At 39.2% G+C, this 127,661-nt stretch overlaps 10 protein-coding genes and 1 long non-coding RNA gene across 21 annotated transcripts; 7 read left to right on the forward strand and 4 right to left on the reverse strand.

Moving 5' to 3' along the window:
* Positions 1 to 443: 443 nt before the first annotated feature.
* Positions 444 to 29,373, forward strand: prtga (protogenin homolog a (Gallus gallus)). The gene is made up of 19 exons (XM_055036846.1): positions 444 to 517; positions 2,128 to 2,430; positions 11,184 to 11,328; positions 11,586 to 11,719; positions 12,530 to 12,826; positions 12,908 to 13,067; positions 13,995 to 14,242; positions 15,196 to 15,360; positions 16,169 to 16,474; positions 17,334 to 17,522; positions 22,728 to 22,823; positions 22,903 to 23,089; positions 23,619 to 23,746; positions 23,844 to 24,014; positions 26,649 to 26,828; positions 26,912 to 27,035; positions 27,121 to 27,259; positions 27,958 to 28,080; positions 28,877 to 29,373. Exons 1-19 carry the CDS (start codon positions 451 to 453, stop codon positions 29,228 to 29,230), a joined length of 3,516 nt encoding a protein of 1,171 aa, XP_054892821.1. The 5' UTR covers positions 444 to 450; the 3' UTR covers positions 29,231 to 29,373.
* Positions 29,374 to 34,826: 5,453 nt separating this feature from the next.
* On the forward strand, positions 34,827 to 43,945 carry ccpg1 (cell cycle progression 1). Of its 3 annotated transcripts, none has more exons than XM_055036652.1 (11): positions 34,827 to 34,905; positions 35,357 to 35,437; positions 35,837 to 35,954; positions 36,703 to 36,788; positions 36,861 to 37,050; positions 38,397 to 38,711; positions 38,816 to 38,931; positions 39,838 to 39,957; positions 40,543 to 41,834; positions 41,900 to 41,949; positions 43,135 to 43,231. In XM_055036652.1, the coding sequence occupies exons 2-10, from the start codon at positions 35,378 to 35,380 to the stop codon at positions 41,928 to 41,930; spliced, it is 2,328 nt and encodes a 775-aa protein (XP_054892627.1). In that variant the 5' UTR covers positions 34,827 to 34,905; positions 35,357 to 35,377; the 3' UTR covers positions 41,931 to 41,949; positions 43,135 to 43,231. The 3 variants fall into 3 exon arrangements, with proteins under 3 accessions (XP_054892627.1, XP_054892626.1, XP_054892628.1); XM_055036653.1 differs by lacking the exon at positions 41,900 to 41,949 and adding an exon at positions 37,154 to 37,264 and having other exon boundaries at positions 34,869 to 34,905; positions 43,135 to 43,945; XM_055036651.1 differs by lacking the exon at positions 41,900 to 41,949 and having other exon boundaries at positions 43,135 to 43,945.
* Positions 43,804 to 48,883, reverse strand: pigb (phosphatidylinositol glycan anchor biosynthesis, class B). Its single transcript, XM_055036654.1, has 12 exons — positions 48,488 to 48,883; positions 48,263 to 48,390; positions 47,865 to 47,978; positions 47,674 to 47,778; positions 46,869 to 46,999; positions 46,110 to 46,250; positions 45,981 to 46,032; positions 45,706 to 45,917; positions 45,565 to 45,629; positions 45,275 to 45,494; positions 44,068 to 44,245; positions 43,804 to 43,992 (listed from the first exon to the last, which is right to left on the reverse strand). Exons 1-12 carry the CDS (start codon positions 48,597 to 48,599, stop codon positions 43,879 to 43,881), a joined length of 1,572 nt encoding a protein of 523 aa, XP_054892629.1. The 5' UTR covers positions 48,600 to 48,883; the 3' UTR covers positions 43,804 to 43,878.
* A 461-nt stretch (positions 48,884 to 49,344) lies between these two features.
* Positions 49,345 to 51,011, forward strand: LOC129364266 (protein PIGBOS1). 2 transcript variants are annotated; one of them, XM_055036819.1, is made up of 3 exons: positions 49,345 to 49,473; positions 50,385 to 50,431; positions 50,501 to 51,011. In XM_055036819.1, the coding sequence occupies exon 3, from the start codon at positions 50,547 to 50,549 to the stop codon at positions 50,703 to 50,705; it is 159 nt and encodes a 52-aa protein (XP_054892794.1). In that variant the 5' UTR covers positions 49,345 to 49,473; positions 50,385 to 50,431; positions 50,501 to 50,546; the 3' UTR covers positions 50,706 to 51,011. The 2 variants fall into 2 exon arrangements, with proteins under 2 accessions (XP_054892794.1, XP_054892793.1); XM_055036818.1 differs by lacking the exon at positions 50,385 to 50,431.
* A 1,238-nt stretch (positions 51,012 to 52,249) lies between these two features.
* rab27a (RAB27A, member RAS oncogene family) lies at positions 52,250 to 66,447 on the forward strand. The gene is made up of 6 exons (XM_055036951.1): positions 52,250 to 52,654; positions 60,308 to 60,476; positions 61,763 to 61,848; positions 61,929 to 62,032; positions 62,261 to 62,384; positions 64,484 to 66,447. The coding sequence occupies exons 2-6, from the start codon at positions 60,324 to 60,326 to the stop codon at positions 64,677 to 64,679; spliced, it is 663 nt and encodes a 220-aa protein (XP_054892926.1). The 5' UTR covers positions 52,250 to 52,654; positions 60,308 to 60,323; the 3' UTR covers positions 64,680 to 66,447.
* An 822-nt stretch (positions 66,448 to 67,269) lies between these two features.
* vrk3 (VRK serine/threonine kinase 3) lies at positions 67,270 to 79,005 on the forward strand. 2 transcript variants are annotated; one of them, XM_055036317.1, is made up of 16 exons: positions 67,270 to 67,334; positions 68,826 to 69,010; positions 69,094 to 69,228; positions 69,369 to 69,479; positions 70,446 to 70,574; positions 71,605 to 71,757; positions 72,239 to 72,282; positions 72,453 to 72,519; positions 72,725 to 72,809; positions 72,889 to 72,991; positions 73,079 to 73,171; positions 76,165 to 76,297; positions 77,365 to 77,482; positions 77,570 to 77,628; positions 78,120 to 78,260; positions 78,636 to 79,005. In XM_055036317.1, coding segments are annotated over exons 2-16 (1,557 nt in total). In that variant the 5' UTR covers positions 67,270 to 67,334; position 68,826; the 3' UTR covers positions 78,638 to 79,005. The 2 variants fall into 2 exon arrangements, with proteins under 2 accessions (XP_054892292.1, XP_054892291.1); XM_055036316.1 differs by lacking the exon at positions 67,270 to 67,334 and adding an exon at positions 67,834 to 68,067.
* A 383-nt stretch (positions 79,006 to 79,388) lies between these two features.
* On the reverse strand, positions 79,389 to 100,717 carry LOC129364301 (rho family-interacting cell polarization regulator 1-like). Of its 6 annotated transcripts, none has more exons than XM_055036864.1 (18): positions 100,463 to 100,717; positions 93,162 to 93,432; positions 92,984 to 93,065; positions 92,732 to 92,863; positions 92,570 to 92,648; positions 91,688 to 91,711; positions 91,166 to 91,219; positions 89,369 to 89,518; positions 88,626 to 88,689; positions 88,508 to 88,551; positions 88,291 to 88,416; positions 85,955 to 86,103; positions 85,753 to 85,861; positions 82,206 to 82,742; positions 81,882 to 82,111; positions 80,690 to 80,780; positions 80,524 to 80,617; positions 79,389 to 80,447 (listed from the first exon to the last, which is right to left on the reverse strand). In XM_055036864.1, the coding sequence occupies exons 4-18, from the start codon at positions 92,821 to 92,823 to the stop codon at positions 80,404 to 80,406; spliced, it is 1,887 nt and encodes a 628-aa protein (XP_054892839.1). In that variant the 5' UTR covers positions 92,824 to 92,863; positions 92,984 to 93,065; positions 93,162 to 93,432; positions 100,463 to 100,717; the 3' UTR covers positions 79,389 to 80,403. The 6 variants fall into 6 exon arrangements, with proteins under 6 accessions (XP_054892839.1, XP_054892837.1, XP_054892836.1 ...); XM_055036862.1 differs by having other exon boundaries at positions 93,162 to 93,472; XM_055036861.1 differs by lacking the exon at positions 100,463 to 100,717 and adding an exon at positions 100,209 to 100,433 and having other exon boundaries at positions 93,162 to 93,472.
* Positions 100,718 to 102,302: 1,585 nt separating this feature from the next.
* Positions 102,303 to 109,234, reverse strand: LOC129364326 (transcriptional repressor CTCF-like). Its single transcript, XM_055036891.1, has 13 exons — positions 109,089 to 109,234; positions 106,930 to 107,196; positions 106,663 to 106,845; positions 106,205 to 106,577; positions 105,932 to 106,102; positions 105,573 to 105,706; positions 105,363 to 105,483; positions 105,124 to 105,273; positions 104,849 to 105,009; positions 104,584 to 104,766; positions 104,354 to 104,501; positions 103,676 to 103,825; positions 102,303 to 103,590 (listed from the first exon to the last, which is right to left on the reverse strand). Exons 2-13 carry the CDS (start codon positions 107,173 to 107,175, stop codon positions 103,349 to 103,351), a joined length of 2,262 nt encoding a protein of 753 aa, XP_054892866.1. The 5' UTR covers positions 107,176 to 107,196; positions 109,089 to 109,234; the 3' UTR covers positions 102,303 to 103,348.
* A 1,237-nt stretch (positions 109,235 to 110,471) lies between these two features.
* Positions 110,472 to 111,089, reverse strand: LOC129364431 (uncharacterized). The gene is made up of 3 exons (XR_008606439.1): positions 111,023 to 111,089; positions 110,790 to 110,849; positions 110,472 to 110,704 (listed from the first exon to the last, which is right to left on the reverse strand). It is a non-coding gene; the product is annotated as an uncharacterized LOC129364431 (long non-coding RNA).
* A 2,443-nt stretch (positions 111,090 to 113,532) lies between these two features.
* Positions 113,533 to 120,836, forward strand: LOC129364366 (uncharacterized). Of its 2 annotated transcripts, none has more exons than XM_055036944.1 (8): positions 113,533 to 113,777; positions 114,664 to 114,767; positions 114,847 to 115,315; positions 115,394 to 115,486; positions 115,573 to 115,609; positions 117,735 to 117,806; positions 117,881 to 119,122; positions 120,208 to 120,836. In XM_055036944.1, the coding sequence occupies exons 1-8, from the start codon at positions 113,679 to 113,681 to the stop codon at positions 120,474 to 120,476; spliced, it is 2,385 nt and encodes a 794-aa protein (XP_054892919.1). In that variant the 5' UTR covers positions 113,533 to 113,678; the 3' UTR covers positions 120,477 to 120,836. The 2 variants fall into 2 exon arrangements, with proteins under 2 accessions (XP_054892919.1, XP_054892918.1); XM_055036943.1 differs by having other exon boundaries at positions 113,561 to 113,777; positions 120,205 to 120,836.
* A 1,022-nt stretch (positions 120,837 to 121,858) lies between these two features.
* On the forward strand, positions 121,859 to 126,820 carry nudt21 (nudix hydrolase 21). The gene is made up of 7 exons (XM_055036308.1): positions 121,859 to 122,106; positions 123,450 to 123,650; positions 123,728 to 123,791; positions 123,865 to 123,954; positions 124,811 to 124,886; positions 124,996 to 125,110; positions 126,449 to 126,820. Exons 1-7 carry the CDS (start codon positions 121,985 to 121,987, stop codon positions 126,468 to 126,470), a joined length of 690 nt encoding a protein of 229 aa, XP_054892283.1. The 5' UTR covers positions 121,859 to 121,984; the 3' UTR covers positions 126,471 to 126,820.
* Positions 126,821 to 127,661: the final 841 nt, after the last annotated feature.

The raw sequence follows: 127,661 nt of genomic DNA on the forward strand, positions 1-127,661 counted from the left end.
ATAACTGTTTCCTCGTTTTTTGGGTTGTTTTTCAGCGACAATATGTATGAATCAGTGGCTCTTTCTGAATACAGAAGCCTTGTCAATAAATCAGAAATTATTTTTGTTGCTCTTGCAGGCCAGATTTGATCCATTCAGCGGGCCACAAATAGCTCCCGGACCACACTTTGAACACGCCTGCTTTAATCTGCTGTGATTCCTTTGATCTAAATAAATACTATTCCATTAAAAAGGCCCGTGTGAATCAAATCTTGGTCTCCTCTGTGAACCGCAGTGTATGCGTCCTGCCTGTAGGGGGCGCTGGACCACGCGCAGACTCAGTGGGGGTGATTAATTGCCTCCGTCCATCCCAGAGGAGGGAAGCCGCCGCTGTGCATCTCTGTGCTCGGCTCGTCAGTGTTGGAGCGACTCGCGTGGAGGAAACAGCCATGAGAGAGTAGCTGGGATGCGATGGCTCCTCTGAAAGGGACACGACGCCAGCGGCTGCTGCTTCTCGCCTTTTTCCTCCCGGTCTCAGGTGAGCAGAGCTCCGGTTCGGAGGCCAGCAGCGTCAGTCTGTCTGAGCTGCACTTACTCCACTCAAACTGCTGGTTTGTTTTCTATCGTTTTAACGAGACATTATCCAGACTTTCTCTAGTCCGGGAACCATGAGACTGGAATAAAAGTTACAGCTAATTTATATTTAAAACAACAACAGAGAATTCAATTGAATAAAACTGGTCTGAAGTGACTGAGTTCAGTTCAGTGAACTCACTTTATTTACCTTCACCACTTCATGAACCAACCTGGACAAACTTTATTTGTTTTTAAAAGTTCACATATGACTGAAATAAGAGATTATAGAGACACATTTAAGTGTCAGATCCGCAGTTTTTAGGGTGTACTTACTTTAATCTGTGGTGTGTTAGATTTAAACATGTTTAAAAACTTTTAACAGATTTATTTCTTATATTCTTTTTATCAAAGCTAAATAAAAGTAACAGGAGCTTCTGCTAGTGATGCTACTATTGGAATAAATTAGTCGTCCTGGGGCCATGAAATCATAAATAGTGATACTTATTGTACCAAAGCTTATTACAGTAAGGTTTATATTGTCTCTTGACATTAGAAAAATACTTGATTGTGATGGTGTTGTTGAACATTGTGGTAACAATATTGATTATATGAATAAAATGAGCCTATAAAATCGATCATGAATATAATGTGATGGAAGCATTAGAATTGAAGTCTGTCCATATTTATTATTACTGAATCTGCAGATATTAAACGTTATCAGTCCTTATATTGTTCAAACCAATATTGCAATAACAGTATATATTGTGCATCTCTTTACTGTTTTGCACTTAATTCAGGTTGTTTAACTAAAATGTTAAGAATTTGTTTTTTCTTATCATTTATGAATCCTGTCATACATTTTTATGATTGTGAAGGAACATTTTTAATTTAAACTTTAAAGTTGATTTTATGTTAAGACAGTGCTACTTTTTCTAGCTTTTTATTTATTTTTCATGTTGAAAATGATATGAAATTATTTTTTAAATGAGCTTTTTAAACGAAACTCTTTTGATACTCACACTTTTGTCAAAATATGTAATTTGGTCATATTTGAACGCTTATAAATGGCATTTAACAGTCAAACCCAGCTTAATGTACTGCTACACCTCCATTAAAAACATGTTTTACTGTCTTCAGGACTGAAAAGCCATTACCTTCACCCTCCCCTACCTCTTAGACACACAGAGTTAGGAATGAAAGCTTAACTCTAAACCCACAAAAAGCATCCCAGCTGGTGAACCCGAAGTCATTTGACAAGACAAAGTGTTTCTGGTTGTGGTGAATCGATGTTTCCATGTAGAGATGGAGGATCATTTGTTTCAGCAGGTGACTTTAAAATAAATGGAGCAGAAATGCTGTTTGGTGCAGCTGCTGCTGCATCGGGCAGTAAACCTCCATTTGGCCGCCCTCCAGCCTTTAAATGTGAGGAGCAAGTATTTGTTTCCACTTTCACTGGCCATGCCTATTCAAAGTTGACCAAACCTCTTTAACTCGCGTAATTACTGCCACCATGAGCTGAAAGTGTCGAGATCCTCAATAAGCTTCCATTCTCTCTTTGTTTGTCTTCCACAGGTGTTTTTAGCTTCAGCGAGTTATTTTTCGTCAAAGAGCCCCATGATGTCACCGTCATGCGGAAGGAGGCGGTTATTTTGGACTGCCAGGCGCGCGGAGAGGCGTCGATCGACGTCAGGTGGCTCAGGAACGGAGTGAAAGTCGTGGAAAATGAACGGGTCTACCTGCTTTCCAACGGCTCCCTTTTTATTTCGGAGGTGGAAAGCAGAAGAGGAGACAAATCAGACGAAGGCTGCTATCAGTGCCTTGCTCAAAACAAGTACGGAACAATCCTGAGCCAGAAAGCCCATCTCACAATCGCAAGTGAGTACAGCAAGCACTTCGGTTAGGAGATATCAGTGGACAACATTGACTTTTATTGCAATATTTTGTTGTATTTTATATAATTGCCTGTCACAGTATCCACAGAGACAAGTACTGCTCTTGAAATTAAAATCTTCAAGACGCTGCTTACCGGGTGATTTATATCGTCATTATTTATATCATTTTAATGATAGTTATTTTCTGCTTGTGGAAGAAACAGTGGAAAGAAATAGTAAAACTAACATGTTACATAATACTGTTAGTGCTTTTCAATACGATAAATCAAAATTGTTGTCACGGTCGGGACCAAAATTGCAACATCTGTTACATTTTCATCTGGTTCACTTTCATATTGCGCTTTGAGAAACTTGTTCCCCTCCTCACCTGTGGTGGCGCTGCATCAGAAACCGCTGAAGGAAATGGCACAAAAAAACATCTGAAGAAGACACTGAACTCAATTTCCTTCTTCACCAGATTTAAGTCAAAATAGGATTTCTCTTTTGTAATTGGTAAAAAAAATCATGATCGTTTCTCCCACAAGCGTTCGGCTGACACGTTTGTTTTGGTTGAATTTACCCAGAATGCCCTGGGTTGTAGTCCACTTCCTGCTTTTGGAGCGGTGTCCGGTCAGCTTGCATTCAAACATGCATTCAAATTGCACCAGAGTTCACTTTAATTGAACCGAGGCCGTGGTTTTTAGGCGAACCAGTAGATTTTTTTGGTCTGCAGCGTTGGATTAAACCAACCCAAACATGGCTGCCGTTCAGGTCGCTTTGGTGATCGATCAGTTTGACAAAATTACATGCAGCTTAGATGTTAAATGCAAGTTATTTTTGTCATAGGTAAGCATTCTTTAACAGGAAATCGTACCATTATTTCTGTATCTGGTACCTTCAGGACTGCGTTGGCAGCAGCCAGAACAAAGTGTTCGGAGTTTGAGTGGAGGAGCTGCTGGTTGATTGGGAAAAGGCTCATTGGTGTGTTAATGAAGGGGAGGGAGATTTGAAAGGTTAGGAGCTGTCCAGGAAACTGGCCCTGCACCGCTAAAGAGCAGATGACCCCTATTCACTGGCCGGGCTTTCATGTTGTTGCACCCTGATCACTTGAGGAATTGTTTCTTTAGGAATGCCTGCGCTCCCCCAACGCAGCGCAGGCAGCGCCTGTCGTATTTTAAGGGGGAGGAAGGTCAGAGATGTGTCCGCTGGGACCTTATGCCATCTCTACCAATACCACACCAAACTTTGATCAACGCATTTCCATCAGAGTTAAAACGTGTCGCATTAAGCAATTAGCCAAATGAGCTCAATCATTTTCATTCTGATTAATCCAATCAGTCAGCTTAACCATGATGATCAACTACTTTCACCCAAGAAACTATGTATCCAGAATGGTAATTATTCCAAAACTGTTAAAAAATTACACACATTTTGCATTTGTGATAAAACATGTTGATGATAAATATGTTTGACCGGAATCTCTTCAAGTAAATCTGCAGATTGAGTAAAAAATCCTATTTTATTGCATTTTAGGCAGTAAAATATTTATTTTCCTGCTGACAAAAGGAATCAAACTGTTGGTTAATTTGTATCTTTTAACATAATTCAAATATTGTATCAATATTAATCATCAGAATAATCAATAGAGTAATTGCTAACCAATATAATCATTAGTTGTAGAACTAAATTGAATGGTGATTTTGTTCACAGACTGTTTTGTTGGATTTATTTTCCATTATATTTTGAATATTTAAAATTTCTTCCAGTTAAAGTGTGAAGTATTCTTTACATAACTAAAGTTTATTGATTTTTAAAAGGTGGATTATTAAGCCATCGTCAATATATTACTTGAAAATTTTCTCAAAAAAATGATATTATCGTTTATCGCGATTATTGCTGGGATAATTTACCAATTTATCATTTATCATCCAACCAGGCTGGTTGTTGTTACTGAAATTTGATAAATCTGTTGAAGGTTTTGAAGTGGTTATTTCATTTAGAGGTGAGTGAGTTCAGCATTCATTTCTATTATATGAAGAAAAACGTTGTTAATGTCTGCCATTCTGAAACTTCTCACCAGTTCATACATTTTTATCAATTAATCAATACTTTGCTGGCTCTGTAGCTTGAAATAAAGTGGCAGTAAAAGCTGCCACCAAGCTTTTCCAGTTTGTTTTGGATGGACACTTAGCCCTGCTAGAAGCTCTATCTGGAAGCTCATAAACTTTTCACATACCTGAGAAATGCTCAGTGGAAGGCCAGCGGAGCAGTGGGGGATGAGCCTCCTCACACACACACACGCACACGCACACACACACGCACACACACACACACACACACACACACCCACACGCACACACACACACACACACACACACACACACACACACACACACACACACACACACACACACCAATGTGAGCTGTTGTTTCTCTGCATTCTGGGGGTTTTACCCTGAGTGTCTAAATGACCAAACTTTATTGCAGGCCTTCCCAGGTCAGGAGGAATTGGAGGCTTTGCACACAATTGTTTTCTGCCTCACCACTCCCATGGACGGCTGAAAGGCTTTTCTCTCTGGCCGGTTTTGTCCCCGCTGCCTTCACAAAAGAAACGGGACTCTTTGAGGGCAGTTGTCCTTAAATAGGTGGACAGATAAGCAGTAAGAAGTGTAATTACGCTCATCGTAAAAGTTAATCATTGGTAAGTTTGTGTTTTGATTAAAACGTCAGGGCAGTTTGCTGTAGTTTATATATGACCAATGGGCTTGAAATAAATTATGTTTAGCAACTTTTGCGCCTGGAGGTGCTGTCGTATGTTAGCGGCTGGGGTTGAAAGTGGAAGTCAGGACATGTGGCCGACTCTCCTGACATGCTTTATGTGTTTGGTGCAGGAGTTATGCTCTGTGGGAGCGTTTTAACCCTTCACACACATGTCGAAGCCGCTGGCTGTCAGTAGAGGAACACGGCGTTGATGGAGGGTCGTAAACCACAAAGGTGGGTCGGGATTCGGCCTCGATGGGAAGGAATGTGACACCCGAGCTTCACTGCGTGACGTTTGTCAACAGACTTCAGATTGATGGCGATTTCCATTGAGAGAATGCCTCCTCATGTTGGCTCCATGTTTTTGTCATGACCAGAAGATGCTGTCATATTTATCTCCATTATTTCAGTCTAAATGTTACACTCAGCTGGTGGTGTTTATAGCTCTGGTTTTACCATTTAATTGGTGAAAGTGCTTGGCAAATTCCGCTCTCCTAAAACTTTTGGATGCGTCATCAAACGTCAACCAAATGAGTGGTAAAAGAGCAGTCCTTTGAAAACTTGCCAGCATGGCAAAAATGTCAAAACACACAATCGTACCAGGTAGTTCTCGTCTAATTTCTACTGCAAATAACGTTTGCATCCTTGAAATTAGACAAAACTAATTTACAGGCAACTGTTTTGAGATACAGGATTGTTTTTACGCCAATAATTCCTTAATGTTGATCAAAAAGTACTGGTTTCACTGACAGATTATTTCACTTATAACAAGGGAAACAATCAATAATTATCAACATTGACTGATATGAGACACTTATATTGTTGTTTTCAGCTGTATCGTCCAGCCCTATGTTAAAATGACAATCTTTAGAGTTTTTGAGGGTTTTCAACATCATTAAGTGGAATTTATTGCCACAATGATGAATTAAAATCTTACCATGATAAGAAATGTATCACTCCTCCTTTTGGGGCATCTCTGCCTCCTTTTGTGTTGGCTCTGTTTGCCCTGTCCCGGCTGAATATTTGTAATTTCCTGTAGTTAATATGTTTAATGCTTGCTGCAGACCAAACTTTTAAGACGTTAACGGCCACAAAGGAGCCACTGCAATTTATTTTTACCTCCCTGGTGTTTCCCAAAGGATGTCAGCTCAGGAACATTTCTTTAGGTTGCTAAGGCATGCATCTGACTTGACACTATTAGAAACCCCCCTATAAGTCAAACGCAAACCCTGCACAGTGTGAACAGCGAGGTGAACGAATGAAATGCCCTGAAGGGAGACAATTCAAAGCCTGGATTCTTGTTTTTCTCCTCTGCTGGAGACGAAAGGTTACCATGGTTCCCCTGAACAGCAGACCCTGAGGTCAAAGGTTTCCTAAAACTGGTAAATAGATGGAAGGCAGCCGGTCCGAGACTGGGATATAATCTTTAGTTCAATAGTGCGAGATGGGCATCTAACTTTATCTGCCGCTTCTATTTTTGTGCAATGTTCTGTTATTTCACATGAGTTTAAAAGTTTACCTGCAGTTTTATTTGCTGTCCGCTCCAGAGGAATGAATAAAACCATTTCCAAGCAAAGGTGGGTCTACGGGTTGACTTTTAAAGTCTGATCTGATACAGGGATTAAAAACAATGAAGCCTCTGTTGTCAGAGGAGGGTCGCTGTTGACTGATTGGAAAACTTTGTGAAGGAGATAAGGAGCTGGAGGAGGGGGATGAATGGCCTGCAGAGCTCCCCCACTGCAGCGTTTAGAGGTCACGCTGCTCATGGGAATAGGTCTTTGTTTAGCCAGGCCAATGGTCACTGGACTGTCCTGCACACTCTGCTACGCAGCAGCACATCTGCCAAACAGCCAGCCATTGATTTGTGGCCTTTTCCAGCTTTGCATTCGTCTCGCAGCTTATCAATTTTTTCATATTCTTATTAAAGTTCACAGGGGCCGGTGAACTTAAGGAAGAACTATCGCTTAATTGATTAGTTGGTGTGGTTTTTTTAGGGGAAGAGGTGAACTAAGCAAAAGATTATCTGGTACACAACTGTGATGGAAACGTATCAGATGTGTTGACTTAGTGAACTTATTGCCTTCAAGGTCTGACAAGGTTGATCAATATTGATATTATTTAATGTCAATTTAAACTTTTAGTGAGCAAATGGGCTTCTCATGTGTTTTCATACAAAATCTGATTTTCCTTTTTGCTTTCTTTTCTAAAAATGAAATGACAAATGATAGAAAAAGTGGCTTTTATTTCAGTCATTCTGTCTGTGCACAACAGAGAGTCAGGACCAGGCTACGAGAAGTTTTGTTTCATTTCAACGTTATAGTCATAATTTGAGCAGAATAAAGATGCAATTTTACCAAAAGAAACATCTTAAAATTACAAGGAAAAAAGTTGTTTCAGTGGGAGAAAAGTTTCTAGAGTTTTCAAGATCAAAACTTAACAAGACGCTCCAACATACTCTGGTAAAATTGACATTTTATTCTCTCATTATTTGAACTTTATTTTCACATGACTTCGTTCTCGTGTTATTATGATTGTGCTCTTGTAACTTCATTCTTTTTTACACTTTATTTTTTAATCGTAGCCTGGCGCTGATGATTTGTGGTCGAGTTTACCTGAATTAAAAGGCCAAATAGATAAAAGCGGTAAAACAGGCTAGTTGAACAAGATGGCGGCCATCAGGTGTAGTGACATCACTCTGAATGATACTTTCCCAAAGAATCTGTGGAAAAAAAAAACAGATTTTTCCTAAATTAAATCTTCAAAGCCCCAAATTTTGATTGATTAATAAAGTCGATTTGTCATCCAGCTCTTTGAGTAAACAAACCAAATTTCCCTTCAACACCAGAAAATTGCAATTTATTGGTTCAGAACAAAACGGAAGCAAAATAAGATAAGAAATTTTGTATTTAGCAGAAATAACTATTTACATAAGTTGTGAAGCTTCCTAATGAACGAACCGTAGCGACTAGAGGAGAGAGGCTGAGCTAATTCCTGCCATTTGCAGAGGATCTTTGTTTGGGCTTGACCTCTCCGCTGACCTTTAGTTTGTTGAGTCGCCACCATCTGAATTATGAAGAGTTTTGGTGGATACACTTCACATTGGTATTTCAGTTTAGTCTGAAAGGTGATCGAGTTGTATAATAATCCAGAAAGACTTTGTTTTGTATTTCTTTTGTCATTGAGGCATCTTTTTATTCCTAAAAATAACACAAAGAACAGAATAATCAAATTTTGATATGATAATATTTTGTAGCTGGTTGAGTTTCTTTTTTTTTTTGCTTCATAAATCCCATTTTAAACCCTTTAATGAAAGGTTTAAGTGAAGCAGCAGTGAGCACCAGGACTGGTTCGGGGTGGTCAAACTGGGAGCTGCCTGAGCGAGTGTTAGTCGAGATTTGTGGAGGTCAGAGGTGAGAGGTGAGATTGCAGAGAGGGGCAGATGGTCAGAACTGTTTCTTCAAGCTTTTGAGGAAATGGCAGAGGTATTTATTTTCTGTTTGAGTGGGGCCGAGCTCAAAATGCTTCATCAAAACTTTTGTTTTTGCACATTTTAGTTTAATTATGCAAATTTTAGAGACAGAAAAGTAAAGAAATAGAAAAGGAAACATAACCTAATACCGCTAAAACTTTTAGATTTACTGAAGTAAACAAATTTTACAGACAAAAAATGAAAAAAAGTAGTAATTAATTCTTTTAAATGTACTAAGATAATATAATAGTGTAAGATATTTTGAAATATATACATAGAGACTCAAATTGTATTGACTTTTTTTACACCTATCCTTAATAGTTTATCAATAAACAATACATGTACCTATGTTTTTATTTTTGTGTGGGTAGGATTGAGTTCAAAATGAGTTTTTTTTTTGTTTTAGTAAAGTTGAGCAAGGTTTACTGTCTTAAAAAGTAAGAAATAGCAGCACTTAATACCTTTAAATGCTTTTACATTTACTAAAATAAGCATGTTCTGCAGACAGAAAAGGAAAGAAAGCATAACTTAATGCCTCTAAATCCTTTAAAATTTACTGAAATAATAAAATAGAATTTGCTGAAATATACACAAAGAAGCTCAGATCGATTTATTTCCATCTAGCATTAATAGGTTACCAATAATCAATACCCGTCCCTGTGTTTGTCGATACCGTTCCCTGTAGAATAGGTAGAGCAGGATGAGAAGAGCCACGTCTCGTCAACACATGGCGGGTCTGTGTCGGACAGAAAGGCCTTTTCTCACCTCCATAGTCACATCAAACAGCCTCCGAGGAGCTGAAGCTAACGCGCTAACAGCTCAGGACTAATTTGATTAAACCGGACCAGAGTGAGGAGGACGACTGATCCGGGCCTCAATTTGCCTCCCGTCCAAACAGAACCAAATCGAACCTGTATAAAACGTTTATTGTTTGAACTGTGCTGTTCTTCCATACGTGAATGTCAGCGTGATTTATAAGAAAGTTGCTGTCAGGCTTGTAAATGTCATAATTTATTGTTTTGTTTCCTTTGGAAGTCCGAGCTCTCCTGCTGTTTAGCACCATAACACCTGGCAGCGCTGCTTACACAGAGACATTCATCATTCCTCCGCGCTCACCACGCTGCGTTTACTGCAGCGCAGGAATTTTCTGCACAGCTTTCTCAAAAGCGGAGGTGGCAAAGTGTCAGAAAAAATACCCATCTATAAGTTTTACCGTGTATTTCTAGTCCAGTTTATAGTGTAAATAAAAACTAACTTACAAGCAACATTTCTGAAAGTTACCGGAGCTCGTTTTAAGTCAGTAATTTTTTAATATCAATGAAAAAAATACTAGTTTCCCTTGCAGATTTCACTTTCAAGACAAAAATCTGTCACATATTTTTATGTGACAAAGATTTTTAAATCAATGTCAAGTTATTTTCTGTTTCTTTTCCCTTCATTTCTGTGGTTGCATAAAAGGCCTTGCTGATCGTTCCCAGTGGGTCTCATTTACTTGTGGGTCAGTTGGTTGTTGACCCAGGTTCAGTTTCAGGGAAACCTTATCCATGCAGGATGTAGCTGTTCTACTGCAGTCAACACCTTCCAGCAGAAAGCGGCTCGTCTCTGGCTTTAGGTCTTAAGGCACGACGTCCAGTTACTGACTGACATGGACGGATGCTGCAAATCAATGCTGTGCCAGTTCACCTTAATGAGAACTAGTTTTATAATCAGTTCAGCCAGCTTTAAATGACTTCTTTCATGTTCATAGTTCATCGCCTAAACATTTTTAATTCAATGTACACAAGCTATCTTTCATTTTTCTTTTATAACGTTTTTTTCTTGGTTGAGTCTTTCTTTACGAATGAAGTGAAGCTGAATTAATTTAACTTAAAAGCGACCAGAGATTAATAATCTTGTTTCTCACAAATACTGCAAAATCTGCGGTATATGTGATTTTGAAGATCACATCCACTGCAAAATCAGGATATGTTTCTATTCCTGAAAGAACAACGAAAATCTAATATCCAAATAGAGCGTCACCTTCACGTTCATCACGTGAAAAGCAGCATTCATCACTTCAAAGTTCGTGCACAAAAGTGTTGTAAAAAAGTATTATTTATTCTGTTGAATGAAGTTTTAACTGAATTAAAGCAAGAAAGTAATCAATATTGTTTCTGTATTGAATAGTTTTGATAATTGTGATATAGTTTGAAGTTAAAAAAATGCTTCTCAGACACTTTAAAGGTACTAAAGCAGTAATAATTACTGGAAATGCTGCTAAAAGAACTGAATTCAATACAGAACCATCAAACCTTGTTTTCGTTTACCTGCGTTCAGTTGAGCTTGTTTCTTCACAGCAAAGATTGAAGACATCCTCAGTGAGATTTACCGACACTTTTGTACAACACAGCAGTAATGCAGAGGAAAACTGATTTTCCTCCTTTTTTCTACAACATGCTACTAGAAACATGCTACTTAGAAAGCTTCGCCTTTCTTAGTCTCAAATACAGGGGAAAATTTGATCTAATTATTTTGTCTCTTTTGTTCAGGTATGTCATCTTTTGCACTCCAGCCGTCGTCCGTAGTGGTGGCCGAGGGCTCGGTTGCCAGGTTTTCCTGTAAAATCAGTTCCCACCCGCCTCCCATCATCACTTGGGAGTTCAACCGGGTCACGTTACCCCTCTCCACTGACAGGTATGCATTATCATCTTCAGTTTAAAACCATGTACGTTACTTTTTAACACTTTTAGAACACAAATAAGTGTTTTTGCAGACTGACCATAATTGGACTATTTAGATTAGAAGGCATGTAAATAACAACAGATACGTCAGTGTTTGACCCATCAACTGCCAATCAAAACCAGCTAAGAGAATGCTGATTAGTTCCCCATCGGGTTTATTTGTCCATTTCTAGTTGTTATCTGACATGTAGTTCCTTCCCTGCCATTCAGAATCACAGTCCTGCCCAGCGGCGTTCTTCAGATCCAAGGCGTGCAGCGAGGAGATGCTGGGCACTACCGCTGCATAGCCACCAACATCGCCAGCCGGCGGCGAAGCATCGAAGCCACTCTCACTGTAACCCCAGGTTTGTAAACAGATAAAATTATTTGATGTAAATCTTGGTTATAGAGCATCACTCTAAGTGAAAGGTGACCTATAATACGTCTCTGAACTGGTTAGGGTAGGTCTGTTGGCTATACAAAACACGTTCATTGGATTTTTGCACTAAATCATTCTCAGATTATGAGATTTTGGTCAGTTATCACTATTTTTATCTTCTTTCTACGCCCAAACTCAACATTTACACTCGCACCTGAAAATGGCTGCAAACAGATGTGCAATTATTCATAATATGTATGAATATTAAATCCCTGTCACCACAACAACTTTTGCTGAACAATAAATTGTTCCAGAAGTTATTGCGATAAACGATAATATTGTTGTTTTCAGAACATTTTAAAGTAATATAATGTTAATGGGAAAATAATAATGCAGGAGCACATTCTAAAGGATCAGTAAACATAACATTTTAATGAACATTTAACACTGGAAATGGAAGACATTTTAAATATCCAAAATAAATAAACAAACTACAAATGAAATAAAGTTTGAAGTCTTTGTAAACAAAATTGTCCTAAAAAAGGGCTGATTGAGACCAAAGTGAAGACTTTTATCATCCAGTTTTTGGTAGAAAGAGAGAAAAAACAAGATAAACAATAAATCATACCAGTGGAAGTGATTAATTGATTATTGTGACAGGCCTACATCAATATAGTGAATCATAAATGCACAACAAAACACGTCTGTTTTGTTGTAAACATGTAAAATGTGAATTTTACATGTTTACTGAAACTCTTGATGAAATCACTGATCCTGTGTGTTTGTCTGTACCAAGCTCCTGGCCCCATTCCTCCTCAGAGGCCGCGCATCATTGCTGGGCCTCAGAACGTCTCCGTATCGCTGCACCAGAGTGCCATCCTGGAGTGCCTGGCCACAGGAAGTCCCCGACCGCTGATCTCCTGGAGCCGCGCAGACAGCAAGTCTATTGATGTTTACAACACCAAAGTGTTGGGCAATGGGAACCTCATCATCACAGACATCAAGCCCCAACATGGCGGAGTCTACATGTGCAGAGCCACCACTCCAGGCACACGCAATTTCACCGTCGCTTCAGCTAACGTCACAGTGCTAGGTGAAGATTAAAATATTCAGTATATTAATTTCATTTGGATGATTTATAACTTTGAAACTTGGCTTTTGTGCTGCTGTAAAGCCCCTCCATCCTTCGTGGAGTGGCCAGAGAGCTTGACCCGTCCGCGCGCTGGCACCGCTCGCTTTGTGTGCCAAGCCGAGGGAGCGCCAGCGCCTCAGATAACGTGGTTCAAGAACGGAGAGAAAGTTCACTCCAACGGGCGCATCAAGATGTACCACAGGTCTGTTTCTACCCGAGATTTATCTGAAGTTCAGTGTTTCAAATTTACTTCCCTGACAATTCAATTCGGTTTACATTGAGTGCAAAAACAATCCTTTAACAGTGGCTGTAAACCAGTTCAAAGCTGCTTAAATAAATAATTTACTCTTGTCCCTGCAGTAAAAAGGAAACTGAATAATTTACAGCAGTGTAGATTGGATTTTAGTTGGTTTTCCAATAATGTGTTCCTGGTCCTTATTTAACTGTTGCTGCTTGTTACAGTGATTATAGACCAACAACACCAGAGAAAAGAGGTCTGCAACCATTACAAACATGGCTAGAGCCACACATTTTACATAACTCTTTATTAAAACATTTAACAAGTATCTACAATTGGAAATTTGGGTTAATTTTTAAAGAACCGCCGTTTTATTTCTGCTTTTAGATTTTAAACAAGGCAAAACATAAAGTACTTACAAAAAGAGGATTTATATATTTTCTTTGATGATGATTGTGGAAAATGATTTAAACCAAATAAAGCACTTAGTTTCCAAAGTAATGATAGGAGTATTGCTGTGAATGTTACCAATACTTGTGTCATTCTGTGGTTCAATACAAAAATGCCCCTAAAAAAATAGCTAAAATTTGCAAAGGTATTTTAAAACATTTGTTGGTTTTCCAATGTTTTCACCAAATTATTAAAAATCACTTCCATTACAAATGTATGCAAAAGTTTTTTTTGATATTACTTGATTGTGGTGTTTCCATTAAATAAGAAATGGAATTAAAATCAGACATTAATAGTTCAAGTAAAAACAAAAAAAGTGATTCCATTGCAGTTTTGAACAAAAACCTTTTATCAAAAAATTTGACTTTTTTTTTCATAAAATAAAGAGTTGTTTCATAAAACTCAAAACAGCTTTTACGATCTTTATTTTGTATCTTCTAGCAAACTGGTCATCAACCAGATCATCCTGGAAGACGACGCCATTTATCAGTGCCAGGCAGAGAACGAGCTGGGCTCGGTTCTGTCCATGGCCAGGCTCATCGTGGTGATGTCAGAGGACCGACCGAGCGCGCCCAGAAACATCCGAGCTGACACCGTGTCCAGCTCCGCCATCCTCTTGGCTTGGGACAGACCTCAGTACAACTCTGATAAAGTTATTGCATATTCTGTGCACTACATGAAAGCTGAAGGTAAATAATGTCTTGATACTTTGGGTTTTGAGTCTTTCTTTTTTTCTTCTTCGTTTTTGTCAGCCTGTAGTATTTCAAGGGGGATAGTCTTTTTCTCTGGCTGATAATTCACCCTGAAAAGCAACTGGAATGCATTGTAGCAGCACAAAAACCTTCAAGTATTTTAGATTTCCGCTGATGACAAAACTCACATTCAAACACTTCTACGTTTCCAAAAGAAATGCACAGTACTTAATGACAAAGCTGCTGACTTTCCTTTGGAAAGGAAATGTACAGAATTCAACTTGAAGAAAGGACCACCTGCACGGTGTTGGATAAAGAGGTCAAAACAGGAGCTGAGCAAATTCCTTCTGTTTCATTCCCGAAACCCTGACATCTGTCAGGGATTTTCAGCTCTCAGTATAGATTTCTTTTCAACACAATCACGTTGGTCTCTTTCAGAAAGAATAGCCGTCCATTGACATTGACAGAGTATCAGACAGTGCACTCTGCACCTGAGGTTGTTGACAGAGAGGCTCTGCAGAAAGGAGGGACTAATTAGTCTTTGTGATGGAGTGCTCAAAAGTGTGTGTTCTGCGAGGCAACAAAACGGTGTGGATTTGACAGAAAGGAAAGCTTTGTTTCTTTTCATTGAAGCTTGCTGAGGCTTTCGGTCTATTTAGAGGGTCTTTTTGTTTACTCCCAAGTATTTTGTTTACCAGGTCAAGAATCAGTGCTGGTCTTTTTTTTCTCCGGTGCCACAAATCTTAGTTGAGAATTTGCAGATTTTAGTCTGTAAGTGATTGTAGCTCTCAGGAAATTTTAACATCATTACACCCAACAAGACTAATTAATTTCACAGCAGGTGTTAGATATTAATTAAGGACTTGGTTTCCTTTTCTATCCAGGGTTTTTGGGTCTGATTGAAGACTTTGATAAAGTCTCAACATCTCCTAATCTAATCTTCTCTCCAGGATTAAACAACGAGGAATATCAAGTAGTCATCGGAAACGATACGACTCGCTACATTATTGATGATCTGGAGCCGGCTCGTAACTACACCTTCTACGTGGTGGCCTACATGCCCATGGGAGCCAGTCGCATGTCGGACCACGTGTTCCAGCACACGCTGGAGGACGGTGAGGCCTATACGCAGGAGACATTTTAATCCACAAATCAATCAGTTTAATTAGTTTTTAAAAGCCAGCTCGGTATGGTAACAGGATGTAAAATTAATTGCATCTAATGGATGAATAGTACACCGTTAGTGATAGTTGCACTGAAGAGAAGAGGGAAAAAATATTGTGTTTAATAAATAAAAGAACAATATTCAATTTGTTGAATATTGAACAACTTACTATGAATCAATTAAGAACTACTTCTATCACAAAAAGTAAAGCAATAAGAAGACAAACCACCAAATAATCCACCAACAATCCCCTCAGAATCCCCTCAGGACAATTATAAAGGGCCTTGAGCCGCAGCTGGGTTTGCTCTTGTAACTGGTTGTTGTGGATGTTTGGTGTCTTTACGCTCGTCTCTCTACCTCAGTGAACACAGAGGAAACCTCCACGGTCTCTTTGGACGTCAGCAGGTTCTTTAGATTCAGAAACGGACGACACACCTGGGAATGTTTCCCGTCCCAGATGTGAGAAACAAAAAGGGGATTCTCACAGAGCTGCACTCACAAATAGAGAAAAAATAACGATAATGTAGAAAATAAAACTTTTAAGCTTAAGCACAGTTCACATGTCGATCAGGTGGGTTTCCGTTGAGGGTGAAAGTTTATATTTCTGTCTGTCTCTTTGAAAACAACTCAGCCAATCGGGACAATGAGAGGGAAAATGTCATGACAGACTGTTCAGCCAATCAGCCAATTTTATGCTCCAAACTTTACCTTCAGGTTCGCGCTGTCTTTCATTTCACTTTTATCATTTCTGCATGCAGTTCCTCTCCGGGCGCCGGAGATCAGCCTGACCAGCCGCAGCCCCACAGACATTCAGGTGACATGGCAACCTCTTCCAATGAAGCTGAGTCGTGGGCGAGTTTCGAGCTACCGCCTGTCCTACCGCACCAGTTCGGAGAGCGCGGTGTCACAGATAGAGCTGCCTGGAGAGAAGACCCAACATCTCCTGGAAAGCCTGCAGCCGGACACCATCTACCTTGTGCGACTTGTGGCTGCCACCGGTGTAGGGTGGGGAGAGCAGTCCGCTTGGACGTCTCACCGCACCCCAAAGGCATCGAGCGCTCAAGGTGCACCACTTTGATTCGTCATGAGACTCAAGCAGGACAAAAAAAATACTACATTTTAGGGAAAACGTAACGGTTGTTGCACCTGTGATGCTGTTCAGATACTGAGTTAGCTACTTCCAAACTTCAGATTTATGCTGTCAGTATTAGTTCCTAAAGAAACAAACTATTAAAACATATTTTTAAATGCTAATAATTGAGATTATCTTTTACTAGTCATCTTTAACCCTTTTACACCTAAGTTTCAAATCTCCGCCTGTATATTTTTGCTTATTTTAACCACGCAGTTCTTTAAATGTCCTGTGACTAAATATATTTGCCCGTTTATCCATAACAGCTGGAACTTTCAATATCTAGCAAGTTATTTTTGCAATTTAAAAGAGTGTTTCATTAGATTTATTTCACTCCCTGCTAGTGTGATAATTAAAGTTAGTGAAGGATTGTACAGTACTATGTATAATTATGCATTGTGTCACTATAAGTGTTCCTCGTGTGGATACATCCACCAGGTTGAGGAAGCAGACTCGTTGAGGAGAAATATCACCGTCGTTATCTAAGTGCATTTCCATGTAAAACATGGCATCAACCCTTTGACCAATCAAACAACACTTTGCACAGAGTTTTATTGAAATAGTTAATTTGGTGTTGAACAAAATACGTTTTCACCAAGCGTCTAAATCAATGGGAGTCGATTTGGAATGAAATTCTTTAAAATTCCCTGAGCGACCATTTCTGAGTCTGTGAATCAGAATGGCACAGCTTATTCTGACTTACCGAAAATAAAATGATGTAAAAGTTTGGTGAATAAATGTCCAATATCCTGCTTTAATACATCGGCGTTTCTAACTCTGTGTCTGCGCAGTTCCTCTTGCTCCTGAGTTGTACCTGGAGCCTCTGAACTGCACCACCATTTCAGCCCGCTGGCATCTGACGCCCAGAAACTCGGCCAGCGTTCGCGGCTACAGGCTCTTCTACCACGAGGAAAGTCAGCCGGAAAGCGCTCCACTCCAGCTGCAGGCCTCCGCTCACAAACACACCATTGAGGGCCTTGGTGAGTTTCGCTTCAGATAATTACTTTTTGCTTTTTACGTAGACCAACTCTCCTTTAATTTTCACTTTTTCAAGGAAATCTGTTTTTATTGTGTCCTAAACCTTAAACAGACTCTCTGGAATTAAAATAGGGTAACGCCTTTATGTCGAATGTTGGTTTTATTTATCCATTTCTCAGTGACTGGCTTCTTCACTTTATCATTACAGTGTGTTAGTGATGGAAATGCATCCAAAGTCATTGTCTTCAGGAAGCTCTCCAGTTCTCTAAGAGACCAACTAAAATAGTTTGTTTTTGGTTCAACTACAAATGTACAGCTAGAGGAATTACTGGCATTTCAGCAATCAAACCCTTTTTCTAATTGTTTGCATGTTTCCACTGGTCATTTTAACAATTTGTCTATAGTGATGAGGTTCAGGCCTGGATTGTCTCTTTGCCTCTACCATTGGGATAAATTGATTCTATCAATCAATCAAATCTTTGGTTTTCGAAGGTTAATTTTTTTTTTGTTGTAAATCTGGATTTATTTTCAGAACAAAAAATCTATTAAAATCAGAACTGGTTGAAAAAAAAGATTTTATTTAATTTACCTTCATTTTGATCTCCCTCCATATTCTCTCCAACACATACATTCAGAAAAAGTCTTGGGTTCAGGTAGAAGCAGTCGTCACATCTGTTGACACCCAAACTTGTGAATGATTAATAGGCTTAAGTTTTTGAACAGAACCACATCCCATTTCCATGACCTTTCACCTCTGAGCAGTATTTCTGCATGGGGCTTTTCTGTGGCTGCTGAATAGACTTTGGGGGCACATCAGAGCTCTTCTGGCCCTTTAGGTCAGATTCATTTTCTGTGTTTTGTTTGAAAGAGGAGCGGCGGCTCCAGCCAGTGTTCTGGACATCTGACCATCTGTGGCCAAAGGGGTCAGCCAGCTGGTCAGCGGCTAACTTGTAAATCAGGAAGCTCTGTGATTGTGGGAGATCAGAAAGGCACAGTAAATCACAGCTGCTGTTAAATATAGCTGAAAATCATTAGCAAGAGTCATAATGTACTTAAAAGGCTGCGGAAAACTGGCAATATCTCAATATGTTAACTTTTATACCAATGTAATTATGCTTTTTGGATATTTTTCTTACTGTAAAATATATTTTAAATGTAGCAGCAACTGGCTAAATAAATAACAGAGCTATAGCTCTGAGTTGTTTTGTTCCTGTTTGTTAAAAGACTCTTGCAGGGTTGTGTGTTAAAAAGAAGAAAGCTGTTCTGTGGAGGCTGATTTATCACGTGTTTTATGACTGCTTTGACCAGTTTTGCTTGAGGAGCACAGAGATCAAAGAGTCTCATTGTGTTTGGCTTTCAGAGCCACAAAGAGGGTTTATTAGCCAGGACCTAAAGGAAATGCATCCTTTGGCCAAATGAGTTGTTGCCCAAACAATAGGCAGGTCTGAGAACTGCCTCTCTGAGCTGCAGCACTTAGTACAACCAGATGTAAATGAAAGGTATGCAAAGGTTTCAGGTTGAAACATAAAGTGATGTATGTTATTTTGCTTGAATACGACAAAATCTGGATGCATTTTTGCATCAAATTGGCAAAACACGCAATTCACGCAACAAAATTACTTAAAAACCAGCCGCAGCTGACGAATCATCCCACATCCTCTTTGTTAGTTATCAAAAATTTAACTTGCACAAAATAAACAGCAAGAGACACTTTTCTTTGAAATAAGAAAATATTCCTCTCAAGTGTTCTTCCAACATTTTCTCAATAGATAAAATGTTTTATTATTTATTAAGACACCCAGGTGATTAGTGCAATGTGCTTTCTGTAAAATTAACCTAACTTGTGTAGATTTTATGTCCAATACAAGTAAATCGAACCAAACCTTTGAGTTAAGATTAATCTCCAAGATTATATTTCTCACTATTATAACATAAAAATAGTTTCATACTGCTTAAGCCAGGTAAACCAAAAGTAAAATCAATGAATGAATTTTAACACCGAGGAAGTCTTAGCCTGACAGCTGAGGGGATTTTTCTTGATCTAAAGAGATGAGGCCACATATGAAAAACATTTCTTTTCATGCAGCACTTTTATCTTGATTTATATTTGACTAATTCTAGTATAAACCACACTGTGGACCCTTGTAACTTGAATAATGCGGCTTTGAAGCGGCGCAGGCTGCTGAGGCTCATTCAGGCTGATCTTTTACAGCAGGCGATCACTCCAAATTAAATCTCCCCGCTCTGTAAATGACATTTCCTATAATCCACTCGGTGTAAAACACAGAGGCTGTGTCTTTTTCTCTGCCAGCACCATTGATCTCTGAACTTTTAACTGTGGCAGTATTGGATTCTGCTGAGTCAGCAGCTACTAGAGTGTTGTCGCTCCCCCAACCACCATTTACAGTCATCGCTTATGACAATCCCGATGACTAAAAGCACACATAGAGAGGCAGGACTGTGTTGGAGCGGCTCCAGCCGGGTATAAATGGCTCAGTGGTTTGAGCCTTTCTCACGTGTTTATGCTGCTTAGAGGTGCATTTACTGAATACCCGTCATACCTGTTGGCACCAGTCGGCGCTGTGCACAAATGTAGATTTATGTCACGCCGTGCTGCATCCCTTCTCACTCTGATTAAAAGTGTACGGAAACACTTTGAAAACACACAATTTTAAAAGGTTGTGTCATGGTTAAGCTGCGAGAACGTCAGCGGACGTCCGAGAGTTGATTTGTGTGAGTGAGTTCAATAGAGAGGAGGCGGCGGGGAGGATGATGGATGCTGTGGTGTGGGGGTTCATGCAGGACTTGACATTTATGGATCCCGTTCAGGCCTGGCTTGCTGCGGCCTGGGGGGCTTTTGGCAACAGAACAAAACTTCAGGGGCCAACAAGAATTAAGTTTAAAAGGAAGGAAAGAGAAACCAGGGAACTGCAAATGGTTCAAACACAACAACATACAAATAACTGAGTAGCTTTACTTCTGGCACCCAAAACAAGCTCTGCAGCCATTTAAGGAGAACAGAGTAGAAGGTGAGCATTTGTCCTATTGTTTATCATTTATTGTGATAAATTTCTTGACATCATAAGAATTTTTATATATTGCTGCTCTAATAAATGCCAAGTAATGACCTCTATAACTGTCTGTATTATCAGCATTGTCATTCGGATTATTTTCTCCAATATTTGTTCATTGAGAATATCAATAAATATGATTAAAAGCAGTTACAGTGTGCAGTATAGACATTTTTTATGAGACTGGTGTTTGTGAGGCTGTGATTGCTGGGTTATGCAGTCGCAACCATGCAGTACCTAAAAAAGAAATAAATAGTTTTTATTTACGACATGGCAACAACAAAAGTTATTGTGATGGTTATCACAATAATACTACAAAATATCGTAATAAAACTTCGATCATGCCATCCACCAGTGCATATAATATATTTGAAATTGTATTTGCTTTATATGTTTGTATTTATGCATTTCATTTAGTCAAAAAAATTATCTTTTTGTGCTTTTTTAGTTGTTGTATTAGTGTTTTAAAATAAATCAGTGTTTAATAGACTATCTTAGATTATATGGAAGATTGTCTCATTTTTACCAAAACAAAAGGACGCAGCGTTGTATTTATCCGCATCGTAAAGTTTTGGTTTTACACCAGGAAGTCAAAAAACAGACCTGTTGTCTCCTATCAGGATGTTGCTACATCCCTTTTTAAGCAGCAATTTAATTCCCACTCTTTGTGAGATTCCCTGGTTTTCCACTCACTTCCTCTTCTGGACCTCCCCCCCCTTTCAGAGTGAGATGTGTATCCCCTCCTTTTGCAGGATTTAGCTTGCCCAGATTCCATGTCAAAGGTCGTGGCCCAGATGTCAAAGCTTCCCCCCTCTCAGAGCTCCTCTTGCGCATAATTACGGCAGGCCCATTGTATTTGTAGAGCTGGGAAGAGGTGCGCTCTAAATGCCTCCTCCTGTTAAGAGGTGGACACTGGGGTCTAAACTTAAAAAAAAAAATCCACTCTGGAGACGGTTCAAAATCTGAGTTCAGCTTAAAGTGATGCTGTTTCTGCCGTATTTTGGTTAATTTCAGCATTTAAAAACTCACAGGAACCATTCATCTCATTAATCCGCTGCTCTTTATTGTCCTTGCAACTAACTGTTGCAGCGTCGGATCCGTCTCTCATCTCATATATCACTCCCACCTCCCTGGATTCTTTGGTTTTATCTCAGTCTGACCTGCTGGCCCCGGTGTGACTTCAGTGAAACTCCTCGGGGCTGCATGGGGGGTGCAGGCAGCTTCGCTCCACCCCCGGCTAAACTTTTCAGCCTCCATGGAAACAAGCTTGTCCCCCTGTTGTCTTCTTCTTGTCTTATGTCCTTACAGTGACAGATAGGCATGTTGGTCTCCTGCTAAACACAAAATACGGGGAGGTTGTGCGACTTTTTGTCTTTTTATGTGTTTTTCAAAACTTGCCAACTAACTTGTTTATCTGGTGTCTGGAAATTTTGCAGTTTCTAAAACTATTTCTATAGTAGTATAAATTTATTACTTAATTTTATTAACATTATCAGTAAAGTAAAAAAATTCCTGATTATTGGAAAAGACTAACTATTCAGAAATCACTTGTCCCAGACTAAAATCTAAGAATGATTCTGTGTAAAAAAAAAAAATTTAAATTAAATGTGATGAACATGGTTTGTAAAACCCATAAAGCTATCCTAACCTGTTCCAGAAGAATAGCATGTCCCCTTTAAAATCTGAACTCGTATGCAGCATTTAATTCCTGGCCTGGTCATTGTTTGAGGAGTAAAAGGATCATTTGGTCAGATGGCCAGTGGGTCTTTGTGGTCACGGAGGTCACAACCACTGCTGACCGTCTGCAGCGCCCCCTCCCTGGGGGTTTCTCTGTTTGACCCCCAGATTCAGAGCCTGAGTCGAAGTGGCCACTGACCGGCAGGCCAGAGAAAAAAGCCTTTGTCATTTGCTATCAAAAGACCCGAGCTGACAGGGTGATGGAGTAGAGCTCCTCTGTTCTGCTGCCCTTTGTGGGGTTAAAACTGACCATCACCAAGCATCTGCTCCACTGGGTCACCTCTCTTTCCCACCACACCAGAAAACCCCACTGGTCCCACACACTCCAGCTCTCTTTTGAACTTTTAACCCAATATTGAATGAGTTACACTCATTTAAACGCTCTGTTTCTCAATCCAGACCCAAGAAAGAAGTATCATGTCAAGCTCCTGGCTTACAACGCTGTAGGAGATGGGTACCAAGCAGATCAGACCATCAGCACCCCTGGATGTGTCTGTAAGTCCAACACTGGAAAACTTCTGACTTCCTTTCTTCACTTCAGCTAAACTAAATCTCAGCGTGTCGTCTCTGGCAGCTGTCCGAGATCGCCTGGTGCCGCCTCCACCGCCTCCTCACAACGTGCAGGCCCGGACCAACAGCTCCTCGGCCGTGTTCCTGTTCTGGGGCCGACCGGCCTTCACCTCCAGCCAGGCGCTGAACTACACCGTCCGCTGCAACCCAGTAGGACTGCAGAACGCTTCCCTGGTTCTCTACCTGCAAACGTAAGAACTGTCATAATAATTAAACCAACTTTGAGGTATTTTTATTTCTTTTTAAGACTGAAGCGATTAATCGGAGTAATAGTGATTAACCGATTATTGAAATAAATGTCAACTAATTTAGTAATTGATTAATTGTTAACTCTTTTTAAAAAAACAGTATTTGAGGCCCAAATGTTCAAAAATTGATACACAGTTTGCGTTTAAGATTAAAAGTCTTTCTTTTTCTAAAAATGTGTTCTTTTGATTAACTTTTTAGTCTGAATTTAGGGGAATTGTTTCAGCTTAAATCCTTCCTACTGAAGTATCCATGTGCTGTTTGTGTTCCTGCATCCTCTGCACGGCTCCACATCTCCATCTCCTGGACACTTTGAACAAGCTGGCCCAGCTTATAAACATCATGTTGCCAGAAATAATTCATCTTACAGCTGCAACTTTTTCTCTGTCTTTTACCTCAAAAGCCAGTTGAGCAAAGCGCTTCATGTAGTTGTTTTGATGTTGTCCGCTGACCTGTCATGTCTTCTGTCTGCAGAGGTGAACAGAGCCTTCTTGTGCGTGACCTCGAGCCAAACACCAAGTATGAATTTGCTGTACGCCTTCATATCGACCAGCTCTCCAGCCCCTGGAGCCCTGTGGTCTATCAAAACACTTTCCCTGAAGGCAAGTTTGAAATTTAGCTGTTATTTGAAGCTAAACTTGCTCACCTAATGGTACCAGTGCACATCTTGAGTTTGTTCTTTCCTCCATCTTCTCTCAGCTCCAACATTACCTCCTTCCAACATCAAAGTGACGCTGATTGAAGAAGACACGGCGCTCGTTTCATGGAAACTCCCAGATGAGCCAAATGTAGCTGTAACACACTACACCATACTGTACGCCTCACGAAATGCCTGGATTGCTGGTAAATGGCAAGTCCTGCAAAGAGAAGGTGAGGAGGATGACAAATGGAGAAAGTATTCATCACTCTTTAGCTGCTCACAGATACATTTTATGTAATTGGACACAAAATAGCACATAAATGCAAAGGAATGCACTGTTTTCAACATTTTCATTTCTGTAGAAACAGGTTTTGCGTCTTCAAATATTTTGTAGTTTCCATCGACAATTATAGATTTAAACATTTGTTTATTTTCTTTGAACATCGCCTTTTAAGTTGGATTGATGTCTGGACTTTGACTGGACCGTTTTATCTTAACAATACCAATTCAGCTTTGGCTGGATGTTTAGGATTTGTTGTCCTGCTGGAAGATAAATGCAAACCACATTTAAAAGATATGAATGAATATTTTTTTAAGTGTGGATACACAGTAGACAGAATAAGTAATTCTGACTCTGTTTTTACCTCAGAAAGAGAGAAGAAATTACTATTTGGATTAATTATGATGAATCATTATTGAAATAATCATCAACTAATTTAGTTATTGGTAAATAGAGTATGCAGATTTGAAATAAAGGATGAGAAATGCAACCTATTCAGAACAGCAATTAGGCAAAGACTGCACAAAAATATAAACTTTGCATTTGTGATTAAAATATCTTTGTCTGTAAATAGAAAACAAAACAAAAAAAACTCACCCAATCTTTATCTGGTTTAAGTTCACTAAAGGAAGGCTATGCAATTGCATTTTAGACAATAAGATCTTTATTTTCATTTTTAAAACAGGAATTTAGTTGGTTTATTTTGCATATTTTTATGTAGTTCTAATATTGTATAAAAAAGGTAAAAGTGGTTAAATGAAAAATGTGCAAGATGTTTTATCTAATTGTCAGAATAATCATTACAAAAATAATCATTAGTTACAGGCCTCAGAAATATTTCAGATTTGCTGCTAATATCTAAAAAAAACAACTAGATTATATCTGATTAAAAACAAAATGTTTGCTCTTTTTAACCTTCATTGGTTTTTACTATTTTAATTCAAATTAACCTTATTACATTCTTTAAGAACTCAAAGACCTGAAAGTCACACATTGTTGCTCCATGTACAGAGAACTAATTGAAGTGTCACAGTTTGGTAATGCAAACCTGCTGTCTGGTGTGTGATGCAGTCGATCTTAGTGCAGTCGACCCCAGGAAACACAAGCAGAGCTCACAGCAACCCCCTCTGCCACTGGCCAAGAGGTCAGAAGTGAAGCAGTTCACAAAGCCTCCTTCATCCCAGCCCCCACCCACCTCCCAGAAGCCCCTGCAGGGACCCCGGTGGTGAGCCAGCGGGGCGGTACCAGGTTAGGGAATGTGGACAGCCCTGAACCCCCTGACCTCCAGATTTTACCCTCAGATGGTCGTCCAGTGAGGATTCACTTTTGCTGCATCACAGAATCAAACTCTACACTGGTTAGCTTAACAGAAACAGAAATGATATTGTTGCAATTGAAAACAAAATTACTAATCTGCTTTTGTCATATAGTGTTTTTGTTCTTAAAGTTGTTTTTTAATTTCTATTTCTATGGAACACAAGAAAAATTTACATTTTTTATATAAGTTTAATTTAATGACTGTTATTCACTTAGACTAGCCATGGAAGATATTTCTAATTTAATATCAAAATTTAAATTTGGCACATTTTGTAGTCCATCCATCCACCCATTTTTTGATCACCCTTCTCCCTAACGGGGTCGGGAGTTGCTGGTGCAACTCTCCAGCTGCGTTCCGGGCGAGAGGCGGGGGTCACCCTGGACACGTCGCCAGTCTGTCGCAGGACTTTGTAATCCTTGAATGCATTTTGACAGAGAACCAGTGTCAAATCTTTTCAGGTTTTCTCCTGTTTTTTTATGACCAACGTATAAAGTTAAATTGTTATTAATTAATCGACTAGACTAAACTCTCCTTTTTCTCTCCCAGATAATTAATCGGATTAACCGATTACTGAAATAATTGTCAACTGATTAAATAATCAAACAATCACTCACTGGAGTAGGTTTTTTGCATTTTGCGAAAATAATAATACAATCAGAGCAGTAATCAAGCCAAAACTGTACAAAAAATACATACATTTTGCAATTATTCTTTCTTTAATTTATCTAACGTGCCAAGTTACAACAAAATTACAATAATGCAATAAAATAAATGTTCAAAGGAGATTATGTGGAGAAACAATCATTGACTATAAATATTTTCTACCTAGAACTCCTAAAGTTTTACCTTCACCAGGTTCAAATTCTGCTAAAAAATCTTGTGTTAAACATCTTTTACTGGCTAATTATTAATTTAAAAAAATAAATAAACTAATAGATTTCATATTAAGTGAAGCAGGAACACGTTCACATGTTGATGTTATAACTATTTTTAAAGCTGCAGATGAATTAAAATGTTTTCACGTCTAAAAAAGGGATTTATATTATTTGTTTATTTGCATTTTCTTATGTATTCCTAATGTGTAAAAATAAGATTAAGTGGTTGAATGAAAAATCTGCAGTCTGTGAGTTTAATTTCTATTGACTACTAAATAATCATTTGCTGCAGCCCTTTGCTCTCATGTGTAAGTAAATGAGAAAACATTTACGCACAAAAAAGAAAACAATTTTCAACTGTTTATTCATAAAGTTTTACGTTTAACCACAGGAAGCATCACCATGGCGCTGCTGGAGAACCTGAGTCCAGGCCAGGTTTACTTGGTAAAAGTTTCAGCCTCCAACAACATGGGCGACGGGCCGTTTTCTAACGTGGTGGAGCTGACGGTAAGAGCGGATCTCTCCTCCGGTCATGATGCCGGACCTTCCCGCGGCTCCACACACTCCACAGGTCAGTGAACGCCACCCAGCTCGTTTCTGAAAATGAGACCGGGTTTGTTACATGGTGTTGCTTCGTGTCGTGATCCGCTGCAGGCTTTTCTGATGGCTTCTACCACCTGGACCAAAAGTCAATGACGGGGATCAGCGTGGGCGTCTGCATTGCTCTCACCTGCATCATCATCTGCGCTTTCATCATAGTCTGCAGAGGCAAAAACAGGTACGTGGCGACTCTGGATGCGGGGAGCGTTTATTTTCTCCATCTTTCTCGCTACTTAAAGTGTCACGCTTTGTGTTTATTTTAGGAAACTATCGGCTGTGAAAACGTACGGAGACGGGGAAAGCACGTCTGCTTCATCTGCAATACATGTCGGACCGGAGGGAGACGTGCAGATGGCCGAAGTGAACGTACCGATGATGAGTCGACATTTCATTGATGCAAAGGTAAATTCGTCTGCTGACTGAAGTTGTTTATAAAAAATATTGCAATTCTTTCTATTATCATATTTTCTTTTGCGTTCCCTCGTATTTAAATGACCAAATACACTCTGGTGTTATTTTGTATACAGTAACAAATGTTGATTTACAGTTAAAGAGTCTCAGTGTTTATGTCTTCTTAACTCTTTGGGGCGAAAAACTGATTGAAAGTTGATTTATTCACTGCATGTTTATGTCTGTTTGTGAAACTTTGAGACAATCATTCAGACAAAACAATCAAAACTGATCATTTTATTACCCCGTAAAAATAACTCACAAATAGTCCCAATAGTTTGGATGCATTTCTTTATTCTTTCCTTTGTGTGGAAAGTTTCTGTTTATATCTTAGAAGAGCTGTAAACAGGCCACATTGGGCCTGTTTGCTTTTGTATTTTGCACAAAGGTTTGTGGTGCATTTCAGTCCTAAAGAAGAAGATATAAAACTTCAGATATCTCACAAACAAGATGTTTACATACATAAAAAAAACTCACAAAAACCTTAAATTATAACGAAAAGACTTTCAGTATTCAATTGTGCTGCACCAGCCAATTAATGCAAGGGAGAGCAAAAGACCAAATCCTCCTCGTGTCTCATGTGGTGCCGTATTATCAGGATTAATGAAACATTTAGATTACAAATGTTTATGTTTTTTTTTTTATTGAAGGGTGGAACCAGCCTGATCATAAATTCTAACGGCCCTGTTCAGCCCAGCCCAGATTTAAAGAAGAAGAAGAAGAAATGGTCTTTCTTTAGAAGCGCAGTGAAACAGGACAGAAAAATTGTGCAAGTAGGTTCAAGTTCTTGTCTTTAAATTTTCATCAACTTGTAAGACAAATAAGAGAGACACATCTGGTGGTTTTTATACTGGAACCTCTAAATACAAACACATCTCACTAGAAATGTTTTTAAGCAAGAAGAGAAAGAAAAAAGAAAGAAAAATAGAAAGGAGAAAAAACAAATTGAGGAAGAAGAAAATATACGAACCGTTGAAATGATCAAGAACAATGAGGGAATTTACATTAATATTTGCAGTTGCAACTCAAATAGTCCAAAACAACCAAACATAACTTTATAGGAATGGTTTCTCAATTATTTTTGTAATCAATTATTCTGACAATTAATCAAATATAAAATTCTCCAGATTTTTCAAATAACCACATACAAAATTAGAAACACAATAAAAATTCAACAATTCAACTTTTTTAAATTAGAAAAAACTTTTTTTATTGCCTAAAAATGCAATAATAAAGCATTGCTGTTGTCAATTTGAATTGGAAGAAACTAAAACAAGGCACTTCATGATTTTTTTTAAAACATTCTTATAAAAAAGAACGTTAAATGTATATAAATTGTAAAGCTTCTGCTTAAATACTGCTCTGAATATATAGTTTCTTTCAAATAGCTTTTTATCAAGTTAATGTTCAATCACTAATTTGTTGTAATCAAATAATCACAATTAATCCAGTCAATCGTTGCAGTTCTAGTTGGTTGAACATGCTCCGTAATTTGGATCGAGAAACTCAAAGTCAAGGTTACTTACAGTGTCTCTTTCATCATGTTTGACCAAACCGTCTCTGCCGCAGAACGAGACAAACGGCTCACTTTCTTACCTGCCTGGGGCCACCGTGTTGACCTACGAAGAGGAGCTTTCTCCAAACCACCCTGCCACTCTCCAGCACCTGCTGGGGCATCCTGCTGACGCAGAGGGCTCGTCCAACAGCGAGGGCAGCCACGAAACGGGCGACTCGGGGCGCTTCTCCCATGACGACACGGCGCTGACCAACTCTGGTCCCAACAGCCGCCCGCCGTCTCTGACGGAGGAGGACGGAGGAGGCTCTGACCGTGGCGGGGAGCTGCTGGAGAAGAGTCCCGCTGACCTCAAGCTGAAGGAGACTGTCGAAGCCAGCTGCAGCCATCAGCGTGAACTCAGTGTGTAGCTGCTGCTGCTGCGCGTTTGGATGCAGGTGTGAGTGTGTTTCAGGAAGAAAGGGAGTGAAATTCAATCAGGCATCTTACAGCAGGTGAAAAGCAGGTTTACATGCTTACGCCACATCTGGATTATTTGGTGATTAGAAACTAAAAGAGTGCAGATAATTGGTTCATACAAAGGTAACAAAATCAACCTACAACTACATAGTAATTAATCAATAACTATATATTGTAAAAGAGGCATGATCAATATCAGTATAGAATATTTCCTGTAGAATGATTCATCATTTTTACTCTGACAGGTTTCCTCTGAGATGTAGAAAGACGAAAGGCTTTAACCTCTCAACCTCACAGCTAGTGGTGGAATCAACTCTCACTCTTTGGTTACCTAGCAACTCACTCACTCTTTGGTTACCTAGCAACTCTCTCACTCTTTGGTCACCTAGCAACTCTCTCACTCTTTGGTCACCTAGCAACACCTTGCTAAGTAACCTGAGCAGCAGCAGTTCAAGCTTTTTTTCCCACCGTACCTCATAAAAATAAAAAATAAAAACAGAGTGGAATGAGAAAGTAAAAGCTGGATAAAACAGGAAAGGTCATGTCACCAGTTTGGCATTTAGAAAACGGCCCGTGCTATTAAACTAGCGCATGTGTTTTTGACAGGTTTTACAGGAGCACAGTGGTTGTTTAGACGTCCGTCGTGGCGCAGTGGGCGGAGCTTCGAGGAGAGTGACGTCACGTGCCGAGGTTCGATGTTTGATCCGAAATGCTTAAATATCGTCCAGCACGATGTCAAAAGTACACATCCAGGGAATAAATCAACAGGTTTTCTTTTGCTTTACAGGTAGATTTTGTTACCTTTGCACTGTCCAAGAATCGATTAATCAAACTGACATAGAAAGGATGCTGAGATTATCACAAGGTTTGAATGTGTGTGAGTTAAGTTTGAGAAAACAGAGTAAAGAAGCACAGAGAAGCGTTGTATCAATTTGTTGCTTCTTCCTATGAATAGAAACCAACAAAGACAGTATGAAAGTGATTTTGTTTAACTTTTTCTGTCTGTGAATGTATCTCTCTTTCTCTCTCTCTATCTCTCTTTTTTTTTACTTTCTTTTTATTATTTTTTTGTATATTTTGGAACAAAAATCTCACCCACCATGAATGTTAAAAGATTGTCTGAAATGTCAAGAAAAGGCATTTCTGAGATTATTTATGAGAGTTTATCACTGGAGCAGAAGGGAAATGTGAGTCCTTTTTGCGGATTATCTACCTCGGTTACCCTCAGGGCAAACCTCCCACTAAATATTTAATAACTACTTTTGTTGCATGGTGAGCTGTTTCAGCTGCATCACTTGCTATACTTCCTGATGACCGTTTCCTCCGTTTGTCATCCCTCTTTTATTTTTGCGTCGTTTGATTTGGCGGATGGTAAGGGCGCTGCAGCTTCCTCCTCTCCTCTCGCTCCACCTGCTGCGTGGAATGAAGGCTTTAAACTTCACACTCACTTTGTTATTTAACCCCTCAGATGTTGCTGAGGTCCTGAGCCAGTATTAATATTTGTGTTCATCTTTTTTGGGGGGCCATTATTGAGTAATGGCGTGAGAGAAATAATGAATGTCAGCTTTTGTTCTGCATGTCAGTGCAGTTGCCCTTGCTACTCGCGTTTTATACTACCTCGTTTTAAGAATTGTTTTTATCTTTTCCTAAACTCAGGGAACAAGGTTTAGTACGTTTGAAAAGCCGTGTGGTATTACATGGCGAACTGACAGGGTATCTTCTCAGTACTGACCTGTTTTAATGTTTTATTACCTTCAGAGAAAAAGCTGAAAATGTATTGAATGTACCTCTGACGTCGCGAGCGCGCCGCTCTGACGTTGGATCGCTCCCCCTCCCCTTTTAGCAGTGTCTGTTTTTACAAGCGCCCAGTGTTCGCTTGATTTGTGTAAACATTCACACCAGAAGTGCTTGCAGTGGCATATCTGAACAGAAAAGCTTTATAATTGGCCTTAATGTGGGCGGCGTCCCCGGTCCGAGCCGTCCCACGTGAGGATGCGACACATGAAGAATGATTGTAGTGAAAGTGGTGGAAAGTGTTTAATCAGAGACTGAAGTGAAGAATGAACACCATGAAATGTTTTACCTCTAAAGAATCTATTTTTCTTAGAAGATAATGTACTTCAGAGGAGTACACCTTGTAGTTACTTTGTAGTTTGTTTGTTTTGTTCTCTGCTAGCGTAGGTGAAGATTAGCACTTGTCTGCCACGTAGTTTTATGTTCAAGGTGAATATGCAGCGGTGACCGTGACGCTAATACCCAAAGAGTTGTTTGCTGATTTGTTTTAGTTTATTTTTGGCCTCTCGGCTGATCTTTGGAGGACAGAGAAATAATCAAAGGAGACCAAAGTGGCTTCAGGGATCAGTTGAGGCGCTGCTCCTCAAACAAAGCCTTGCACATTAGTGGCCTTGGCCCGCGACGAAGAGTCCTGGAGGTTGTGGGTCGAAACTCTGAGGAAGTGTCCAGCTTCATGGAGTGACTTCTAATAATCAAGATTATGCACGCTGACCAAATTTTCCTTCTGCAGAGTTCCTCAGAAGCTGTTGCAAACAGATGTAGGTGATATTAAGAGGTAAATATGTTATATTATATTGATTAGTGGTCTGTGTTGCAGCAGTGCAGGTCCATGTAGACGTGCACCCACTAATAGTCTCCTCTACAGAATAATTTAGAGAATACTTTATTTAAAAAAAAAAAAGAACAAATGTGTCATTATATTCAGATTTATTGTCTATATTTTGATAATGCATCTTTTTTAAATGTCACAAAATGTAATTGGAGTTTTGTTTGTGGACGAAGTGGGTGCACAGACGTCGCCATGCTTCTGTGTCGTTAATCAGAGGACTCTGCGAAGGAATCAATCATATGAGATGAGAAGTGACACAATCAGTTTCAGTTTCTTTTGAAAGGCAAACAATATGAACCAAAGATTTATTTCCTAATCCTCACCGCTGCACATTGGCCCAAATTCAGTTTATAAACATCCTATCTTTGTGTCAAATGATATTATCAGTGTTTTAATGCTCAGTTTATATCTTTATGTTTTTTCTATGAGAGCAACCTGGAAACTGGATTTATTTCCACCTACATCATGTTTTGTTTGTTTTAAATCAGGATAAGGTGTTGTTGTTCTTCCACTAAGATAAACAAAGACTGTTTCAGTGTCTTTGTATTTCATGTATTTGTGACTTAAAGACCCAATCTAGACTATGACAACATTTTTATTTCTTTTTTTTAACCTTACAGCTTTGTGAGGAAGAGATATGCAGAGATAAAGATTACATCCTGCTTTTTAAAAACAAGACTGAAGTAAGTCCAGTTGTCATAAAACCTGGTTCATAGTTGGGTCTTTAAATCACGTGCAGGTGAACAAGTGCTACCTCATTTGTTTGTTCGATCTTTTTTTTGTTTTGTTTGTTTCAGTGCCGTTAAAGGTGTTATGTTGGAATGATGTTCTTGTCCGATTATGTGAATTTGAAGGGATAAAGCATGGAGTGGGCGTGACGCGCTCTCTGTTTCCTCCCTTTTCTGAGCCGTGGAGCGCTGTGGGTCATTTACAGTCTGACTCAGGGGGATCCACAGCCGCTACCCCTCAAATAAAAAAAAAAAAAAAAACACAGGTCCCAAGCTTTGAAATTGAATGTATCTTTTTGTAATTAGTATGTTATTTGATATTTTCTGTTATTGTTTTGTTATGCATTTGTCATAAAATTACAAGATGTTTTTTTTTTCCAAATTGTTTAGAAAGAAGATTTTAGACAATTGCCTTATGAAAACGTCTGATTCTCAGTTTCAATAAAATTACAAAAATCTCTCAAAAGTGTTTTTCTTTACATGGTTTTGAAATTGTTATGGTTTTAGATTATTTTAATAATCTTCTTTCAAAAGAATTGTTTTCTACACTTAAACTGCTACGATTTTGCTTGGTATTTTGTTCATTATTTCAGGGAAAAGTGTATTTTCCACACAACAAAAGCAAATGAGGTTTTAAAATGAACATCACAAACACTGATCATGACTCATATCTAACAGTGCAGTAACATGTTTAATATCATTTCATTTGGCAAAAGTGAGCGCACACAGACACTGAAAAATATTTTGAAAGAAAGTGAGCAAATACATGAGAAAGGATGCATTAACATTAAATTTAAGCCTTAAATTACATTGTTTAAGCTTGAATTTAAAATTACTTCCATGCAACCATGGTGAAATCAGGTCTACATTTAGACATTTTGCATTTATAACTCTTTTAATTAAATAAATTGTAATTAAGGTATGAGACTGACAGTGGTTTGTCCCCTTTCTGTTTGCTGCAGGGAGGTCAATAGTCTGAGTGGTTATTGTATGGCAAGCTGTTTTAACATACATTCAGTTTCATCTGAATATCCATATTTACATTCTAGATATCAAAAAATGCATTTTGACTAGACAAGAGTACATTTTGATTATCCGGAATTGTAATATGAGATTTCTGCATGTACATTCTCACTAGTAAGAATAACAATTCACAAAATCTTCCAATGACATTTTTGACGAGTCAAAAGTGTGAAATTGTTAGTGTGACTGACTGAGTCAAAAACAGGAGTCACAGGGAATATTAGATTAAGACCCATAGGCCTTGAGTTTGACACGTGATCTAAAGCGAAAACGAGTACATTCATTTGCATCTGTTTTTCTTTACCTACATGTTATTAATGGAATCCCTTCATTAAATTTCTGCTTTCAGTCATATTTTGAGAACACAGCAAGGATTTTAGCACAATTTGAACACAATAACACAGAGAACCTGGTTTGACCCAACCAGGATACACTGGTTGGGTCAAACCAGTTACATAAACAAAGATCTTGAGCTGTTGCTACTTATTTCAAATGTTATGTCTTTCATCAACCAGTGATGTTTCCTGCAGATCAGAAGACTATACTCAGCCATGTAAAGTTTAGGTTTTGCAGCTTTGTGAGAAGTTATTCATCATGAGGATTATAAATGCAGCACGATTCTTGTTGTGATGTCATCGAGAATCTGCTTTTTTATTTGGTTTTGGCTTTGAAAAAAACCGTGCATTTTATTTTCACAGTGGGCCTGCATTTACATGGACAGATCACTATCGCATATAAGCCTTACGAGTCTTTATTTTAGTGTAATTTCAATGGAAAAACTAACTATATGCCTGTAATAATCGGCATGGAAAATTTAAAGCATACTAATTCAGCACATTCAGATGCTATTCGTGGTTTAAGTTGTTTGTGTTTTGGGGCGTATCTTAAACTGTAGAATAATGACAGCTTGGTCTCTGAAGCTCAGTAAAAGTTTTGTTTTTCTGTCTAAAGCTCATATTAAACGACGTAAACAGCCTTTTTCGTCACGCTTCCTTGTTTATGTTTTTTTTTCTGCGCCGCAAAATTTGCTTGCAATTGGCTTGCAGCATCCTCGTTGAGCCAGTCTGGCCGCTGCGCTGCCTCAAGGGAAATGTAGTTCTGTGGGTTTCCAGAACCCACTGTGTACCTCCCCGGTAATTCGACTCAAAAAACTACATTTCCCAAGAGTGTTGGCTCGCAGCGAGCCGTTAACGGATAACTCGGTTTGGAGCAGCTTGCAAACAGCTGTGTAGTCGCTGCGCACAAAACGCAGGTAAACCGAGCAGTTTTTCTTCCTTTACGTGCATCTGGCGAGGATGAATTACGTTTTAAAAGCAGTTGTCGCTGTCCACATCGCAGTATCAGCAAGTTGTGTTTGCGTTTCGGGGGCTGACGCTAATAACACCTACTTTAAGCGACTTAACCAGTCGAAAATAATCAGCTGAATGTCGTTATTTGGTGATAAGAGGCAGCAAGAATGGGTTCTGTAGTGACTAGCTGCTGAGTTAGCTGCTGATATCTGAGATTTTTATGGTTGTTTTTGTTGTCTGGGGGCGTAGCTTTGTATCGTCTTGTAGATGTAATACCGCACCGCGCCGCATGCGGCCACTGATTCCCCCGTGTGGTTGTAATTTATTTAGAGGCTAAAATAAAACGCTTATTAATATTTTCTCTTCCAAGTAGCATCCTTATCAGAAAGCTTACCCTTTATTTGTTCGTTACAGCCTTGCTTGTTGCTGACAAACATGTCAGAAACATCAAGTGACACTGAGTCTTCCTGTGGCTGGACCATTATCAGTAATGAGGTATGCTCTTGTTATAAACATAGTATTTAATATCATGCATCATATGGTTGTTCAGTCTCAATTACAGAGGCACAAATAAGAGTCTTGTGGGTGGTGTAACTAAGACTGCTCTGACCTCTGATCTCACTTGAAGAACCAACACACACACACTATCTGCTATGAGTTTTCATAAAAACTCATAGCACATGGTGTGTGTGTGTGTTTGAAAACATTCACTGTAAAACAGGGTTTACTAATATTTTAAAACAAGTCAACATAATTATTGTATATTTTTCTATATTTACAGTTAAAATAGGTTCAGGGATGGATGAGGCATTATTATAACTGTACATATAAAGCATGAACTTTGCTATTCCTCATCATTTCCAGTTTTTCAGTATTTCTGATGTGCTTTTGTAGGGCTCGGACATAGAGACGCTGGGATCGGAGGCTGCAGGCGAATATGGAGCTGAGCTGGTGGAGCGCCCCACTTTGGAAGAACCACAGCTGCTGGAATCACAAGCCTCAGTATCTGCTGGTAAAAATCTGACTAAATGCTGTTCGTTAGCTAGCCCTGCTTGCAGTGCTGGTTTTAATGGTCATAAATAATAAAACGCAGAAATACTTTTAATGGAGTGAGAGAAACTGTAGAGGCAGTAAATTTGCTGTGTTTTCATGTTAATCCCTCTAGAGTGGCAGTGAGACACCAGCAGGTGACATCAGAGTAATGGTGTCTTTTTTATTTATGATTACTTGGTGGATTGTCTCTAAAATGAATATTTTAATAATTACCAATTTTTATAGAATATAAACATTGCACAAAAACATTTTATTTTGCTTCTTCTTTGCAAAATTTAAATTCTAAATTTGCCAATGTAATTGAGAAAACTTGAATTTTCATTATATTATGAACCATGCAATTGATCTATTAAATCATGAGAATTTACCTTGTAAAATTATTTATTTGATGTAACCTTAACTTTTGCTTCCCGTTTTAAACAAAGTAGTTTAGTTTATTTTTTAACTTTATTTGTGTTGTGTTTACATATTTTTTTATTATGCACATAAAATGTAAATCCACATTTATGTTGTATTTAAGTTTAGTTAATTGTGAAGTTATATCTAAGCCTTGTATTTTGGTTAAATTAATTTTTGTTTAAATGACAAAGTTACTTCGCACAAGTTGCTATGCAGAAGCTTGGCTAATAAAGCTGATTCAGATTTTATCATTCAAGGCTTGTTCTAATCATACTGAACTTTTTTTATTCTTTTTAAATTTTTACCAGCTCTATGTGTTGAAGAAAAAGCTGCTGATCTTCTTGATGACACACTGGGAGAACAGGCTGTAGAAGAGACACTGTGTGGTCCTGAGGTGAGAGAAGCTGAATTTATACCTAGAAAATATCAGAATAATCCAGAATTACAGTTTTATGACCGTCTGCAGGCTGGAGGTGGATCTGCAGTTAGAGAGCAAGTCTTCTCCTCCAGTGATCACTCAGACATTGTGACTCTGAGGGACGTGAAGGAGGACGAACCTGCACAGGAGGAAGAAGAGGAGGAGGCAGCCAGCACTGAGGAGAATTACCTCGGCACCTCCAGCAGCAGTCATTACACCTTCACTGCTACAGAGACAGGTAGGACTCACTGCACACCTCATTGCTTTCTTCAGCAAAATAATTTAAATCCCTCCAGTTGACACCAACGATTCAAATACCAAATGTTCCCGTTCTGGAGCAGGTTTGTTGTTGAGTTGCTGGAAACTTCAACAAACTCTGGTGAACTTGAGTCACCGCCTGAGGAGTCGCCTCCCTGGTAGAGGCTCGTTTCCTGATTTAAATCAAAATGAATGTAACGTGATGCTAACCTTGTTTAGCAGCATACCAAACTAACACTGGGTGCCTTTCAAAAGCCTGAGAGATGTGGGATGGTAGTTTTAGTGTTTGATTGCATGAGAAGATTTTAGGCATGAGTGTGACTTTTTTTAACCCTGAAAATCCAATAAACTTTATTAAAAATGATGATGTCTTTTCCCTTAAGTGATCTCCTCTTATTATCTTTTATCTTTATTCACTTTCCTGCTGATATTAGATGAGCCAATTGATTGATCTTCCATCTTTGTAGTGTAGTGATAGACAGAAACATTTATGATTTTGAGGTTTCTTTCTTTTATAACCCAAAAATAATCTTAACCACTGGAACCACAAATTCAAAATATTTATTTGTGGGTTTTATACACCCATCAAGCATGACAGTTAAAACCTAACATGCAGTATTTACAGAAGTATTCATACTCAAGGTGGGCGATGTGAACTTATAGTTTTAGCTTTATATTTTCTGGTAGTATTGTACTAACGACAAAAATGATGATGGAAAACTTTATTATTCAATTATATGACGTTGAACGAACGTTCATAGTGCCACGAACAGCTGCTGACAGTAACTACATTTTATCATATTTTAAAATTTACTGATATTTATTGATGCTCCTGTGGAACAGTAGAGAAAATGGCAAAAAGTTTAATTTCCAAGGACGTAAGTTTTTTTTTAGCACCCTTAGTTGAAATGTTTTGAGACACCGACAAATCAAAAATTCTTATCAAGACATTGTCATAACAAATATTACAATAAATCCATACCACTAATGGATACTCTGAACTTTTTCTAATTTTTATTGACATGTAACTACTACATGTAACCACACTTTCCCTGCTAACTCATTATGACCTGATGCTACATGGATAATTTTACCTTTTAAAAGCCTGGAATGGCTTTATATTATTCCACAAAATTAGGATATTTTAGAAAATATTTATAGCCGATATTATGCAATAACAGGTTAAATGTGAACTTCTCAGAGGTTTTTTATTTCTCAAGCCTATGTGATGAAAAAAAAAACTTCAGATTTGAATATCTGATCTTGGGGTCATAGTGCGTTGGTGTCTTTTCCTCTTTGTCAAAATCGGTTTGATGTGAAATGCAGCTTTCGCAGCGGAGCAACCAGTGGTAACAAACTCGAGCAGCAGCGACGACGAGGTCGGACGAACCGCCACTCCGGTCATACGAAGACGAAGAGTTAGGAAAAATACCACGAGCCTCGTGACTGATCCAGAGGAGGACGAGGAGGAGCTGACAGAGTCGCGGTCCAGTGAAGAAGAGCAGCAGCCTGATTGGGTGGAGGGGAGACCAGACGCTGCTGACGAAGACCAAGAGCAAAGCCGAGGCGGCAGCGTCCTCAACAGATGCGTCCTGCTCGCCCTAATCATCGCCGTCAGCATGGGCTTTGGACACTTCTATGGTAACGGCAGATTTCATACATGTGCAGACCTGCAGTTACAGACCTGCAGTTACAGACCTCTGTTGTGATGTGTAAGTTATCCGTTTTACCAATCTCTCCTCCAGGCAAGGTCCAGATTCAGGAAAGGCAAAAAACTGTGGAGAAAACCAGAGGGATTGAACAGCTGGATGTGAGGGCTCTACTTGAGCAACGTATCAGAGATGAACGTTTAACACAGCAGGTTAATCAATACACACCTCACCGCTGAGAGAATAGGAAGCTTTGAGTGTTATTAATGCCTTAAATCAAGTTTTTTATGATGAGAAAATGTCTAGGTAGGTTATTTGGGGTTCTAGCTTTATGTTTCTGTACAAATTTGGATATTTTCTTGTAAATTTGTTTAGTTCTTTATTATTTTTGCCTAAAAGCATGTCAGTGCTGGCCCCTTTGGTTAAACAATCTGTAAGAAATTGAATTTTCTTATTCTTTAAAACGGTGCAGCTTTTCATCACACAGCATAAAACCAGCTCACTAAAACCTTCCAACAAACAGAAAAAAGTTTCTAGATTTGTCACTTATTGTTTTTTTTTTTTGTCATTTTTATTTGAACATTATACAAACATCATTTCTGAATGGTTTGTCAACAACAAAACACTTCTTTTCCAGAAGCTGTTCAGCGCAAACATCAGTAAAACCAAACATGATCGAGTACCATTTGGGTTGCTAGGTAACGGGGCCCAGGCTCAGCTGGGGTTGCTAGGTAACAGCGCAGTGTCTGTCAATTGTGACTTGGGACATTTGGGAGGTTTGTGAAACGTCTTGTTTCCCACATGCCAAAAAAATGTAAACTTGGTACCAGAAAATATCGTGTGAGCAATTTTAGAATCAGTTGAGGCCCAAATGGAAGAAAGAAAACATCCAAAACAAGAGTTTTGAATAATAAATCCCCTTTGAAAGCATCGTGGAAACAGCTTGGAGCACTGTGCTGCTGTCGCCTTCACACTACAATTTCCAGATTTGACACAAATTCATTGTTGATAGAGGTCCTGTAAGCAGTGGGGAGAATAAAGTCCAAATTAAAAACAGGATATTTTAAATATACTGCTTTGATTGTATGAACTGAAAAAACAACTTTTATTTCTCCCAGAGGATCGACTTTGTGCCAGATGACCTTGATGAGCAGCAGGTTATTAATTTTCTCTTGGGAGTGATTGAAAAAGCAAAGAAAGAAAACCAGGAGCTCAAGGCAAAACAAGTTCACATCCAGGTAAAAATCCAGTTGTCCCAGTTCAGACATGTAACCCAAACTTTAAAGGTGCAATTAACTTTTATTTAAAAAAATGTTTTTATTCATATTTGTTAAAAATGTCACCATGCTGCAACAGTATGAGACGGATAATCTGTGAAAAAATCAATCTCCTCCACCGCTTCCAACCAAAAACAGCCAATCAGAGGCAGGAGGCGTGTCTGATCGCTGTCAATCAACCTCATGTACTCATTGCTAAATGTGCTAATGAGGGAGAAACAACTCTGTTACAGGAAACCAGTTTATTCACTGTCATAGGGGGCTATGCTAACTCGCCTGAGCATTCATGACGGGCTGTGCTAGCTGGAGCATAGCAGAGAGCAGAGTGATTGACAGTGCTAAGACCCGCCTCCTGTCTCTGATTGGTTGTTCTTAGTTAGCATTAAGAGATGGCAGAGGAAGCAGAATTTTTTTTCACAGATTATCTCTGTCAGAAGATAGTGATAGATTCACAAATATGTAAGAAAAATGAAATTCTTTATGCAAGTTACATAATGGAGCATTAAATGTTAGACAAGCTGTAAGTCTGTGTCTTTTCTCATCAAGGTTCAGAGAGATAACCTGGAGCAGATGCTGAAACAGACCGAGGAGGAGAGGATTGAAATCATGTCTCTGCAGCAGAGTCTCTCGGATGAAAACATCCAGCTGAGAAACTCCATGGCACGCGAGGAAAAGTCTCTGTCTGTCCTGCAGGACGAGTTGAGAAACCTGCGCTCCCAAATCAGAGATCTGGAGGCGAGGGGAGCAGGAGCCGATTCTCTGCTGTCTGAAAACCAGAGGCTGAAAGAGCAGCTGGAGGAGAAGCAGCAGACCATCAGAAACTTCCACCTTCAGAGGGAAGACATGGCGGCTGAAGCTCACATGCTGAGGAAGAAGCTGGAGACAGAGAGGAAGGTCACGGAGGAACTGAGGAGGGAGCTGGCCGCTCTGAGGAGTCACGTCTCTGAATCTGAGGGGCAGAGTGGTTCAGAAGCAGGAGGTTTGGAGAAACGTCTTCTGGATCTGGAGAAGAGGCTGAGTTTCGAGCAGCAGCGCTCCGACCTGTGGGAAAGGCTGTACGTTGAAACCAAGGAGGAGAAGGTCAAAGGAGACCGAGAATCCAAAGTGAGGAGAGCTGAACAGGGAGTGGCCGGCAAAATGAAGGAGACGTTAGATGCTGTGAAAAACTCCACCAAGGAGTTCGTCCACCACCATAAGGAGCAGATTAAGAAAGCCAAGGAGGCTGTGAAGGAAAACTTGAGGAAATTCTCTGACTCCGTCAAATCAACTTTCAGACACTTTAAAGATTCAGCCTCGACGTTCATCAACAAAGCCCAGGGATTTTACAGCAAGAAATGTGACAAAGCAAACACAGAGGAGTCCTGGCAGCACAGAGCGAAGAAACCCAGACGCACACCCGACTCCTTCCAGAACCACCACAACACACGGAAATCAGCCGGGAAGGTTCTGCAGGACGAGGATGAGAGCAGCAACAAGAGCAGCATGAAGGGATGCACCGGCGTCTTCGACTGCGCCTACCTGGAGTCCATGAGCCTCTTCAACAAAGCCACCGAGCCAATCAGAGCCGAAGAGTTCGACCTCCTGCTGCAGAGCTACCTGCAGCAGGTCGACCACTTCTACCACTGGAACGAACTCAGGACGTTCATCAACGGCTTCTTTCACAACGGACTCTTCATCCACGACCGCATGCTCTTCACAGACTTCGTAGGCAGAGTGGAGAGCTACCTGAGCGACATGCACGAATACCACGGCCTGGACGGCGAGGTGTTCGGAGACCTCGACGACTACATCTACAGGCACTTCTTCGGGGAAGGCGACGCCAGGAGTTACGGTCCACGGTAGGTTCCCTGAATTACCTCCTAAATGATGCTGCGCTCAAAGCTAAGACCGGTTTGTTTTACAGGCATGCAACATCTGAGGAATTCCTGCAATGAGACTCTAACTCAAAATAATGTAAGGAATAAAATCTGATTCCAGGAAAGAAAACATTAAACGGCACAAGACAGTTATGTCTTCCGCCTCCATCTAATTAGAGCAGGAGAATGTGGCTAAAATATGTGTCATGGGATAAGAGTTTCATATCAGTTTGTATTAATAATTATTGATTTTTGTTTTAAATACCTAAAATACTGCAAAACTGATCAGATGATCTTTCTTGTTTCATCCAGTTTTCTCTCCTTGCAGGTGAATTTTTTAAGCAGTTATGAGACATAGTGGAAAAGGAAATTAAACTGCTGCAATGTGTGTTACTCAACAGGTTGTTGCTAGGTAACCAGAAAGCGAGTGAGTTGCTAGGTAACCAGAGAGCGAGTGAGTTGCTAGGTAACCAGAGAGCGAGTGAGTTGCTAGGTAACCAGAGAGCGAGTGAGTTAGTTGAAGGCGTTGGTTTTGCTTCGCCGAATCAGAATAAGAAGTCTTTTCATTGACGTTGTGCATAAAAGAAAGAACAAAATTAATTAAAGAAAATATAGAAACTCAAAGGCAAGTTAAAAAAATAAACAAATGATCAGGTTTTAGATGACTTAGCTGTGTTCATCAGAAGTTGAGTAAAAAGTCACTGAATAGATGAGATGGTTCCTATGAAACTAAAGAAAATGCAAAAAGTTTGGTTGTTAAAAGACAAACTTTGTGTTTATCTTGTAACCATTTCCTGTTTTGAAGCGCGGCCACCTTTGGGTCCTTCTTGAAGTTTGTACTTTGGTCACGTCTGGTTTAGATGGAGGGCCATGTTTTTTATTTTTGTCTTCATTTTGCTGTTTGTTCTGAAACAGACCTCTGAGGCTTTCATAGAACATTAGAAGATTAAATAATTTTTTATTTAGATGGTGGCTGAAGGTGATTTTATTGAGTGTTAGGGAGAGTAGTGGGATTTGCACACCACTCTTCAGATTTGAATTTATGTGAAATTTCCTTTCACCTCAATTTTCTACTACTTTTTGTGGCCTTGTCATATGAAATTCCTACAAAACAAGTTAAAGTTTGTGGTAATTTGACAAAATATACATACCAGCACCTTACCTGTTTTACCTTCCACTGAATTTCTGCATCTTTTGCATCCCCTATGGAGCATAATCCTGCTCATAATACTTTTACTTGTGTCTCCTGGTGGTGATTTTTTTTTTTGTTTCTTCTCCACAGGGGGCCGTTTCAGAGACCTGAAGACCCAAAGGAAGAGTGGAGGGCGAGGCACCAGCAGAGGAAGCAGCCGAGGGGTAAATCTCGTCCTCACTGCGGTCGCAGGTGGAGCCGATCAGGAAGAAACGCAGACAGGCACATGGCTGATGTTAAAATCGAACTGGGCCCAATGCCCTTTGAGCCCAAATACTGAAAATAATTAATAAGGGTTCCCCTTAAATTGTGAGTTTTATTTTTGACGCACATTCTCTATTTTTTTGTTGTTGTTGTAAGTTTGCACAATCCTCGTCGCACAATCCTTGTCGAGCTGCTGAATGTCCCAGAGCTGTTCTGTGTTTAACAATGTAAAGGTTTCACTTTCCTTATGAGTTCTGCTAAATTAACATACGTACTTGACAAAAAATAAAACAAAGTACCATGTAAAAGGAAAATTTAACATAACTTATAATCATATAGCAGGCCAAACTCAGTCCTAGAAGTCTTCAGTTTGTAGTTGGTGTTTTGGTTAAGATCAGCTGTCAGAGTTCAGACGCTCTTTTCTTACATTCCACCTCAGCCTCGTTTTAACTGGACCCGCTTGTTTTATTTCTGCTTTAAGTGCTTCTCTGAGAAAAGACTGGAAAACAACAATTAATTCACTGTGGTTGGGAATGAGATTTTAAAACAGAAACATTGGAGTTTAAAATATTTATTACAGTAATAAATTGTTACATTTTCCTTGGTGTTTCTGCTAGGGTTTTTTTTTTTTCAGTGCCTTTCATAAATAAAGATGCTTCCTCCAACTCTTCCCTCGGGAACGTGAGTGTGAAATATCTCTGCTGTCCTCGTGAAGTTATTCGCTTGCAGGAACGTGGAAATTTCCTTCAGTTAAAAAACAAAACTTGTTTAATATAAACATCAGATATTTGCACAAAGAGTCTCTATTAGAGGCCTTACCTTTTCCAAAACGTCAAACAGAACCAGATGTGTCGGCAGGGAGGATTTGTATGGAAAGGCAGTCCAGAGCCAGATGAGAGGATTGCTGTAAAACTGTGCAGCTTCTTCAGCGTAGCCGTCCTCGCCGAGGTCTGGAGGACACTCCAGGATCCTCATCTTCAGAGGACAGTGGACGTGGCTACGAGGAGACAGACGACTGTCAGCTGCCATGTGTAAATAGCAAAGGTTTTAACCAGCTGAGTCTTCTCTGCAGCAAGACCTTCTTGTAGTGGTTCGTCACGACTTATGGGGCTTTTCTCATGTCTTTTTTCTGCTCTTATGTCTAAATAAAAAATAACCATTTTAATCCCCTTGTTAGTGCTAAAACACTTTTTGCTGTTTTCTGGGATTTCATTAAATGTTAACTGCTAAAAAAAAAAAATCTAAAAAGTATTTTCTGCTAAGGTATTTATTTACTATATTAAACCTTCGTTCATCTGTGGAGCTTTGGAGCCATTTTTTGTTTTGTTTTTTGTTTTGTTAGTTTTTTTAAGTGTGAGGATAAAAAACTGTTAAAATATCACTAAATTTGCAAGAAAGTTTGACACATTTGATACAAAATACAAAAAAATTATGAATATAATTTGTAAAAAATTAAGATCCCACTGCTCTAAAGCCCATTGAAACCTCCTGGTTGTTCCAGCAGATATTGATTTCTGAACTCTTCCTAAGTTAAAACATTGGTATTGTTAATGAATGAATATAAATGTGTTTTCTTTGCATCTTTTGTCATTTTGACAATTTCTCATTTTCTACAAAAAAATGCAAAATTTGAGCTTGGATTTTCAGAGACATGTCAGTAGTTCATAGAATAACAATGTTAATTTCACTCAAACATTTACCTTTAGGGAGTAAAGTCAGAGAAACAAATCATTTTAAGTGGTCATTAGTTTTTGTATGTGCATTTTTAAAACATTCAAGCAAGTTAATTATGGTTATGGGGAAAAATTAGATGCTAAACTTCAGAAACTTCCACCTTATTTAAATTTGAGTTAATCTATATATATAAAAATAGATTTATTTTAGAAATATTTCTCTCTATTTTAAAAGTGTCAACATTACACCCTCCATGTTCTTGGAGGTTGTATGTTCTTATTTAACCTCTGCTGCAGTTCAGACAACAGTCTTATAAAGTTGTGATGGGCTGGAAGTGTTTTGGTGTGTGTACCTGTAGAGGGGTGTTGAGTGACAGGGCATGAGGAAGAAGACATCGGACTGCGGGCGGGCGGAGTCGCTGCCGACCTCACAAAGCCTCTGAAGGTGGCTCATGAGATCCAGAGTGCCTCGCTGGTGTATCAGACCCGTATACAGAGCCAGAACCAGGTTGGACACCAAGAGGAAGGCTGCAGCTGGTCGCCGCCACGCTTTGAGATGAGCCAAAGATATTCCTGTGATAAAACACATCTCTGTTATGAATATATCCCAACACTCTGGGTTTAATTAAAAGTGGGAACCAACCGCAGAAGATCATGCAGAATGGCAGTACAGGGTAGATGAACCTGAACTCTTTGTGAGGAAGGAAACTGAGGAGACAAAATACTCAGGCATTAATTCTGCAAACCCCACAATCATGTTTTTCTACTCTCCCATTCAGATTACCTGTAAACAACAACAGTCCACAGAACTGTGGCCAGCAGGATTCTGTATTTCCTGAAGCCGAGGCTGCATCCATGTAGAAAGAAAGGAAGATGGGGGCCGATGACGACGGCGAAGCCCTGGCTGAAGTACCAATGCCAGGGATGGGAGCCGTAGAAATCTGCCACACCGTGCAGGATGTTGAACTTTATGAAGTTGAGCTGCACCAAAGTCCACTGGACCAGAGACCAGCTGTTACCACCAGACCTTAGACATATAAGCTACTGGCTCTGTTTTACCTTTTCGTAGAACAGACAGTCGATCAGCGCTGAAATCAGAACTGCCAAAATCCTGGAAATGAGAGAATATGAAGCAGTGAGGACAGGAGGTGAGACCTGGCTACGCGTTCATGAGGCCGAGAGACACACCCTATAGGAACGTAGCAACGAGTGATGAGTCTCAGTTTGTTCTCCTCCTGCCAGAAATGGAACATCAGCAGAGGAAACCAGACAACCAGGGCCGTCGGACGCACAAGCACAGCCAAGGCCACCAGAGACAAGTACTTTTTACTGGAAAATAACAAAACCAGTGAGGAATAAAGACACGTTAAGGTGACCTTTGTTGAATGGATGAGGATAGGTCTGAGCTATAGAAAACATTTTCATAATAATAATTTTTTGCACAAAATTAATCTTAGCTCATGAGATTTCAGGTCTGCCTTAGCTCCTTTCAATAAGACATTTTAGGGCATCTTGTCACTTTAAATCCAAACGACCCTCTGCTGGCCACGCCCCCAAAACGCAACGTTTACGTCAAAATGGCTGCACACCGATGCGCAAATGTACAGCCATTGTTTTTAACATTATACGTCTTTTCTGGGTGTAAGTAAACAACGAAACTGTTCTCTTTTCCAACATCCACACAGCGGTAAAACCAGCTGAGTAAACGTGTAATTTGACTTAACCTTTATTAACGGCTCATTTTCCAGACACAAACTCATTCATTTATTACCCAAAAATACAGCTTGGTGGGGTGTTTTTTTTTTTTTTTTTTTTTGTACAGTTCAATGTTTTGTTTTCTTGTTGTTGTTTTTTAGAGCATTTGGCTGTTGTTAGCACCGGCGGAAACCCAAAATGACGAACTAAAGCATGCAAAATGTGAACTTAAATGTGCCAACGCGCATTCACCTGCTGTAAGTTTTGGACCCCGGCAGAGGGAAGTGGAACAGAGCCAAACAGGTGAGGGTGGTCTCAGCGGTGTTCGTCAGAGTCCTGGTGCAGCAGAACCAGGAGAACCAGGAGCACAGCTGGCAAAAGAACTGCAAACCAGGACAGGTTCATTTCACAACTCCACATTTCTCCAGATGCAGTCGAAATGTTTACACCCCCGCTTGTTGTAACGTCGTTGCGTTTGAGTTAAGATGATGTCAAATGACTGAAAACGGCTCAAGATCTTCCATTGCTTTTCTGGCACCTGGATGAGTTCAGATCAGCTCTAGAACTATAACCTTGGGACTCACCATATCAGGACTGGGTGTGCATGGTTCAAACCACAGTTTGTAAACTTCAGTGTCTTTTTAACCGGACCCAATTTCAGACCCACATTCAACCTTAATTTTAAATTTCAAAAGTGAAAAAAGCCCTAGTGACACAGTGCTTTATTGATTTGTGAACAAATATGATTTGGCAATGTAAAACATAAATTAGTGTTAAAACACCTGCATTTATTGTTCATGGTTAGATTTTGTCCTTCATGAAGTGAAAAAGAGCCTGAAATTCTGAACTTTTTCCACACTTAAAGACATCTGTAAACTACTGCAAACAGTTCAAGACACTGTCAAACCCTTGTGAAACTGCAGAGTGATCCGAGAAGAACCTATAAATGAACAAGCTGTTCTAGCTTCAATTCATTGACCAGGTTCCAGATGTTTGTTGTATTCGGACAGGAATGTGTCCTTGAGAGAGGAGCATGACAACAACGAGGTTCTCCTACCGTCCATCTTGAGACGTCCTGAGTTTCCAGTGTTCGGATGAGCAGGTAGAGTTTCACGTCAGCCAAGGCAGCCAGGAGAGCTTGAACCACTCGAGGAAGCCAAATCTGCAACCACAGCAAACCCACATGAACTCCATGATTCATGTAGTCAAAAAATAGTGTTGTTCCGAGAATAAAATAGACCTACTCACCAGGAGATGGACTGTGTCGTAGTTTAGAAGGTGTAGTATTTTGTACAGGAATGCAAAGAACAATGGGAATGAGAATCCTCTGATTCCTGCTTTCCACTCCCAGGTTAGATACCCATATGTTTGATTATAAAAGAAAATATCCCACAATAAAACCAGAGAACCATGCAAAAACAAAAGTTACGCCGCTGCTGCTGTTCGTGCAAAACGTCTGCATGCTACAACGTGTGATTATATTTTAAAGTTTATTGATCTTTGAGAATGTGTTATTCTGTCATTACCATTTTTGAATCAACAATATTATTTATCATCCAGCTAAATTTGTTATTGTGTTACTTGAAAATCAGTTGATTCATGCCATTAAAATGTTATATTTAAATAATTATGGACATTGCCAAAGGATATTTAAAGACCATCCGATGGGCCACCTCCAGGGACTGCCAGTACTCATCAGGGACAAAGCTGGTCTGGACCAGGACACAGTTAACCAGCCTGAACACCACAGTGAAGAGAACCACCTTCAGTAAACCTGTGGAGATAAATCACTGCATCTGAGTGGGAACAGGAATTTCCAGACTGCACTCAACAGCAGCATCAGCAGATTGGAGGTGCGTCAGTCACAGCACCGTGGTTTAAAAGTCTCCCATCCTCCTTGGAGTAAAGCAGGGACCTCCGTTTCCTCAGCTTCACGTCCTTTGCTTTGCTCCCCAGCTTCAGCCTAGAGCGCAGGTTTTCCATCCTTACGTGCGGCTGGGTTGCATGGCTCACCTGTCGGAGCACGACCCGGCCGACACTCCGGAGAATCTAACACAGAGAAAGGTCCGCACTGCAAAAATAAACAAATTTAACCCGAGGTTGCAGCTGCCAACTCCGTAAATGTCCCTGCTTATTTGACTTATACGAAAACCATTTTAATCTGCTTTAACTTCCTAGTTTGGACACGTTACACGGGGTCATCAATACTTCCGCACTCACGCTTATTTCCGGTGTTTTGGTTGTGTCGCAACTTCAAAGTAAAGGTTCTTGTTTTTCCAGTCTGCTTAGTTTTTTCATGTTAAGGAAATTGGTTTACTATTGTTTTCTTTCTACTTGTCCAGCTAGTAAAATACTATAATTACAATAAATATATCTTGAAATTACAGAATATAATTTTTGGTCATTTTAACCTATTGAATTATGACGTAGAACCAAAGAATAATCTGTAATTATTAATTAAAACAAGTATTCCAAATATAAACAATCATGTCAAACGAAATCTTGTTTTTGCTGAAAAAAGAAAGAAAGAAAAAGCTACTTTTACCATGCAACTTTTAATAGATGTTGCCTATCTTAGTAAAACTTAATGTGGCTAATTTTATTTTAAAAAATATTTTTTAATTGAAAAACATGGCTTATGTCATTGCTCTTTTGACCTACTTTTTAATTCCTGTCATTCGCTTGGTGGCGCTGTGGGTCTTCTAGACTCGTCAGAACAGACGAAGAAGAATGCCATCCGTCCGTACATAAGTGTCCTGTGTGTTTTTTTCTCTCTTAACGCCTTTGCTCCCTTTTATTTGCCTGTTCCCTTTTTCTGTCTTGTGGCTACAGACACTTTAGATAAAGCGCTTCATTGGTGAGTGATGAATGTTGCAGATAATTGTCTCTCCATTAGTTAAAAATGTCATGTTTGATCACTGTTCAGTGAAAAGGTTGGCATATTGTCAAGGTGGTGTCACACACTCTCATTATCCGGTCGGGACTTTTCAAAATAAGATGCCATTTCGGGGCTGCTGGTGGATTTTGTTGAATACTGGTGAATTATCTTTTATGAGAATTAATTATCCTTTATCTGTAGGTTTTATACTACAAATAAGCTTTACACCGTTCAGAGTCTTACGTTTTGTGTATTTATTCTCAATTACTTGAAAATAATAAGTAAAATATGTGTATAAAAGTTGGGCTTCCTCCACCTCGTGTTTGACAGTTGGTATGTGTCTTATTAAGATGGATTTTTTTCTCACAACCCTATTTAAATAAACCATACTTATTTAGTATTTTCCCAGTCTTCCTGCCAAAATTAAACATACTAACTTAGGCCTGTAAAAAAGTTATACTGAAGATTTTAATACAATTTCTGAATTACAACCCTTGACTGAATTCACCAAGCCACCCACTCCTAGGAAGATTGGCAGAATAACTATTCTTGCTTTAGAATGACAGATTTTAAGCTATATTTTCAGATTACATCCCAGCTTGATGTGGGGCAACAGTTTAGTCTTTATTCTTTTACATATTATTGTTTATATCTTTTTGTTTTGGCATTGTGTCTGCATACACTGATGATGATCAGATTATAAAATGCATTTAATTAGCTGCACCCAACTTTCTATCTCACATGTGGAAACTGTGAGAATGTGATGAGTTTTGTACACACTACTTTTTTATTTTGGTATCATTTATGAAAGTAAAAAATCTGTACTGTGGTTATACTGATGTATACAACCAGATGTTGACCTTGATTTTTTTTAAAAATTGCATTAACAGATAACTTCCACAACCTTTGAGGATAGAATGCCTTAAAAGCTATGCTGGTAAACTTCAACACAGTACAGAAATTGCTCAGCCATTCCCATAATTCACCTGTTTGTCATCTTTTTCAGGATGGGTTGGGGTCTGTAGACCTGGATTTCTTATCAAACAAGAGTAATGTTTCGACAAAGGATGCCGTTCTCACAGCTGCTCTTAGCCGCAGTGCTTGGGGTCGCTGGTGGATTCTACATCTACAGACCTTATTTTGAGTCTCAACCAAAGGGCCTTGAACACCAAAACCAGGATGTGCCAAAAAAAGGAAATGACACGGACTGAGCAGATCACCACTCCCAGGAAACACTTCATAGAATGAACAATTACAACCGGTGATGCAGGACTGGAAGCAAAACAAAACTCAAACCAGTGTGGATAATTTTCTGCTATTATGGGTTACCCTGCGTAATGATAAGATAAAATATTTTATTCTCTGACATCACTTTAACATGATTTAAAATGCTGTGACTCTTCAGTTTTAAACACCCTCCTGCCTTACAATTATTTGTAAGAAATCGTTTGTAAATGCAAATGGTGTCAAGTGATTTGTGAACTAAAAAATAAAAATGTTTTCTCATGTTGAGTGAATCATGACTGGCAGTATTTTTCTCAATGTTTACAATACCCTCCAGTGTTTTTTGTTTTTCTATTCCAAACTTTCACTTAAAGCTTTGAGATAAATAAACGACTGTAAAAAATGCAGATAAGAGGTCTGACAAAAATGACAAAGTATTCCAAAAACACTAAATTATCTTGTAAACATTTGGTGAATGTTATATATAAAATTATTGATGCAATAAAATTGAGAAAACATTTTGTATCGCAATCAGACATGAGCCTACTTTGACTAGGCTACATCAAAAGCATCTTCTTTGTTTCTATTTATTTTGAAGTGGACTGGCTGGCATGTTGGTGGAATATTGTCCAGCTGACAGACTTTTGTTTAATTTCTTTGTTTCTTATATGTCCTACATTTTTCTGTGTTTGTTTTTTTGATGTTGCACGGGTTCTATTCAGGTGATTCCGTTAATTTATGAGTTAAAGCTTTCACGTTTAAGCAGATTAGGCACAGTCTCCTTTGAAAAATGTTTTTTGTATTTACTCAGGTTAGCTTTGTCTGAAATTAAAATTTGTTTGATCTGAAACATTTAGGTGGCAAAAAACAAGAAATTTGGAGTTGGAGCCAATTTTGGTGCCTTGTTGACTATAGAAAAGTAATTTTTACTAATGCAAATCACAGTATATGAACAAGTGGACATGAATTGATGCATGGTAGATTTAATATGTCCTGTGGCCAAAGGAACTGCCTATAACTTCACAATTTCCTAATTGTGAAGTTATTGTGAATACTTTAATATTGTTTATATTCATGGAAAACCCCCCAAAATTAACATAACTCACCCGATATCAGCTTGGGAGTTTTATATAAAGTATGCATTTGTTAAAAAAAAGAATCTCTGGGTTGGCGCCCGATCTGTTGACCTTTGCTGAATGTCTTCTCCCCTCTCTCATGCCCTACTTTTCCATCTATCTACTGTCAAATAAATGACAGTAGTCAACAAATTCTTTAAAAAAAAGAGAACATTTCTAAAAGAAACAGTTACAGCTGCAAGTAAAGTTATGTGCCTAAGCATCTTGTTATTATTATTTTTGTTTTGTTGCATTTTTTCTCCTCTACAGTATCCATTAAAGTTACCTACAGAGTGAAAATAATCCTTTTTAAGGCAACATTAGCGACTTCTAGCCATTCGCCATTTTCCCTGAGAGAGGATGAAAACTGTAGCTTGAAGGGCCCCAAATCAAGTTCTGCTCGAGGGCCCTGAACAAGTTTGGGCCGGCCCTGGGAGCTTCTTTTGTGAAACTGGATTAATGACGGATGAAATCAGGATAAACAGACAATCCTGGTTTGATTATCGCCTCGGTTTGGTGACATATCCCTCCAGTGGAGCCGGCTGTCGGTGTGCTAACGGCCGTTAAGTCGTCGGTTAGCCAGCGCGAGCTCCGCGGGGAGGAGCCGTTTCTCACCGGGGGGCTGACGGCACACAGCTCGGAAAGTTAAGGTGGTGCTCAGAGTCAATGAGGCTCTTCCCACGGACACCGGTGGGCCACAGGCGACGGACAAACTAAAGCGCTACGTTAATACACCAATCTAAAGTAGTCTCGGGTTATTTTAGAGCGCTTTTTTTTCTACAGAGAAGGAGGCAGCGAGCAGCAACTACGCCCCGGGGCTGGTGAGTTACCCCGCTTTCAGGAAATGTCAGCCGTTAGACAGAGTCAGGCTGGCGGATAGCATCTGTCAGGAGTTAGCAAGAAAAACCTAAAACTTTACCCTGCTTGGTGTTTGCTTCGTGGGAGCGTTAAAAAGGCATGTTTTCTTTTTCTAACTTTGAGGGGCATTTTCCACCTGCTCTGTTTCGGAGCTGTTAGCTATAACCGACATTAACAAAACGAGGTAAAGTTCCTCACTCATATTATTAGGTAGATTCCTGACTTTTTAAGTTGGAAAGTTGACCTTTTAGTCCAGAGTTCAGTTCAAAGTTGGGAGGAAAGGGGGGGATATTTTATGTATCTAAGGTCAGGTGACCTCAGTTGGAGCCACATGAGGACCAGCTGCGGATAATTAGGTTTTCTGTTTCTTTAAGTTAATTGATTGGGGATGATGGTGACTGTGCGTGGAAATCGCTTTGAAACGCGTCTCACAACCTGTTGCTGCTGCTGAGTCCTCACATGGTGCTGCAATGTGGCAGCAACTTTTACAAAGATGCATATCTGCCGATTCAAGATACTGTTGGGTTCATTTTGGTCCTTCTTTCTTTGTAAGTCTGTAAATTACTCAGAAGTACTTATTTACATATCTGGATCTTCCTCCATCCCCACTTCCTCCACTGCTGTGGAGAGCTGCCCAGGGTGGGTCCTCCACTTTATCCTTGACAAATGATTAAAGCTTTTCTGGCTGGCAGAAACAGCCACAAGGATCGCTCCCACTGAAAGAGATAAAATGCATTAAGCTCAGCTCTGACTTTCAACATGAAGATGTGTGCTTTATTCAAAACTGTTGAGTCTGTTGTTTCAAGTAACTTCTGTTGCTTAAAATAATTTAAAGAAGGCACCAGAGTTTATTCTGTGTTGCTATTTAAATGCCATCTCTCTGGCCTTTTCCAAGGAGGTCTGCTCTTCAGGTAGAACAGGGACTCACTTGTTGTCTGTTTAAAAGGTTTCGTGAACCATGAGACTGTCTTAATCTTATTTCTTTTTGCTTCCAAGTTAGATTAACTCCCACGCTTTCTGAGCAATTAAAGCCTGTTTTGTAAAGTTAATATATTAGGCTTGTTTGAAGGCTGCAGGCACTTTGAATCAGGATCTAACGTGTAGGACATTTCCTCCTGTTTGATACGTGTAAACCAGTATCGCGTTGCTTATTTGGAGAGTTTCCAGTCTGATGGAGACAGGAGAGCTTCTGAATAACAACAGAAAAACCTTATCTAAAATAGTTGAAAGTGCTCTAGTCTCTTGCTCAACACAACGGAAGATGATGTTCTGGCTTCCTTTACACAACTGTGGTAGGACATGGGAGTAGCGAGGTGAATTAGAAATGATTCTGCAAAAGACTTGGTGTGTTTGTAATACCACACACGACGCACTCAGACTTGTACTTCCCTGTTCAGCTCATTAGTTTGGGCAAGATTAAGACATGTTAAAATTGTGCTAGTGCTCTGTAAGGAAACGTCTGATTAGGCAGATATAATCTTCAGAAATATGCTGACGCAACCTGTACTTCCAGCATTGTGGTTTTGTAATTCTGTGACCTGTTTTTGCTGAAATTACATACCGGTATGAGTTTATTTTCAGGGGCTTAACTAAGGTTGCCGCCTATAAGAAGAGAAAAAGTTTTAGCAATTCTGTTTAAGCGACACGGTTTTCAAATTTACTAGATTTTAATTTGTTAAAACAGAAAAAGCTCTTTGTGTCTTAACACACACCTGTCCCAGAGCTCCAACTTGATGTATCGCGTTCATGCAAAGGGACTACAGATGAAAACTAGCCTCTGTGGCTAACTCTGGCATATTATGTGATGTGCGTTGTTCCTTTAGAAATACATATAGGCTCTTTACATATACTGTATTTTATAGAGAAAAGTTGCTTTAATCAACAAAATACAACATGAAGAGGAAAAAATGCACTGGAGTACAATCAGGGTGGTCTGGAACGGCTCCGCTGGTGAAGTGTGCAGCGGGGCAAAGCGAAGACGCATCCAGTAAATCTGGGGTGATAGAAAGTGTAGTGGCGTTGCATGAATCTGTAACACCAAGAAAAATTCTGAGTGATTTATGTATTTGTCTCTTTGGCATCTGCACTGTTCTGCGGTTTTAAAAGCTAGCACCGACACATACAGCTATCTAGATGCTCTACAGTAGGAAAATCTGATGCGGTAGCACAAATTGTCAAAACATTAGCAGCACCTTCTTTATGTATTCAACCGTGGACTCGTTCCAGCTCTGGCCATCGAGCTTTCAGCTGGTGAATAGTTTTCCTAATGGCTGCAGATGGCAATGTTTAATCCTTGGTTCATTTCCATCAGAATGAATTAATATTTATTGCTGAAAACACCTCATGAAGAATAAAAAAATACCCTGCATAGGTTGCTCCTGACTACAAGTTCAGGACCAGCAAAACTATAGGAATAAGATCTTAATGCTAGACTTATAGTGTGGAAAATATGATGATTTTCAGTTAAAATCAGATGTTTACATGTTTCTTTATGTGACATAGAATTAGGGTATTTCTAGCTGATCGAAAGCTAAAACTGAAAGCAAAACTGATCACCTTTGTTCCTATGAAAACAGACTAGACATTAAACATAATTTACTATTTAACAGGTACAAATACCTTCAACATTTTTATGCTGTTTTTTTTCTTTTACAATTAGTGCAGACTATAAACTTGAAATCAACTTTCCTGGTTGCCAGATATTTATTGCTAAATTGACAGTTCTAGAGCCACCTTCTTTCTCACAAAAAAAAAACTTTAACCTTAAACAAAAATGAGGAGTTTAAAGGTATAATTTGTGCTAAAGGCGTTGCAGTTGCAGTGGAAAGTTTGCAAAAACTCATAGTGTGAAGCCTTCTATTTATCAACTTCCTTACAACTAATACAGCAGCTCACTAAATAGGTCAATATTTAAATATTGTACTCTTGTTCATGTGACGTAAGATAGCTTGTCTGTTTTTCTTTCTGACCCACAGCAATGGTGGCGTTAAGCTGTGGCAGGACTACAGTTCAGATCTTATCTTAAAATTGGGATCTAACTGTTCTGTATTCCACAGAAGGTTTAATGCAGCTATTAAATAAATCTAATTTTGACATTCTATTTTTAATGGGCTTCTGTTAAAGTAAAATGAAGGAAATTAAAAAATAGAAGTCATTTTTATGTTTTCATTGCAATTCTAACATCTTTATTCATATTTAAACTGTAGGAAAAAGTTACTCATTTAGGTATAAGAACAAAAAATTAACTGAAATTTTCAAGATTTCTCCTGGCAGCTGATTCTGCTTGAGTCACATCTAGAAGCTCAGAAATCTCTGCAAGGTGTATATAAAAGTTCATCCTGAACATCTCACCTATGTGAGTCAAAACAAGACCTTAGTTCATGACTGCAGTTAGAAGTTGGACTGTAAACTCCCCATTTTTGGTCAAATCCGTGTTTTCTTGCACCCTTTTACAGTCCACCACATTTACCATGATGGTAGATTTTAAACGAGCCTCTAATCAGCTTATGGGTTCAGATGAAAGGTTCAGTGGTGCATGCAGGGAAAGAATGCAAGGCTTGTCTGTAACCCTGTCAACTAACTGATCATATGACACATCTTTGCCTTCTTTGAACTTTTTCACCAGTAATTAGTGAAGTGTTGCTAATGAAAATCTTGCACCCAGTAGGTGAAACGAAGTGGGTTTTTTACTGGCCAGAATGTTTATAAAATTTGGACATTGAAATGCTTTGAAAATGGATTTTTACTGACAGTTTTTACCACTATTAGGCCAGATGGGAAGAATACTTATGAAGTAATGCAGTGAAGCATCCTAATAATACGCCTTGTTTTAAAGGAGTGGCATCACCAAGAAGACTGCCATAGATCAGTAAAACAACTACTAAAACATTTCTTTCAGTAGTTCATGCTAAATTTGGTGATGATTTGCATACTTTCCAGCAGCTAGAAGCCCAAGAAAAAAAGTTAGTGATAAAATGGAGGCTCAGAAATGACATTAGTATTTTTGTTTCTCTCCCAGGATTTCACATTAAAGCGAAACTTTTCTGAGCTTTACATTATGATTTATTGTTAATCTCATCAAAAACATACCTGTATCCATGTTTGAGTAATCCTTTAATCTCCATGGCAACCACTCAGCTCTGCAAAAGGCCTGGAGGAACCAAATGTGCATCTCCTCCTCTTTTCTAGGTCACAGAGCAGCTCTCTCCCTCTCAGCCCCTTCAGACTAGCTAGCAGCAACTGGCAAACACCTGGTGCAACTGCACATCTACTGAGCTCATAATAGGAGTTACTTCTCAGTGAAACTTTAAAGGGTTAATCAAGGAGCCATTTTGTGGTGACTTCCTGAAGGTGCAGTTTCAGAAAGAGCAGGAGTTTTTAAAGAGATGGAGGTCCAATTTCAAGGTGTTAAACGAGGAAGCAAAATTTATTTAGTCAAATTTGATATATATATTTAGCATTTTTTAGAACAACTGAACTTGATCATACTACAAAATGGAACTATGTGCCTGGAATAAGTTTGTTTTTTTAGAATTGAGATGAATTTGCTGTTTTCGAATTACATAAATGTACGCACCATAAGTGAAAAGACTTTACTTTTTGCCCATGATGTAGGCCTGTGTGTGTTGCGGCAAATATTTTCTGTCATCAATAACTATATGTTTATCTAAGTGGTATGCATGCTTGATTTTACACACATTGCACGTTGTTCTGGTCTGAAGTAAGTGGCTAACTGTAACACATGATGTGTTTTCAGTCTGCATGTTGATTAAAATCTATGAGCCTTCAAGCCCACACGCAATTTAGAGATGAGCAAGGAAACGCTGCGTTAATCGCTTCGTTTTGTTACTGCAATAATTACCTGTGTTTCCTGTCTGTTTCAATGTTTTCATAACATTTTGCAACCCAAAAGTAAAGCGACATGCAAAAGGGATTTTCACCAAATCCTGTCGTAATGCTGTTCAATTTCACAACGTGGGTGAAGGGAGTCTGGTTGAATTGCAGGAAGTGTGACACAGAATTCAGTTTTCAACATCAGATTGTGCTTCATTTCTGCTCAACAGAACACGGCTAGTTTTTTTTTTATTGTTGTTAGGAAAACTGACTAACTTCCTTCTGTTGAATGTCTGAAGCTTTTCTAATTGGATCAGTGCTGCTTTGATCAACTTTGTAGAATAAACACTTTAGATGTTGTGGCATGCTAGAAGTTGTGTTGTTTCTTGCCTTTTTACTAAATCCTACTGTTGTGATGCATTATTTGTGTTCTTCTAAATAAAATACTGGCATAAATGGTAATGTTTTGATCCAACAAAGCTGGATTTGGTTATTACCTGAAGATTACTTTTAACCAGTCTGTCAATTTATTTTCCTGTTTTCATATACAAAAATAAATTGACTACCCATCTGAGAACATGCCTAATTACCCCATGTAAGGCCTCAATTTCATCAGAAATTGTTAATATGATTTCTTAATTTCAGGAATGAACTCCACCCAAATGTCTTCTTGCTTCAAGTCTGAATGTTAGTCTCTATTTTTAAGCTTTGTTTTGTTACAGTAAGAAACAGAACTTTGGCTGAATCAAATGACTATTACAAGTCAAATATTTGTGTTTATTATAAGCACTAAAAAGCTGATTTTTTTATTACAATATTGAAATAGGGCTTCACAAGTTTCAATATAAAATATCCATGAATTAAAACAGATCTGTATTGTAATTGATTTGAATCATTTGTGGATGACCCTGGCAGTTTCATTTTCAGACGTAGAATTACATTTTGATGGTCTGGTCGAGTTAAGGGAGTTTCCATGCAAATATGAACACAGGTCTGCATTCAGTCTTAATTTTGCTCATTTCGGGTTTGTTTACAGTCAAAAACAGCTTCATCTTCTTGGTGTTAGCAGCAAGTGATGATTGTTTCTGCTTTTCATTCTCTGAAGGCAAAAAGTATTACATTTAAGATAGAAATTATAACTTGATGGTATGAACTATGTTGTTGAAGAGTTTGTTTGAAAAGCCAGGAAGTGGTCAATAAAGGTAATGTTTGCTCCATTTATTTGAATAAAAGACAGAGGGGCATTTGTTTTACTGGTGACAGCATACTGGTACTCACTGTGGCATTATAAACTACTACCTACTCTTTTTAAATCCCCCGTATTTCTTATAAACTTGCTATTTTTTTGCAACCACTTGTTACTATAAAACTTGTAGAGTGGTTATGACCTTCTAAACTTGGTAATTTACATAAACTTTATTACAAAAAGTGTTTGAGGCATACAGGCAAAAAAACTGCAATTTTTTGAAGAAACAGCACCGTTAGAGTAGAAACTAATCCAAAACTGCTCAATATATATATATATATTGCATTTACAATATAAATACAACTATTTTTTTCTGTAAATATGTTGTACCCTGAACTCAACAGTTTCAGCTTTTTACATGCTGATGTTGGAAGTATTTTATTTATTTTTTGTTCCTTTGCTACAAATAATCAAGCATAAATGCTGTTATTGCATTTAGTCAATAAAATGTTTATTTTCTGATTTTAAAAAAAGGGAATTTGTCTAATTTCATCTTGTAATGTTTTTCTAATATTGTATAAAAAGTCTTAAGTGGACAAATAAAAAAATCTGCAGAATGTGCCACTTTTAAAACGTCAGATTAATGGTCAGAATAATCGATTATTAAAGTAATCATTAGTTGCAGCATTGGACTCAACCTGCATCATAAGTCAAGTCATACATTTCTTTCACTTTGTAATAATACCACAGATTTATTATAGAATATTTGGTGGCAATGTGGTGGGGAGCTTTATGTTCCCTTCAGGAATGGTTAGTAGAAAGAAAACTTCTTGGTTTGGGTTTCCACCGACATTCAGTCATATAAGCCTTTCATTTTCATGTGTATCCTAAGCAACGGCTGCAGTGTAGTTGAGCAACGAACTGCGGGCCTGTAGGGTGGTGGAGATGTGTCTCTGGAAAGATGAATCATCCAAAACTAATCTGGGCTTGGCTGTTAGCAGGAGAAGAGCGCCTGCATTGTGTAAAGTTTGGCGGAGGGAGGATTATGTTGGTTGCATTGAAAGGAGCTCTTACTGCTGCACTAAACTGAGATATTTAGACAATATCAACTTTGTGGGAATAGTATGAGGATGATCCTTTCCTTTTCTTGACTATGCTCCACTTCTCATACATCAGTTACTTGCATATGCTCTACTTGGAGAATGCTCAGAGATTCCCTAAACCCTGTGGTTTAGCCTTCCTGCCAGAGCTGGTATAACTGGAAAGGGTGGACCCACTTCATATTAAATCCTTTGGATTTAAAGGGATGAATATTTCTGCCAATATAATGTCAGACTAATTCTAATTATTCTGATTCCAACAATATGATACTCAATTTATTGTAATATCTGAGAAATTACCACAAGTAGGGTTGGAGCATTGAATTTACCATGAAGTTAATTTTTGAAGAATTAACTTTTGAAAAATTGGGATTTTAATTTTTTCACCAATGAACTCGTTGGTGAAAAAAAAAATTCTACTTTAAGCCACATCAGCACTCCCCACTGTTTTATTCAGTGTTTTTACGCTTTGGTTGAGCTCCTTTTTCATGTTTCAGAAAGTACGGACTTACCATGTCTGATGGGGAGTATGATTACCTCATCAAGTTCCTAGCGCTGGGTGACTCTGGTGTGGGAAAGACCAGTTTTCTGTACCAATACACAGATGGCAAGTTCAACAACAAGTTCATCACTACAGTGGGAATCGACTTTAGAGAACGGAGAGTGGTAAGAAATCATGATTTTTCATCACAACATTGTGAAGATTTATGGCATTATTCAGATTTTGGACTCCCCACCAGCAATTTCTACATACCTGCCTGGTTTGGGGCTTAAATGTGTTCCCATTATATTATGCAATACTTGTTTAGCACTTATAAACTATGTCGCTACTGAAATTTGAAGGATAATTATCAGCAGGTAACGCCCTCCTGAAGATCAAACATTTCAAACCATTGGCAAACAGTGGAGTCTGATTCTTGTTTACAGTAGACTTCCTGTAGAGGTCCTAACCTAAAACTTTTGAAGGAGGTCCCGTTTTATCTGCATATATTTATTTGAAAAGCAAGAATTGGCTTTTTGATCTGACTAAATTGATCTTAGAAGTTGTTGGGGTTGAAATGATTAATCCTAATGGTTTATGATTATTGATTAATTGTCAATTTGAGGATTCAGACTTGGAAAAAGACAATTTGCTGAAAGAACAACACAGAGCAGTAATGAACCCAAAATAGTTAAAACAATTCTTTGCATTTAGGATGATTAAATAAAACCTCTGTGTGTAATTATGTTTTACCCAAAACAAATGAAGTGTCAAAGTTTTAGTTGTACTTTGGTCAAATTCTGTAAAAAAAATCTCATATTGAGCACTTTTTTTAAATCCAATTATTTATCAGTTAGTGTAAAAAATAACCAACAAATCAGACCTACACTGTATTAAGTCAAGCAGAAAGGCCTGAGCTTCTTGTGTTGATTTGAGGAGTACTTTTAGCTGCAGATGAGTCCTTTGCTACAAGCGTTCACTGCAGGAATGTTATTTTGTTGTATTTTAGTCAATAAAAGGTTTGTTTTAATATTTAAAGAATTAATTAATTTATCTTTTATGTCTAATATTGTATATATGCTTATGTAGTTAAATGAAAAAAATGAAAAAAATTCTGGGGTCAAAATTCACCTTCCAGACAATCTCTATCCAACCTTACTGAGCTCAAGTGATGTTGCAAAAAAAATGAAAGAAATTTCCCTTTCCATATTTGCGGAGTTGGTAGAAACAGATCCAAAAAGTCAGATTCTTTATCAGCACACAGCTAAACTTTTGGTAAATTTTTTTGGTTGCCATCAATAATCTGGCAGATTTATTCTATTTAATTTTTTTACCAATATGATACTTTCACTCGGGTTTTGGAGTTTCCTTCTACAGGTTTATGATGCATTGAATTCAATGTTTGACCTGTTTACAGTTGACTTCCTTTAGAGGTCCTAACCTAACCTGGTGTGTCTCTTGTTTCCATCAGATCTACAATTCAACAGGTCCAGATGGAACAAAAGGCAGAGGACAGAAGATCCACCTGCAGCTGTGGGACACAGCAGGACAAGAGAGGTACATCAGTCATCTTATGACTCCTGTTTCTGAATTTAATTCACACTGACATTATCTACTTCCATTGATGGTTTCTTCAGGTTCCGAAGTTTGACCACGGCGTTTTTCCGGGATGCAATGGGTTTCCTGCTTCTGTTTGATCTCACGAATGAACAAAGTTTCCTGAACGTCAGAAACTGGATGAGTGAGTCCTGAAGGGTTCAGTTAAATGCTACTGAGGCATATTCAATACACATTTACATTTAGTAACATTATTATATCCAACTTATCTGAGTGAACAAGACAATTTTCAAGTAATATAACATAAACTCTGTGATGAGCTTCTGCAGCTCCTACAGTTCCAGTGCATTAAATATAATGTATAGCTCTTGTTAAAGTTTCGAAGTGACTCCCGGCTGGATGTTTCCCACAGGTCAGCTACAGATTCATGCATACTGTGAAAATCCAGATGTGGTTCTGTGTGGCAACAAATGTGACCTGAGTGACCAGAGAGCCGTGACCCAAGTCCAGGCCCGGGAACTAGCTGAGAAGTACGGGTAAGTCCGCCTGGTTTCTGATCCGTCTGTGCACAAACCTCTCCCTCAAAAGTTTGTCAAGAAGGCAGTGCCTGCGTTGTTGACCCAACTCTGCTCTGCAGACTGACAGACGCAGCTGGTCCTCCTCGAAAAGCAAATATTTGCTTACCTGTGTAAGATATCCTGGTCTCACGCCATTAGACACACCTTTACTGAAGTTCACCAGGCAGCAGTTCATAAATTATGTGAAATGACCACAAACTCAGGTGTTTTAAGTAAACTGATAATTAACTTTGATACAATCTTTACTTAAAGGGAAAAACTTTGACTCTTAAATAAGTGATAGTTGCAGACCTTTGTTGACATTTAAAAATGCTTAAAAATTATCCTTGAATATACATAATTATAATTTGATTTAAAAATCCCATTATCATTTCCTTGAAAAGGTATTTATGCTCTCTTTTTTGTAGTTTATTTTCTTACTTGTTTGCACTTAGCAATCACAAACTTCAATATATTTCTTTGGGATCTATGTGACAGTGAAAATGATCTTAACTAATACAGGTAGGCCTGTTGCAATAACCAATTAACTGCAATCAAAAAGAACTCAATCATTTTTAATCAGTTTTTTTTTGGGGGGGGCAAATTTGTTTACAGAGAGTCATCAGAGATCTCCTGATCAGTAAACAGATTCCACGTGGGAGTAATTTAACCTCATTATAAACACAGCTGTTCTGTGAAAGCCTCAGACATTTGTTGACATTAGTGAACAAATGGCATCACAAAGACCAAAGATCACACAACAGGTTGATGTATTCACAACGAATCCCAAGACCAAAATTAGCTCCCAGTGACGACATCTTAGGAAAACATTTAGAATTTCTGGAATCCTGAGATTTTTCTCTGACTTTTATGGCAGTAAAATAAAAGTTACTCACAAAGTACCACGGGCGTTTTATGCAAAATTCACATTTTTCATGTTGTTTTTGCTTTCATTTGGATCTTAATTTCTTCTAAAAACAATTCAAGTGCTTTAAAAAAAAAACTTATTACAAAAAACACCCAGGTATTTTTTGTAATAAGTTGTTTTTTGGTGTCTGGAAAATGAGCCATTTCAAAACTGTTCAGTCACGTTCAATGGGCACTGCGCTGTTACCTGGCAACCCCAGCCGATCCCAGCCACGCCCAGTCACGCTACCTAGCAACGGATCGTAACTCGAGAACATCTGGTTGGCTGGTTCAATGTGCTTCATTATGGCTGCCATAGAGCATATGCCATGTTAATGACTTACCATCCAGAAACCACTTGCTGTAAACTTATTGTTTGTGCTGGAGGCAATGCTGTGGGTAGATCTGTCACAATAACAAATGTTGCTGGACCATAAATTGTCCTAGAAGTTATTGGGATAAACAACAGTATTGTTGTTTTGAGACAATTTTCAAGTAATATAACAATGATGGCATAATAACGCAAGAACACATTCTCAAAACTCAATAAACTTTAAGTTCTACTAAACATTTAATTCTGGAACAGGAAGACATAAATATCCAAAGTAAATCAACAAAACAGCAATTAAGATGAATTATTATGACTCTGTAAACAAAACCATTCTTCAAAAAAAAATACCAGTTGAGATAAAAGCACCAGGCTGAAGACTTTTCTCATCTGGGTTTTGGTAGAAAGAGAAAAGCAATAAATCATGGAAGTGGAAATTATCGAGCTTGTTTTAAGTTATCATGGGATTAATTGATTTATTGCGACAGGCCTAACTGTGGGAATATTTTTATAACAAAGAAGTCACAAAGTATTGAGTCTCAGCGGGGGAATAAATATGCATGCAATGCATTTCTGATGCGTCCATTTCATAACAACTATCCTCCATTCTGTTGGTCTGTCACATACAACTTTATGAAATAATACTTTAACCCTTGGTTCAGACTTCCTATTCATGAAAAATTGTTAATAATAATAATGTACAAAAAAGGTTATATTTTATTCCTGACAAACGTCTGTAGACCTTAAAATAACCATTAAACTTGAATTCTTTTAAAATATTTAGCTAATTAACAAAATGGCATGATTGCATTACTTGAGTAAAAACCATTGCACCTCTCTACAGAATCCCATACTTTGAGACCAGTGCTGCAAGCGGGCAGAACGTCAGCGAGGCCGTCGACGTTCTGCTGGATCTAATCATGAAGAGGATGGAAAGGTGCGTCGACAAATCCTGGATCCCAGACGGTACTGTGCGGCCCAACGGACCTGCCAACCCGGATCTCTCTGAGGGGTCCGATAGAGGCAAATGTGCATGTTAGAAAGATTATTTTTTGTTTTTGTTTTGTTGCACATCTTTGTTTCATTATCAATCAGGTGGTGGAGAAAAGGAAGATTTCCAAGTAAAACACAGTGGGAGTTTTATTACTTTGTCGAGTAAAACTTTAACACCAACGTCATCCATCCGCTTTTCCCCACAATCCAGAGTGTTACATGTTCACTATCACTGACCCAACAGTGAGTAAACAGTAGTCGGTGTACCTTTATCTCAATACATTAATCTTATTGAGTGTGGGGTATTTATTTTTCTTTATAGCTCCTAATGTACATCTCCAGTTTCCATATTAAGTTAAAGAAACAGATCCTCGATTCAGATATTTTAAAAACACTGAGCCTGTATGTTATTTGTGCTGATATGTTGTCAGGACTCCTCAATTGTTGTACAGAGGAAAAATGCAATGAATGAACTTCAGGTCACCGATTATGTGTCACTGATGCTTCACTGAGTGCCTAGTTGATCACTGCAGTCTCACTTGTGCCACCGCCAGAGAACATGTAGCTCTTATTGTCTTCCAGCGCGAGCTTGGTAGACAGTTTACATGATTATTTAGTCTGTACTTTTATATGAGTGCAGGTTTTGCCAAAAGTTAGAAAAACAACTTTGTAATATTTAGATAAGATAAATAAGTTATTTAATAAAACTATAGAAAACCAGAATTCAAGAAATATTTTTATCATCATAATTATTTTCTGTGAAATTCTAGCTTGTTGGCTCACTTTATTCAGTTCTGTGCATAAATTTGTGACAAATTATGTTGAAATATAATATGAAAAGTTGAAATTCAATTGCGCAATGAAATAAAAGTATTGTACCCAGGATTCAGTTTGGAGACGGTGGTCTTCTCTAGAAAACACTGGTCTATCAAGCTGCAAACTATTTCTACTTAATGTCATTATGCCTTTATTTTGAAAGTCTGTTTGGATTCATCAGCTGAAGATTTCAAATCCAACATTTTTGGTCTATGTAAATTCATTGGTGCATTTAATCTGAAATAACAGCTTCAAGGTTTAGTTTGAGATTGAACTTGCTTCTGGGTGATAATTACAAACTTGAAGCAAAAAAACATATATTTAATTAATGTCCCCTGTTATTTCACAATATATTACAAAAGTATGTTGTCCATTGGGGCTTTAAAACAAAAATGGACAACTGGGCACATAAAAATGCTTAAGAAGTAATTTAAAGACAATTAAATGGTTGTTATAGGATATAAATAAGTGGTTAGGTGTGACTGTTTTCTTGGTGGTGATGTGATGCTTTTCTGAAATTAGTTTTTATTCTAGATAGTCCTGGTAGAGTGTATCTGCCACGTGGCAAATTAGAGTTTTTCCTAATAAAATCTATTTTGTCACTGTAAGAAGTCTGTATTTTCTGGGTTGTTTCTTGAAACCCGATAAGCTGAGCTTGTTTTGTTGGCACATTTTATAAATGAGCCAGTCAGAACGTCACTGCATGAAGACCTTCTGCTTGTTGAGCTTATGTTCTATAAATCTCATAAAACACTGGAACGATGTCTTTTATAGTTTCCCCACACACTTTACATCTGTTACACTTTATTTCGAATGTCTAAAGGTGTTTTTAGACCATCATATTATAATCTTCTTTCTGTGCACAGATTTAAGTAAATATTTGAATGTATTTTCTCCATTAGTTGCTTTGATCTTATTGGGATATATCATGCTGTCACATGTGCCATGCTTTCATATTAAAATGTGTATGTTAAGACTGAAATAAACATTTGTATTTATGTAAAATCATGACCCATTTCTTTATTTAATGTGCTCACTTTTAAGATGGGGAAAGTAAAAAAAAAAACCCCGAATCTAATGAGACAAAAATAAGAAACCAGTCCATGAATGTCTCACATGTTTGAGAAGAACATGCAAACTCGACACTTTAAGTCCCTGACTGAGATTAGAACAAGCTGTGATGTAATAAATAATGCATGAATATTACTTAAAACTATTTAGCCACTTCAGAGTAACAGGCTTTGAACACAAGAAAGAAAGGATGCAATGTTTTATGACTTGTGGAGTGGTCATTTTTATCCGGGAGAACATTTGAGGAAAACAGAAGTTAGACAACTTTGTGCAATCCAGATGTAATGCTATTCTTAATGAAAATGGTTGTAAAACTAAACATTGAGTTATTCACAGGAAAGATAAATTTTTAAGCATTTTTCAGTTTTTAAGTTAATGTTTTTAATAGGTAAATACCAACTTTCACCACTTTCTGCATGGAGCAAAACAATGATGGAAAAAATACTTTTTGATCTGTAATAATATGGAAGTATGCAAGTTTGAGATTGACCTTGTTTTGTATTATATTTTAAATACAAAACTTGTATTATTGAGAAGATTTTTAATTTGATTCACAAGTTTCAGAACAACATTATGCGGTAGTGAATGAAACACTGTGAATTGATAATCGTGGATAATACAACCGGAGTGGGAACATGGTGAGTTTTAATCGCTTAAACAATGTGAGCTGCTGCTGAAGCCCGCCTGTATCTCCAGCACAGACCGGCAGGGGGCGGCATATCTGCTCCACCATTTGACTTGCCGCACTAATTAATAGCGAGAAGAAGAATTCCAAGCGAACCCAAACACACCGGTGGAGTTCCTGTGTTTAAAAGGTATTTGAAATGTTTCTAAAATGCTTACTGAGGATTTGTGAGACAGTTTTAGTCAATCGTACGAAGTTATAATGTGTTAGAAGTAAAACTCGGCAGTGAGTTGAAGTTTCAAGCGTATTTATTGCTGCTAGTTATGCCTTTCTGGATGTTTGTTAACCTAGCTGAAGTTACAAGGTAACTAATAAGGTGGACTTGATTTATATAGCAAACAACTTCTAGATTAAAAAAAAACTGCACACATGTTTAAATTGAACCCAATTTTCTCTAATCCACATTTAAACCTATCCTTTCAGACTCCGTTTTTCAGATGCAACCCCTGAATGTTTACAGGTTGTTGTATGAACAGGTTTTATTGAAGTTCATCAGTTTGATCTATTTGGAAACCAGTTTGGATTTGTTCAGCTTGCAAACTTGTCGGAACCACCAAAGTGTTTCACTCATTTGACCCAAACTGTTCTCTTTAATGAAAACAAATTCATCAGGATTTTCATAAATCTTCGCGGTTCAGCTGGACCACAAACTGGGAGATGCTGGGACACCAGGGCCCGAGTTCAGTGGGAGCCAAGTTACACTGAGAAGAAAATCCTGATTCAAAATGGACACTTTCAAGAGTATTTTTGATTTGCAGCTACCTTAATAATTATGGAAAAGCCACAGATCTTCTGGATGCTGTGACAAGAAAAGATTACAATATTTGGCCAAAATAACAAGGAGTATGTTTGGATGGGTGAAGGTGAGACTTTCTGTCCTCAGAACACTATTAACTGTAAAGCATGACGGTGGTGGAGGCATGCTGAGGCTCTGTTTAGCTATCAGCAGTCTTGGTAGCTAAACAACACTGCTGGTAGCGGCGACCTTTTTCTTTTTCCACTTAATTTCAAATCAGCAGCAAGTGAGCTGAGACATCTACACAGGTGGATGTCCCAGGATTCACCTGTGTACAGGTGAATGCTGTACACAGCAGGACAAGCAAATGAAAAGTGTTCTGGGACTAATCCAACTAATCCAAAAGAAGCGCCAGAATTATGTTGACATTCACATAAAGTGTGTGGCTTCTTTGCAGCTTGCTGAAGAACAACTTCAGGACTGGTGAAGGTGTTTGTAAATGCTCTATAATTTGACTGACTAGAGAAAATCCAGCACTGTTTCAGCATCAAATTCTTTAGTTTAAAATTCACTGAAGTAGTATGGATATAATTCTTGGATCATGAATTATATCCAAGTATGTAAAACATAAATCTAAAACCTGCTTTGAGATCCTTGTTGTCAAATTTGACATCAAAACTTTCATTGGGAAACGAACTTTTATCTTGAAAAATAATTAGTTTTTAAAAATCAGAAGAAAAACATTTATGTAGATGAAAAGATTTGAGTCTGATACTCTTTCAGTGAGGAACCACATTTTGTGTAATAACATTTTTTATCTGTAAAGTTAATTCCTGCATAAATCTTTAGTTGTCTTACTGATTACCTCAGTGTTCGTCCTTCCAGGATGCCTTTCCAGTTTTGTCCACAGTGTGGGACGAAGCTACAGCCTGATTTCAGATTCTGCCCATCCTGTGGAGAGAAACTTCCCAGCTCTCCTGATGAAACTGGACTCAGGATTTCAACCGTCTCTTTAAACGACGAAACAAAACCAGCTGTGACTAACTCAAGCCCTCCTTCATCTTTGACCTGTGAGCCAACAGTTGTTTGCAAAACCCATCAGTGTGGTCTGTAACTGTAAGTTTTTAGGATTGCAAATATTTTCATTCTGCAGCCCCGGGCCATAAAACTCCATCTCCAGTTTCACCTCGATCTTGTCTGAGAAGAACCCGTAAAAACATGGAGCAAGAAACTTCTGGCAAATCCACCGAGCCGTCATCATCTCCAGTCAAAAATGACAAGACTAAAGGTAAAAAAAATTATTTAAAAAAATGGTGAGAAATGGAAGAAAAATTATAGTTTTAGCTGCACTGTCTGACCCAGAGGGGGAGGATGAGGAGAGAATGAGAGTTTGTGGTCCTGAACTTGAACATTCTTGGTTTGTTTTAGGAGGTCAAACACCTGATCCAAAGAAGCAAATCGGCACAGTCAAAGCTAAACCAGAGGCAAAACCAACTTCAGAGGCCGGATCACCGTCTGCTGTGAAATCTCCTCGACAGGGTGAGCTAAAAGAAATAAAATAATCTGCTTAATTTAGCTATTTATACACAGAGTACAATTAAATATGCATCCCATTACCACCTAATTAAAACCTCTTTACTTTTGTAGCCCTAAATAAAAGCAGCAGTGACATCAGCTGCTTTTTAAAGAGACCTCGTGTGTGTAATTTAAGGTTACTATAAATCCAGCTACCAGCTATCAGCACTTAATGGGGCTCTGTGAACTCAGTAGACAAGTAAGGCATAAAATAGTGGAGAAGTTTAAAGCAGAGTCACGTTATAAAGCACAAGTGTGAGAAAAAAGGTTTGCACAATTGCAATGCCATTGCTGCAGTAAAATGTAGACTCTGGGATGTTAATGCAGACACACATCAGACTGCTTGTAAATGTTTATAAAAAAATAGGTCAGTTATTCTCTCCTGTGTGTTGCTCCATCACATAAAATCTCCAAACTACATTGAACTTTGTGGCTGTACAATAACAACAAAATAATGTAAGATACTTTTGCAGACACTGTGCAGTGATGCAGGCAGTTAATAGAAAGGCTGGAGTTGATTCATTTTTGCCTCTGTGCACCACCCAGGTTCGTTAACCTGTTTCAGGACCCGACCAGAACCCCTCAGTGTGAATTACCTGGAGAAATAATAAGATTTGGTTCCATAAAAAGCATGCTTTAATGCCAAAAAACGATCAAATGCTACAAGCCATAGATGTCATACAGCTCACCTTATGGATGGAACCAAGTGAGGCAACGACTGTAGCGCGAGTTTAGCTTTTTATTCTCCTCTGCAATCTGTACCCCCCTAAAGGGCAGTCTAATCAGTTTCAGTCTGTTTACATATGACTGACAGCAGGCGCACATAAATCATGGTTATGTAAGTTGCAGCTTGTTAAACGTGAAAGAGGCTGAAAGAGATGGAGGAAAAGATAGAATACATAACAGCTCAAATTTTCTTAATTTTTCCAGTCAGGGGAAAAGGGAAACTTTCAAGCCCTGTTAAAAATGAAGCAGCAGCGGGAAGGGTCGCATCTGATGAAACGGCCACAGAGGAATCAAAGATGGAGCGCTCAGTTTCATTCAAGTTTCTATCGAAGAGTAAGCTGCACTTATTCACTTCTGTGCTATCATCATTAAATCAAACTGTGTAGTATTTTTTTCTTGTTTTGTTAGCTGTCCACAGATCAGGCTTCTTTGAAGAATAAAAGTTGCCAGACTGAGAGCTGGAAACTGCAAAAACACAAAATCTTACCAAGGATTTTTGGTCTAATATCTAATGAAAATATCTTAGTACAGTTGAAATGTGACAAAATGAACTTGGAGGCAACTTTTCGCCAAGATATGGGAGCTTGTTCGAAGTCAATATTTCCTTAATATAGATTTTTAAAACATTCTAGTTCCACAAATTATTTCACTTATTAATAATTATTTATAATGTAAGAAAAATGTCTGCCAGTGGAACTAGGACTTTTTAAATCAGTATTAAGCTTCTCTTTCTTGCTGAAAAGTCACTTGTAAGTTAGTTTAGCCTTATTTCATGTGTACTGAGATATTTGCACCAGAATCAAAAACAACTGGTAAGATTTTGAGTTTTTGGAGACGCAGTTAGAGATCGTCTTTTGCTCTTCTAAGGATAAACATTGTTTTCTCTACTCAACTATTGGTTCTGACATGGCAACATAAGAAATGGTTGCAGAAAAGATGTGAATAAACAAAAAAAGTAAAAGGAAGGACACTTTGATAAAAGAAAATACAGAAAGTAAGTTAGTCACATGTACTTTTTAAAGATGCTTTTGTTTTTATATCTTGGATATTTAGCTTTTTTTAAAAGATATTTATTTATTCTAAATCTGTTTACATATCATCTGGTTTAACTGCTTTGATTTTTCTATGGCATTACTGTTATTGATGAAAATAAATAAGTGAAGACTTTAGTGGAGAGATCAGTTTCTAATCTTTCTCCTCGTCGTGCATTAGATTTGTTTTTTATTTTTCTGTTTTTGTTTGCTTTATTTGCTACTTTCTCAATTGATGAATAGTTTGGTGTAAATCGCAACATACTCTGTTACTTAGATGTTTTTCCTTCCAAACTTTATAATTACTGCGTTTTATGTACGTCTATGAACAGCAGTGACAGGAGGGTGGAGCAAATCGAAGAAGGCGAAGCACGCGTCCTCGCCGGAGCCGCTGCCGGAAGGGGAGCAGCTGACGGATCAGTCGGGCAAGACGTGGAAACTGATCAAGATTATTGATCAGAACATGACAGAACTCCTGTACGAAGGTGAAATAATGTGATGTTTAAAAAAAAGGTATCAGTAGTTGAATAGTGTCTTTTTTTGCAGTCTCGTTTGTTGCCTACCTTTGTACAGATTTATGCAAAGCCTTAGAGTAGATTAATCTTCTGTCGCTATTAAATGTCTCCATGTCTATAAAGGCTGACAGTTGGACATTTAAGACAATATTTAATTAATAAAAGGAAAGAATTTCCAGATAAAGTACTTTTATTAGAGGTTGATTAAATAAGTTCTTTGTAGCCGATTTAGAACTGAATAATTTATCATTGTCTGGTTCCTCATCACACACTGTCGATGCTCAAAGTGTTAAATTGGTCTGTTAAATGTAATTATTGAAGTTCTTCAATGCAAGCATATTGTTTAGCTTCTTAATCTGCAGTTGATTGCGTATGGATACTGGCAGCATGAAAACAAACATCAGGAGCTTGACATCAGTGACATTCAGTCACATTTCTTTGTACTTTTCAGCGGCTCAGCCCAACTCAGAGGAAGCCGATCACATCCTCAAACTGGTCAGTGGTTTTCTGAGTCCTCTATTCATAAATTCATTACATTTTGAACACACTGTGATTTCAATTGCACATCTAGCAATGCTTAGTTCTCCATCATTTTAGGTTACTTTTAGTAATGTTAATTTTACAGTGCAGGATCCATGTAATAAAACTGATTTTCTCAATTCTAGGGAGCTAAAGATGGGCGGATGTTCACTGAGCAGAACTTCCTGCAACGAGCTGCTAAATCTGCATCAGGTGGGAGTTTATTATTGGTTAATAGCAGAACGTTTCTGCCTGTTTGGATTGTTTTACAGCAGACTCATGATGTATTGTGATTTGTAAACCTTAAACATATCTGTCATTAGCCTTCATGTTCATGTGCGATCAGGTCGTAAACGGAGTGCTACAGCTGACGTGTTGCGTGATGATCTTTGCTTTAAGACTTTTGTTTTGTCTGTAGTGGAGAAGTGGATCAAGCAGAACAAACTGGATTTTCTGGGGATCCCCACCTGTGTTGGTTTTGGTGTTCACACAGACCTATACAGGTGTGAATTCACTCTCCATTTTCCCCCTTTTGTCACGGCATTTCACCCTGAACCACATATTTCTCATCTTAAATCGTAGGTTTCTGGTTTTCCCCGACATGGGCTGCTCCCTCCAATCCATCTTGGAGGAAGAGAACGAGCTTCTGTCTGAGAAGGCCGTTCTCCAGCTGGCCTGTAGGATAGTGAGTGTCATCCTGTTGCGTAGAAACTGCCTTCATCCACTCAGGAAAACATTGCTCTGTGAAATGTGACGTGTCGGCTCCTTTCAGCTTGACGTGCTGGAGTTCATCCACTCAAAAGAGTACGTTCATGCTGACGTCAACGCAGAGAACATCTTCGTCAAACCTGGGCAGAAATCACAGGTGAAACACAGTGGCAAACTTTCCTCTGTGGTACCTGTGAGTAACAAAACCAAACAAATACAATAAAAAGAAAAAACTGCAAAAATGCGATATTTACTGAATGCAAAAGCAGTTTTGTGGCAAAAGGTATACTCAGAAAAGGAGAGGCGCTGAATTCCTACAGCATTCAGACTAATAACAAAATGTAAAGGCTGAGAGATTCTGCTATCTTTGTGGCTTTTTTCTGATTTATGTTTTGTGTTTGTAAATTGTGAATCAGGTTTGTTTTGAAGTTTATATATAATTCTAATCATCATAATTGTCATAATTATACATAATAGTTATAATAACTTTTATTTTCTAAAGTACTTGGTCACTTTGCAGGAACAAACAAAACACTAAGTATGTCATACTAAGTTATAAAATGAGAACGTTAAATACATAGCGTGTTTAAAAGTAGAATAAAATATATGTACATATTTATTTACATAACAATAATATAAAATATAAGTAACCATTTTACAATATTATAGATGTGACGTTTGCCAAAATAGTTTTATTTATAATTCAAATTCATTTTGTCAAAAATGTTTTTTTTTTTTTTTTTCAAACTTTGAGTGAACAGTGACCATGGCAACCAGTCACTATGTGTAACCATGTTCACGTCCGTAACCATGGAGCAGAAGCTGCTGGACTACATTTGATTTGCTGTTTTGTTGGAATAAATAAAGTTGAACCCGAGTTTCTCTGTTGTGAAGTCAACCTGAGACGAACACAGAAGGGTTTTATTTATATATATATATATATATATATATATATATATATATATATATATATATATATATATATAAATTCCCTTCTCACCCACCGCGGGTGGTTCTTATTCTCTGAGCTCGGGTCCTCTACCAGAGGCCTGGGAGCTTGAGGGTCCTGCGCAGTATCTTGGCTGTGCCAAGGACTGCACATTTCTGGACTGAGATGTCTGATGTTGTTCCTGGGATCTGTTGTAGCCACTGCTCCAGTTTGGGGGTTACTGCCCCGAGGGCCCCGATGACCACAGGCACCACTGTGGTCTTCACCTTCCAGGCCCTCTCCAGTTCTTCCCTGAGGCCCTGGTATTTCTCCAGTTTCTCGTGCTCCTTTTTCCTGATGTTGCAATCACTTGGTATTGCTACATCTACCACAACGGCTTTCCTCTGATGTTTATCCACTACGACAATGTCTGGTTGGTTCGCCATTACCATTCTGTCTGTCTGGATCTGGAAGTCCCACAGGATCTTAGCTCTGGCGTTCTCCACCACCTTTGGGGGTGTTTCCCACTTTGATCTCGGGGTTTCCAGTCCATATTCTGCACAGATGTTTCTGTACACTATGCCTGCCACTTGGTTATGTCGCTCCATGTACGCTTTCCCTGCCAGTATCTTGCACCCTGCTGTGATGTGCTGGACTGTCTCAGGGGCCTCCTTGCACATCCTACACCTTGGTCTTGTCTGGTGTGGTAGATCTGGGCCTCTATTGCTCTGGTGTTTAGGGCCTGTTCCTGGGCTGCCAGGATGAGGGCCTCTGTGCTGTCCTTGAGTCCAGCTTTTTCCAGCCATTGGTAGGATTTACTGATATCAGCCACTTGGGTTATTTGTGGTGGTACATCCCATGTAGGGGTTTGTCCTCCCATGATGGTATCTCTGGCACCTCAACCTCCGTTCCCTGTTGTCTGAGACATTCACTGAGCACATTGTCTGTTGAGGCTTTGTCCCTGATGTATTTATGGATCTTAGTTGTTTCGTCCTGGACAGTGGTTCTCACACTCACTAGTCCTCTGCCTCCTTCCTTGCGGCTCGTGTACAGTCTCAGGGTGCTGGATTTGGGATGGAACCCTCCATGCATGGTTAGTAGCTTTCTAGTCTTAATATCTGTGGCTTTTATCTCCTCCTTTGGCCAGCTAATTATTCCAGCAGGGTATCTGATTACTGGCAAGGCATAGCTGTTTATCGCACGGATTTGTTCTTGCCATTGAGCTGGCTCTCAGGACTTGCCTTATTCGTTGGAGGTATTTAGCTGTGGCTCCTTTCCTTGTGACCTCATCGAGGTTGCCATTTGCTTGTGGTATACCTAGGTACTTGTACTGTCCTCTATGTCTGCTATTGTTCCTTCTGGGAGTGAGACCCCTTCTGTGTGGATGACCTTCCCCTCTTTGTGACCAGCCGACCACATTTCTCTAGTCCGAATGACATTCCAATGTCAGTGCTGTAGATCCTGGTGGTGTGGATCAGTACCCTTCTGTGCCGTGCTCATGTGTTTATCCATGTGTTTGCTTATCTTGGCCGCTATGATGCCTGACATGAGCGTCCAGGTTGTGGAGAGGCAGGTTATTGGTCGGTAGTTGGGTGGGACTGGACCCTTTGATGGATCCTTCTGGATTTGCATGTCTTTGCATGTAACCTCTCTCACTAGGGTTACTTGAGTAGTAGCATTCCAACAGATCCACATTTTCATCTCTCGCCCATTTCCGTCTTGTTCCAGTAGCCCATTTGTCATCAAGGTGCTCTGGTTCCCCAACACCTGACGCAGACCTTGTTTGGCGGGGCGACGTCTGAGCCGGCATGTTATGCAACTTAGTATCTCTCATGGTATGAGGTAGGCAGTAGCTTGAAGGGTCTTGCCTAAGGACCCAGACTGGATTCGAACCCTGCCCTCTCGGGTGATATACTGATGCCTTATGTATTGAGCTATCCAGTCAGCTGGAGGCCATATATATATATATATATATATATATATATATATATATATATATATATTTTTTTTTTTTTTTTTTTTTTCCAAACAGCAAGTTTTTTTGTCTGTTTATTACAAAATGTTAAATTTTGTCTAGTTTTGTTCTTTATTTTATGTCAGAGAAAGTTGTTGCTCAGCATCTCCTTGGCAGTGTTCAGTAACTGTAATGTGTGTGTGTGTGTGTGTGTGTGTGTGTGTGTGTGTGTGTGTGTGTGTGTGTGTGTGTGTGTGTGTGTGTGTAGGTGTACCTGGGAGGATACTGCCATGCCTTCAGGTACCGTCCTGGAGGCCAGCATGTAGAATACCGCGAGTCCAGCAGAATGCCACATGAGGGCGCCATGGAGTTCATCAGCCTGGACACACACAAAGGAGCAGGTGTGTGTTTTGTTTTTACTCTCTGACTTTGTTCCACATTACCTGAAGTTGGGTCTCCTCTTCTCCTTTGCGTTCTGTGATTGTGTCCTTTTCCCCCATGTCTTTCCTTTCTTATTTTTTCTTCCTCTTTTTCTCTTTTGCTGCCAATTTTCCTTCATTATTTATTTTCTTTCGAGCCATTTTTGTTTGCTTGTTTCCTTTCATTATTTCTTCTTTAATCCTTCATTCCTTGTGTATTCCTTTGCTTTTTAACTTGATTATTTCCTGGTGTTAACCTTTCTTTCTTTCCTGTATTCCTTCCTTACCCTCCTCATGTCTATTCTTCCTTCCTACTTCTTTGCATCTTTCTTCCTTTATTTCTTGTGGCTTTCCTCCTTTATTTCCTTCCCTTCTTGTTTCATTTTGGTCTTATTTCCTTCGTTCCTTTTTTGTGTCTGTCCGTCTTTATGCGGTTCATTACCAGATGTCACAAAGGACCACATCCTGTCAACCATTAGAAAGATTTCAAAATACTTTCGTATTGCTAAATGGTACGACACACTTTCACAATTAACATAAAAACAAAATATAAATACATATCCACAAGTTTCTTCCTCATAACAGGTCAGAAGTGCCATAACTGAAACCACTTGAAAATAATAGTGGTAGGTTGAAGAAGTAGTGCAGTGCAAGCTAATAAGTCTCCATGGAGGTGATCTTCAATCTTTTTCTCATAGTTAGTGATGCTTTAGTTTTAAAAAATGTTTTCACTTGTAACATTTTAAATAAGAATGCGATCAGAAGCTGGTTTGTTTAGTTAAATCCTGTTTGAATGTTGTTTTTTAATGCAACATTGTGAGATTTATCTTCCTTCCTCCAGCTCTGCACCCACTTTCTGTCTGGTCATTTGCAAACATAATCATCGATGTGATTTTCCCCTTGCTAATATAATTGTGATGCTGCGCAGACTCTTTGATGCAACAATTAATGAACAGGCTGGTTTCTGCAGATGAGCAATGTTGTGTTTGTTTGTTTGTTTTCTCTTCTCCCATGCATGGAGGTAAAACATGAACGTTGCTGTGTTTCAGCCCCGTCTCGTCGCACCGACCTGCAGTCTCTGGGTTACTGCATGTTGCTGTGGCACACGGGAACGCTGCCGTGGTCCGAACTGCACCATCCAGAGCTGGTGGCCGCTGAGAAGCAGAGGTAAAGAAAGAAAATGCCCCAAAACCTTCAACCTACCTTTAGTTAATGACAAGAAATATTAAAAACTGTTGACATATTTTCTTCCAGGTATATGAAAGACGTGAGAGCCCTGCTGAGAGACTGCTTTGGGAAGAGGGAAGTTTCAGGTGAACCGAAAATTAACCCATAAAAAAGGCTGCTGTAAAAAGAAAAAAGGGAGTGCATTGCCAAGAAAAACTCCAAATAATTGAGATAATTGTTTGTTTTTTTTAATGTCTAGGGAAAAAAAGGAAATTTTTGTTTGAAAAATTGCAAATTTATTGGAAATAAATTGTACATTTTGCAGAAAAATCTTGGACATTTCTGAGTTTAAAAGTTGAACATTTTCAACTTTTGAAACTAAAAAATTTTCATGTTTTTTTTTTTCCCAAAAAAATTCTGAGGTTGACTTAAAAGTTAATTTTTTTTCTTGCAACTTTTCTCACTCATAATTTTTTTGTTTTTTCTAGGAAATTTCTGAGATTAAAAATGTAAATGTACTCTTTTTTTTTTCCATCTACAATGGCCTTAAATTGCTGCTGCACAGATCGCACTGGTCTTTTCCTGGACCAGACGAGTCGGCCTGCTGTCTGTTTAAACCCATTTGTTTTTTGTGTAGGTACATTTCAGAGCTTCCTGACAGCAGTGATGACTCTGCATTACACAGAGGAACCAAACTACTCCATGCTGAAGGCTGGACTCAGTGCTGCCCTGCAGCAGCTGGGCGGGTCGGTGGAGCAGCCTCTCAGTTTACACACATGTAAGTACCTCCACCTGCAGCCCGGCGCGAAAACACCGCCATGATGTCGGGAATCTCTTTGTAGTTATTTAGATTAACACCCACAACAAGGAGCTTTTTTTATTAGACTTCTCACTTTCAGGTTAAAATGATCCACAATTTAATTGCTGCGTTGTAGAAGATGATTTCTGGGGATTTGATGAAATGGTTGCTTTAATCTGTCAGATAACGCCTGGTCTGCTTTAAATATTTTTAAAATAAACAAATTGATTATTCAAAACTCTAAAAATGTTAATAAATGGCCTGTCAGTGATTTTATTAATGACATATTTAAAGCAGCTTTATAAAAGTAAATGCATTGAATATTTATTTATGTTTATCTCTTTCTTCTCACAGAATCCAGAAAACTCATTGTTGGTTTTATTGGGTGAATTTTTGTCTGTGATTGTTGTCGAGGCACTGAATCCTGAACAGTTCAAGGTTTTTGGTCAGCATTTCAAGCAATAACCATTACTGTGATGTTTCTAACACGAGCTGAACTGGTTTTAAATTCAGGACGATGTTGACACTGCTGGTTTAATGTGACGCCGCTCTTAGAAAACCTCATCAGGTTGGGGAACTTTTGCTTCACTTGTGAGATTGTGTTTTTATTTTTTAACTTTTGAATCTTTCTGAATGGAAATAAAAGGTTTACTGTTTTCACATCATTCTTGCTGCTGAAGACTTAACTACAACAGTAAGTTAAAATAAACTGTTTTAAACCGAGTCTCTTGTTTAAAATATTTGTTGCACGTTTAATGGCTACTTTAAATTCTTATATTTAAAATGTCTGTTTGTTTTGATTTTCACTTCTAAATGCTTCAACTTTTAAACTCAAAATAATCTGGGTAAATACAAAAAAAAGTTTTCAAATAATTAGATATTCTAGTTTTGTTTTTACTTGAGCCGTTGTTGCTGTTTAAGCCAGGCACTTTATTTTCAGACAAAACATCAATGTGCATGTTAACAGAAATTCAACATTTATTTATATTTAGAGCTCTGATGTTTTAGATATTTGACAAACAGAACGTCATCAGCTAGTTAAAGGTGGTACGTAAAAGTGGCGTTAGTTCCTGCAACTCTGAAAAACAACAAATCCAGCAGAACGTGTTCATTTTAAAGAAACTTTTATAAAGTTTAAACATTTCTGAACATAAACCTCTTGAACAGGTCGGGACATATACAATTCTTAATATGAAACTGTAAATATCTCTCATTGTGCACACTCTTAAAGTGATTCAGAAAATAAACACTGCCACCATCCACTGCTGGACCTTCTAACATCTCTTTATGTCACTTGAGGCACTTTTTGAAGAAACGGATAAAAGCACGACATTAAAAGATGACGGCGCCCCCTGGAGGCAGTCTTTTTTGGAACACAGTGGCTTTCTTGGAGCAGAGCCTAGCTTACACACTTAAACCGATCAGTTAAGCTTTATTATTAATACAGACATGCTGGCAGCATGAGACAGCTACACATGCAGGTTTAAATATAGTCGCACGCTGCAGATGGCCGGCCCAGAATGAGTTCTGAACTCCTCGATGTTGGCAGATTATGGATGGTGTCCATTCAGCCGAGACGGACGTTGAAGGAAAGGATTGTTTTCGGGGAACATTCCTGCTTTAGAAACGATTTCTGGTCTGCAGATAAACATCACATGCTCGCAGTCTTTCCTCTGACAATGAAAGCTTCGGGCCGATTCAGCTCTGATGGTTACCGGTCTTAAAACCTCCCAATGCAACTTGGTACTTAAATGCTTCTCTGAGGGCTGAAAAAGAGGAACTTATAAAATCATTTCAAAATAATTTCTCGTATAAAATGCGCAAACAAATGCAAAAAACAGAAGGCCGCTTTGATCTGTTCCTGAAATGTTTCTGGACACGAGTAGTATTATGGACACGTAAACTGTGAAAAGTGCAGTCCCACTTTAACCCAGAGATGAGCGCGATTCATGTTTTCCTGGTAAACAAGGCGAAAAAACGAGCACAAACTCCACCGCGGCGGCGGCGGAGGTTTGCTTGTCTGAGCGTTGAGTGGAGCGTCCTCGCGGCCTGCGGTTCTGCAGAGCGATGGCACCGGGATGACGAACGGGTTAGCAGAGTCAGTAGCAACAGCGATGGCCGACTAGCTGGGAGTGGAAGGACTCTGGTCATGTGAGGTTTCCTCTCCTGAACGGCGAAACAGAACCGTGAGGCGGCGGTCCGACTCAGATATCACCTCTGTTTACAAACACAAGTCTCTCACCAGGAGGTCCGTCTCCGCTTTCGCTGCATCGCTCGTCTTTATCGTCTGGAATTTCCACTTGGCCCAAGTCCTGCGCGTCCGCCACACTGGACTCCTTTAAAATCAGACAAATATTTACATCAAAACAGCCACAGCGACACCGGAGCTTCAAGAGGATTCTGTGTACCTGGGATTCAGAGAAACGGTCTTCGTCAGAATTCCTGAATCCTTCTGGAGCCTCCATGAGGAACTCCAGGCCGTCCGCTTCCTCTTCATCACTGATGAGACAGGAAAAAAAAAAACTGATGTAAACAGCAGGATGAAAACATTTTTTACACCCTTACAAATTTGTTCATGATTTGCTTTCTGTCAGATCAAAATAATATTAAAATTAAAAACATCACATTCTATTTACTTATAAGGGAAAATCACAAATGACATTTCAGGAATGTCATTTGGGTCAAAATTACCAGCTCAAAAGTTCTTGCAGCCAAATAAATATCCTCTTTAAAAACTAAAATCTGCAAAAATGTTCCATTCTTTGCCTACAAACTAAATATATTTTAAATAAATAAGTAATCACATTTTCTTTGTAGAAAAGGATCCAAAACTTAAAATGGTTTTTGAAATTTTTCATTCTTTAATAAAAGGCGTCCAGTTTGTTTATTTTTTTTGAAGGAAATTTGAAAACATTCGCCACGTTTTAATTGGGCAATTAAAATATTTGACTGCACTAAGGTTCACATTAGAGTGCAAAATAGAAAGAAACCACCAGAAAGCTTGGAAAACACAATCACCTTGTGTTACATCTAGGATGTAAGAAAGTAGATTTTATATTTAAAATTATAATTTTGTCCTAAATTATTTGATTTGTTCTGGAATTGCTGTTGGAAATCCCACTTTAAACACTCAAACATGATTGCCTCCTTATTAAATCATGAGCCATTAACCAATAGTCAGAAATCATTAACCAAATGTATTTATTATTTAAAAGCCGAGTTTAATGTCACTTCACTTCATTCCCTGGACTGAATACAGGCTGACCAGAAGGAAGAAAAAAAAGTCTTAATATTACAAGAATAACGTTGGAAAATTATAACTTTCTTTCTGGATTACTATGATCTTTTTCTCATATTATTTTGACTTTACTCTTGCCATTTTTTCATTTTATTAGGGTGGCCCTCATGCTTGTACAATCTTGCATTAAAAAGATCTTAAAAAGTCTTAAATTAGACTTTTCCATCACTATCTGCAATAACTCTGAATAATCTGAATTGATATCAGTTACAACATTTCATTTTCCAATTCAAAAATAAATTACTTTTGAATTGTATTTTTTTAGTAAACAAGCAGAGCCATTTCATCCTGTTGGTACTGACCTTCCTTCAGAGAACATCTCCACATTCTTCTCTTCTTCTTCTTCTTCTATTTTCTTGTCTTGCGTTTCATTTTGGTCCTCTTCCTGTTTCCCATCCTGCTCTTCTTGGTCTTCACCCTCCTGCTGTCGCTCCTCTTCCTCTTCTTCCACATCTGAGAAGTTGAGAAAGTCGAAGCTTTCGAGGGCGGTCTCCACTTCCTGAGTGAAGCTGGCAGACGTAGGGAAAGGCGCCTGAGGAGAAACAGACGCGGCAGGTTAGCTGCAGCAGGTCTGTCTGCTGCAGCACTGCAGCAGACAGACCTGCTGCAGTCAGCCCTCAGCTCACCGTCGGCGTGTCCGGCGTTAGCTTGCGCTCCTGGACGGTCTGCGTCTCCTGCAGTTTTCCTGCAGCTTCAGCAGTGACTTCTTCCTCAGCTTCAGTCTGTTCAGCTGTGGGCTCCTGGAGCGGCTCCGTCTTCACGTCCACGTCCGGCTGCGTGGGGAACTCATCGGGGCAGCAGCTGCTCAGCTCGGCTGAGGCCTCAGAGATCAGGTCCTCCGACTGAACAGACGCCCTGTCGGCGGCGCCGCAGTCCGAGCAGGAGGCCCGCAGGTGGCCGTTCGGCACCGCTTCGGGCTGAGGGAAAACGTCCACGCCTTCCGTCTCGTCCTCCTCCTGGTTGGACGAGAGCGACGGCGTGGAGACGCTGGACTTGTGCGGCGCGGCGGACAGCTGAGTGGTGGGAGTAGCGTGCAGCAGGTTGGAGGCCGTCAGCCTCTGAGTGTGATGAGCCAGAGCCGGACTGGAGGAGTCGTCTGATGATTCAGAGGAGTTGGACCAAACCGTGCCGTTCTCCATTTCTCCCTGACGCTTCAGCAGAGACTGGTGAAGAAAGGATGATCCCCGTCACGTCAACATGTAGGTTATAATCCAGAGCTAAATTTAATATTAACAATAATAATACAAACTATGAGTCAGAAACAGAAGACTCTACAGTAGCTGGGATTTATTTTGATGTGGAAAGATTTAAAGATGATTTGAACAGATTAGGGTAGATTTACGGTCTATGTGAAACTTGTTCATCACATTTTTTGCACAAAATCATTTTTAGATGATATTTTAGTCTGGTCAGTTCTGCCCACTTTCAGAATGAAATGTTTTTGGGCCTCCTGCCACTTTAAATCCAAATAATCTGCAGCTGGCGACCCCCTAACTCAACGTTTACTCTCACGTGAAAATGGATGCAAACAGATGCACAACTAAGCAACACATCTTTAAGAAGCAGAAGTGGAGCCTCCTGCACAACCAGCAAGAAAACAGCAAGTGGTTTCTGGATGGTAAGTCAACAGCAAAACATCTGTTTTCCAGTAGCCATTGTACAGCACAAACAGCGATACAACCAGCTGAGCAAACATGGGGTTGCTAGGTAACAGGCCGGGTTTGGGAGGGTTGATGGGTAATGGCACAGTACTTGTCAAATATAACTTAACAATTGAGAGGTTTTTGAGATGGCTACTTTTCCAGACGCCAAAAAATATGAACTTATTTCCAGAAAACAGCTAAGTGTTTTTTTAAGCAGCAGGGCATTTTATTTGTTTTTAGAACGAGCAGGAACCACTTCGTCACATCCGTCAAGATCTGAACCAGACTCCAGAAAACAAAGATATTTATTAACTATATTAAAATATTACCAGAATGCTCAATTCCATAAAAACTAAATTATAACTCAAAACTTTTTAGACAGTGCTGAGCATTACCTACATATTTGCTGAGTGAATTTACCTCAGGAGAAGGAAAAAAGTTATTTTTTAAGAGAGAAAACTAATTCCCAGATGTCCTCAGTGTGTATGCAGTATTGAAAGAGCTTCATGTTGTGAACAGAAACCCAGAGAAAATCTGGATCTGGTTTGCTGAGTGAAGCACTGTAAGTTGTGAATAGAAGCCAATAAATCATAAACTACAAAACGGAGGAATGCTTTGACTTCAGCCGGTCAGCCGACGATGGTGGATGTTTGGTACTAAACTTCACTGAATCCAACATGAACAGATATTAAAACTCAAATAAGGCTCATCTTGCATTTAAAGATGTCGTGGGAAAGTCAGCAGAGATGATTCATTTAGCTTCCCTTTTGTCGCTGTATTGATTTCATTGGCAAATAATTAACCAAATAAATAACATAAATCCAAGACTGCAGCAGACAGGTTGAGGATACAGTAGTGGACAGTTTTATAGAAAGGTTAATTTATAAAACAATATCCACAGCTTTCAACAACTTGTTCAGTATTGTTTAATCTATCATCTGGAAATAAAGAGCTTAGCTTAGATGTGAATAATATATATATATATATAATTTTTACATAAAATATGAATAAGCCTACAAAACTCAACATTTACACTCACACAAGAAAATAATTGCCACTTATAAATGCCCAATTAATACACTGTAGTTTGTTATTTTAACATCATTTTTTAAATTAGAATATTATGAATGTTGTTATAAAGTTATTGTTTTTTTTTCATCAAATAAAATCACTTAAAGCCAATGAAGAAAAAGGTTAAATGAAATCAGAAAAAAATATTGGGATCTGTTGATTTTGTGTGAATTTTGCAGATTTATGAAAAACTGGAGGGAATTATTGATGGTCAAGAGAGGGCCACATAAAAAGCTACAGCGGGCCAGATTTGGCCCCCGGGCCTTGAGTTTGACACATGTACTGTAAACTGATAGTCAGCCTTGTTGTCACTAGTAAATTAAACGTCATCAGGAACTGATTGGAAATCAACAACGATCAAATTGATTTTAAAAACTACAAACTAGGCTAAAGCTACGGCCCAACACACCGGCTGTGATGAGACAAAGTGGAACTTCGCTCGGCTGAATTCCCACCGTAGCGACGCCGCCACGCCTGGAAAAGCCTCCGCCAGCGAGCGGCTGTGGCGCGGCCCGCAATGAGGCACGCTCTTCGTCAGAGTGAGGAAGAGGAGCAGGGACACATTGGAGCACTACTCAACCGCTATCAAACAGCCACAGCTTCTCTCAAACATGCTGCTGCCGCCACACCACAAGCCCCCGCGGCTGCCATTCACTCCACCCGCGCCGTGGGTCCCACACCCACGCGCCGGGTCACACAAGCCTCTGTGAAACTCGTCACACACTCCGGAGCTACGGCTACACACACAACAACTGGGGAGCAGCTGAAACAGAGCAAGCCGGTGAAATGACAGGAATAAACAGAAATATAAAAGCAAAATTAATCAAACCACTTGAACATTTCCCTCCTTTTGTCGTGTAAGAAAAAACGTAACTTATTGGGATTTTATGTGACTAGTCGAGCATTGTTGTCTACTTAAAGAAAAAAATTAATGTTCACATGTTACAGCTGTAAGCAGAGTTGAGGAATAACTAATTGCATTTACTTGAGTAATATTTTCGGAAATAATGACCATATTTTCCACACCCACAAAGTTTAAAAAAATTAAAACAATTAAAAGAAAAACTGGGAATTTAGAAGAGGCACGGGGCTCTGAGCCGCTGGTGTCTCTGCTGCTCTTGGTTTTTCAACATTAGTAAACAAATATCCGTTTTGTTTACTAGTGCTTCCAACCTTTCACAGAACCGTTGTAGATGTACTGAGATTAAAATGAATCACATCAACGGGAGATACTGAAATTCATGCTTTACCCTCCGACTTTTTATCGACTTGTTTTCCTGCCACCTTCCAGTTTTGTGATTTTTTCATTCCCAATAAAATCCCAATAAAATGTTAAAGTTAACGGTTGTGATGTGACAAAAAGCTTAAAAGTTCAAAAGATGTGAATACTTTTCTGAGCCAGTGGAAATAAAGACGGCTGTTCAATGAAAACAGTAAAATCAGTTTTAATTGGACTCACATAAAAGACCTGCTCCCGCATGGACGGCGTGTCCGGAGGGCTCTGATTGGACAGCAGTCGCTTGGAGACCGTGCTGGACGAGGACGTCTGGTCGTCCCTGTCGAACGGACTGAACAAACACAAACAGCGCAGGGAGTCAGATTGTATGACGAAAGCAGCTGCGGCGATGAGAGAGAAGCGCTGAGCGAGAACAAGCTCCGACCTCCAGGTGACCTCTAGGTTGAGCTTCACCGTGCCGAGGTCGTTGATGTCCACGGCGAGCGTCTGCGGCAGCGGGCAGAACAGATCCAGCATCTCGCAGGACACGCTGCCCACCACCACGTGGTTGGCCAGGCTCTTCAGCTCCGTCACCTTGACAAGAGAAACGAGCAAACACGAGGCGCAGCGGCTCAGAAACCATTCGACACGAGACGATGACCATCGACACGCCGAGCAGCAAACAGAGCATGGAGGACACTTTCCTGCGTCGTCTGGCTGCTACAGGCAGTGAAATTAAAACACTTTCAAGCACTTTAAAGGTTTCCAAACCTTTCCAACACCACACTTTGGAGATTAAAAACACTACAAACTAAATAAAATATGTAAATAAAAAAAGAGAGTAAGTTCACTTTTATAGCACATCATCTATTACTGTTGTTAATAATGTTTTGTGATAGTTTTCTACATTCTACAGCCTGGAGAAAAATTAAGTAAAACTTTGTATTGAAATTTCTCTCTCAGACACGCTAATTCAGAAAAAAATAAAGAAGAAATAATGTTTAAGGTATAAAATATAAGCCAATCTTAATTTCACAGATCAATAAATTACAGGAATAATAAATATTCATTACATCAAAACAATCCGAATAAATCACCATAAGCTAAATGACCTTAACATGACAGTGAGAATAAAAGTGTCTTTTTCAGGTGCATAAAAATATCTGGTTTCAACTGTAAAGAATGCCTTACAAAATTATACTTTGAATAAAATGTTAGAAGGTTTGAATATTAAGCGCTTTCCAATCCTTGAAATCATTTGAATTAAACATTTTCAAGGATTGGAAGCAACCCGTAGGAACCCAGTGTGGTACGCAATACAAAAAATAAAAACAATCAAATGACAACATATACTGGGTTTCTGGGAACCTACATTATTGTCCGTTATTTTTTAAACCAAATGTAATGAAATTCAGAAAATCCTGGATGGACTGATCAGTGTGAAAACATGATCAATATTATTTAATTTTAAGAAACACATACTCAATGCTGAACCAACCCACTATTAGTTGATATTTTACTGGTTAAATGGGTTTTAACAAAACATTCTGACACAATTCAGATTTTTGATTTGGCCCAAAATGAAAATGAGTTTGACCCCTTTAAATTTTACAGCTTTATATGATTAATTAACTCTCAATATTTAATCATTTCATGGAAATTAATGGAAAGAAGTCTCTTTTATCCTTTAAAATTATGATGAATTACTTGCAGTGTCAATTTATTTTTGTTTATTTTAGGATGCCCAACCTTTAAACCAGCCAGATTTGGTGTAATGAGCCTTTAATTACCACCTCTCTGCCACTTTATAGAAACTTGAGCACAATGTCAATAGCAGTGATTTATTCCCTTTATTCCAGTTTGATGCTTCTGGGTTATTCCTGCAGGTTCTTTCTGCTGATCAACTTCCCTTTTCCCACGCTGTCAACACAGACCCAACGGCATCTCCTCCTGCCTCTCATTTTAAACTCCTACTAACTGGAATCAATCCAACTATAAATGACTTTGATATTATCACTATTAAGCCAAAACAAAACAGAAAACATTTCACAGTTTACAGCCAACCAGCAGGATTTTACAAAAGGAATTTTTAAAAAATCTATTAAAACATCATACAAAAGTACTTTTTTTGACATTTAGAAGCGAAATCTAGTCAGATACGATTATACATGTAATACATCCATGAGAAAACGTAAACAAACATTTTCAGTTCTGGATTCACACATCAACGACATAAAAAAATGCAGCCGCTCATGTCTGGACAGGAGCGCTGAGATGTGATCATAACATGAGCTGGAATTGCTCCAAGCACTTCCTGTTTGTTCCAGGACCAGTTTAAAGGTTGTATTTGTTGGCTTATAAGGTTTTGAAATAATCCAAGACCAAACTAGAGTACAGACTGACGTTGCAACATCAGATAATTCAAAATGTTTCATCAGAGCTGTGCAGTGGCTCCAGCTAGGAGGGAGACGTGTCAGAACTGCTTCGAACCGCGGCATCAAACTCATTTTGTTTTGGGCAGCAAGCTAAATACCTGTATAGTAATGTTCTGATGGAAATAAAGGTGTACATTTCTTCTATATTCTTGATATTAGATGCCTTTTTTTCCATACAACCTTCATAATGCCTGGAGACGTTGAACAAACAGGAATAGTAATTACACCATCAAATGTTTAAGGACTACTGCTTAGTGCTCTGAGTCACACCAGGTGATTTTATTGCTTATTTACAGTCATTTTTGACTTCACTGTAACAGAAAAATCCTGTAAATAGTTTAATTACCTTGATAGACAGCAGTTCTGTGACCAGAGGCTGGAAAGTGAACTCCTCGCTGTCCCATATCTGCTTGTTGCTGACCTCCACACGACCTCGCAGCCTCCAGCGCTGCCGGCCGTACCGCATCAGGACCTACCAGCCCCCAAAATAAGCCACAACATGACGCCGCTGCAGGCAGAAACCAACGGTTTGTCTGCGTCTGCCCGTCTTGGCCGTGCCTTACCTCGTATTGGTCGCCAGCACACAGCCGCGCGAACCCAGCGAGGCCTGAGACGTCAACAAAGAAATGAGAACTGGACCGCGAGAAGGAAGTCGCAACTTAAGTGTGAAGAGTGACTCACCCTTCATCTTCACATGAAATTCTCCCATCTGGCTTTCTAATTCATTCTCCAGGGAGCACATGTGCTACACAGGCAGGAAAAAAAACACACTCACACTCAACAGATCAATAATTAAATCAATATTCATTCATTTTTCTAACTTTCTCTGCTGATACTGAACTGAACACTTCGGTGTTGGTGTAAGAAGCAACACAAAGTGATCATCTTGTCCAAGTTTTCTGGTCTCCTTCTGTTGTTGTGGTAACTAGGACCACATGTCCTCATTGACTTGATGCACAGAAATCTGCTTTTAACTGCTGCATTAAAATGTGGCTAAACAAAGCAAGTGTTTTCAAATGAACACCAAGCTACATCCCGTTTTTATTGCTGCGGTCAGAAGAAATGTCTGTTTTCATCAATAAATTTAAAAAATAAGCAAACTCGAGGACTTATTTAAGAAGAAAAGCATTCTAAAACCATTTGAAATATTAGATACACAATCCCGTTCCTACAAAAATAAATGATTACTTGTTTAATTAAAACAGTTTATGCTTGGTCTATTGTTGAATAGATAAAATTGGAAAATTTTTTGGTGCCATTAGTTTTTGAAAATGATATTATTTTGGCCTGCAATGGCTTTTGAAGTGACTATTTTGGCCCAATTAACAAAATGTTTGGACACCCCTCACAAGGACAAAATCAGCAAGGCAGACTTTGATTAGCTGCTACGTGAAAAACGAGCAGGCTCCAGGTCGGCCACTTGCCTCTGTGTATTCCCTGTAGCCTTTGTTGGCTTCGCTCAGGCTCTCTCGGGCCTCCTTGCTGCCTGTGGCCGAGTTAAAGGCTGCCACCATCTTACTCGCTCCATCACGCAGTCGCCGTTGTATGCAGTAAGCCTCGTACAGTTCCTCCACCTGGGAACATCGCAAACAAACAAATGATCAGTGCTGATAGTGTTTTGTCATAGTAGATCAGAAAGCAGAGATTTATTGTATAAAGCGAACTCTTTATTTTAAATCAACAAAACACACATTCATTCAAGCTTTTATTAGAAGTATTGAGTGATAACGTTAACTTCAAACCACCTCTTCAAGTCTATGTGTTGCTCTTTAGCTGTTACAAGCTTCATTAGATGCCCAGGATTATTTAATTCAATCCTTAATATCCCAAGGGGAAATTAAATGTTGTAACTCATTCATTTAGACTCGTTTTATTAAAGATGGTGACGGCTGTTGAAGGGAAAGATTAAAGTACAAAGAAAGGTTTTGAAAAAAGCTAAATAAATGCTATTCCAAGCAACCACAGTGTTATATGACTGGAATAAAAATATATAATAAACTCTATAATATGCATAAAATCTAAAAAGAATGAAAAATATTAATTCATGTTGGAAAAAAATCTATCAATAAAAGAAAAACAAATAAAATTAAAATATCCCAAAAAGCCATAAAACACAGATTCTCAAACTGGAGTATTTTCTACAGTGTTGGAGAAATTATTTTAATCTCTACTTGCTCTGTTTGGTACCAAGATAAGCTTGGGAACTTGTCTTTAGTTGCTTTAAATGGTTTAATTATAGTTTGGACTGTAGACAGATGTAGAGGAGTAATTATTATTTGTCGGAATCTTATGTGAGCATCACATCTATTTTACTTAAGCATGTTCTCTCATCTTTCCTGTTTTGAAGTGAGGCTAAGAGTAAAGAAAAAATAAAACTGTTGCTTTCAATCATCATAATTGTACTCCAGGAACACAGCGAGTCTTCGAAACCAAAAATGAAATCAATTTAAAACGTAAAGTCTAAATTACAAAAAACACACACAAGTGTCAATAACTGAGGCGCAGGATGCAAGCATGTCTGCCGGCTGGAGATGAAAATGAAAAATCCAGAGTTACCATTAACTATGTCGGCCAATAAAACTAAAAATATGAGCTGAAAGCCAATAAAATTCTCCACAGAACCGAGGGCAAAATGAATAGCTTGTTATTACATGACCTTGTGATTCGCTGTTATTATTACGGCCATAAAAATACTGCTTCGGTGTTTTTGGCGAGCAGGAAATGATCCGTTACACGATACATGGGCAAGACATCCAACCATGAGAAAACAAGCATCCAGGCTTTCAGTTCTGGAGTTTAATAAATCAAAAATGTAGCTGGTTCTGTACAAAGCATGAACATATAACAGGTGAGCTGATGTCACTCCTTTGATTTCCAATTGGTGACAGAATGAAGTTTTTAATGTTTGTTTTTAAAGCTCTACAATGAACATCAAACTGTGGCTGAAAATCCAGAGCTTGAACTGTCAGATCAGTTCAGATTAACTGAGTCTGGTCACTGATGGAGAATCAAACTAGTGTACATAGAATACGCCCGCCATTAAAACTACAATATGAGCAGAAAGATCACATATTTCTCCACAGAACTGAGGACAAACTGCAAAGCTGGTTAATAAATCTGTACATCTTTGCAGGAATCATCTTTTATTCTCCTACAGAATTTTTTTATTGTGTCCTTTTTCCATCCTTATGTCAGAAAATTGATCAGGTCTACATACTAACCTTGCTGAGGTGAAACTCCAGGCGACGCATGAACCTCTCGATGGCTTTCACTTGCTATAACAGAAGAAATATACATCAGCTAATTCAATCCAATTCATTCAGATGGCAATAGCAAAATAAATCCAGTATATGAGGCTTTTGTTCTACTTAATTTACTCAGTAAAGACCTATAAAAACTTAATATCTCATTTAAAGCGTTTCCTGTCAAAGCCTAAATGGTCAGGAAGAAATGAGACCAATGACATGTGAAACATTGAAGTCTAACAAAAAAACAAAGATTTAGATGTCTGAGCATTTGCATAGTTTAATTTTTGATTTATAGCATTCAGTTGATTTTGGAGCCATTTACATGAATAAAATGCAGAATATTTAATTTTTTTCTTTACCCCAGCACAGCAAAACATTCCTTTATATTGCCAAAAGTATTTGTACATATGTCCAAATCCATTGAATTCAGATGGATCTGTATGTGGTTTGGTTCAGACGATGCATTACATAAAAATAAATCAGAATGAAACTCACCTTATCCAACTCATACAGAGACCCCTGCCAAGAGATAATTAAAAACAATCAATTAGAAAGGCAAGTTATCGACTAATGAGTTCATCTAAAGTAGACTGATATCAGTCTAAAAATTATAAGCACACATTTTCTTTAAAACTTCACGGGCAGCTCCATCATCCACTGAGTGAACGCCATAAAAGTGAAACTTAAGGAGCTTATTGAGTGTTTCTATTTTGAAACAGAACCACCTAAAATAAATATTGCATCAGAAATCGGGCTCTATTTGGATCGTTTCCCTTTTCTGTTCAGGATTAGCCGCCATCTTTGTTTCCACATCAACTGGCTCAGATTGAGGGTGACTGGCGGCGCCTTCTAAACTAAACTACAACACCAGCGGAGTTCCAACATATTTTAGATAATATATTGAAACTACTTTTAATCTAACAAACTGATGGTCCGCGGGCCAAATCCAGTCTGCATAAGTTTTCATTTGGCCCCAGATTTTAGAGGTAAAACCTTTAATATAACAGCTCTGTGCTTAAACATTATTGGAACCAATAAAGAGTTTTATCTGCATTCTTCCAAATTAGATCAAGGTGAAAATATGTTTAGTATTATTTAATTTCATGAAGTGTCTGCATCAGATGCAGACACATCTAATTATACATATTTTAACAGTTTGTTTAATGAGTTTTATTAATACATTCTGCCAAAACCGGTTCTTGATCTTTTATACGGCCTAAAATAAAAACGAGTTTCACTACCCTTAACAAACCTTTAATTGTTTGCATCCCTACATTCAATATGAAGTTTCCCATCAATAATAGCTATTATATAGTCACTCTTGATACTGAATGACACCGATACTGGGGTGACTGGTTTGACTGGACAGGCTCTCACCAGGCGACTGTTCTTCTTGTTTTCTCTGATCTGCTGACCCAGACTGTCCAGCTCCAGCTGGTGGACCTGCAGGTATGACCTGACATGACAAAGGAGAAACATCTTTACCCCAATTGATATTCCACCAGGGAGCCACCCACACTCACTCATGCCTCCACTCACTGTAAGCCTTTGCGGAGAGCAGCATAAACTTCATCCAGCCGCTCAGGTTGGGGGGTTTTGGTGGGTGGCAGTTTGGTGGAGCCTGTGAACATCCTGCTTCCTTACAAGGCACGTTTTCTTTTTTGGATCAAACTGTGCACAGTGGAGGAAGAGGAAGAGGGAGAATTATCTTCTCTGATAAAGAGGTTTGGGATTTGTTCCAGCTGAAAGCACCAAGGCGACGGCGAAACGGGCCGAAGGAACGCCACTCACCTGCTGAGCAGAGAAACACGATCACTGCATGCTTGGAGGGTTGAGTGTAACTTTGCGGCTTTAACAAACCGAAGTACATGTCCTGCAATCACAGGAGAAGGTCACATTAGCAGGGAAAACACATCTGTCTGTATCTGACGTGGTTGTTTTGAGATTCTCTACAGATTCTGGTAATTACAGGGGTGAATGGGAGGAGGAAAATGGAGGACATGCGCAGCGTTTCACTTCCTCAGTTTGTCCCGGCCGCTTTGTTGAAAGTCTGAGATGGCGAGCAGCATGTCGGCAGCAACCACAGAGGCCACAGCTGACAGCAGCAGGGAGTACAGTCTGGTTATGCTTCTCTTCCCCTTCCTTCCCTTTTCCCCTCCCTCTCCTCCACGTCCAGCACCGGAGTGCAGGAAGTTGACGCTGGCCGACGCTAGACAGGAAATTCTCCACTCAAGTTTGGCCTAAGAATAAGAAAACCATCCCTCCACTGAGCGCAAGAGGCTAAAACAAAAGAAAAAAAGAAAAAGGTCGAGGCTTCAGCTCAGCGAGGACCAGAAACTACAACAGGAGGAGTAATAATCTTCTCACAACAGAGATTAGAGAGTTAAAGCAAAGCAAATCTGTCCAGCAGGAGCTTGGATGGGACGGAAACCAAAGCATCTGCTCGGCATTGCTGGGGAAAGTCTCACTGTGACAGATGGAGAAAGACGCTCCACCTGTTGCAGAGGAAACTCGAGCTGAAGCTAAGAATTATTTTATAATCAGTTATCGTGTTAATTATTCTGACGATTAATTGGCACATTCCGCAGACTTTTTTATTGAACTAATTAAGCTTGTTTTCTGCAATATTAGAAATACCAATAAACAAACAATTCATTTTTTAAATAATAATAAACATTTCATTGTATGGAATGCAATAATAAAGCATTCCACCAGTATTCGCTTTTCATTTGTAACATTTTTCTGTTCGACTTAATATTTTAAAACAGTGTAGATATGATCTGTCCACTTTGTTTAATTGATTATTAATTGAATAGTAAAAGGAGCTTAATAGGAGATATTTTTTTACTGAATTTGAATCAAGTCAAGCTAAATTTAAATCTTAGGAGATCGGAGTAAAACATAGCTATTTTTTTATCTATATATTTTTTGTAGTTTTGGACAAATTACTCCTCTTAATATGCTGTTCTTTCAGCAAATTGTCTATTTTTTCTTTAGCCTGTATGCTGCAGTTAATGATTAATCGATTACTAAATTAGATGGCCATTATTTCTGTAATTCGATTCATCTCGATTAATCCGATTAATCGTTTCAGCGCTAAAGGAAATCCTCAGATTATGGCTTGTATATGATCAAAGCATTATTGCTACATAATAAGATTAGTCTTTTTTAGGAAAACAGTGTCAATATGTCGACTGGAGGGATTGGTGGAGCTGATCAATTTTAGTTTCACAGATTAAACATGGCCCATCAACGTCTGCTGTGATAATCTGACAGAAATAATCCCATTTATCTCTTCACATCCATGCACCTTAGACCCATGTCATGTCCTCCTCAGCAGGCGGCTCTGATATTAATAACTATGAGAGCTAATCGCTCAGTTTGCCCCCTGTTAGATGTGCTTTCATCCCTTTTTTCACATAGAGGTCATTAGCTGGATTAATCCTCTCTGTGCGGAGCTGCACACAAAGAGGACAGTGTTCACAAACACCTCACAAGACCGGAGCACATTTTTTTAAGAAAACAAAAAACAGAAAAGCTTTATTACAATCAGTGAAAGTACAAGTTCAAACAGCTGCTTCAGCTGAGAAAAATCCCAGGAATTAATCCATACATGGGTGAGTGAACAACATTCCACATTCACCGTTTAATCTGTAAGTTGTTCGTCTCAAACAATTTACAGATTTTTGTAAGTTTTGTTTTGTTTTCCAAGCAGAGACTAGGAAAACAAAACAGAAAGAACATCCAGTGCCTCGCAAGAAGAATTCAATTTTATTTTCCCACATTTTGTCATGCAGTGCAGCGCTGGGCGATTTGGCCTGAAGGTTTAATCACAATACTTTATTGTGATAAAAGTGACAAAAAGAACCATCTATTTTTTTGTTTTTTTATGTGACCATATAGCTGTGACTACATGAAACGGCAATCACAATTGATACTGCTCCTGAAAAACATAAAAATTATAATGTGCTTCCTTAGGAAACATATAAAAAGATGATATGAATCACTAAACTTCACGCAATTAATCATATTTTCAAATTTATCAATACTCTCATTGAACTAACCTACTTTGTTGTGGTGAATAAGCTTCTCTAATTTCATTTTCATGCGTTTCTTTTGTTATAGTAACAGAAATTCAGCGCGTCTGCGTGCGAGTGTGACAGGATTTTACATTTTTTAAATTTAACCGTCTTTTATAAAAGGTCCAACCAAGGACAAAATCTGTGCACAAAACAACGGTTGCTTTATTTCTCACATTGTTTAACATGCTGATCTTGAATAATACATTTGAACTAAACAAAATGGAAAAACTGTAAAATTAACAATCTTACAATTTGGACAGTTTGGGGGGTTTTAAATATTATTCGATAGAATTTATTGCGACAACAATAAATCTGAATTCTTATCACAACAAATGATATGATAAATACTTTAATGTGTTTTACTGATATCTTATGAGACAGATCGAAACAATGTAAAGCATTATTCTGAAGGAAATCTTCAATTAAAGCCTCAATTAAATCTAGCTGTGGCCTTTGACTGGGCCGTTCTAATCCATTAATTTGGTTTTGATCTAATCCATTTCAGTGTTTCTCTGATGGCATGTTGAGGGTCATTAATACTGTAACTGTCCATCAGACTTTCCTGTTTCCTGACCAGGTTCCCTGAAGAAAAGCCCCCCCACATCATGATGCTGCCACTGCCTTTCTCACTGTGGTCATGTTGTGTGATTTTTGCTACACATATCATTTTGGATATGGGCTAAAGAAAGTATTTTAATCTCATCTGACCAGAGCACCTGCATCCAGAGTTGTAAAGTAAAACAGTAAAAGTACTTTGTCACTGTACTTAAGTAGATTTCTCAGGTATCTGTACTTTACTTTATGTATTTACCTTTCTGATCACTTTTTACTTTTACTTCTCATATTTTCACATATGGCTCATCACTTGATGAAAAGAGATAATGACATGGAGTCAAATCACTTTCCACACAGAAAGTGTGCTATAATGTCGATAATTCTCCATTCAGTTGGATGCAACCAAAGCAAAGCAGAAGAAGGAGAGCACAACTGTGGCATGAGGAAAAACAAGATTAATGGAGACTTTAACCTGAGTAACATCACAAACAAAAGAGGAACACATTCAGATATGCAAGACTTCTGTGGCATTATTTTTTTTTAAATTTTGCCATGTTTTTGGCTCAAAAGACGATTAGTGACAAATGCGTTGTGTTTTGTGTTGGCTAAATTATCCTGACTGAGATTTGAAGAAAAACTCGATCGTATCAGTATTTTTAAAATCTTTACACCAACACAGTGCATTTTAAGGGGAAAACAAAAGTATTTGGTATGATTTTTAAGTAAATTAGATTTGTCAAGTCATTCTGTATTCTCAAGATAAAAATTATTTTACTTTTTGTTTTGAAGCACATTTCAAAACTTGTACTCCTTTACTTTTACTTGAGTAAAACAATCCGACCTGTACTTTTGTTTTTACTACAGTATTTTTTCATACAAGTGTCTGCACTTCTAGAAAATGTGAGTATTTTTGACACCTCTGCCTCCGTCCACATGAACTTCATCTTATCTCGTCTTATTGTGACTCTAACCAGACCTCTGAGAGGTTCAAAGCCTTAAGCGGCTCCCTAACTTTCTCCCCGACCCGTCTGCTGTGCTGCTCACTCATGTTCACTAACAAAAACCTTCAATAAATAGCTGGATCTATACTCATGCTAAATTAAACACAGGTGGACTCCATTTACTAATTAGGTGACACATGAAGGCAATTACTGCACTGAATTTTATTTATCGGTATACATTCTTTTCCATCTGGTCAGTCACATAAAATTAGTCCCAACTGCATTTTATTTAGGCGTGTGCCGATTTATTGGCGCTGATTTACTTCATTTTGGGAGTCTGGTGATCGGTTGACACTTACATGTGAATCCGATATTATGTGCCTCAGTAAAGGTCTAAAAATCGATCACTGTCCTCTTCTGTGAGAGGTTTGACTGATAAATGGACCCACAAAGTTATGTCTACACCTTTGCAGTTAATAATAGTCACCCCACTGCTATCAACTCTGCAATTTTCTGGCCGAGCAACATTTCAGATTCTTTTGAACATTAGTATCGATCAAAATCGGAATTGGTAGGTGAGGCTTTTTAAAAGACCTATAATCGCCAGAGAATGACAATCTGTGTGCCCCCAATTTTAATTGAAAGCGTGTAAAATTAACCACAATCTAATTAGGTTTTTTAATACAATTACTATTTTCCAGTGAGTATGATTTGTGATGTTGGGAGTGTTGAAGGGAACCGTGTCTGCTCCACAGCTGCATTCACCCATACTTTGGTTCTGCTTCAGGAGGAGGAGGAGGAAAGGAAGGGGAAGTGGTGTTACAATAAAATGCTGCCACCTCTTTTCCAGATTACTGGATTATCTTTACCCGGCGGCAGCAGTAAGCCACTCAGGCGGATAAACACACACCGCAGAGATCTTTTTTCCCCCGCACTAACAGAGTGGGATGGAGCTCAAAGTTGTGAGGCTCCTTCTCTCCACATCCACACTTTGTATTCCGTTCATATCCCTCCCCACAGCCGACCAGAGGGGCTCATCACAGGCCACAAAAGTCCCTTCCCGTTCCTCACAAGGACCCCCATCAACTCCGAACGCATTTCAAACACCAAAACAGCCGAGAAAAAGACAAACAAAGCAGGAGAAGAGCCGAACATCGCCTGCGGGGAGACTGTTATTATTTGGAAAACATCACAGCGAGACAACTTCTTCACGCCCGACGGACGGACTCATGTCCAGAGAAAACACTCAGGGTTCCTCCAGTGACCTTGGTGATAAAATACATGTTCAGCGTCCTACCTCTGTGTTAGTGTCCGACAGCCCGGAGGGTAGAGCCGGAGTCCCATTCTCAGCGAGATGCTGCTCTCACTTAGCAGAGGTTTACAGTTATTCTGGGCGCTGTCCTTCTCCCTGATTTCGCAGTTTTTTTGTCCAAAGTCAAGCTAGCTGCGCACACCCCAGGCTACTTCCGGTGTGCAGATTTCAGCATAAAAGCTCAGCAAGTTGCATTTAGGTACTTTCTTAAAATAATGGCCAAAGTATTTTTTTCTTTTTTCTTTTTTTTTTTGTCAAAAGGAATTTCGGCAAAAACATCTTTCCCTATTTATTGACAAAATTTGATTTAGGAAACAAACCTTTTGGAAAAACATGTCCATTACTTTAGGAAGGTGATGATTTTTTAAATTTAAAATGTGAATGAAATAGTTCAAAGCAGAAGTGTTCAAACTTTTGTCAAGAGGGTAAAAATAATCAATTCAAAAGTACTTATGAATTTAAAAAAAAAAGTTTTTTTTTTTTTTTTAAATTTTATTGTTTCTAAATATTTCAACTGAACAAACAAAGAAGTTGGATTTCTTGTTGGGAATGGATGTTACAGTTGATCCAAATTACCTTATTAAGCTAAAGTTGTTGGGGTTTCTTACATTCCTTTGCCCTAAAGATGAGAAAGATTTCATGTATTTTCAAGCAGATATGAAACATACACTCCATTAAGGTTACCTTTTTGTATAAAAACATGTTTTATATTATTAGTGTGATGTGATATTCTTATTTTAAATGTCATTACTTACATTAACTGCAAGCAGAAAATAATAATAACCGCTATCAGGATTTTCAAACATTCATCTGTGTGTATTTAATCTATATAATGTTTGACTTAGTGGTAAAGCTGCTGAAATAAATTGAATTTTCAATATTCAGTATAATAATAATAACTATTATTATTATTATTATTATTATTATTAAACATTTGATTTGTGAATCAAATGTTTTATTTGTTTAAAGTTACATCGGAGTTTTACCATTCTTATTATTATTATTATTATTATTGATATTATTTTGAAATCTGGCTCCCTCAACCGGAAATCAGGCCCGGCTCGTTGCTGTGACAACAAACATGTCCCTCAGCCTCAGTCACTGTTTTCTCCGTTGCTACCCCTTTTCAGTGCTGGCGACACCACAGAGAAAGCAGCGGAAACAAATAGCCATGACTATTCCGAGAAAGAGGAAGGACCAGGAGACGACAGCTTTCCCAGAGCAGCGGTCACAATGAGCGGCCTGTTCGGTTCGGTTCGGTTCCGACGGATAAATCTGAGCTGTCGATGCCCCGAGGGTTGCTGGTCCGAGTTGGACCCGCAGGCTGGGAATGAAGCGACGATGGGGGGCGAGCATCTGGCACTTTACTCATAAAACACTGCTGGCTCGCTGAGTGAAATATGTTGTTTCGACTAATTATTACAGTACCGGGGAATCAAGGCACAGAAATTAGGAGGAATCAAGGCACAGAAATTAGGAGGAATAAACTTAATGTAACTGGAATTTTTTTCACGTTTTAAATCTTTTGCAGAAGGTTGAAAATACACCGTATTGAGCTGCAAACTGCTTCCACGTGTTTGTGCCAAATTTTCCTAAAATCCATGCAGTGTTTTCCACATCTAGCTGAAAATAATTTGCTGCGTACATACAATGTACACGTATTCCCCAACAAATGAATGTATGCGTTAAAATAATACAAAAAGAAAAAACTGACCACAAAATACTATCTGTAGTCGGCAAACTGGATTTAACAGTAGTTTTATCAAGTCGCCTACAACCTTTGCTCTCCATTAATGCAGTAATTTCCATTTTATTTGTTTTATTTATAGCTTTGGAACAACTCTAGGTGGCTCACAGAAACCACATGAAATCAAAATACCATTGTCTTGTTTATAGCCACAATCTGAGTGTGTGCAAATGAAATTGAGCAACAGTTATTAAAAGTGTATGAATGCACATTTGGGGCCCTCCCCCAAAAAAGTTCCCCAAATTTCAGTCTTGTAGCTGAAATGGAACTCAGAAAAAATATTCTATAGGAGTTTAACAATAGTCTTTTAAAACTACTTCAAATTCTGATCATTTGAGTCGCACTTACTGTTGCTCCAAAAACAAATCCACATACTTACCTGAACAGGTGGATGTTTATCACTCAGGCATAAACCTGGGAGCTGGTTTGAAGTCAGACCAACGCCGCTACATCGTTAAGAAGTTTAAAAAAATCAACATGGTGAAGCTCATAAACGTTGCGATACGTCTTACATAAACAAACGCCACTTTTAATTGTATCAGTTTAGAGTTCTTAAAAATTACGGCAATATTTAAGAGGTCATCTTAGTTGTACGTCTCGTAAAATAAACACGCTAACGCCACGTCTTCCTACCGTTGATGAGAGCGGCGGCCATTTTGAAACGCGAAGTCCGCCGCCCCACGCGGTGTAACCGGGGCTGGTAGGAGTTACTGCCAGGTTCTCAGAGGGAAATCTGACTTAGGATGCCGTTCCAGTTGGGGTTTCTCGACTGGAAAGTCGGAATTTCCCAGTTCCGGGAACACATATTGTCGTGTATCCTTCTCTCAGTCAGCTAACAGCAGGAGGGGATGAATGGCGGCGGTGCCCTTTGCTGCCACTTCGACACTTTCGCAACTCTAAACCGTCATAGTTAGAAAGGTTAAAAAAAAAAACCTGCTTCACTCAATTAACAGAACTTACATAAACAAGCAAAAGCAAACCTTTCATTTGACCTGAGTTTACACAGATTTAATTACCTATTTGTAATTGTACACTGTTTTAAATATTAAATGGTATGGCAGCTGCTCAGTGGAAGAGTCCATCTCCCTTCTCAGTCATTGCTTTGCTGATGTCTTTCCATATTGGCATAATGTGAACTTGTAGGCTTCTGATCAGCAAACTACCAGAACAGATGCTTTTATGATGAGGGTCACACTTGTTACTGATCACTTTACCAAAGGTTTTTCATCAGCAGCACTTGGCTGCTACTTTCAGTCATATAAAACTGACTTGGGTGGATTTGTATGTTTCCTAAATATAGATTTTATTTTTAAATCATTGTGAAATTTGTGGTATTTTTCTACACTTGAAGTTTGACGTCTACTTCAGTAGAAGCCTTCAAGCATTTGTCTGGAAAACTAGTTTTGCTCAGGTTTTCATCTGGACAATAAGAACATTTTCTACAGTATTTACTAAAAATTATAAGCAAGCTTGTTTGTTCAGAAGATTATGTAACATTTGCAGCCATAGAATTTTATTTAGCGGGACAAAGCAAAATGTTCCTTTCACAAAAGTTGCAGAATGCTGCAATAATTAGTTTATAGTAAAAATATTCAGATTTCTTATCCCAGTAGAACAATCAGTTTATAAAAGCTGATGCTGCTTTTCCCCATTCTTGCAAATTAATAAAAATAACTGAAAGGTAACTTTCATTTAAATCAAATTAGAAATGTAGGCTATCTATAAAAAAAAATGTGTGTATCTGATAGTGGAAATATTTGTAATTGGCCTCAACATGCTTTGGCCATGAGACACGTCACATGGAAGAAAGTTGCACGTGACAAGTGAAAATCCACCCAGGTGTACTAGTAAAAAGCAAGTTTAAGTTTTTTTAAATACACTTTTTATGTAAAAACTAACCTTTCCAGAATTACCACTTTTTAATAAAATAGCAATTACATTATTTGAGATATTTATACAACTTGCAGGCTTCAAATGTGGAAATGGGTTAAAAAAAAACAGAATGGAAAGATGACAAGTCAGAGGAAAATAAATGACAAGGAAACAAGATGAGAGCACAAGGAAAGGAGGAGCAAGGACAAGTAGGGCAACAATGAAGAACAGAAGTTAAAGAAAAGAATGACGAAGGGCATAAGGAGGAAAGGGAAGCAGGGAGAACAAGAGACAAATAGAGGAACTGAAGTCAGATGAAGGGCAGAGGAAAGAAAAAAACAGGGACAAGAATAGAAAGGACAAGGATGAAAGGACAGAAAAATGAAGAGGATCTGATGGAGAAAAGGACAAGATTTAAACAGAATAGGGATCAACATGTGGAAATACAATAACTTTTTTCTCATTTGTTCTCTTTTATCCAGACCTGTAAAGTATTGAGTTAGTTTATTTCCAGATGTCTTTAAACCAGGTTGCAAGTCCAGCTAAAAGTCAGCCACATTTCTCCACTCGTCTGTTGTATAATAAATAAAGAAAACAAAAATCAGGCTTTCCAATTTAATAAAATATATTTGCAAGCAAAATATGTTGACATTTTTCATTTTGTTGCTTTTTCTCCCCCAGCCAGCCAATTTAACAAAATGTGTCAAGTGAATTCTTGCTGCAACTGTACTAACATATCAGCAGAGCCAAACCAGTTCCTTTAAAAATATAGATCATTACAACTGCAGAAACTTAACAATCAGTCCCATGACTACTTTTATTGGTTGTACAGTCATACATCTGTTCTCAACTGCCAGTTATTAAAAGGTCATTCAAGCTGCTATGTAGCTTTGCCAATAGTACAAAAAGAAAAACATTAACCTAATGTGGAATGACTACACATGAGAGCAAAACTATTTAGTTTTTTTTGTTGTTTTTATCTTTGCACTCATCTGTGACAATGTTTAGTACATACACATTTTCTACAGGTATTACAGTAGCAGGAAAGGAGCATGAGATAAGCAGTCTATTAAGCTTTTAAAAACTAGAATATGATTTAAGAAAAAAAGAAATTGTACTAACCACATAGGAAGAAAAAAAAAATTCAAGATACTCCATGGTTTGTAATTTGAAGTGGCCGTAATTGGAGTCAGTCGTTTGTTCGTACAATTACATTTTTAAATTTGGGCTTTAAATATTCAGGTTCTATTTACACACTCCATATCAGCCTAAAATGGCAAGAAATGTCCTACAAAAGGTTAAAAAGCTCATCCAGATATTTTTGAAGACAATTAATATGGATTAACACACTATTTTTGTAAACCAAATCACCCATAGATAAACTGCAACAAACTACAGCCACCTCAAACTAAAATGTACTAAAATTTGTTTTTGGTTTGATAAATCCTTATTAACATTTTCTCCCCCACTTGTCCCAAGTCTTTATCGACACATTATTAAAAAGTACATTTTTAAATTACAACAGTGATGTTTTCTGTGCATGGTGCAAGGTTTTGTTATCCTAAATGCCAAGAATCAAAATAAAGATTTAACCAAAGATCTGCTGGGTGTTTTTTTTTTTTTTTACGGATTCCACCTTCACATAAATCATCGGTCCATCATGCTGAGGATCATCTCGGGGGTCAGGTCTCCGTTGGGCGGGGCCTCGCTCATCTGCACCTCCGCTCCTTCTACCTGAGACAGCTCCTCCAAATGAATGGTCGACTTGACGCCGCCAACCACCACCTCCTCCATGGCGCCCTCTTCCTGCTCCGCGCCGACCTCCTTCTTTACGATGATGTCATCCACCTCTCCTGTGACCTCATCCTCCACACGGATGATGGCAGCAGCTGCAAAGAAACCCGAGTCAGAATCTGGTGCTACAGAGTAAAATGTCAGAGTGTGAACATCTTAAAAATTGAGACAGAAGCTTACGGTCAGGCTTGTTCTTCGGGGGGCGTCCGCGTTTCCTCTTCACCGGGGGTTCGACTGGTGCAGGAATTGGGACAACTGGTTCGGCTTGTTCCACTTCGATTTCATTTAGCATGTCATCTTCCTCGTCTTCTACTTCATCCAGTTCTCCTTCTACATAAAAACAGGCCTGTTCAATCCTCCCAGTTACCACAGATGGGTTCATTTTAATAAGTTAGCTGAAGAGTTACAATAACTATTTCACTGAGATTTATAGGAATATATATATATTCTCTTATAAAATGTCTGCTGTTTACAAACTAAAGTTCCTACAGTTCTAAAAATGCAAATTTAAGAGAAAATGTGTACTTAACCTTATGTTTTGTATACAATAAAAGGAGGCTTGTGACAGTTATTTAGAATATTTTGATAATTTAATAAAAGTTTAAATAAATGAGTTCTCCAACCACCAGGTCCTGGATTACTAATCAGTCATCTGTAAGAGTTTTGCAGATACTATCAAGCGGTTTTACTTTAAAAAAAACAGACAGTGCTTCAGAAAGTATTAAGATACAGAGTAAAAAGAAGTGAGCAGAAAGAGAAGCATGACATGGAGGATTGTGTATGTTGTGTTTGTAGTTGAGCTGTGAAATGTGCAGACCACAAACACATGCATAAGCTTAATCTTAAAGTTTAAAGTACCAGTGTTATCGTCGTCGTCATCATCATCGTCCCTTCTGCTTTGCATCTTCCTTTTTCTGCCACGCCGTCCCTTCTTGGGAGATGGGTCTCCGTTTTCGTCTCCACCAGCTTCACCCATGCAGTTCTCCGCATGACGCAGCATTGTGTTCTGTTGAACAGACCAAACTGTAAGCCTCTGACAGCCAACAGACAAACTACAGCGGTTACACTGAAACCTCAGCGCGTTTTACCCTGCGAGTGAAGGTCTTGCTACACTTGCTGCAGACGAAGGCAGTGGGAACAAAGTTTGGATCATGGTAACGCTTGAAGTGCATATCCAGAAGTTGCTTCTGACGGAAAGTCTTCTCACACTGGCTACAGGCAAATGGCTTCTCCCCTGTGTGTGTACGCTTGTGCATAATCATGTGACGCTCCTGCAAGACAACACACAGCATCTTACAATTGGCAGTTTTCATGTAGAGTCATAACTTCATGCAGAAGATGTTTGTTTCCTACCTGTCTACAGCAGTAATCACACTGGTCGCACTTGAAACGTTTCTCGTTCTTGTGAGTCTTCTGGTGTTGAATCAGAGCGTAGCGCTCGTGAAACACAGCATCGCAGTAACGACATTTCTTCCCCGTCTCGATAAACGAGTGCTGCTTCCGCAAGTGAACACCTACACAAAAGGCGACCAGGTTATTATTAGAGAGGAAACTCCACACAACCTAAAGTCGCTCATTCTGGAGAGAATCAGTGTCTGACTTTGTTCCTTCCTCCTGACAGGACTTACCTAGATCACTCTTGCGAGCGATCACCGTATCGCAGTGGGGGCAGTGGAACTTGGCCACATTTTCTGTGTGTTTCTGCAGAATGTGCATCTTCATGGTGCCGCTCTGTGTGAAACGGGCATGGCAGATGTAACACTCGTAGGGCTTCTCCCCTGAAACACAAAGGAAAAAAAAAATTATTATGATACACTGTGCAAAAACATGCAAACTGCTTGAAAACAACAGGCCAGGTGTGTTTTACCTGAATGTGTCCTCATGTGTCTTTTCAGCTTGTAGGTGTCTCTGCTGGCGTAGCTGCAAAGGCTGCACTGGAACGGCCGCTCCCCAGTATGAGAGCGGATGTGCCGTTTCAACTTGCTCACCTAAGAAAACAAAATTAAAGTAATTGCTTCACAGTACAAGTTAATACATTTAAAAACAAAATGCGACGCCCTTGAATAAACCGAAGTACCTCCACACTGGAGTAGTCGCACATTGAACACTTGAAGGGTTTCTCATGTGTGTGTTTGTAGCGACGATGGCGCACCAACTCTCCACTGGTCACAAACGCCATGTCACAATCTGTGCATTTGTGTGGCCGGGTGCCTAAAATGTAAAAAAATGACAAACTTCTCTGCATTAGTTTCAAATATATATATTTATACATTATATTTATGCATGTAGTCAGCAGTCAATTTGTCATTTGCTGTTTAATCCAGCTTAAACACAAGCACTTGAATTACCGCTTCAGTAATTCTGAATACTAGATGTGGTAATTGTACTTTAATTACATTAAAGTATAATTATTTTAATATCTTTGCCCTGTTTTACCTGTGTGTGTGTTCAGGTGGTTCCTCAGCAGCGTGACTGTTCTGAAGGCTCTGCCACACAGGTGACATTTGTGCGGCCGCTCGTCAGTGTGGCTCTTCATGTGTCTGTCCAGATTAGAACGTCTTGGACAGGTGTAGCTACAGAGCTCACACTGGAAAGTTTTCTTCACACCTAAGAACAGACAAAAAATAAAGTAAGTAAAACTAAAATATTGACAACAAAATTTAAGTAGGAAACCAACGCTCAGTGTAAGTGCTTAAAATGAAAACTGACCTTTTTTCTTGATCTTGGTGGGCTTTGGAGGCTTCATATTGCCGACAACCTTCTCAGCATTGACCTCTGACAGGAGCCCCTCCTGCTGTTCTTCCTCAAAGTCGTACACAGAAACATCCATGTCCCGATCTCCCTCTGCATAGCGAAGTCGGCTCTTTTTGCCCTTTTTCCCTTTGCGGACAGCAGCGATGGGCTGGTAATCTGGATCCTTTGACCATTCTGGGTCTTCTTGCTGAGGAGCAGCAGCTTCAGGTTCAACCACTTCGTCATCTTCCTCTTCCTCCTCCTGTGTTGCTTGGAGCTCATCGTGGGCTGCTTGGAGCTCTTCCTGCTCTACAGTCTCCACTTCACCATTTGCTCCCACTTTTACAACCTAAACAAGCCATTAAAGCCATCAAAGCTGTTGAATAATAATCTCAACACCACAAATTTAAACGAAGGAAGGAATCATTTCTCACCTGGAAGCCCTCAGGCAAAGGAAGAGTGTGGCAGATAACCGGTTCTGCATCCTTGTTAGCTCCTGATGCCTCAACAAAAGTGGCCTGGAGCCCCTCTACAGTTGTTGTTGTGACCGGGACCTGCACCAGCTGAAGCTGACCGAGACCCAACGCGGCACCGGCCTGCTCCTCCATATTCACCACCTGCCGAGAACAGCTCAGAGCTCCAATTAAACAACTCACAATACATCCAGTAATTTACAACCCACTTTAGTCACCGGTACACACCTGAAGTGTGATGATCTGACCCTCGTCTCCCCCGGTAACCGTCACCGTGCCGCCTCCCTCCAACACTTCTGTTTTCATCTGTAGCAGAGTGGGATCCAGCGCGTCCATAACCATCATGTTCATGTCACCGGCCACTTCTCCCTGCGCCGCTTGTATCAGAGCTTCTCCGCCCTCCGCTAGGACCTTTCCGTCAGCGGCCAGGGCAGCGGCCTGAGCCGATTCCATGGAAACGACCTCGCCCTCCATGGCAATGGGCTAACCAACGCTCTGGAAAGAAAGACTTGTAATGGTTAGGAATAAGAAAACCACTATCCAGTAGAGGTGCTGTTCAAGTCTCCCCTTTGCCAATTCAGATCCCAATGTCATAAATATATAATTTCTCGGGGAGATGCACCGATATAATGCTGGCACAGCTTTATTTCGAGGGCCAATACTGATGTTGGTATTGATATATATTGCATCCCTAATTTCTCTCCCTCCCACTTTTGACTTCATCTTAATCTTAGGTGCATTTGTTTGTGTTTTCATTAATCATAATCTAGACAGGCCTGATTCAGATGTCTGAAATTAATTGCACTCTGTACGATGAAGGGCAGTACTTGAGTTAATCAGACATCAGGATATCTAATAATAGCAGCAATGTTGCTTTGAATAACATAATTAAAAACTGGTGCATATAGGATACCAGCCATGCAAAGACACATTTACACGTTTAGTATTTGTGCATAAGGTGGGAACGTTAGCAGTTGCAGAGCAAACCTGAATTTAGCATCCAGTTCGGCTGAAACTAAGAGTTATAGGCATAAATCAGTTAACACTTCAAGTGGCACAGATATTTAAAATTGATTTGTGAGCTTGTCACTTGAGTGCTTAAAAATAAGGTGTAGAAAAATGTGTTTGCAAATTTCTTAGTAACAGCTAAAGGCTAAACAATTAAAAACAAAAGGATATAACCTTTGGACAAGAAGCACATGCATTTAGGCAAGACCAACTTTCATCAACTTTTCCAAGTGTTTATTCTACAAGAAAAAATATTGAACACAATGCAACACAATTTAACAGTAAACTATCAGGCCATTTGCAATCATTTACATTTTAAATCTATAATCGCCCTACATCTACACAACCCCAGATCAATTACCACAAGGCTTTTTGCCCTTTGATCAGGCTGAAATACTCAAAAGGACTTTCAACAAATCAATGTTGAAAACATAATAAACTCCACCAAACCAGAAAACAAGTAAAAGCATCTTCACAGTGGCTGTTTTGTTTCACCAGCTCAGAAAAAAAACAAACAAAATAAAACTTATCACTGCAAATGAACTATTCACAGATTTATCATTTAAAAAGTATTTTACTTTACGTGGGGCTCTCTTTCCCGCTGTAGTTTCAGCTGGTTGAGCATTAACACGTCTCAAAAATATAAAATAATCGAAGTAGTCTTAAGTTGGAGCGCGCAAAACCAGGAATAACGGAGGTCATGTTGGAGGGCTAGTTAAACCGGGTTATACTGAACGACATTACAGCAAGTCGGATCAAAATGTGTTCATTAGGCGCAGTTTCAAAGAAACCGCGAACACGACAGTTTAACTGAAAAAAAAAACGGCCATCGGCAGAGTCGGTTCACGTCTTCCTGCGGTGATAATGAGACACTGATGAGGTTTGACTGTTTGCCTATCACAATCAGACGATCCCCACAGCCACTCGAATATACGTTTTAAAAATCACACACAAGTTGTCCATCTTCCGTTTTGCTTTTATTTGGCCTGAAATCGTTTACAAGTTGGGTTTCGAGACGAGGACTTGGCGAAGCTTCGCCGTGTTTAAGTGGGGAAGCGCGACAACGTCTGAAAACAGGAAACAAAGGGCACGATAAGATGGACGACAGGCCTGAAAAGACTTAAATCAGAAATACCGACAAATACGTCCATCCCCACGTAAATACACAATTATCTCGTCTGGAAGCCTCAAACATAGTCGACAGATTCACCTAGTGGGGGTTTATAGAGGCATTTAGTGTATTTTGGATAACGATAGAGGGAGACAAACACCCCCCGCCAGCCGCCTGGACGGTAAGCCCTACCGTGACACCTAGAGGCCGTCGACGGCTCCTACAAAAACCTCTCCTTGTTTGGGGGCAAAATGATACTTTCACTTACTACTGGCTGGTTCTTTTCCCCGTTGTAGTCACTTCGAACCTCAGTGCCGGTGATTGCGCCTCTCAATCCTGCAGTAGACGGTGGCGTGTGCTCTGCGCCGAGCTCTTAATTTTCTCCCGCTTTGGAGGAGTAGGCCTAACACAAAATGGCGGCCCATCAGAAGCAGCGCGCATGCGCGCTCACAGCGGCCAGAGGGAGGAGAGGGGAGTGGCCCCGCCGCAGCTGTGCGTTATGGGCGCCAGATTTGAAATGAGGCGTGGGCGTGGCGACACGACCATTACAGTCAACAGGAACTGGAGGGGGGGGTGGGGAACAAAAAGCGCTCCAACATGTGCAGTTCAGTTCTGGTGTAAATAAACCTACCCCAGACAAGTACTCAAAGCTTAGTCAAAAACAGTGATTCGGATTAGAGTAGTAATAAAGTTAACCACAAGAGGGCAGTGTGAGGTTTGTAAGAAATGGGAATAATTTGAAATGTATGGAACTACGCAAGTGACAAAAGGTAAAACAAAAGCGTTTTCGTAAATTGTTTTCTGAGCACTACAGTACCAAAAACAAGTTTATGCAGGGATTGCCCATGTTGACCATGTTTTCCTTGGGAAAGAGGTTTTTAATGTCAGTTTGATTTTACATTTGCACTAATGTTTCTGATATTTATCAGAAAATAACTTTTTCTGTCATACAAACAACAGTAGTATTACATCACAACTTTCCTCTCCTCCAAGTCCCTCAATATGTGCAAACTGCAAGAGTTTAAAAAGGTAGCACTTTATGCATGGACCATGGAATATAAAAACAATGGTTTTTACAATGAACACGTCATTCATAGTGTAGCAAATGTGACCGAAGGTTAAAAATCATTGAAGGGTATCAAGCTAAAACTCTCCCAGTTATAGTTTTGCATGTTTAAAACACATTTATTTATGATCCTCTGCATTTCATGTAGTGAGCTAAAAGAAAAAAAAAAAAAACTTATCAGTGGAGCCAGAAGGTTTGAGGCGTTGTAAAAGTCCTGTAAAATATGTTGCACTGTGTTTTTAGTGCAAGCATAGAAAGATGGGATCAACACAATGTGGGAAGTGAATTAAGGCCATACGGCACATTATGTAGGATAAAAAAAAAAAAAAAAAACAGGATTCCTTAACGTCAGTTCCAGTCACACTATTTTGTTGTTTATCTGGATGTTTGGTTTGGGTGTTTTCTGAGCAAGTTATTTATTTAAAAAATAGGCTATATATAAAACATAAAACCCAATGAGGTAGCAAAATTCCAGTGATTACTTGTAAGTATATGTTATAGCTTCGGCAAGCCGAAGGGCAAGAGACGACAACCAGAATGACATTAATTATCAATATTTATTGTTGCATCCATGAGAGGATTCCCTGCTGGCTTTATCCGTTAGCTGTCAACCCATCATGGGGATCATACCAAACAGGATGTAGAAATTCAGGGAAGAGCCCCAAAACAAACAGAAACCAAAACAAACCAAATTGAAGAGTTGTTAGTCTACCTTCGCAATTACTACAAAAAGAAAAATCCTAACAGGGGGATGGGGGGACTAACAAAAATAAAAGAATAAACAAATGCTAAAAAGACAGCAGGAGGCAGTGCAAGAACTGTAAAACAAAAACACAAAAATTACTGAATGCTTATTAAATCATTTTAATCAAATCAATCTAAAACATAAAAAAAACTGCCTACCTCCATTGTATAAATCAGCACTCTCAGATGAAACCTTGGTGTAGCCGATTTGGTGCATTCCTACCAAATTAAAAACAATATAAAACATGCAATTCATTCTAATTAAAAGAGACCAATGTATATAAGCTGCCTGCAGGGTCGATCAACCACGCCCAGGCAACACCACCACCCAAACATCAACAAAGCATGAACAATGCAGTCCTGTATAAAAACACCACATTAGCGCCACTTACTTAAGAGAATCAGTTCAAAACAGATTTCCCCCAACCGACCACAGCCAGCAAACAGCATCGACCCAACACGCAGCTGGTCTGACTCACAGGAAATTGATACCTGGCCACCATCCTTCCAGCTTCCCTTTTATGGAGGCTCAGGCTGTGGCGAGTGCGACACCTAATGGTGCCACCTGTTGCATATTATATATATGTTTATTTGTGCACATGCCAGTTTATCTGTGCCAGTTTCCTTAATTTTGGGAAATTGGTGGTCAGCCTATTTTTATATGTGAAGCCAATTTGATCCACCGATCTTATATTTCAGTAAAGGTCTAAAATGTCAACCACTGTCCTTTGCTCTCCTGTGAGAAAGGTTTGACTGATAGGCCATCCCACCACATCATGTCTGCATGGTTGCAGTCAACGAAGGTTACCCCACTAATGCTTACTCAGCAACTTTCTGACTATATTTAACAACATTTCAAATAAAAAAATACAAAAATTGGTATGGCTGGGCTAAACTTGGAATTAGGAGGTCAGGCTTTTAAAAAGATTGGTAATCAGCGATTGGTCAGAAAACTGCAGATAAAAATTGACAAATGAGAATATATAAAATATAATTATTTTTTCACATTTTATAAACAATTTTGGGACCTGTGTGCACTTTAAACAGGAGAGTTTTATTTGAATTCTGTCTACTTTACTGAACTAAAAAAATATATCACTTTTTGTTTGACCAAATTATGTCCGTCAGCAAATCGTACACTACCATTTACCAAACTGATCGCGTTAATTTAATTCATGTTTATACGCATGTTGCCACCTGGGTCTCGCAGTTCTCTCTAAAACTATTTGCAAGGGAAAGGTGAACGTCTGTGCTCTGTAATGTCAGACACATTTAGAACAGAAAGAGAAACTCAGGCTTCTCTGCAGTCTGTGCCAAAGTGACCTAAAAATAAAATGATACTCATGAAACATCCTTTGTTCAAGGTTTTAAGATTCGTTCTACTTTTGCAAGCTGTCAGAAATATCAGAAGGAAAATAAGTAAAACATGAAGCTAATTTATGCAGAATGGTCTTTTTAACTGTGCACATCCCGAAGAACAATTTTACTCCATCACAGTTTTCAGGCATAGTCTCACAACTATATTTTCAGACCATTGGGGAGACCCAGTGAGCAGAGTACTAAAAAAAAGTGTTGCTACAAGAAAAAAATCTGATTAACAAATAAATCAGTCCCTGGTCACCTTTTAATATAAAGCTGTGAAAAAAATTGCTTTTAATTAATTCTCGCTGCTGTAGTCATGAAGTAGAAGCTTGTAGATACAGATTGTAATAATAGATTCATTTAGTATCTCTATAATTTGGACTTCTCTCTTTTTTTTTTTTTACATTTTATTCATTTATTTTTAAGGGGTTGTGTTTTTAATACTTTTTGTTTTGCTGATTTATTTACTGTTTGAGTTATTATTGAGATTAAATTCTGAAAGTCAAACAGACGTACAGGCAGTGCTGTATTTCCTTGAAAACAAATTTCCTTGAGACACATCTTTTCAAGTAAATGTACACAAGGTTACATTTTAAAATGTTCTTTCCTCTTTCTACCCCTGAGAATATTTAGTCAGCGGGAGTTCTTCCTGCTCATTAGTTGAAAGTACAGTCTCATCTGGTCTTTTTATTAGATTCAATCTTCGGGGATTACAAGTACAGACAGGCTCTAATTAACATTAAACGTATTTAAGCTTCAGAAAACAATGACCCAAACCTGCCTCCAGGTTACAATAACCAATGATGCAGGTTTATTATACCTGAAGCTTCGCGCTGAAATAAGTGATGGCATATTACTGCATGTGGAAAACGTTTCACATGGGATTCTTTAAATGAAAACAAGTTATTTCTGGGCTGAAAAGGGAGTTCAAGCTGAAAAGAAACGGTCCCGGTGAAGTTCCCCTCATTTGTGTAAATGGTCGCAGAAGCAAATAGCAAAGAAATGCGATCCACATATAGAAATGATCCAGATGAATATCCTGAATGTCTAAATATCTCTCCTAGTTTGAATATCAAATGTTCAGCAGCCATGCAAGCAACAAAATTCCCGTGAAGCCCAGGATCCAAGCCGGCAGAGAAATATGTAGAAACTGGTGCTTGTGGGCGTGTCGTGTTTTATGGCTCCTGCACAAGTTGTGCAACTCGCTGTTTTACACCTCACACCAATTTAACGCAGGTTCCTTCAGTGGTACAGGACCCAAGAAATGCCAGGTCAGCGTGTCAATTACTGCTTCAAGGCATCTTTTGCGCATATAAAATAAATTATTAATTTGTTACATAAGCAATAGCAGAACATGCAGTCGATTCAGAGGTTTCCTGCTTAAAGTGATGGTTAGGGTGCAGATGCACAGTGCTGGGGATGCATTGATGAAGCAGGTGTCAGAGTGGCGACTTTTCTGTGTGTGTCAGAGCCTCTCCTTGTCTTATCACCATCTTTTCCTCCTGGTTTTTTCTCTCGCAGAGGGGAGGAGGGGGGGGGCAGAGAAAGGCGAGGTTCTGTTGTCAGATCTGTCAGTCGAGCCAGCCTGGTCCCTCCCACCGCTGTGGAGGCATTACATACTGCTGGTGCTCTTAGCAACCGTGCCTCAGCAACAGAGCCGCGGCAGCAGCGTGCCGTGTCTCCCCAATGGAGCTGCCATTGGGCGGACCAGCTCTCAGGCACTACACCCAGAGCAGACCGAGACCCCACCGGCAAAAGCTGAACTACCGTCCCAGCAGACCGCAGGTAATGTGTGTGAGGATGAGATGGGTTTGGGATAAAATGGTTGGTGTGTGTGAGAGAGAGAGAGGGGAGAAAAATGGAAGGGAGGGAGAAGGTGGAAGAGAGTATAGAGGGGAGAGGCAGGGGGAAGGGAAGGGTGGAGAAGATGCCTGGTCCCTGCTTGAATTAGGCAGTTCCCTTTGTACCGGTCACTTGCTCTTTGAAAAACCCACTCTCTTTTCTCTGTGTGCATATGAGGTGGTGATGAGGGCGAGTGGGAATTTGGTCTCAGCGTCTTCCCCGGCTCTTGCTGCAAAAAAGAAAACCATACAAAAAAAGGCTTTGGGCATTTTTAATCTGTACATTTTTCTAAATGCTGAGTGAGTGCATGTATTTCCCATTGAGCTGGTCATGTTGTCACAGAGCTTCAGCGGCTTGCAGACATGCAGTCACTCCCATGGAGACAGAATTCACCCAATCCCCCTGGCAGAAGATCGCGTAACAGTGACTTCTGCTAAATTCGTGTTCTGCAGCCAACCTCTTGACTTTCATCTCCACTTGTGGGCACAGATGTTGACATGATCAGCGTAATGCAACTCTGCATAGCTGCAATTTTGATATCACGTTTCCTTTATTGGCTAAATGAATTATGCTCCGCTCGTTCTGGATGTAAAACCTGGCGACGCTCGATCACTGAACGTTACTGAGCAACTGGCTCCCAGGAGGCCTGGTTCCATCTGAAATGGATGAGAAAATCAAACCAAAAAAAGGAAAAACTGTGCATCGAGGCAGGAGGAACAGCTCTGCCAGAGTGTGTGGGTTTTCAGAGGTGATTGTTATGTAATGTAAAGTTATATGTGATACAGTTTGTGATTGCTGGGATCTGCTTATTTCTATGTGTGGTAATTAGGAGACGATAATTGAGAGTGAAAATGAAGTTCTTGAGCACATGGGGCGAGTGGATGAAGGCGTGGAGGAGTTCTTTACAAAGAAAGTACTTCCCACTGATACACTGTGAGTATCGCTCAGCAGCTAAATGATCTAGTGTGGGGAAAAAACCAGCTAGAGTTGACACGTAAGGTTTTTTGTGTAGGACTAAGCAGGATGAGGAAACTGTCACACAGCAAGAAGTGGCTCCTGCCAGCGCTGTTGCTCCTTGCCCTCCACCGACGAAAACTCTCAGGAGGAAACTGGGAGATTTCTTCACCATCAAGAGGAAGCGAGGTCTGAAGTCAGAGCCGAGCCAGGAGGGTCGCCCCAAAAAAGCCTCCATTGCCGACTTCATCCGACCTCTTAGGGAGGTCGCCAGGTCAGAGAAAGACAAGGAGAAGGAGCGAGTGAAGGAGCACGACAAGGAGAGTGAAAAGGAGAAAGCGAAAGCTCATCCCGGTGCTGTTACTGGAGAAGCAGCTGTTCAGGAGACGGAGGTTACCGGTGACGCGCCGCTGAGGGGCGAGGCAGCGCCTCCCCGTCGAGCTCTCAGAGAGGGGAAATCCCAGTCTCTCATTCTGCTGTCTGGATCAGCGGCAGCAGGAGCTACCAATGCCAGAAACACCGCAAAGGTGAACATCACTGCAGTTCAACTCTTCTACTTTTGCAGTAAAACCGTCTGACTGTCACTCATGTTCTGCTGATTTCAGAAACAGTTTGAAGGCCAGCACAGCTTTGAGCAGAAACTCCATCTTATGCTTCAGCGCATTGGGGTTTCCAAGCCTCCACCGGGAGACACACAGGTGTGTAAATGTGCATGCCTCAGTTACCTGGCATATAATAAGAAATTATGAGTATTAGGGTTAAATCATTTTTGTCATTATTGTAGAATCAAGAAGGAGAAATGAAAAAGGCTGAATCTGAAGGTATGTATAATCATCTATGGAATTTTTTTGTTCCGTCATCCTGATTGTTAATAAAGCTGAAATGACCTTCAAGTCAATTATGCCAAAAGTATAGTTTTAATACACAGTCAGTATTGTAAAAACATTCATATTTCACAGATTTTTTCAGTTTTGCTTTTTTTTTGTGTCAAACTTAAATGTTTCAGATCATCAAACACATTTTAATATCAACCAAAAATAACCACACCCTGGCCTGATCACTGCACGACCCACAGACTCGAGAAATCACTTCAAAAGAACCCGCCCAACAACATGAAGTAGGCTAAGAGAGCTCAAAACACAACACACAATTCCCCAAAAATTCACAGAAATTCAAGAACAGACGAAAACCAAGTCATGAGGCTGGTGAGCACATCGAAGACTCATCCAGAAGGTCAGAAAATAATCCATCGCAACATCCGAGCACTGCAGACCTTTCCTGCTTCAGGTAAAGTCAGTGTTCCTGATACAACAATCAGAAAGAGACTGGGAACAATCGTATCCATGGGGAAAGCAACAATGCCGTATAAAAAACATCTTCAAGACATAAAGACATGTTGGAAATATTCACTGGCCTGATGAGACAAAAGGGAAACATTTGGAAACTAGCACTGCCATTTAAAAAAGTGAACATATCGATGGCAATATGATGGTCTTTGGCGACTTTGCTGCTGAACACGTTGCCATAATTTAAGGATATTCTCCCAAAGGAATATCCTGAAGATCCTATCTGGTGTGGTGCCTATCTCCAGCAGTTAATGGATGAGAGACAGGGTACACGCTGGACATGTCACCAGGGCAACACAGAGACAGACAGGACAACCAACCATGCATGAACAGACCCACACCGAAGGACGATTTCGACAGACTAATTAGCCTAACGGTCATGTTTGTGGACTGTGGGAGGAAGCTAGAGAGAATCCACACATCTTGCTGCAAGGCAACAGCGCTATCAACTGCACCACTCTGCACCGACACACATAATCCAAATGATTGAAGGTCAAACACAGGTTATTATTACATCAATGTTGCCTGCCTACTTTAATGCTGGATGCATTCTGGCTTTCATGAAGTCAATCATGCAATTAGGATACCATCTTCAGATATACTTTTTTGTAGAGCAAACTTGAAGCAGAGCCAGATATGCTCTGCTTCAGCATATCTGTCTCAAATATTAGCTCATTAGCAGAGCACTGTAGAGTTTGACTGTATGGTAGAGAGGCAGGTTAACATTTTAGTTGAAGTGTAGGACAAGAGACACATCTAAAAGTTTACAGGACCCTGGCCCTCGAGGAAATGTAGTTTGAGACTACTGGGATGATGGACCTTGCAAGCCCAACCATTATCTCTCAAACTCTAATTGCAACCCCCATTTTAATCCACTTGAGACATTTCACAGTCGCTCAGACATAGATGCAAACACTAGGGAGGAACATTGCATGGACCCCTGTCCATCTTGGCTTTGTGCCTTCGCCAGTTCAGCAGAGAATGGTGGTGTGGGACTGGCCTTATAGGCTCTGGCATTATTGCAGGGGCGTGTACAACTGGGTTGGGGTACTGGGTGATCTCTGTCAATTGCATGGCTATTCTGGGGTCTTCAGCAGCCAAGAACACTTTACTCTTGGTTCTCCATGGCTCAAAGTGTTTCGGGTTTGGATTTCTACTCTTGCTACTATTCTGGATGGTAAATCACATCCTCCAGGTCAAAAATTAACACACACTCACACACACCTACTCTACCTGCACACACTCGCACACAAATGGTCGAAGGTCAGTTTATCTAAAATGCTGAGTGAAATTCTGGGGAAAAAATGTACTTCTTCAGGTTTTCAGGGATATTTTGTGAGTCATTACATGGGTTATTTTTTATTGTGGATTTCTGTCAAATCCATATCCTTCTGGTTGGGAAAAATGTGTCAAGTTCATGATCATAAAATGGCTAATGTTATGATACAGAAATAAAACATAAATCTGAAATAGTGTATGTCATTACCATCTTTTCTACTATAAGGCTTAAAGAGTAAAGCAATCAAAATCTACCTGCTTCAGTCTGAAATGTGCTGCTTAATTTGTCCTTTAAAATTACATTGTAGTCTTTGCGCTTCAGGTACCATCATTGACAATAAACCTGAGCCATCCTCTACTTTCTCAAAACCTCGGACTATGTCTGCATCTTCAGGTAAACCACAATTTGCCATTTTCCCAATCTGGTATGGTCAGCTAAGTGATTTTCTCCTTCCTTTTTCTCTCCAGACACCCGGCATCCAATTCGGGCGAGTCTGTCGGCACATGAGGCAGCTGGGAAGCCTGCTCTGCTTCCAAAGCCAGTAATCAAACCAGCTCCGCCTCCTGCAGCATCAGGCCACAATACGCCAGAGAACGAGCTAGCACAGATTCAGGAAGCAGAGACAACCACGCCCACTAAGCCCAGTCTGGCCGCTGCTCCTGCCACCACCTCTTCTGTACCGACAATCTCTAATTCAGTCCCTGACTCAGCCAGTGTCACAGTTTCCTCCTCAAGTACTGACACAGAGATATGCACTGACTCAGTGGACTCTGCTGCAGCAACTACAACACCTACCAGCGTTACAGCCAGTGACAGAAAAGCCTCTGCCCCTAAATCTAGTTCTCCTGTCACTGAAGTACCCGCCTCCACAATTACTAGCATCTCTACCCCAGTTGAGCCCCTTGGCACAGCCTCAGTTACACCCACCACCTCAGAGTCCACAACCCCAAGTCCTTCAGTCGCTTCCACCTCAAAAACAGAAACTACTTCTTCCATCCCCACCCTGGAAACTGGTTCAGCTCCCTGCCAGCAGAGCCCAGTTTCTAAAGCAACAACAAATCTACCAACTGAGGCAACTGTCCTGGAGCCAAGCGGTGCTCTCTCAGCTGCAGGAGGTGATGTTTCTGTCAGCACTGCAGCTTCTTCTTCCTCCACCAGCGTGTCAGATTCAGGCCTACATACTCCATCCAGTACCTCTGTAGCTATGTGTCATCCTCCTAATTCTGGTGCAGTTACAACCGCAGACACACACGGTGTCCCCGTTACTTCAACCTCCTCTGTGACCCCAGTGACCCCTGCTCCCCTCCCTCCCACAGCCGATGAATCCCTCAGCCCGCCATCCAGCGACCCCATGGACTCTGCCTCCTCTCCTGCCACCGTCCAGTCAGAGGCTCCCATTTCTGCTCCCTCCACTTCTTCCAGTGACACGAACCCCACAGACACCGCCTCCACCGCGACCAGTTTAAACCGCGCAGACACCACTTCCACCAGCAGCTCGGCGGGCGCTGCAGCAATTAGCTCCCCGCACATAACTGGGTCAGAGCCAGTCTTCACGATCCCCCCTGACGGAGAGTTAAGTGCCACTCCTCGCCGCTTCAGCAGTCCAGCGCCCCCTGGTGGTGGGCCACGCCAGGATGAAGATTTACAGACGCTGCATGAGGAAAGGGCGGGTGGAGAAGAGCCAGGAAAACCCACAACAACAGACAGCGGTAGGATTTTATTTTAGTGCATGTGCAATTCAGCGCTTGCAGATGTATTCCCATTCGGTTGTTTTCAGACCACCTTTAATAACTTCAGTTTATTTCACTGAGAGATTATATGAAAAGTCGTGGATAATTTAAATGCTGAAGGAAATGATCACATGGTTTTTACTTAAAAAAATAGAAATCTGAAAAGTTTGATGTGAGCTGTATTCAACCTCCTTTGAATAAACACAATCCAGTTATCTTAATTAACATTCAAAATCACTTCAGTTCAATTCACCAGATTCAAATAGTGTCAATTCAAAGCAAAAAAGGATCTTAAAGGAGATCTATGATGCAAAATTCACATTTTTGTTTCCAAAATGTCTTACTCTAAAAATAGCCAACAAGTTTTGGCAATAAATAAATGGTAAGTTGAAACACCACTTGATTGTGAAGTCGCAATCAATTACCTCTTAGCCCGAGCTGAGCTCCAGCATTGATCAGCTAGTTTTACAATCCAAGTGTCTTGTTGTTGGCTTGCCATTCAGAAACCACTCGCTTCATTCGTGTTGGCTGTTCAGCAGGCTCCACTTATGCTTTTCAAAGATGTATCTTGTATAATGGTGCATCTGTTTGTAGCCATTTTTAGGTGCCAATGTAAACATTTATTTTGGGGGCGTGGCCAGCAGCAGCTTATTAGAATTTAAAGTGACAGGAGCCCCTAAAAAAAGCTCAATCTGAAAGAAGTTTAGAATAGGCAGAACTGACCAGACAAAAATATAAGAAAAATTTTTCTGCGCAAGAAATGTGATGAACAAGTTTTTTAAGCATATTATGTCATTTACAAGTTTTAAAAAGATCTATTTCTTTCCAGGTATACAGTAAATGGAGACCACCGAGCTTTAATTAACTCTAAGTACAGATGTAGTTCTATGAAGGCCTCAGAGGTTTTTCTTTGGTGATAAAAGGATTATGAAGACCAGAGACCAGCAATATGTAAAAATGTGGACAACTTCAAGGGGCATAAACACTTCAGAACCGTTCACATGGTGTCCCCTAATGTATATACTGTAGGTATTGTCTAATTGAATGTTTTTGTCTTTTAGCAGTGGTTAAGCCTTCTGAGGAGGCCAAATCAGGTGATCTTGATGAGAATAAGGAAGATGTTCACGGTGAGAAGACGAACAAAAGTGACAGTGACAAACCACTGGTTGACAACAGTGACGTAACAAGAAAAGAAGTGCAGGAAGAAAGTGTGATAGCCGAGGCGAATGCCCTCTCTGAACCCGACCCAGGTGCAGAGGGTGAGAGGAGCAGAGACGACACAGTCAATGAGGCTCAAGAGCAAGAGGAAACAATGTCAGCAGGTGATAAGTGAAAAATAACGAAGCCGCTGAACACGGGACCAACAACTGTGACAGACAGGAGAGTCCACAGTAAAGGCTACGAGTGGTAAGAAAGGCTGGGGGAGAGATTATCAATGGCACTTCCGACAGGGACCACCACATTACTGCAGCACACCACTAAGAGTGGGCCACTGGACCAAAGAACTGAGATCCTCTTGGTGTGATGTAATCAACAAATCCAGCAGTGTCTTTGTCCTTTTTTTAACTTCTGTTGAAATTTTGCATTGCACGTATGATTATGTACTATAAGAAAACTATTGTGGTAAAATACATGATGTTTACAAAAGATGGAAAAGAGACATAGCTATGACTATTAAATGGATTATTCAGTTCACTGAGTCATTCCTTAAGCTTTTTAAAAATTGTTTTTCTTCATGAAGTATTTCCTTGAAACATCATCCATCCATTATTGCACCTTGGACAGGTCACTGGTCCATCACAGGGCAAGACAGAGACACGCACGCGCACACTTAATCACAATTTAGATTAACCAGTTAGCTACAGCGGTCAAACCCTCCCAGGCCAAAATTGAAACCTATGACCACTCAATGAATCAGTTCAACATATTTGGTAAGACATTTAGTTTTTGCAGTGAACCAAATATTTTAGTCCATCTGATGACGTAATTTTCAAATATAAATGAAATACTTTTTTACTTTAATTTCTTGGAAGGCTACTTTTTACCTGTTTTTGAGTAAATACAAGTAGTATAAATATAATTTTCACCTCTGTGTTTATTGTAGTTACTATTTGTCCAAAATTCAAATTCAAAAATCAAAAAACTTAAAGACTTCAAAGTGATCAAAACAAAAAGTTAATCTAACTCAAAATAGTCACCTATTGGATTCTGGTTTACACAGTCAAAAGGACCAAAAAAGGTCAATATGCAGTTATTTGTTGCTTTTATTTCAGTTCAGGCAAAACAAGTTATGAGCTGATAGACTGAAGTGACTGATTGGATAGACTGGGACTGACTGGCTGACTGGTAAAAAACCTTATGACCAGCCACATGCATAATGACCTACCTAAAACCTACCTATTCATATTGTGACACACCCACATCCCAACTGAAAATAATTAACTAATTAAGTGAATTACTAACCAAAGAATCAATCAAACAATCAAACTAATCAAACAAAAATTATAATTATAAATTGACCAGAAAATAAGTGAATAAAAATGAACTAAATCATCTAAATTCTAAGATTTAACTGAAAATGGAGAAATAGCTCCTACGGTTTTGAGTAATGAACCCCAAACTGTTTACTTTCTGACTCTGTGTCTAAACACAGAGAGTCCAGCAGGGGTCGCTGCAGGGGACGTGACGCAAACCGCGCTGTTTTCACCCGGAAGAGGAAGAACAAAGAAGACGGAGTCTGTGCAGCGGAGCGCTCGGTGTGTGTTTTCTCTTGTGTCCGTCAGGAGATTAATCGGGTTTCCTGCCTTTCATCTGCAGGAGTTTCCATTCTAGTAGGAAAGGATGTCGGTCGTGCAGCCCAGTCGCTCGTCCACCGGGTGGCCGCGCCGCGGCGGAGAGCAGTTCGGGAGCAAATACATCAGCGGGCCCGCTAAGCCGCTCACCCTGGAGCGGACCATCAACCTGTGAGTCCGGTACCGCCTGCAGTCCCCAGTCTGAATACTGATGCGGAGAAGACTGAGGCAGCTCAGTGTTTTATTTCGATGCAGATCTGTGCAATAAAGTGACAAAGAAATCACAGATATCTGACTTGTGAAGGCGCTACGTTTAGTTAGCTTCGGCAAACATAAGGATTTATTATTTATCGGTGCAGTGGAGGGTAAAATGTGTGATTTTGATCCAAATCACTCAAAATAGGTATACTTTACTCATTTGTTGGCTTTTAATATATAAAATAACAAGTTTGAATCTTTCTGATCCGTGGCAGATTTATGTACTAATTAATCTAATTTAAGTTTCATTGATTAAACGCATTTAATGACGGTTTGAAATAGATTGGAATTGAATGTATTGAATAGCATTTTCTTCCAGCTATAGCTTAAACATAGCTTAATTTATCTCAACGCAGAAAATAATAGTTTCTGCTATTAAAACTTTCTGTTTGAATCCTATTTCAAAACATTTCTGATCTCCAGCAGATTTCTGCATTAAGCAATCAATAATTATAATTTGTATTATGTTACTGTGATTAAACCTTCAGTAAATGTGTTCTGATTAATTCTCTACATAATATAACATAGTATAATTGAATTAATATACTTTTTTCCTTTTTCAGCTAAAAGTTAAACATCTCAATGCAGAAAATTAGGATTTTTCTGTGGCGTAAAGGTACACTGCAGGAATTTAAACGCTAAACGATTCTTTTAATTTATGTAAATTTACATTGAAACATGTAAAAAATATTCACCCAAAAGATAATATTCACATAATGACTGGTATAATTTCTATTTAGTTTTATGTGTACTGATTAAACCTTCAGCAAATGTTTTCTGTTAATGTTCCACAGTTTAGGAGTTTAAAATAGATTATAATTGAATTGTCCTTTCTTTTTCTTTTATCTAAAAGATAATCACCTCAATGTAGAAAATGATAACTTTATCAACGAAACGTTCCATGGAGTAAAAACACATTTTGTTTGGATTTGGAACATTTCATGGAAAGTTTGAAAACGATGCTCAAACAGCTATATTCTGGATTTCTGATACAAAGTAGCGGGCATTTTACCTTGAAAAGAACAGTGGTCACACATAAAATCTGTAGATTTTCTGTTTCATTCATTCAGTAAAGTTGTGCAGTGGCTTAAAAATAGAGTGAACTACCTATACACGCAAAAAACTGATCTAAGTTAAAATTTTTTTTGCCAAAATCTAAATTTGTAAACCTTCTTTGTTTTGTTTCTGATGTGCTTTGAGAAGCTACAAACGAAGTTGGCGGCTGAGTGAAGCATGTTTTGTCTTTCTGGTCCCAGATATCCTCTCACGAACTACACGTTTGGCACCAAGGAGCCTCTTTACGAGAAGGACTGCTCTGTGGCCGCCAGGTTCCAGAGAATGCGTGAAGAGTTTGATAAGATGGGCATGCGCCGGACAGTAGAGGGAGTCCTCATCGTTCACGAGCACAGGCTGCCTCATGTCCTCCTGCTGCAGCTGGGCACAACGTTTTTCAAGCTGTGAGTGGCTGGTGCTGCTGCAGGAAGCAGCTCTGGGCTGCAGAGTTGCTCATTTACAGTTTATGTCTGTCCTGCAGGCCTGGTGGAGAGCTGAATCCTGGAGAAGATGAGGTGGAGGGTCTGAAACGCCTGATGACTGAGGTAGCCGCTATTTGATTCTGCCTCTGTGATTGGTGTGAAACTGACCTGAATTAACTGTCTGACTGGTTATTAGATCCTCGGGCGGCAAGACGGGGTGAAGCAGGACTGGGTGATAGATGATTGCATCGGTAACTGGTGGCGCCCCAACTTTGAGCCTCCGCAGGTTAGTGTGCCAAGGAATGTTTCCATATTTATGTGATGCACACATTTGTTGCAGAATCCAACACAGGGAAGAAGTTTCCTGTTTGCTGCCACAGATCCTCAGCCATGTTGGACTTTGTTTGGGTTTCATGTTGATAAACTGAACATTTAAAGATGACCTATTGTATTTTCCTGAAGGCTAGGATGGGTTTAGGGGGTTTACAGAACATGTTAATCACATTTCTGTGATTAACATGTTCTGATTTTGTGCAGAATGATTTTTTTTCTGGACAAAATTAATTCTTAGATGAAGAGATTTTAGTCCGGTTTTAGTCTAGTTTGGGGCTTCTTCTCACTCTAAATCCAAATAAGCTGCTGCTCAACACACCAACATTTACAGTTGCACATGAAAGTGGCTGTAAACAGATGTGCAACTATACAACTATACATCTTTGAAAAGCAGAAGCAGAGCCTCCTGCACAATCAAAATCAAAGCAGCAAGTTGTTTTTTGGTTGGTAAGTCAACAACAAAACACTTGTATTTTCTAGCAGCCACTGTGCAGACCATACCGCAGAAAAACAACCTGACCAAAAGTATTTGAGTTTAGCTTGTGTTGCTAGGTAACGGCGTGGGCTCTGCTTGGGTTGCTAGGTAACAGGGCAGTGTCTTCTGATTCGTAAAGGTTTTTAAATCGGCTCATTTTCCAAACATCAAATAATATTAATTAATTGTCTGGGTGGTTTATTTTTAAGCACATTGGCTGTGTTTTTTTAGAAGCAGTTGAGACCCAAAGTGGAAGCACACAAAGTCCAAAATGTGAATCTTGCCCAATCTGTGTTTTCATGAGTGAACTAATGCGGCGCTTTTCATCTTCCAGTACCCGTACATTCCAGCTCACATCACTAAACCTAAGGAGCATAAAAAGCTCTTCTTGGTTCAGCTGCAGGAGAAAGGTCAGCATTTCTTTTTATTACCTCAAAAGTGCTGAAAAATTAAAATCTGCAATTTTGAAATGAGAACAAATGGTCGTCTCTGCATTTAAAATCTGTAATATTCCCACAGCATTATTTGCCGTTCCCAAAAATTATAAGCTGGTGGCTGCTCCGTTGTTTGAACTGTACGACAACGCTCCTGGATATGGACCAATCATTTCCAGTCTACCGCAGCTACTGAGCAGGTAAAGCATATTTTATTATCATCGTGCAGCTCTGTTATGAAGGATGCACAACCTTTATTCTGGCTATTTGGCTACTAGAAACATTCAAATGTTCTTCCTTGGTTCATTTTTACTGGCGATGAAGATTAGTAGGGGGTCAAAAGTAAAGAAGGTTTCAATTTTTATCAGGACTTCAAATCAAAGAGCCACTTCTACCTCTGATGGTACGAAACACAATCTCTCTGAAGTCGAAAACAAAAGGTTTTATGAGCGTTTTTATTTTTGAAAGGCAATGCGAAGAAGCTACAATTCTATTACATTTTCAAATTGTAGCGTCGTCTGGCTTTACAAAGGACAGAAAACTTTATTTTGTAGATTAAAGCTGGCTGAATCAGCCCGTTCTATAAATATGGAAAATAAAAAAAGATTGATAGCCTGCTTACACATGGCACATAGTTTGAAGCTACAAAAATCATGAAAGTATTCAAATCACTATTTTAAATTCCTTGTACTAATGATATCCTTCTAGATGCAGAATATTGCCACTTATACAAGATACTAAATGCAGATATCATATAAAACTAGAGGTTTGCCGATCGATTGGTCACCAATCATGATCGGCCGATTTCCGTGAAAAAGTGTATGATTGATGATCGGCAATCATTGTCTCTTGTTGCCGATCACCTGTATCTCACTTCTCAGCCTGCGTGTGCAGCTCATCTCCTCTTTCCTTCATGCTGCGCAAACGCAGAGCAACAAATCCTGTAGTGAGGAACTACAACGCGCTGTTGCAGCGGAAAATTCCCTCACGTCAAAATGCATCAACACAACGAGTCTAATGACATTAAAAACAAGCACTTGACGGAGTATAGCTACTTTGAGGATCACTTCAGGAAAAAAGTACATCAGAAAGCTAAACAAATAACCCGAAAAATTATTAAAGTTTGCGGTGTAAGACGATGGTTCTACTCTGGCTGTTGGGCCGCTGCTATGTGCTACTGGTAGTAACATTTCACAGAAGGAGAGCCGCTCAACCTCCACCAGACAGTGAACTTTCACCGACCTGCAGCATGTAACAAAAAGATTTTAGATACGTATTAAAATATGTCTATTTGGTAAATTTATTGCCAGATAATTTTTCCATTTTGCCAGATAAAATAGTATCATTTATACCTAAAGCGAAACATTAACAACTCTACATAAAACCATCAAAAGAGCTGCTAAAATCACCCTCTATGATTAAAACATGCTTCCTATCAAACCATCATTGTAAATTTGTCATGGCTCTCCGTCTAAGCCGACACCAGCAATCAGAGTTGAAGGGTTTCAGGTTGTACCTGCTTTGTTTGTTTTTCTCAGGTTCAACTTTATCTACAACTAACCTGACCACGAGTGGCTGTCTCTGTGAGTGCAGCCAGAAGCATTGTGCTGAAAGGACGTCGTCTCTCGTTTATCTTTCACGAAACAAACACCTGTTATGTCTGGTAAATAGAAAGTCTACGGGGTTGTTGTTAGAGACAATGATACGGTCCGAGTTGTTTTTTTGATTTATTTTTTAAACTTGTGAAGCTGCAGCCTTTTGTAGTATGCAGGTCTCTATTCCAGAATCTGGTTTTATGTTTGCCTAAAGGTTGACAATGTTTGATTAAAAAAATTACAACATTGTGTTTCCTGTTGTTTTAACCTGTAACAATGCTGTCTTTTTTAAAATAAAGCTGTGTTTTGAGTATGTTTTTATAAAGTTACAGATACTGGATGTTGATCAGCACATTTTAAAAATCTGTCAAGTTTATGCTTTTAAACACAGAGGAAGGACTTTAAATCCATGTTAATGCCACCTTAGAAGCAGGTGTTTACAATGGACAGATAAGTAATTAAATTAATTGAATGAATAAAAATAGCATTATTTTAATCAAACTACTTTAGGCTCAATGGACAACATGACAAATGCTTTTAAGATATACTTCACTTACTGTAATGCGTTGCATTCATGACTGTTTATTTTTTACCATTAAACAATATTACTTTAGTAGAAGTTTGGGTTTCAGGCACCCAGCTGCACATTTTGGAGGATTTTTCCCTGGGATTTGTCTTACAGGCAGATTTAAATTACGCAGCAATAAGATTTTATCACTTGTTTAAAAATAAAAACGGTGTTATAGTGCTTCTGAAAATCTTTACCTCAGAAATAATGATCGAATTATTAGTGTTTAAGGTATTTTTACTGTATTATATGTAGTACTGACTAAGTGTTTACATGTAAATGTAATTCTGGAATAATGAGAAATGTATTTATAAATGCAGGTGATTCAAATGGACTTACATGCTGTTTATAACGGGAGAAAGGGTTATTTGTTCAAAGTAGGACATTTCCTTTGTCTCATTAGTTCTTAAGATGATTCACTGAAGCCACTAACTGAATTAAACGGCAAAGATTTATTACTTTTGGAAACTATAAATCCAACATGTTTTGATGTACAGAGAATCCTAGAAGGATTGGTTGGCTTGTTTGGATTATAGTCTAAAATATTTTCATTTGATCAATAAGTCATTTATATTATAAGTGACCTGT

This window comes from Poeciliopsis prolifica, unplaced genomic scaffold, assembly GCF_027474105.1.
Source record: "Poeciliopsis prolifica strain line A6 unplaced genomic scaffold, Auburn_PproV2 SCAFFOLD011, whole genome shotgun sequence".
Classification (NCBI taxonomy): domain Eukaryota; kingdom Metazoa; phylum Chordata; class Actinopteri; order Cyprinodontiformes; family Poeciliidae; genus Poeciliopsis; species Poeciliopsis prolifica.

Bases quoted from the DNA above. Each gene is read 5' to 3' on its own strand.
- rab27a (XM_055036951.1), top strand. From the start codon at position 60,324: ATGTCTGATGGGGAGTATGATTACCTCATCAAGTTCCTAGCGCTGGGT. The intron at 61,849-61,928 runs GTACATCAGTCA...TGGTTTCTTCAG, and splicing joins GACACAGCAGGACAAGAGAG to GTTCCGAAGTTTGACCACGG. The intron at 62,033-62,260 runs GTGAGTCCTGAA...TGTTTCCCACAG, and splicing joins GAACGTCAGAAACTGGATGA to GTCAGCTACAGATTCATGCA.
- LOC129364301 (XM_055036863.1), bottom strand. From the start codon at position 92,823: ATGTTCACAGGCTCCACCAAACTGCCACCCACCAAAACCCCCCAACCT. The intron at 86,104-88,290 runs GTAATTAAACTA...TCTCTTGTCAAG, and splicing joins CAGAACTGCTGTCTATCAAG to GTGACGGAGCTGAAGAGCCT. The intron at 80,781-81,881 runs GTCAGTACCAAC...CTGTCTCATCAG, and splicing joins GAGATGTTCTCTGAAGGAAG to TGATGAAGAGGAAGCGGACG.
- ccpg1 (XM_055036653.1), top strand. From the start codon at position 35,378: ATGTCAGAAACATCAAGTGACACTGAGTCTTCCTGTGGCTGGACCATT. The intron at 35,438-35,836 runs GTATGCTCTTGT...GTGCTTTTGTAG, and splicing joins GGACCATTATCAGTAATGAG to GGCTCGGACATAGAGACGCT. The intron at 37,265-38,396 runs GTAACGTGATGC...TGTGAAATGCAG, and splicing joins TGATTTAAATCAAAATGAAT to CTTTCGCAGCGGAGCAACCA.
- LOC129364266 (XM_055036819.1), top strand. From the start codon at position 50,547: ATGTTTCGACAAAGGATGCCGTTCTCACAGCTGCTCTTAGCCGCAGTG.
- pigb (XM_055036654.1), bottom strand. From the start codon at position 48,599: ATGGAAAACCTGCGCTCTAGGCTGAAGCTGGGGAGCAAAGCAAAGGAC. The intron at 44,246-45,274 runs GTACACACACCA...GTCTCCTCGTAG, and splicing joins CACTCAACACCCCTCTACAG to CCACGTCCACTGTCCTCTGA. The intron at 43,993-44,067 runs GTAAGGCCTCTA...TTTTAACTGAAG, and splicing joins TGTTTGACGTTTTGGAAAAG to GAAATTTCCACGTTCCTGCA.
- LOC129364326 (XM_055036891.1), bottom strand. From the start codon at position 107,175: ATGGAGGGCGAGGTCGTTTCCATGGAATCGGCTCAGGCCGCTGCCCTG. The intron at 105,484-105,572 runs GTACTTCGGTTT...TTGTTTTCTTAG, and splicing joins GCGACTACTCCAGTGTGGAG to GTGAGCAAGTTGAAACGGCA. The intron at 105,010-105,123 runs GTAAGTCCTGTC...CCTTTTGTGTAG, and splicing joins CGCTCGCAAGAGTGATCTAG to GTGTTCACTTGCGGAAGCAG.
- vrk3 (XM_055036317.1), top strand. From the start codon at position 68,827: ATGCCTTTCCAGTTTTGTCCACAGTGTGGGACGAAGCTACAGCCTGAT. The intron at 69,011-69,093 runs GTGAGCCAACAG...TTCATTCTGCAG, and splicing joins CCCTCCTTCATCTTTGACCT to CCCCGGGCCATAAAACTCCA. The intron at 73,172-76,164 runs GTGAAACACAGT...GTGTGTGTGTAG, and splicing joins AACCTGGGCAGAAATCACAG to GTGTACCTGGGAGGATACTG.
- nudt21 (XM_055036308.1), top strand. From the start codon at position 121,985: ATGTCGGTCGTGCAGCCCAGTCGCTCGTCCACCGGGTGGCCGCGCCGC. The intron at 123,651-123,727 runs GTGAGTGGCTGG...TCTGTCCTGCAG, and splicing joins GGCACAACGTTTTTCAAGCT to GCCTGGTGGAGAGCTGAATC. The intron at 124,887-124,995 runs GTCAGCATTTCT...ATATTCCCACAG, and splicing joins GGTTCAGCTGCAGGAGAAAG to CATTATTTGCCGTTCCCAAA.
- prtga (XM_055036846.1), top strand. From the start codon at position 451: ATGGCTCCTCTGAAAGGGACACGACGCCAGCGGCTGCTGCTTCTCGCC. The intron at 518-2,127 runs GTGAGCAGAGCT...TGTCTTCCACAG, and splicing joins CTTTTTCCTCCCGGTCTCAG to GTGTTTTTAGCTTCAGCGAG. The intron at 12,827-12,907 runs GTGAAGATTAAA...GCTGCTGTAAAG, and splicing joins AGCTAACGTCACAGTGCTAG to CCCCTCCATCCTTCGTGGAG.
- LOC129364366 (XM_055036943.1), top strand. From the start codon at position 113,679: ATGGAGCTGCCATTGGGCGGACCAGCTCTCAGGCACTACACCCAGAGC. The intron at 115,316-115,393 runs GTGAACATCACT...TGCTGATTTCAG, and splicing joins ATGCCAGAAACACCGCAAAG to AAACAGTTTGAAGGCCAGCA. The intron at 115,610-117,734 runs GTATGTATAATC...TTTGCGCTTCAG, and splicing joins GAAAAAGGCTGAATCTGAAG to GTACCATCATTGACAATAAA.